Below are 144,179 nucleotides of genomic sequence, written 5' to 3' on the forward strand. Positions count from 1 at the left end.
CATGGGCATAATTATTGGTAATTTAATTATCATTGTGTTTTTTATAAACTAAATGACATTTTGTGTCTTAAAGGGGTATTTTCATAGATAATGATTTCAACATGCTCGTCTATTTTTGCTTATGTGCTTGGATAAAGTGGTGATGCACCTCTATGTACATGGAAAATCCACTTCAATTGGGTTCTCGGCTGAGAATGGAGAAGAGGATCTTGGCAGAGAGAGGCTCAGATGATGGTCGGGCTCAGATGATGGTCGGTGTTGCGGTGGTGGGATGTAACCATAGTCACAACAAAATGCGTTTCTTTGGGAAGGAAATGTTTTGAAATGTTTCTCATGTTTCAAAACGTCTTTCCCAAAGAAATGTGGCCAAGGGTAGAGATTCTACATGTCTGGCATCATTTGAACATGCCACATATATGTGAAACATATTTTAGAGATTTTTGGCACTAGAGAGTACAACCGGGTGTTTCAAAACTTTTCCATTTTTTTTGTAACGTTTTTAAGTGTTTCACAAAAATTAGCCTTTAATAGCAACAACATATGTAAATTAGAACATCCCTTATATCTTCATTTAAGCTTGTTAATTTCCCTTACTTGCGACTTTTATGGGTGAAATCCTATTGTCGTGACACCTTGCTCTTTTTTTAAACACTTGTTGCACTATTTTTTTTTCAATCTTTTGGGTGGGGTGATTTTTTTGGTAAGAGTATTTTTCTTCTTTCTAGTGAATGATTCTTTGCAATAAATGGAAATATATTTTTAATGTTTAAATTTGTTATTTAGCATACAAGTCATTGAGTTTATGTTCATGTCCCATCGAAATCTTATGGTATTTGAGGGTTTTTTGGGTTTTATATTATCTTTATTATTGTTTCTTGTCTTCATTGTTGCACTTGCTTCATCTTCATTATTTAGTTTTTTGGTCTATTAGGTTCTATCTTTTAGGACTATAATTTTGTAGATTGCCAAAGACAAATAGGAGATTATTTACCCAAGAGTAATTCTACATTGTTTTAAAGTTGACTACGTCCACACTCTAAGTAACATAGTTGCCATAGGACATGATCCCTTAGAGATCAAAGGATGAGGATTACTATCCTTAGTATATTTGTCTAGTTTCTATTTCCTTTCTTGAAAAAAAAAGGGGGTGGTCAATTCATTCCAATTAAAAAGAAAATACCACTACTATTGTTCAATCAAATCCTTATTTGGATGTCCAAAAGAATTGATGGTCACCTTCTTCTAAAGTAAACTTGTGGTATCAACACTGATCTACATGAATAAATGTTTTGTTGGAATGCTTGATATGATTTCACATTGGAGTTATAGTGTTTGATAAGGTGTGTGTGTGTTAGCATAGAACCAAATGATTCTCCATGAACTTTTCTTAAGAAAGAAAATAAGTTATACGATCTTTTGTGGCTACTTGAAAGACTTTTGATGTAGGGAACTGTAGCTAATTGCATGATCTACTTTGTTATATTTGACTCGATGCTAAAATTGTAAAACACACCAATTGTATGCACCAACCATGTTAAACATTTTGATGCTGAAACTTGTCTTCATTATGTTTGTATTTGTTGACTTCATACATGGATTATTAACATCAGCATCTAATAAGTTGATGATATAATTTTCTCAAGTTCATTCCAATCCTACTTTTTGTCTTCTTAGATTTTAGTAAGATCACCTACGTCAATTGTTGTAGTAGCTTGATGGAACTTCATATAATCTAAGATAACAATCAAGGATGTTTTGATGTCTTTAAACTTGTAATTGAATATTGATGATAACTTCGATTGCACGATGTCCAAGGACAATGATGTGAGTACATTGTGGTCCCTCAAATTGTTTGCATCCCTTGAAAAATTAATTTAGATTAATTGCATCTTTAGCATAAATTTGATTTATCATGAATTAATCTGAAAAGTTGCCCTAAACTGATGAAAAGTGTCCTACGTATCTTCCCAATTGATATCGTCTTGGAAAAGTGGATTGGAAAACTTTGCACAAGCTTTGATGATTGCATTCCCATGTTCTATAGTTGTGAACATATCGACCTTTACTTTGATGTTTTTTTAATGGTTCTATCCGCATATTTTTTAATTAACGATACTATCAAATCTTCTTGCTTATTAAAAATTTAATAATTGTGATAGTGTTAATTATTGCATCAGAATGGGATCCTTTTTGTTGCAGTGTTGTTTAGTGCTAGTGAGTTGGTTTACTTCTCCTACAATTACAATTATTTGTAAATATCTAGGACTTGCCACAATTTTTTATAATTGTGTGTGGAATGAAATGCTATACAAACTCAATTTAAACAAAATTTTTAAACTAGACTACTAGGTTACTACCATAGATGAGGAGATATACATGGATTACCTACAAGGCTACGTGCTTCTTGGAAAGGAATATCTAAAAATTCAAACTTTTGGCTAAGAAACCCAATTACATAATGTAAATATGGCATATGATGGTCAAATATACTAAATTCTCCATGAGTTGATGGTACTCCTTTGGATTGGTATTTAGAGAAATTCCATATTGTAAAAGCTTCAAATTGCATTCAATTGTAGTACCCATAGGATTTGCGTCACACATCTAAAATTATTGTATGAACTTCTTCGCATACTTTGTTGGAGTAAGCTAGGATCTCCAGATTTCAATAACAACGAAACAATGAAGATGCCACATCTTTTTCTTGGAAAATTAAAAGGGTTCATCTTTTGATAGCACACAGAGGTATTTGTACATAAAAGGACCCATTAATTTGGTCAATATGACAACCAATTTGGGTCGAATTTTTATACAACTAGTGGAGCATTTTGTTTTATTGACTACTTTTAGAATTCAGGTTTCCCTAAAGAAATCGAACACCCATTTATCCAAAAATATCATTTTTTCATGCCTGACCAATGCACATAGAGGTTTACTCTCACTTCATCAAAGAAAACCTACTATTTGGAGAAGTTGATTTTAGTAATCCATTGATCTTTGACAACTTCTCATACTTTAAGACATCAACACGGAATTTGCCAAATCCTCTTGCAACGTAAGAAGGAGAGTAACAAATAAGTTGCTCCAAGGTTTTATACTTATTCTCTACTTTTAATAGCCACAATCACAAAAGCATTATTTTCTTTGTCCACCCTCATCATACTAAGTGCAATCCAATAAGGGTTTTGAGAATGTAAATTGCATGATGTGCATGCACTAGGGGCGATGTATACACAAAGATTGATAAAAATGTGCATGCCTTACCTTGTAAGAGCTAGTATAAATATCCTAATAGGGTTTCTACATAGGGTTAGAAGCAAGCAAAGAAAGGTCAAGACCTAGAATTGGAGCTCATTTACTATATTAGAGTTGTCCAAAGGAAGAAATTTGTGAGTAATGCAATAGTATCTCTAGCGTCTACCCAAACATTAGCCTCTAGTGCCCAAAGTCAAGTGAAAGAGCTAAAATTAGTTGGTTCAACCTTGAAGAAGATTGGCAGACCTTAGCAGAGTGCACAAGACCTCTCATTAAAGGAGAGCAACAAAATCTAGAGCCACCTAAGCATGTTGAAGGACAGATTTTCTAGGTCCAAAAACTTAAAGAACTTAAAACAAAGAAGAAAGAGTGGTGGCATGCTTCTAATAGTAAGTTTGAAACCTTAGCTTTGAGCTTGCAACTACTCAAAAGATCATTGGATGGAGAGATGAGAGAGAGAGAGAGAGAGAGAGTTTATTAAAAGTCTTTGGAAAACCAAAGGGTCTATGAGACTTAAAAAAACTGATACAATGAGCTGTAAGGGTGGAGCCAATAAACGAGAATCAACCCCCATGACGAATACAAAGGAAACCCAAAGTCGTGAACATAACAGTGTCAATACATAGAGAGAGAAACTCTATGAGGCCTCAAGGTGGGAGTTAGCAAGGGCATCATCTTTGGGAGGGGGCTTGATGTGCGAGGCTACTGTGGTAGCATATAACCTGTGATATGTCGCTAATGACTATTGATGTGTGAGGTCTGCTATGATCCCCCTTAGCTATAGCCTTGCGAGACAAAAAAGTGCCACAATCACTCTTGTGGGTTGAGCCTCAGGTTTGATGAGTGTGGATGAAAGGCCCCCTAGTGCAATCTGTGCCTCAATGTGTAGATGGGTCTTGGGGTGTCTCTAACTCTGGTTTGGGTACTCGAAGTCATCGTCTCCGTGGGCCTACTGGTCAGTGCTATTTGGCTAGAAAAACTTAGTGATCATACTCTGAAAAGAGTCTAGCTATGTGTCCTAATCACCCCTACATGCTCTTAGAAACCACTCCTTGTAGTGCCATTCGACCTCATGGATGAAGGCCGCTAGGCATCTCTGGTTTGGGTAGGATGAGAAACTAGATAGGCATCTAAGACCATCTCTAAAAAGGTAGTAATAGTGGCCTATGATCTTGTAGTACACCATGCATCTGAAAGTGAAATGCTCCTCTGATTCAATCTCCAGAGGCTCGCACAGAGTATACATGCGGCCCTCTTTGGGTATGCCCTCTGCCCAACCATTCTTAGTATAGAGACGGTGTGATAAGACTCAAAATTACCCTATCGATATCCTCACGGAGTGAGGGAGATGGATGCATGTGTACCTTGGTGGGTCAATGAAGCCCTCCACTAAAATCATAAGCACTGGTCTCTATATAGCAGCTGAGCTTCATAGGATGATCATGAGGTATAGCCATTATTAAATGTGTGTAACTATGAGAGATCCTCTTGAAAGACGTGCTTCACTTAGTGATCTGTAAGCGAGATAGAGGGGGCTCAACACTATGCTAGAAGGGAGGTACTCTATCGATGTGGAGTCCCAAGACCTCAAACCATCCACATGTATGTGCATACTAGCACCTATGGTCACTCTCTACAATTGTGAACTAAGGTAGCCTAGGTTGCCCTGTGGTGTGAGATCCATACTGTCTAATGCAGTAGAGATATGCGATGATCTAAAACTCTACATTAAGCTATTGTGGCGATTATGCCCCAAACTCGGCTACCACTATCTAATGTGGGATTGAAGGCTTACTGTGGATAATTCATGAAAGCATGAGAACTTGAAGCCTCTCAACACGGGCCCAATCTGTCTGGTCCCCCACACAGACTCCCATACAGGCCTGCTTATTGGACCAAAGAGTCAAAGAGAAGAGTCTTGGTCTAAGCATCCTGAAAATGAGAATGAAAGCACTGTCACTAGCCTAGCCAATGCAGTGTACCCCTTGCTCAATTGATCCTATAATGTTGGTCACACCATAAAGATTAAGCTAAAGAATAGCACCCCTAGGTATGTATAGGATGTAACCACCTCCACCAACAACCCATCGAAGGTAAACTGCTCTCTATGCATGGATTCCTAGGATGTGTTGAAGATCATGAGCATGGTTTTTCCAAGGTTGACCTTCAATCCATGTGTCTCATAGAAGGTTTGGAGTGTATCTAAGTGTCATTGGAGACCCTCAGCCAACGAAGATAGTGAGACCACGTCATCTATACAAAGGAAAATCTAGAACAAAGATTCACCTAGAGAGCAACTAGCCCCTCCAAGGGTCCCAATAAAGTTCTCAAGCTCATCAATGTAGAGGCCATACTCAACAACCTTGTTTAACCCCAATGGTGCTCATGATCTCCTCTGTTCTAAACCTTACCTGAGACTCTCTCATAGAGTGCCATGACTTCCCAAGTGATCTGCTGATTGTACTGCAACTCCTATAGATGTCTGATGAGTAGAGCTCTTGGCACTGTGTCAAAAGCCTTCTGGAAATCCACAAAGTAGCAATAGACCCTTTGCCTCCTTGCCCTAGCCTCCTAATGAACCCTTGAGGGTAAGTATATGATCCATAGTCTCATGATCTACCCGAAAGCCTGCCTATGCCACTGCTCTGAATCCTCAAAGCTTTGCAACCAAGCTAACCTCTATGTACTAATGCATAGAACTTTGACATGATATGTCCAATCATAATGGTCCTATAGTTTGTTAGGCTCATGGGATTTTTTGCCTTGTGTATGAGGGTGATGGTGTTAAGGGTTCAAGTGTGTGGGAAGCCTATGCAAACCACTCTCTAGGACATTTTCCCAATTTATTTCACTAGAACGAGAGATTATATAGTGTACTTCCTAGGACATGTGCCGAGTTTATCACACTAGAACGAGAGAGAGAGAGAGAGAGAGAGAGAGAGAGAGAGAGAGGGGGGGGGGGAGAGAGAGAGAGAGAGAGAGAGAGAGAGAGAGAGAGAGAGAGGGAGGGAGGGTGAGAGAGAGAGAGAGGGGGGGGATGGGGGGGAGGGAGAGAGAGAGAGAGAGAGCATAGGATTATTGGTAGTCAATGAGCGGCTACGTGTAAGAAAAGTATTAGGTAGAAGCATACCAAATGAGGCAAGGGTTCTATCTATATTTTGTGTATTTAGTTGGGGACGCCTAGCTAGACATGTTTTTTTTTTCACCTTGCTAGGATTATTGGTAGTCAACGAGTGACTACATGTAAGAAAAGTATTAGGTAGAAGCATACCAAATGAGGCAAGGGTTCTATCTATATTTTGTCTGTTTAGTTGGGGATGCCTAGCTAGACATGTTTATTTTATATTGGTTGATTTGATTGTAAAATACTAATATTGATGGCATGCACTTATATGACCATGTGATGCCATGTTCATATGTTTATTGATGTTTGATTATTAACAATAGCATTAGAATTGATTGATGTGTGATGCATTCAATTGTGACATCTAATGTTATTGATTACCTAAGTATAGGTGAAGATGTGGACAAATGGGAGTGAAGGAGCTCATGGAAATAGTTCTTCTAGTTATGTATGCAAGGCTATATGCCTCCCATACTGTATGGCCAACCATACGGGCAATGAGTGCCCAATCCTATGGAATAGACAACCCACCAAAAGTGGCTCAACCCCCAAGGTTATGGTGTGCCATTTGCAATGTTTGGAGGCCATGAGGTAAATACCTATTTCTACAATATGAGGGTAGCACCACCCTGGCCCCAACAATACCAACAGCTGTCAATCCTAGTATATAGCAACCAGCACTAGCACCTAATGCACAAGTGCCATGGCTTAACCCCATCTCGGTGAGGACACAAGTGCCTCAACTATTGAGGAATCCCAATCCTTCTCAATATCCTCAAGCTCCAAATCATGCTCCAATAGTTCCAGTGCAACAAGTCCAACCTGAAGAGCTGGAACCTCATGAGTATGAAATAGAATACCCTATGTACTACATGTATGGTGCTTAAGGACTCATTCTGATGTATGATAATCAAGTAAGGCCAACCACATATCGAACACCCATCAAGTGTTTCGGTTGTGGGGAAAACCATCGCATAGCAGAATCCCACAAGGGTAACCCTGTTACATTTCAATGTGTGTGCAAAGAGTGTGGAGTTGGGCATGCATGCTACCCACGAAGAGCGAAGCCTCAACCAACCAATGAAGTAAAACCTAATGTACCCCTAGGGATGACTATTGTGGAAAATCACAGTGTGGCTACACAAAGTGTGGTATCATAGCCAGTCTTGATCATAACAAGGCAACAAAAAGAAGTGGCATGAAAAAAAACTCCTTTCCACTCAAAAGTCAAAGAGCCCTCTAGCAAAACAAGCCTCGCCAATCCCGCAACTCAGTGAGGACATGCCCAACACATCTACGGACAGTGCCACCCAAGAAAAAGGAAGCATAGCCCAACACTGAAACTGAGAAATCTCATTATCAAGCCTTGAAGCAATGGGTACAACAAGAGCAATATAAATTTGAGGTAGAAAAGATAGTAGCAATAGAGGTTAAAGCACTCTCATCACCCAGCGTTGACACAGTGATTGATCCCAACACCTTCTAGAGGGTAATCGAGCGGGTAATCGAGCAATAAGAAATTCATCCCCATGGTACCGCAATAGCCACCTTGACAAGTTGCTACCCCATCACAATGCCAATTGGAACCTTACTAAGGAATTGCCCTACAATGTGGGAGAGTTTCAAGGGATGGATATAATCTTCACAATGCTTCCTCCCAAGTGAAGAAGAGAAGGTCATTTCAATAAAATTCGGTGCTAGGGACATAAAAAATGTAACCATCCTACTAGAGCATAAAGCCTTTAGTCGATACCCTACAAAAGTGGATGGTGGAGCCAATGTAAACATTTGAGCAAGAGATGTTTATGAAGAATGGGGCCTACCTCCAATGCAAAAGGCTACATTCAACATCCATCTAGCCTACCTCCAATGCAAAAGGCTACATTCAACATCCATCTAGCTGACCATACTAAAATGAGACCACTGGGCATCGTTGACAATGTGCCAACAAAAATTACTGGAGTCAGGTTCACTCTCTGATTTACTATCTTGGATCTTCCCAAGGGATCCACAACAAACCGGATATTGTTGGGAAGACCATGGCTTTGTGAAGCATCAGTACTCCATGATTGGGGCACTGATCAGATCACAATCCAAAACAAAGAAACCACTGTCAAGATCAATTTGGGAATAGGGAAATCAAACCCACTATTCCCAAAATTATTGAAGCCACTTCTTCCAGTATAGCCACCGGTCATGCATCCTCTTTACCTACAAATATAGTGAAACCCATAGAAGGGGATACACAAAGTGACATCAACTATTGGATGCAACAATAGATAATTGTAAAACAACACATCTAATGTTGCCAGATGTGGATGCCCAAATGATCCAACTTGAAGCACCAATCTGGGATAACGAATCTAAAGAGGTGGAAGTGCCAGTCTTCATGGCAAATGTTGAGTGGAACAAGCAAGTTTATGTATGACAACCAAAGTTCTTTTCATGGTAGGCAAGAGCACCTTGTATGTAGGATGCATGATCTTAGGGAACAATTGTTGAACATTGATGAAGTCATTCCGGATTCAGAGATGATCTCCACCACTCTGAACTCTCTTCCTCAGTCCTATCTTGGTTTCCACCTCCCTGAATTTGTCATTGAGGGGGGGCAGCAATCCTCTCTCCTTTCATGAGTTGGTAGGACTTCTGTTGCAGAAGGAACAAACACGCAAAAATATGGCAACCCGGGCTGGCGAGCATGCTATGGCATTATTGGATTCTGTTTCTAGGTCCCAATCAAAGTCTGCACTGTAACCTTCAATTATGGCCCTTTCAAAGTTGGGGCAGATTCAACCAAGTTTCTCACCTTTTGCTTCGCCAGTGATATTATATATGAAGTGCTATCCTTCGTCATGGCTGAGTCTTCCCTTCACCTCTAGAGTGCTGACAGAAACTCAGTACGAAGACTTAGAGTGGTGGAATTGTATTTGACTATACCCACAAAAGCCCCCGAGTCCTCAAATTTTGGATGGGATCCTGAAGGGCTTGAAGGTGCATGTATGGCCAAAGAACTACTCCTCAGGATTGAGACTCCTATTGAAAATCCATCACTAGTCTCACAAAGCAAAAAAATTTGCAAGTTCAAACCCAATGTGAGAATGAAGAGTGAAATGGTAAATACTAACAAAAAAGAAGAGCAAGGGAACATAACTGAATTGGATCAAATATCTTCCACCACATCCAGTGGAGCCAGCAGCCAGCAAGCACCTCAAAGTGCCATGAAGGCCTAAGGGAAGTTCCTAATTACTTCAAAAACTACACTAGGGGAGAAGCAACAATAGCAATGCCTGAACAATTAGGGAATCAGAGCTCACAAAAATAAAGAATATTAGGGATACCCCAGTGTATGAAGGACTAGCCAAGACAAGGAAACTGAATTTTGCCTTGGATGGAGAAGAATAAAAGCATGTATACTTCGATGAACAGCTCACTCTAGAAGAAGAAAAACAATTAAAAGAGTTGTTAATGGAATATAGAGATTGCATGGCTTGGTCCTACAAGGAAAATGAAAGGGATTTTCCCTGCAGTTGTAATACATACCATACCAATTAGGGAAGGATCCAAACCTAAGCTATGTGGACCCAATATGGCACCCATGTCTATGAAGAACTAGAAAAGTTACTGGATGCCAGTTTCATTTATGAGATCGAGCATACTAATTGGGTGTCACCAATTGTGATTGTTCCTAAGAAAACAAGAAGCTCATAATATGCATGAATCTCAAGAATGTCAATGCAGCAACAATCAGGGATCACTACCCCCTACCATGGACTGAAACAGTTTTAGAAAGGGTAGATGGGTCTGAAGTGTATAGCTTCTTGGATGGGATCAGTGGGTACAACCAAGTCTAGAGTGCTCTTGCAAATCAAGCAAAGATACCATTTTCCACTAAATGGGGCATTTTTTCATACAGAGTCATGCCATTTGGCCTATGCAATGCCCCATCCACTTTTCAAAGAGTCATGTATACCGTCTTCAAGGAATTTCTCAACAAGTTCTTACAAGTTTTCCTCGATGACTTATGCATACATTCAAGCAATGGCTTGGAAATGTACTAAAGAAATGCAAGGAATATGGAATCTCTTTGAATCCTCTAAAATGCCGATTCTTAGTCACACATGGAGTAGTCTTGGGACACATAGTCTCTTGACATGGGATTGCAACAGACATGAACAAAATAAAGATCATTATGGAACTCCCCTCCCTACTAAATGCACAGGGTGTCCAAGTCTTCATGGGCCATGTGAGAAAGATCCAATATATGATCGCTACTAAGCCTAGTGCACACAAGATCAACAGAAGAACTAAGGAGGCTCAAAGCACACTAAATAAGACATGAGAGGGAGATAGCAAATCTATATCTCTTGCAATGTATGTGTACTCAACAATACATGATAGGCCTCATATATAGAGAGTGCCCTTTGAATAGTCAACATCTGTGGGATACTCTCATCCACATTTCTCCTTGTGAATAACCTCAATCCACATCTCCACATCATGTAGTCAACATCCTAGGGTGGCTACTTTAATTCTTTCCTATACCATACCTTAGCCTTTAATCTATGTGCTCATGGCACCATATCTCAACACCTCCCCTTGGTGCCATGATCCTTTGGCTACTGCAAGGTGGTTAGATGTGAGTCTACAAATCCATCACCTCCCCTTAGTGCATACATCGCTAGTTAAGGTGGTGAAGTGTGGGTATTACAAGATCAAATCCTCGCATGGGTGCTTACATGGCTACTCTCAGGTGATCAGGTTTGATTTATAAAACATATGGGCTAAAGGTGGTAAGGTTTTTGGTTCTCAATGGTTGATGTCGATGTCATTTGTCTTCTTTGCTTGACGTAGTTTGATGCATGATGCTTTGTTATACCATGTGCCTTGATGCTTTATGTGTGGATGCCATGCTTTGAGCTATGGTCATCTCATGCACTAGTGCTTTTGGCATGCTTTTTGCATTCATGTGTCGCTTTTCCATTTGTTGCAAAGGTCTTACCAATTGATTTCTTTCAATAATGGTAGTGTCTAATTGCTAACAATGATTTTGATCTGACAGGTGCGTAGAGCTCAAAAAAGGCGATCATCTTTTCTTTTTGAAGCACGTGCAAATTCTTCCTGGATTGCTACGCCTTGTCAAAGTTTTGATCAAGAAATGGGCCATTGATGATGTGGCATGGGGATTCATATGCTGCACTTGCACTGTGCTTAGCGAGAAGCTATGTGCTTAGGTGGCACTTAATTAATCCTAACCTTAAACCTAACCATGGCATAGTGGGTTGACCTGACCAGGGTTAATCCTACCCAAGTGAAGTTGACCAGCACTCAATGACCACACGAAACTAACCAAGTTCCACTATGGTTTGATTAACTTAACCACATGGCTTTTTTTTTTTGAAAGGAGATGGTGCCACATGGCTTTTTTTTTTTAATGAAAGGAGATGGTGATGCAGACAAATCGATCATCGTTGAAGGAGACAGGCGCTATGGAGTAGTTGGGTGTTGATTTCATGGGCCTCCTTCTGATCAGTACTTGATGCATCAAGCTCCCCGTACTCAGCTCCCCTCATTCGTTGAGCACGGAGCCCTGAATGAAGGGTGTTGCAGAGTGGTGAAGATGCTGCTGAGCTTTGCTGTTTCGTCCTTCTTCACTCTAGATCATCTGAGGCTAGTAGCTCCTGTACAGTTTCTGCATCGCCTGCAGCAGCAAGCAAGCCAGTCAGAAGGATTAAAAAAAAAACTAAGCCAGATTCATGCGGCCATGCCCAATTTTGTTGCCTCTCTCTTCTAACTCGCAAACCTCCCAGAATGCCGACTTAAAAGCCGTCAAGGTGCGGGTTCTTGCTGCTATAGGAGTTGGTTGTTGAGAGCTGTGTCTTGGAGCCGTGGCAGATTTTGTTTGTTGGTTGAAGGCATCTATAGGTAGATGGAGCTCATGATGGCGCTCTGCCTTTGGAGGTATTACTGCACGGAGCTGGCGGTGGGCTTTGGTCGACGCTGGCAAAGAGCGGGCTTGGTCTGAGTCACTCGTGGAGTTGCGTCCAGTGATTGTCCAACCTTGAGGCAATTCATTGCAATCGAGACGCTAGTCCCGTGGTTGCAGCTCGTTAGTTGGGCAATCGGTTCACAGGTCTCCTTTCGGAGCGAGGCGTTGGTTGTAGCTGAGAGGTTGCTGCTCCAAAGACATCATCTGTGCATGCGGCTGCTTTAGGAGGAGCTGTCTGAGTGCACGAGGCTGTGAAAGCTCTTAAGGTCATTTGAGAGAGTCGTTGAGGCATCGAAGCACTTGGAGCCTTTGCATGGATGTCCAGGCGACCTGGTTGTAGAGGAGCCATGGTAGTCTAGCCGTTCCGTTAGTTGGAGTCGGCAAGATGCTAGCTAGAGACGTAAATTGTCCTTGGACTCGCTGCTGTCGAGTCGCTCTTTTGCTCCTTAGGCGTTGTTGCTTGCTCTAGCACTTGGAGTGTCGCTTGGCTGTTCGTCACGGTACGGCATGTAGAGCTATCTTCAGTGCTCCTATTAGTCCTTCCCTCATCTCACTAAGCTTTTCCTATGTCAATCCCGACACAGAAGAAGGCATGTAATTTGGATGCAGCCTCAAGGTCGACAATATGTGAACAACAAAGAGTGTATCGGAGGTAATAAAGCAGGAGGCCACCATTGATTCTCTCTCTCTCTCTAAGCAAGGAACACTCAAGCTCACAATGAACTCTCTAGATTTAAAACTAATCTTACATTCTAAAACTAATTTAGGAATGGGAGCAATCCTAGTGAACTACTAATGAGCTAAACTAGGAGAGCTAAACCTATGCTCTGATACCATGAGAAAGATCCAATACATGATCACTACTAAGCCTAGTGCACAAAAGATCAACAGAAGAACTAAGGAGGCTCAAAGCACACTAAATAAGACATGAGAGGGAGATAGCAAATCTATATCTCTTGCAATGTGTGTACTCAACAATACATGATAGGCCTCATATATATAGAGTGCCCTTTGAATAGTCAACATCTGTGGGATCCTCTCATCCACATTTCTCCTTGTGGATATCCTCAATCCACATCTGCACATCATGTAGTCCACATCCTAGGCTGGCTACTTTGATTCTTTCCTATATCGTACCTTAGCCTTTAATCTATGTGCTCATGGTACCATATCTCAACACATGCTGAATACTATAGAAGGTTCATACTTAGGTATTCCATGATTGCAGGACCCTCATATAAGCTCCTAGTCAACTTCATCTAGATAGACGCATGTAAACAAGCATTCGAAACCCTCAAGTGGAGATTGATCATCACAGCCCCTATCCTAATGGCACCAAATTGGGATAGAGAATTTCATGTAACGCTGATGGTTCCAACTATGTATTAAGGAGTGTGTTATGTCAACCTGACAAACACAACAAATACTACCCCATATACTTTGCAAGGAGGCAACTAATATGTAGAGGTGAATTACACCACAACAGAAAGAGAAGCTTTGGCAATGATCTACAATGTGAAGAAATTTTGACACTATCTATTGGCTACTAACTTTATCTTCTACACAAATCATCAAGCCTTATTATATCTTGTGAATCGGCCCTGCACCATGGGCCGGATCACTCGAGTGCTTCTACTACTATAAGAATTCAATTTCAAAATCATGGTGAGAAAAGGAGCTCAACATTTCAGTTCTGATCAAATGTCACGATTGAGGACAGGAGAAGAGCCAGAAGGATAGAGATGACCTACCAAATGCCGCATTATTTCGAATTGAGGTTGTGCCTCACTGGTGTACATACATCATTGGGTACTTAATGGCAGGAAGACCACCCCCTAAAATAAAAGCATTGGATGCCAAAAAACTAAAGCTGCACCCTATCAACTCATTGCAGGACAACGATACAAGATGGGCAAGGACCTGGTTTTAAGAAGGTGTCTAATGCCACATGAGATCATGCCAATCCTCAATGAAGTCCATGAAGGCATTGCAGGAGGACACTTCCAAGGGAAAGCAATAGCAACAAAAGTCCTCCTCATAGGCTACTAGTGGCCAACACTTTGGGCAGATGCCCATGAATATGTCAAAAGCTATGATGTATGCCAATGAGCTACTAAACCATAACACAAGGACTTTAATTTCCTCACAATAGTTGTTGCACTAAAACCATTTGAAAAAATATGGGATTTATTTTTATGGGACAACAGTGAAGGGAACACAGGCACGCTACATCACTGTGGCCATTGATTACTTTACAAATGGGATGAAGCTAAAGCAGTGAGAAAGGCAGATGCTAGAAACACAACAAGGTTCTTGTATGAGAATGTGATCACCTGATTTGAATGTCCCATTGAAATTGTGTCAGATAGAGGCACGCATTTTATCAATGAGGTTATCCAAGAACTCTTGTCTCATAGAAAAAGCACACCCCCAAGGGAATGGATAAGCCAAATCCACAAAAAAATATTATGCATTGTCCTCATCAAGGTAGTAGAACCAAAGAGTTTTGATTATGCTGAGAAACTAAATGTAGCCTGATGGGCATATCGAACCACACTCAAGGTCAGTAGAGGGAATACACCTTTTGAATCGGTGTACGGCCTTGAAGTTGTGGTCCCACTGGAATTTGTAATACCAAGCCTATGCATAGTAGTATAAGAATGTATGGGAGATCATGCATCCCTGAAGGAAAGACTCTATCAATTAGAGAAGCATACATAGACTAGATTAGTTACCTACCATGCCATGACAACGAAAAAATGAAGAAGGAAGGCATGGTTTGACAAAAATCTTAAAGACACAGACATCAAGGAAGGTGACCTGGTTTTGCTATACAATGCCAAAGTCCACAAGGGCAAACTCAAATATCTAAGGTCAAGGACCTTATAGAGTTAAAAAAAAGAATCCCATCTGAGCTTTGCTGCTAGAAACACCAGATGGACTCCAATTCACCACAACAATATACGGGAGCTGACTGAAACGCTACTACATTAACATGAAAGTGAAAGCCATGCCTAACAATAATGAAGATTTGGGGGTCTCCATTCTTCCATAGTTAGGATTAGATTGTATCACAAGCACTCACTAGCATATGTACGTCTTCGCACATATAGGTAGTTTCAATTGATTTCAACCTAGGGCTCAGAGGTGATGACTGAATCCTAGCTACCCTATGATTTCCTTAGCAAATTAAGCATATAGGAGGAACACCCACCTCACTAGTCATGCATAGTGCACCCACATGTTTGGAGCACCACAAATAAATTTTCCCAAGAGATACTTGCTTTGGTCCACACACACAGCACCATTATCACAAAAAGAGTAAAATGCATCAGCCACTTACAAAGTCACTGTCAAACTAGGACCTAATTCATGTGTGAAATGCTAGGGTGAAGACACTCCATTAAGATGAAAAAAAGGCATACAATGCCATCGACAAAGTGACACCACGCCAAATGGCCCAAACCTCAACCTTAACAATTCTCCCCAATTAACCAACGTGAAGGACAGGATCTGGGATCAGTAACCCAGAGATCAACACCAAAATGACCATGGCTGGTGGTTTTGGACAGTGATAGTGATGAGCAAATAAATGCAGCAAGCCAAGAAGATATGCCCTAGAACCCAAGGACCCTAGAGTCAGCACAACTAGAGGCAGAGCAATTGACTATACAGGATGCAAGTGCAGAATAGCTTAATGCGCAAGCCAAAAAAACAAATGGAACAATACAACTTGTATGGCCACGAGTCTCAACGTTTGCCATGTCAACCGATGCATAGAACTTCTTGTAGTCAAAGGGCCTAGACAATCTTTTTGAGAATCTATAGTCCTTCTTACCAACACGTGATGTCACGGAATATATATGTCAATGCATAACGTCATATAAAAGCAGAGAGTTAAAGAAGGATGAGTATGGCACAATAACATATAACGCAAAGCCCTTACAGATCTACCTCAGTAGATCCACAATGCAGGAAGCTAAATTCTCATTTCCAGAGTCATAAGAAGACTATCCAAAGAAACATTTGGATGTAAGATTCTCAGAGATTCAAGATCTATTCCCACTTAACCCAAAGTCACAAAGCGAGGGATACGCCATGATATGATTCTGGATCCCATATGCAAAGAGGCAGCCAAGTTTTTGGCTGACATTTTCAATCATATAGGAGTGAGAAAAAATTACATGTCAGTAAAAAAATCTTACTCCTTGGTAGGGAAAAACTACAAGACTGGGCTCAACACATATCCTTGATGCTGACCAATTATGTATCCACTACATATAATGGCAAAAGCTCCATTTCCCATCTATTGGCCATTATCATTGGGTTTGCAATACAGCAAGAGAAAGACTCTGCTCCCCTCTCAACATAAGACATAGAAGACTTTGAAAATTTGATATTATCACCAAAATGGGAATTAGAGCCTCCACCTACTCTCAATGCGGATAACATGGATGGACAATAATCCGAACAGGTTCCTGAGAATGACAATGTGGAACTCTACCAAAGAATCATGCAACTCAGTTCAGTATTGCTACCGCAACAGAAGGAATCGAGAGTGGAAATCCAAGAGGAGACCATGCCACCCAATGACTTTACAAGTGAGCCAAATAGCATGCCTCTTCAACAATCACAAGTCAACAACGTTGACGACTCCACGGGTCTAGGGTCATAACTCCCAAATGTCTCTAGTGGCACCTACAACAGACTGTTGTTCAAGAAATAGATCAAAATTCCACATGGGCGCATGGGAGTCAATTGTATGTCCAACACAAGCAAGGCAATAGCACATTCCAACTCATATAACATCACAGTCAACAATTGCAACAATGGTCACAGTTATTTGCTACCATGGCGTCAGATGAGCTAGAAAGAGAAATGGAAAGACAGATGCTCCCATCACTCCAAACCAAGTTGCAAAGTGTTGAGACTGAAATTCATAAGCATGGCAGAACAAATGCAGCAGATTCTTGCACAAAATGCTCTAGCAGAAAGTAGAAAGGATGCCTTATAAGCCACGGTTTTTCTCCAAAAAAAACACCTACAACTATCTGATGCCTTGAACAGAAAGGAAGAGGTCGAGTTATCCCTCTCCACAAATGCAATTGACTTGTGATGATCTAAAAAAAGAAATAATGCACTTAAATGGAAGCCTACTACTTAAAGAGGATCAGCTCCATGCCACAATAGACATAAACAATGAGTTGCAGAACAATCTCAAAGAAGGTCAACATCAAATTCAAGCACTAGAGAAGGAATGCATAGCATCAAGGGAGACACTTGTGAATGCCAAAGCAGAACTGGATGCTCAAGAACAAGAGATACTCTAACTCCATGTGCTGAATGATAAATTGCCAAGGCAGCCAAAAGTAGCTCAACAATCTAATAGTCTAAAGCTTGCATACAACTCAACACTGGGTAAGTATAAAGAAAATTGCATAGAGTTGCAAAATCAAAAGGCAATAATTTCCAAGTTAAAACTTTAACTACTAAGTCAAGCCGATGACGATGCGGAGGGGTCAGCACAAGATCTGTTGCTATAGAGCATCACTAGATTATACCAAGAGCTTATTGCAATCCTCCAACAAGAGGATCACCCTAAAGGAAGAATACGCATTCAATGGAAACACTTGCAAATCAAGATGTTACATTTAGTATCTAGAATTGATTGGACCAAACCAATGAGCAGAAAGAGTCTCCAAGATCTATGCCAACAGATGGATGAAGACGAGAGAAGTGTGTTCTGCCTCTCAATGCATGCAAATCTCATACGGTTTAGCCTGATGCAATATTGATATATGAGTGCTTGACTGGAAGGCCCCCTCTTTAGGTAGTAGCTAGACTCATGCCCTTACTGCAACAATCACCATCAACTTCCGTGATATAACTCCCATAAAAATCCTACATTAAAGCTAACAATGCCTACCAGAAGCAACAAAGATCTACTAGAGGAATATGTGGTCTACCTTCAATATAATCTCCCCTATCTTGCCACTCTCTTTTCTAATCTTCTCACATCCCTCCCTAACTCCAATACCATCCTCCGTACCTTTTCAAAAATCCATGCTAACCAATATTCCTTGCCATGCCTCTTCACCCATGCCTCTCAACACTACCTTCTAATCCAAGAATCTAACTCATATCATCCAGTTACTCCTAACTTTTTTCCATCACTTGACAATCCATCCCTTAAGGACTATAAAGTTGCTAAATCCATTTGCCCTACACTCCCTCCACTTTCCACCAACATCCCTACTTCTACCTTACTACTTGCTTCGATCTCAAGTTTTTTTCTTGTAACCTCTTCCTCTCGCCCATGACCAGATATTCCTCAAATCTCACTTGATCTTTCAATGGAAGACACCATTAATGATTCCATCCATGAGCTTCATGAATTGGATAATCCAAATCGCACACCCACAGGGGAGTTGCAACAAGATACAGACAAGATTCTCGTATCTGGTAATCACATTGGTGATTTTTTGAAGCAATACCCAGATATGCAATCAAGAGGAGGATGGGACCTCTCCGAAATTTCAATGAGTATTTACCAAACGCAAATCACTCCAGACATCAGCAACAAATTGGAGCCATAGCCTGCTTAGCGTAGACCAAAGCTGCAAACAAAAAAGTACCTCCTAAGCTCCATCTTCCTTCCAAAAGCATCCCACATTTGATGCGGTACCTGTCGCTACTGGTGGGATGTCAAACATCATGATTGAGATAAGGTAGATGCTCCTTGCAATCGGTCGCTACTCGAGGTGTCCCTAACTATTGATGACCATTTATCCAACCTCAGACCATTCTATATGATCAGATCATGCATCCTCCCGCGAGAGAGAGAGAGAGAGAGAGAGAGAGAGAGAGAGAAGGAAGGGGGGGGGGGGGGAGGAGGGAGGAGGGGATGAAAATAGCAAGAAAAACAATGAGGTTTCGTAGAATATGATAGAATAAGGCAAGAAATTGACTTCATCTGTTGTCACATTTTGCATTCTTAATATCAAATTTGAGTATTAGAGAAAAAAATTCAAGTCTCTTATAATATTTTTGAATCAAAAGTTACAGTAACAAAGGTCAAAGATTCTTGTGTCTTTTAGGCCAATTTGTTTCTTAGAAGCATTTCTTGTTCTTACAAATGTGTTTGTTCATAAATCTTCGACACATTATATAACCATCTTTAAGTCACCTCTATGCGCAAACACAATGTATTATCTTTTAATTTCCATTGAAGCCTATAAAACAAATGTTCTCTTTTACATTTAGGACTTTGGTACAAATTATCTTGATTTTATTCTTTCAAAAAGGTAATATGTACACTTAACATAGCTCCTTTTCTACAAGTAAAACAATTCAAAAGCTATTAAACAATCCTCCAAGAAACATACAAAATCACAACTAAAAGGCTAAACTAACACAATGATATGATGCATTAGTCGCTACAACATAGACGATCGATCCAAAGGACAGAAACAAAATTGAAAGTTTTGAAGTGGTTGAGAGGCGAGATAAACAAAGGTGAAAGAACAACCAACAAAGAGGATAAGGTGGATTAGTGAATGCACCCCAAGATAATGCAAGGCTAGGCTATTAGAGACGTTAATGAAGCTCCTTACAAAAACAAACAAACTTCAATTAAAACGCGTGCCATTATAATCAACCAAGACACTCCATTGGTTGTGTCCATCAACAAATTTATATGGAACTTATTTCCGTACTATAGAGCATCAGTGTAGGTCAGCACCTTAAATAACATTACAAAAGACATTTATTAACCTTGTGACAAGCTATAAGTTACCCTTGTTCTATGACTATGTGAATGATTTGACTCCAAAACGTAGAGCCTGGGCAATCATTACATATGAACAGATCTTGAATTGGAATAAAACCTCAATCAAAACTAGTCTCAAAGTTCTTTTATTTACATGAACCCCTTTCATAGAAGTTTTCCCCCCTTCCAAGATCTACTCTTAACCTTGAAAGTTTGAAGTAGATTTTCATGGCTTGCCAACATTAATAAGTCTAATCTTTGGAAAGTTAATGAACCTATACCCAACCAATCTATTGAGTCCCTTCAGCCTCGATTTCCTTCATAAAAGCAGCTGTAATGCTGTTGCAGCTCTCTACAGTGAGTTTATCATGTACAGTAGAAAGCATACTTGCTTTCACAACGTCAATGTAACCTTTCAGACTAAAATACCCAAACACCCCCTCTACAATTTACTATGTAACACCTAGCAAGACCCAGTCATAAATATTAACGAACAGGTTTAATTACACCAGCAAACCCTTGATTGAAGCCAATATTCAGGAGTTTTTATTTTTTATGGCCTTCACAGCATTCAATCCATCCATTTCTAAAAATCATTAGCCACTACCAAGCAAAAGGCAATTTCAAAGCATAAATAGAAATTTCTTTTCTGGAAAGAACACATACAAACAAGGTGATTGCAGGCCACACATTTAGGGCATAGAGGTCTAATGGTATTGGCCTTCCCAGATATTTAGATCTGAATTATAAGCCCCCAGATTTTATTTTATTTTTACATTAAAAGAACCACAGTGACTTCATTAAATAATAAATGCTCATTTATAGAAATGACAATAAAATATTGAGATAAGTATGGCAATCCATCTCACTATCATCCCTGGCTTGCTCGTAACTTCTAGGCAAATTTCAGGCTGAAGGGCCCTCTAAAATAGAGGAAAAAAGGTGCAGGCAATAACAAAAGGTACCCCTTACATATGCAATTGTCAAGTACAGGCAGAGATGAGAGCATTTTCAGCTGTGAACCATAAGAACATGAGTGAAGACGCAATTTGAAAACCTTCATGCTTCCACTACCCTGTTGCATCCTGCACCAGAGTTTTAGTAACCAAGTCTTCGCCCCCTGCCTCTTCTCCTACCTCTGCGTCTCTCCCCACCACGTTCATCGCCACCCCTATCTACTGCAAAGTTGAACATGCTCAATCGGATTTGTTCAGCTTCATCGTGTGTGGTTCCCATGGATACACCCTGAGAACAATCAAGGCCCCAGAGAAAAAAAATTATTATCTTTTCCAAGTCTCCTCTTTTAAACTATTTGGAATAACTAGGCTTGTGCAACACACACATAGATAAATAAAGAACACTCACTCTCTCTTACACTTAGCAATATATTATAATGATGAGCTTTTAACATCACACACACACACACGCGCGCGCGCGCAAGCTTCAGGGCCAAGTCTTCTGGCATAAAGATGCTGAACTTACCTCTCTGCTTTCAATGTTTAATTGATCTTGAAGCATCTGAGCGAAAGCTGCATCACCATCAGTGTTAGATGCTTGATTTTTTAATCCCTTTCTTGATTCCCATTCATCGAAAGTGAGTACACCTTTCTCATCATCCAATCCACCCCTACCATGCCTCCGCTCCCTTCTCTCTTTTCCACTTGTTGATACCATGCCCCTACCTCGTCCCCTAGAGTTGCTATCAGTTATTTTCTCCAACAGTTTCTGCGCTGCAGCCTTGTTCTGCAATGGGGCGGTTTCTACTCCTAATGCAATTGCAGCTCTGATAGCATCTGCACGTGCATATGAAACGTTTCCTTCTGAGGAAACTCGAGCAAGCCTATTGAACTCTGAAAAACATTTCTAAAGTCAGCAAACAAAAAGTGATCTGTAAAGTGGGAACTCCTAGAACATGCTCAGACACAGTCCTTTCCAGAGTTGGGAGACTCAATATATATGATAATTGACAAACATCCAGCAGTGCTGCTCTCCACATAATGGAGCAGAATACTAGGGTCACATCTCTGCTGCACACGGGAAGGTTCCAAACAAAGGAGAAAATAGCTACAAGATCAACTTATGATGACAGGAGTTCAATATGAAAAATGTTTTAAAAGGGATATGCTCTGTGTCTACACATGTCAAGAATGCAGCTGGAAAGAAGAAACAAAAACCACACTTACCCTTTTCTCCAGCTTCTAGCGGGCTTGAGGTTGAATCTTCTATCAGCTTTTCTGTATTCTCATTGTGGGATGAGGTCGAAGCTTCAGTAACATTGGGGCTGAGAAGTGATTCAGGAAGCGTGTCAACAGACCACTCGTTCCCTGTCTCCACAGAGGAAACATCTGACACAGGTGTTGTCATCAATCGAGGCCTGTATGGTTCACACCCTGGCTTGACCCGAGAGGAATCATTCTCACTGTCCCCAACACTAGAGCTTTCTGCTGCAAACCTAGCTTTGCCTTGAAACTTTCCCTTGCCAGGACTGAAAAGCGATGATACGGTGCTTGGGCCCAAAGCATTCCCTGTGGCTGGGCCCTGCGAAATGTCATCTTTTGTGCGTAGCTCTGTTCCAAGAGGAAATGCAAGTCTCAATTCACAAACAAAAAATATGACATGATCCATCCATCCACGCCTATAATAATTTAAAAAAACCTGAGCGAAAATGCATCTCTCAGACCAATAAACAGACTCTGATAACACATTGCAAGTAAATCTCTGATGTAATCTACAAGGACTCTCATAAGAAAACTATTCATGATGCATACAAGGGGACGCTGCATAACTGCATGCACATCAATGCCAAGTAGATTGCATAATGCAAAGAACTGATGTAATCTACAAGCCAACTCTCATGCACAAATATATTGCATATTGTAACAAGCTGAAATTTATATACCTACCCAAAACATACAAATAGATCTCATGTGCATTGCCAAAGAATGGCAAGCAACTTCCTCCGCAGGCGTGGCTTACCCATAGAGGCACAATCACAACCTATACCATAACCTGGTCAGGATCGGGCCATATCTGAGCAGCCATGGAAGCACATTCGCAACATGACCCAAAACTGTATCCTTCCTGAAAGAGACAATGATACCGTTCGTGGATCTCATAATAAACTGGGCAAGTACACAAGAAATGCTCCTCTGTCTCCACCTCGTCCATTGCGTATAATCTGCAGATCCGTTGCTAGGCATACATGTGGCTCTCCCTACCTCAATTCTCAACTGATGGAACAAGACTTGTATTTGTTCAATGGCAATCCTTAGGGCGTGTGAGACTCACCTATCCTCTAGATACTAGGTCTGATCTAGAGAGAATGAGAGGGAGAAAGAAACATGGGATAGGAGAGAGAGAGAGAGAGAGAGAGAGAGTAGCCTGCAAGGAGGAGGAGGAAGCAGGGTAGGAGAAAGGATTAGATGTAGCATCAAAGTGTACAATGAGTGGTGGAAGGGGACTTATATAGTCCTCCACATTTCCCACTAACTATAGGTAAACGGCTACTGAGTAACCCTTTCTCCCCCTTCATTACAGCCATCCCTTTCCATAGAATTTTGCCCTACTCCTGGACAATGCTCTCTGGCTTCTACGATTGTTCATCCTCTTAAAGTCCTTCCCATCTGATGAGATAACTCAACATATACCCTGCCTGCTGTGGAGTACTCTTATCTCTGAAACCCACAATGTGCTCGGGGACATAAGTGATAAGAACCTCCTCATCCATAGGTGGCTGCATTGGAAGTATGTGCACATGCTAGCCTACATCAGGTTTCAGCAAAGACGTGTGAAATACATAGTGGATCTTAGAGGTGCTCGGTAGCTCCAATTGATATGCTACCTCCCCAATCTGCGGATGATCCTATAAGGGCCATAATACTGATGAACCACCTTTGTGTGGGTATTATCCTTCAATGAAGCATAACGATTTTTGTGGAGATGTAAATGCACATGATTCCCTTCCTTTAAAACCACGTTCATCCGCATATCTCTTCTGCTTGGCTTGGGCATCTTGCGTATTCTTTAGCCAATTGTAGGAGAGCTTTCATCCTCTCCAAGTCATTTCTCACAGCCAAGTCTGCAACTGAAGAAGGCATCCCAATGTGCACCCATACATTGCCTCAAATTGGCTCATACCAATAGATAGATGCTTAGTGCTGTCGTAGCAATTTTCAGCAAATGCAAGCCGCTTATCCCACGACCTCTTGGTTACAGAAATGCTTCATCCCTCTACCCATTTGTTCACCCTTTCAGACTGAACATCACTCTCAAGATGGTATGCAGTGCTAGATGTGAAAGAAAGAAAGAAAGTTTATTAAAGTCTTTGGAAGACCGATGGGTCTATGAGACTGCGAAAAACCTGATACAATGAACTGTGGTAGTGGAGCTACTAAACGAGCATCCATACGAATGCAGAATGCAAAAAAGCAAAATGGTAGTACTAAAACCTAAGTACAACATAGTCATATCTTGACTGTATATATCAATCAATCAATCTCAGCATCATCATCAATATCATCATAGCCATCATCATCATCATCAACAGCAGCAAGACATCCAGATGGATGAGGCTGTGGAAGTGGAGGCATGAGGTCAGCAATAGAGCACTGACGCCCCCCCAAGGGTGCAGTCTTGGTATGTCTCCTTGTCGTAGCTCTGCGTCTAACCAGGGCCTTTGGGACCCCTGTCGGTCGGGCTCCGACCCTCAATGAGGAGAGGATGTCTCCAAGTATAATCTGTGAGTCAACCCTCTGTCTGAGCTGTCGGATCACAAGCTCCGGGTCACAATCACGTCAAGGTCTTGCCTCGTGGGGATCTATGTGATCTGGCTGAAAGAACTCCGTGATAGGGCTCTGAGAGGTATCAGTCAGGGGAGAAGTCTGCTCCTGTCTCCGTGCTCGGAGTATCCTATCTCAGTGTCTGAGCACCTCATAAATGAAACCAACCAAACATCGCTGGTTTGGGTAGGAGAGGAAACGGGCAAAAACCCAATAATTGCCTCTGAAGAGGCAGTAGAAACGCCCTCGGATCTCATAGTAAACAGGACATCTGAATATGAAATGCTCCTCTGTCTCAACCTCCTGCATGTCATAGTGTGTGCATATGCGCCTCTCCCTGGGTAACCGCTCTACTCTGCCACTCTCGATACGAAGTCTGTGAGAAGAGATCCGGAACTGCCCAAGAGAGATCCTCAGTGAATGGGGTAGGTGAATCTGCGTGCATCCTGGTGGATCAATGAAACCCTCCGCTGTGATATGTAAGAAGTGGTCTCTGTAGAAGCCCAGTTTCACCGGAAGATCACTCAAACCCAACCAAGTCCCCAGAATGTGTGTAGCTGTAGTAGATCCCCCGGATAACTTGGTTGACCTCGTGTGATAGAAGGGGAGAGAAAGGAGCATCCATGCTGTACTGGAAAGGAGGTAGTTTGTCCATGTGAAGCCCTAGTCTTGCAAACCATCTCTCTGTGCGTGCATACCAACATCTCTGGTCTCCCCCTGCTGCAAGTGCCATAGAAGAGGACAATGCTAGCCATGGTATCCTGCTACCTCCGGATGTGTAATCCCCATACTCCCTGACTCGGTACAGATATGTAATGACCTAAATTGCAGCATCTAGCTGTAATACCCACTGCTGTAAATTATTCTTGCCAAAAGTGACCCATAAATTTTGCACACCTATCACTAACAATTTCCTTTAGAAAGCCATGGTGCTTAAACACATGATCAATGAACTGCCAAGCAACCTGTGATGCTGAATATTGGTCTTAGTGGGTATGAGATGGTCAATCTATCCACCACGACATTAATGCTATCTCATCCCCTCTCTGTAGAAGGCAAGCCTGTGAAGAAATCCATTGCTATATGTGCCCATTTTCCCTCCGGAATGGGTAATTATTGCAATAGACCAGCTGGTAGTTTGATGTCCACTTTATTGTATTGGCAAGGCAAACATTCAGTAACAGATCACAATCTCGCCACATGCCTTCCCAAAAGAAGCTTTGTCTGACCCTCTCATAGCTCTTGGTGACACATGTATGTCAGCCATGGGAGAGGAATGCATTTCTTGCAAGACCAGCTGTTTATATTGTGAGTCTCACAATAGGTAAATTCTCTCCTTGCACCACAACAACCCATTATGAAATTAAAAGTCAGGGTGATTTTGGCATGAGGGATCCTACATATGGCCACTGACTTTGAATTCTGCATATACCCTTCTTAAATGCCATGAATCCAATCCCGATACATGGTAGAGACAATGGACAACCTGCGATTCCACATTCTAGACAAGGCATCTACAAACACATTTTCTTTCCCCTTCCTATACTCAATGACATAATCACAGGACTGCACTGAAGCCTGTGAGGGAAGGAAAGAGGGAGAAGAACAACCGGGAGAGAGAGTGAGAGAGAGAAGTGACACTAAAGATGCGGGTGTGTAGTGATGAGCCACACCACAAACTCTTAAGTTTTATTAGGATTAGGTTTTTCACCCTATGACTGTCTTAAGACAGTCATAGGTGTCATATCTTTAATAAAGGGGTGGCAATGTGCCTTTACCCCAACAACCTCCCACCTAAAGGCCAATGTGCCTAAAGGGGAGAAAAGAATAAAAATTACAGCAATATACAGTTACTGTATACAAGACCATAAAATAATAATGGTCTCATCCTAATCCCATGATGTGGCGGCAATTTGCAAACCGCTCTGTAGGCAAGCTCTTAGTGAGCAAATCTGCAGGATTATCATCAGTATGAACCTTCACAAGCTCAAGTCGCTTGTCTTCCAGTACCTCCCTGATGAAATGATATTTCACTTCTATGTGCTTGGTCTTTTGATGAAAGACCGGATTCTTTGCCAACATGATAGCACTCTGACTATCACAATGCAAAACTGGCATATCTCCTGTAATGCCCAAATCTCCCACCAGCCGAGTAAGCCATATTGCTTCCTTGCAAGCCTCAGTGGCTGCAACATATTCAGCTTCAGTAGTTGACAGTGCAACGCATTTCTGCAACCGAGACACCCATGATATAGCACCTCCTGCAAATGTGAAAATATAACCGGTAGTAGACTTCCGGTTATCTGCATTCCCTGCATAGTCTGAATCTGTAAAACCATGCACCAATGCATCCTGCCTACCATAGCATATACACAAGTCTTTGGTACCCTTGAGATACCTCAAGACACCTTTCACTGCTTCCCAGTGCCGCTTGCCTGGATTTGCCATATACCTGCTGATGACTCCCACCGCAAAAGCAATATCCGGACGAGTGGCAACCATGGCATACATCAAAGAACCAACTGTAGATGCATACGGAACCTTGGCCATTTCAGCCTTATCATCATCTGATCTGGGGCTGTCCTTACTGCTGAGTTTTAAATGTGGAGGCAGCGGGGTACTAATAGACTTCCCCCCCTCCATTTTAAACCTCTGCAGTACTTTGTCAATGTACTCCTTCTGTGACAGAAACAAAAGTCCCTTGGACCTGTCACGAGTAATTTGCATGCCAAGAATATGGTTTGCATCACCCAAGTCTTTCATGTCAAAAGACTTATGCAGTTGTTTCTTCAAAGCACTAATCTCATGCTGAGATTTACTGGCAATTAGCATGTCATCCACATATAGAATGAGTAGCAATAAACTGCCATCCTTTGCCCGTTTGGTGTACAAGCAATGATCGGTCTCACACCTATGATACCCTTGGGACTGCATGAAGGCATCAAACTTCTTGTACCATTCTCTTGGTGCCTCCTTGAGTCCATACAAGCTCCTCTTGAGCTTACACACAAGCTGCTCTTTCCCTTTAACAGCATATCCCTCTGGCTGACTCATATAGATCTCATCATGGAGATCTCCGTGAAGAAAAGCAGTCTTCACATCCATCTGACATAAATCCATGTCCTCATGAGCAACAAGAGCTAACACTGCTCTCAAAGTAGTCATCTTGACTACAGGGGAAAAGATCTCATCAAAGTCAATGCCTTTCTCCTGCTTAAATCCCTTGGCAACCAATCTGGCCTTATACCTCGGTAAAGCATTTGAATCCACTTTGACTTTGTAAACCCACTTGCATGGCAAAACCTTTCTGCCTGCAGGTAGCTGCACCAAGTCCCATGTATCATTTTGAAGTAGGGACTCCATTTCTAACTGCATGGCTTTCTCCCACTTCCTTTTCTCTGTTCTTCCCATAGCTTCCTTGAAGCTGGAAGGCTCACCACAATCTGTCAGCATAATAAAATCAGCCACATTATTGGCTCCTGGAACAAACCTGTCAGGAGGCCGTTGTACACGGGTGCTCCTCCTAACAAAATGTTCCGGATTAGGCTGCTGTCTAGCCTGTTCGTCATGCATGACGGGTGGCTGTACCACCATATTTGGCTGTTCTACAGCCCCATTTGCTGGCATATCCTGTGGTGCATCATTGGCAAAATTATCTGGCTGATTTTCAGCCTGTATACCCTCTTGAACAGGGTTATCTGCAGCAGCCTGCTGCTGCATATAAAAGGGCATTCTTTGCTGTCCGACATCATCATAAATAACCCTCCTGTATTCCACAGGTTGCACGGGTTCTTTGTGTACACTATCCTCTTTAAAGATGACATCATTGCTGCGTATAATCTTCCGTTTAACGGGATCCCATAACCTGTACCCCATTTCACCTTCGTCACCATAACCCATAAAGATGCATCTGGAAGACTTCGGCTCCAGTTTGGTGCGCAGTTCTTTGCGTATATGAGCAAAGCACTCGCAGCCAAACACACGTAAGTGCTTATATGAAGGTGGCTTGCCAGACCACACCTCTTCTGGCACTTTCAACTCCAAAGCCTTGTTCGGCGACCTGTTAATTATGTGAACTGCTGTTTGCACGGCTTCTGTCCAAAAGCCATGGGGCAATGCAGCATAAGACAACATACATCGAACTTTCTCCTGAATAGTTCGATTCATCCGCTCACTCACACCATTTTGAGATGCATTATGAGGGGCTGTGAGTTCCTGTTTAATGCCCTTAGCTTCGCAAAACTGTACAAAAGCATGTGACACATACTCACCCCCATTATCGGATCTGAGGCATTTCAGCCTGCGACCTGTCCGATTCTCAACCTGAGCGACAAACTTCTTGAAAGCATTTAAGGCATCGCTCTTATGCTTCAAGAAATAGACCCACACTTTGCGTGTGGCATCATCAATAAAAGTAATGAAATACTTTGCACCCCCTAGTGATAGCGGTGGCATCTCACACAAATCAGTGTGCACTAGATCAAGCGGTGCTCTATTTTGGGGAGTTCTCCTCTTATGAGGAGTCATAGAATGCTTGCCAAATATGCAATGATCACAAGTAGGCAAATCTAAAAATGAAAGAGACGGCAGATAACCCAAACGTGACAGTTCTTGCATTCCTTTAACGGACATGTGTCCCAACCGGCTATGCCACAATGAAACCTTTGGCAGCTCGGTTATGGCAACAACATGATTACCTACACTGGAAACATAAAGAGGATACAAGGTATCACTCTTATAACCCTCAGCCACTACAACCTGGCCATCAGTAATCACCCATTTGGAATCCCCAAATGTGGTGTGGTAACCACTGTCATCCAACAAGCCAGTGCTAATCAGATTTTTCTTGATTTGCGGCACATGGCGAACACCATCAAGCATAAATATGCGTCCATCAAGGAATACTATCTGTATACTGCCAATCCCTGCAATCTGACATGCATAGTTGTTCCCAAGGTGAACAACTCCATGAGTACCTGTGTAGGAAGTAAACCACTCCCTATGAGGAGTAACATGAAAAGAAGCACCTGAATCCAAGAGCCAGGTGTGCATGTCATGGCCATCAATAACCAAAGTATGTGCAATTATAGCAGAAGAGCATAGAACATCATGTCTGTCACTGTCACTGTCCTCTGCTGCAACATTCACTGCATCCAAGTCATCTACCTTGGCCTTGCCTTTGCCTTTGCTTCCACTGCCTGCATCCTTTACCTCAGCCTTCTTGGCTTTCTGATCCCGTATAAACTTGAAGCACTTAGACTTCACATGTCCCTTCTTGCCACAATAAAAGCATTCAATATCCTTTTTGCCAAGGGACTGACTGCGGGATTTGGACTTACTAGCAGATCTGCCCTTCTGCTGAGTCCTGCCTCTTTCCTGTACCTGCAAAGCATTTGAAGACTTGCTGCCCGCATTATTCTTCCTGCTCATCTCCTCCATTGGGAGAGAGCTCTCTACCTCAGCATATATAAGAGTGACATTTGAATTAGACAGGGTGGTCTTGAAAGTGTCCCAACTCTCAGGGAGGGTACACAACAAGAAAGTAGCCTTGAACTCCTCATCAAGGTTCAACCCCCGTGCAATCAGCTGTGTAAAGATGGCATTGAACTCACTCAAGTGTGAGGTCATAGCTGTACCTTCCTTCATGCGAAGATCAACCAGCTTCTTCAACCAATACACCTTACTGGCTGAACTCTTTTGGGCATACAACTCTGCTAGCCTCTGCCATACGCCATAAGAGGTCTTTTCAGCCTGAACATTATACACAAGAGAATCACTGAGAGTAAGCATGATAGCAGCCCTCGCGGACAAATCTAGCTCCTCCCACTCATCATCTGACATCCCAGATGGCTTGACACCCTTCACCCTTATGGGCTTAGAAATCTTCTTAAGCAGAAGTACATTCAAACACTGTTCTGCCCATAATGCATAATTGTGTGCCCCTTCCAATTTCTTTATGTTCAGAATTGATGATTCACTTCCCCCTGATGCCATATCAGATAAGGAAAGTACCTGACTCCCCGTAAGTAAAAAAAAAGACTGAATAAAATTCTGTAAAAAAAAGGACTGAATAAAATTCTGATTTCTCAGAAAAAACCTGCTCTATCAAGAGCCAGGAGCACTCACAATAGTGCTGTTTTTACTGTCAAAAAATCTGCAGCAAAACAGAAAAAATTTCCCTCCAGTTACTATACCTCCTGACACACTGTACCGTGCTCAAATAGGCATAAAACAGTAATTTCAGAATGCTGCAGCTGTTCCACAAGTGCTTTAACAGTGCATCATCAGCTGACGAAGCACCAAACATTGCTGTCCTGATCACTTCTCCCACCTCAGATGAGGTATTGCACTGATTTTATATGCATAAACCACTTGTCATACACTGTTTTGTTCACTGAAAAAGAGGCTCCAGACACTTCAGCCTGTCACAAACCTGCAACAGAAAATGGGACAAATCCCAAGCAATCACCCTTCTGCCAAGGGGATAAAAGGCATCTGAAGGTCTCAAACAGTAACCCAAGTGCTCTCAAGCAAAATCTGGGCAAAAGCCCCTTGATTTGACACCTGTACCAAGTGAAAAACACCTCAACACTGAGGTAGCATACAAAATACAGCGCTCTCCTGGCACTTTCACCTGACAATGCAATGCATAAACAGCCCTGTGTACACAATAACAACACAGATCCCAACGTACAAACACTGAAGAGAATCTTTTGAGCACTGTCAACGATGGACAGTTAGGGACCGAGTAACTCGATGTGCCCTGGCCAAGCGTGGCTCAATTGAGATTTTCCAAGGTGTCGTACACAAAATGTGACCTGCAGAAATGTCACTGAATACACTGCTGAAACAAGACCAATGTGGGCTCCCTGGCTCCACACTGCCTCAAGGCATACACTGCATAAGCTTCCAAGCAAAAGCCCTTTGAAAATGTCACCCAAAAGCTGAGATTTGCACTCAGCAAAAGCATAAAAATCCTCTGCAAAATCAAGGCATTACCTTCCCGAAACAAGATAACTGTGCAACCACCACACACTGTGGTACTAGTCACCTCAAGCACGAGGGACAAGAGTGTACTTGCTGTACCTCAAAAAACACAGTTTGAAGGACTGAACAGCCGGGAATGCTCTCTCTTTGTCTTCTTTCCCCAAAGAAAAAAAAACTGCTGTACTTGCTGTACTTTATGTACCTGTGTACTTATGCAGGGTACCACTGTACCTACTGTACCTGTGCAGGGTATAGATCCAAAAAAACAAAAAACAAAAATGCCCTTCTCTGATGCCGCTCCCTGACGAAAATTTCTGACGTAGGTCCCTGTACGTATGGCGGCGTCCGTACAGTACGGAGTCCGTACGACGGTACGGACGGCCGTACGTCCGTACACGCGCGCGCCTGCGCGCCGCCTTGTTCGAGGCCCTGAGGCTGTAGCAGCTAGCTGCTGCTGTTGCAGCTGCTGGCGCTGCTCAGCGCCGCCCTGCTGCAACCTGCGCTGCGCCCTCGCTACTGCCCGCGCTACCCCGCTGAAACCCGCGCTGCTGCTGCAGCTGCCCGCGCTACGCCCTCACTGCCCCGCTGCAGCCCGTGCTGCCTGCGCAATGCCAAGCTCCGCCCACGCTGCCTGAGGGCACGAGTCTCGAGGGGATAAGGAGGGGTAGAGGGGGAGGTAAGCAGGGGTGGGGAGGAAGAGATGATGGCTCTGATACCAGTTGTGAGGGAAGGAAAGAGGGAGAAGAACAACCGGGAGAGAGAGTGAGAGAGAGAAGTGACACTAAAGATGCAAGTGTGTAGTGATGAGCCACACCACAAACTCTTAAGTTTTATTAGGATTAGGTTTTTCACCCTATGACTGTCTTAAGACAGTCATAGGTGTCATATCTTTAATAAAGGGGTGGCAATGTGCCTTTACCCCAACAAAGCCAACCATCTCTTTTGCTTGGCAGACAAGGTGGGCAGTGTGAGGAAATATCTAAGTGTCCTATGGTTCGTCTTGACCTTGATTTTGCTCCTATACAGCTAATGTAAGATGGCCAACATTTCTTGATCATCAACATGGTAGTTGAGCTATTTGGCCTCAAAATTTCTGCTTTCATAAGCTATTACACCATGCTCTTGTCGTAAAACAGCCCCCAAACCTTTGCCACTAGCATCTGCCTCCACAATGAATGCCTTTGAGAAGTCGAGGCATACCAACACAAGTGCATGAGTCAAGGCAAATTTCAAGTCTTGAAAACTGAGTCGTGCTTCTTTTGACGACAAAAAGGCATCCTTCTTCAAAAGGTAAGTAAGAGGAGCTGCCCTCTTGACAAATTTTCGAATCAGTCTCCTCTAGGAGGGAAACCCAAAAACCTCTCAGCTGGGTGGGATTTTGCGGCTGCGGCCATTCCCTGATGCATTTCACCTTTGCAGGATCTACCCGAATACCATTTCTACTCACAATGTGCCCCAAATATTCAACCTCTTGTGCCATGAAAGTACATTTACTAGCTTTTGCATAAAGCTGATGCAGCCTCAAAATTTCCAGCACTTACTTTGGGAAGACGGTATGGGGCTTTGTTTATGGCATTATTGCCAGGTTTCAAAACTATGGCATGATCCACATCCCTCTTTGGAGGCAACAGAGATGGCATATCAGCAAATACATCCATGGAATCTGAGAGCAACTGTTGCATTTCCATACCCTTCACCTCAGGATTGCTGCCTATATGAGCCACTGATAGATTTAATGCACAAATGGCACTTTCTTATCTTGAGCTCTCGGGAGTCGGGCCAACTGCCTTGCTGAAATGATACGCCATTTTGGGGCTGTCATGTCATGCAATACCACTGATCTACCCTTATGTGGAAAGTGGAGTGTCAAGACATTCAAGTCCATGCTAAACTCATCCAATCGCAACCAAGGTCAATATTGATTGGACCCATGTCCAATGCAGAGATATCACCTACAAAATCATAATCATGAGAGAGCTGGATCCTTGCATCATGGCAACATAGTCTCCTGATCATATGCTGTCCATTGGCGACCTCCACCCTCAGCCCATGGTCTATCTGTGGCAACCAATCCCACCTTATGCAAGGTCTTGGTGTTGATGAAGCTATGTGTATTCCTGCTGTCCACAAGCATATGAACAATCCTGCCCTGGATCTCACCCTTCAATCTCGATGTCTTCGCAAAACCTGGCACCCATCATGCATCAAGCGAAATCGAATGAAGTATTGGCTGAGCATCCCAATATTGCTCCTCCTCCTCCACAAGAGCATTCCCATCAGCATCATTCCGTGCATGGAATGGCATAGTAGTACAATGCTTCACGAAAGAGACTTCAGGCATACGACCTGGAATACTCTTGCTGGGCTGTACCCTATGTGTGTCACTCGTGTGCTTTCCAAGCTGAGTAACACCGCCTGGATGAAAGGGAAAATCAGAACCTTTTGCGGCTCCAGCAACTAGAGAGATTAGCTCAATAATCTTGCTGGGTTTGGCTGTGCCACTATTTCTCATCTTGCACAGCTCCCTGTGCTCGGGAGTCCATTTGTCACAACACTTAAAGCATAAATTGGCTCTCTTTCCACTATCCATGATGGCCCTAGTTTGCTGTTTTATTTCTGATTTTTCTGTTACAGCACTTGCTTTCCCTCCTGGCTTTGCATCCGGGTGCCTATAGGGCTTGGCATACCGCATTTTGCTGCCCGATGTTGTGCGAAACCTTGGAAATAGGACCGCTACACCCTTCCGGTCATGCCATTACAGCATCAAGGGTTTCTTGTCATGCTCAAATGCAATCCCATGTGGGCTGCCTGTAGCATTCTTGTACTTGTGGCATACTTGGCCTTGAAAACCTCCGAGAGCTTGGCAGCTTGCTCAATGGTTGAGCCCTCACATTGGAGGCCAGAGCTGGGTTCAAACCATAAATGAAATGCATCGACTTTCCCTTCTTGGGAATGTCATGCACAGAAAGGAAAAGCCTCCAAGAATTTCGCAAATACTCCTGAACTGTGCTCGACAGTGCATAAAATTCAGCAAGTACTGCTCTAGTATCAGCGAGGATACAAATATAGTGGCCATCATCTTTTTAAACTCTACCAAATGGTTGGCCTTTGTGGAGAGTCCCTCATGTACCGCCACCAAGTGTGAGCATAATCCTATAAATGCATCACAGCAAATATAATGCGCCCCTCATCATGCTTGGAATAGAAGCGGAAGTAGTCTTCCAGTTTTGTGAGCCATTCTTCCAACTCATTGGGCAGTAGCCTCCAGAATTGCGAGCATCATCACGCTTGAGGTTCAAATACTCGTGGAAAAGCATCTCATCACGGATGTCCTCGTGTAGTGAAAGGTATGAAAGCAAGCCATCTGAAAGCATCTCATTAATAGGGGCCTGCTGCCCACCACTAACACCCTGCTGAAAAGTAGAACCATCGTTTGATGCACCGGCTGCATGTGGCTGTATGTGCTCACTGGCGGAGCAATGGGAGCATGAACCCCAGGCTGTGTGTGTCTGCCAAATGCATCTCTTTGCGAGGACTACATGCCAAAAGGTTGAGAGGAGGATTGACCTCTCTCCCACTGTTGTGGCTGCCATGTAAACCCCTCCAAGCATGTTGGTTGGAGCGATGAAAGCAGCATTTAACGAATGCATACCAGCGCATTCTACGATAGATAGTTACCAAGCGTTTCAGAAATGTCTGATTTGAAATGGGTTTCAAAAACGTTTAGAAGTTTCATATTTTTATGAAACATTTCAATAAAGTTTCAAACAAACATGAGCTGAAAAACAGCACATAAGTGCACACACTTTCAATTCTTTAAAGTTGAATACAAGCTACCAACAGTGACCAAGACACCATCCAAAATTTCATAAAAATTACGATATGATTGATCATTGGCACAAAATACACAGCCATAAGTCATTTAATTCTTGAAAACTTCGAGCTCGAGGGATGCGAGCTGGAGCCATGAGCTCCTCATATAACATGGAGTAGATATCCCCCTTTTCATCAGGGATATCAGGAATGTCAAGGGTCTTTGTAATGTCGATTTTATCTGGATTGACTTGCTGAGGCTCAAGGGGGTTGCCTTTTTGCTCAAACAATCGCAGGTTGCAATGGCAGAATACAAGCCTCTCTACTTGTGCAGTGGATAATCTATTCCTCTTCTTAGTGTGAAATAGAGCCCATGTGCTCCAGTTTCTCTCGCATGCACCCAAACTGCAATCTTGTGAGAGAACATGCATGGCAATGCCTGTCTGCAAAAAAAGAGAGAAAAAGATTCAGCAATCACTGATCAACATGCAAGTCACACACTTATCACTTAACTTGCATGGTTCATAGTACTTCGTTCTTAGTGCTTACCAAGTTTGGAGTGCCAATGCCATATTTCTGCCACCAAGATGAAGGCTGCAATTGTGTCTCCGGCAACAATGCTGTTTGGCATCCAAACATTTGGCTGCCATTTCGAAAGACAAGAAGCTCATCCTCTAGTTGTCTTGTCGTCTGCACATCCCCATCCACTAACTTGCTGATGTAAGAGGTCCATCCTTCCTCGATCTCTTGGCTGAGGTATCGCTGCTCACTTCTCCATAGGGGATGCAAGATATGTGCCACTGCATGGATTGGTCTATGGAACCAATCCCATCGTCGGTTCCATATCTCTCAAAACAATTCAACACTCAAGGCATATATATGGTAAGAAGCTCTCGGTAGATAAGAATGTTCCAACATTGAGAGCCTCCCCAATCTTATCTATGAACTCATAAAGCAGTCCAATGGTGCTTCCCTCCATGTCCTTGAGTCGGAGAACATTATAAATTGGCTGAATTGTCTTCACAAGTGCATCAGCCTCCTCCATAGTTACCAGAAATGGCCATTTCTGGTCTAGAAACAGAAACGGCATTTCTTCCAGAAACGCAGTTTCGTAATCATTGTTGTTTTTTTTTTGGATGGCCTCTTTTGATTAAAGTGTTTTTTGCCATCTTTTGATTAAACCGTTTTTTGCTCTCTTTTGATTAAACCCTTTTTTGCCGATTCATCACGTCTTGTCATTGTTTCTGCCACCTCCCGTGCTGCTGCTCTCCATCCTGCTACTCGCCAGCCTCTCCATCTTTGATTCCTGAGCTTGGCACCTGCAACCTCCTCTCCTCTCCATCCCTCCATCCTGCAAGCTGTTCTCCACCCTATAGGCTACAGCCTCTGCTCTCCATCCTCTCCATTCTGCAGGTTGGCATCTGCTCTCCATCCTGCAAGCTGGCGATTGCTCTCCATCCTCAACCTGCTCTTAGCTCTACATCCCTCTACTACCTCTCCTCTTACCTCTCCGTCCTCCTTCTACCTCTCATCCTCCTCCAACTCCTTCTACTTCTCCATCCTCTTTCACCTCCCCATCCTCCTTCTATCTCTCCATCCTTTCTCACCTCTCCATCCTCCCTCTCAAACTTCAGATTGTTGTAACTTCAAACTTGTTAGAAGTTAGAACCTGGAACTTAGTTCATGACACACGTCGATTGTTGAAGCATCATTCATGGAATTTAGAATCATAGAAGCATGCATGATGCTTCAAGTATAGACAGTTGTATTATGTATAATTTGCACTCTATTGATAATTGTATTATGTATAAAAAATAAATGTTTATACATAAATTGTACCATATTGCCATTTCTTCCGTTTCCGTTTTGGTGGGGGCAAGAAACTCCGTTTCCCCGATTTTTCCCGTTTTCGTTTCTTCCGTTTCCATTTCAGCTGGCAACTATGGCCTCCTCTCACCAAGTTGGGTGGATAACCATGCGAGCAAAAGAGAGAGACTTTGGCTGGTCTTTATCTTCCCATGCAAACCACTCACAAGACACAACAGTGCACAACAAGCCTGGCTGCACTCTGACCAATCTCTCTACCACAATGAACATGTATGCACAACAAGTTTTCGATGGCTTCAAGAGTTCAAGATCACTATTAGCTCTAAACATGCTCAGCACTTTGGGCCACTTAGTGACAAAGTTCACCATACTAGAAGCCTTACGAAGAATGTTGCTCACCCAAGGCACCTTCCCCACATCTTTAATCAGTAAATCCATGGAGTGTGAGGCACAAGGTGTCCATACAATTTTTGGAAACTCATCGTCCAACAATCGTCCCATGGAGACACAATTTGACCCATTGTCAGTAATCACCTGCACAATATTATGTTCCCCAATATCTAATATGGCCTGCCGTATATGGCGAAAGATAAACTCGCTTGTAACCAGAGTACCTGCCACACTAGCATCTATCGCACGAAGAAACATTGAGCCTTTGCATGAAGACACTAGAATGTTATACACATTCCTCTTCCTTACGCAACTCCATCCATCACATAGCAAAGTGCATCCATATTTTGCCCATGTTGCCTTAATAGGCTGCATCTCCCCCTCCACAACTGCTTTTTCTTTTTGAAGTTCTGTAGCGCGTAAGGCCTCATAAGAAGGGCCATCCCATTCACAACCTATGCGGGAGATTGCCCAAATAGCCTTCTTCCATCAAGGAGTCCGCAATATATGAAAGGACAATGCACATTGTATAAATAGCTTTGTCACCTCTCTTGTTGCTTGCTTCATAGCAGCCTTTTGCATACCTGCTTTTACATGTCCTTTCTTTAAAAGAGATAAGGCAGATCTCTTTGCTCGTGGTGTAGAGCTAGACGTATCTGCAACACCAACACCCTGTTGACTGTCTACAATGGTAGATCCTGGCTGCAAGTGCTCATCAATGCAAGGCACAGATAGATGTGGGGGTTCTTCAACCTCTTCAACTAGAATGCCTAATTCACGAGCCTTCGAATCCTTTAGCTGTAAACAAATATGCCTTGGGACAGCAACACAGGGCCCATCACCATGGCCACTTAGGTGGGTCAAATGTGCCTTCAACCTTGTAATACTACCATTGTGTGCATCACCACAAAAATTGCAGATCCACCTGCTTGAACCCGAGTGTGCATACTTGTGTTGGAAGGTGACAAGGCTCCATAAAGGGTCTTGTGAGCGAGGCATCTTGCGAGCTGCAATCTGCTAGAAGCAAGAGACAGCTTGTATCAGATACCTTGCTGCATAGTACGATGGATAAGGGGAAAACCAAAATCGCAGGCCAAGGCAGCAAGACCCAATAGAAGAGGGCAAATCTCATGAAGAGGATGACACCTGGCTGCTGCAGCAGCTCATCCTTCGTTCAATCGAGGATGAGCTGCTGCACAAGGGAAAACACATGCAAGGTTTAAGGGCAAACATGGAAACCACAGCAAGGCTGTAGGAGAGTCCAAGAAACGTCCCAAGCAGACAACTTGAAGAGCGATTACCTGACGCCCGTCAGCACAAGCGATGTGGCCACAATTGACGTCAGTTGCAACGTAGTCTAAGCATCCTCGAATACCAAGGTTTGCATGTCAGAATCAGGGCAGAAAAAGGGTGTGAATTTCATGGCTGAATACGGAGTGGATTCAATGGCGTGAAGGTATGCGAAGAGGCGAAATGTGCAAGCGGCGCAATCTTTGACAAGACAACATATTTTTTAGGTCCATGAATTTTGAGGCTGAAAAAAACATGTTTCCTAAAGCAAACCATTCCGCAAACGTTTCGTGGGTTTCATATGGCTCTAAAATGCGTTTCAGAGCAACTATGGATAGATGGCCCCATCTGCAAAGCTGCAAAGAGATGCAAACTATAGGATGGCCTCACATCCAGAAAAAAGGTTATCTATGGCACAACGAATGCATCATCAATGCCAAAGTAATCCCCATGCTAGGATGCAGACTGCTCAAAATGAAATGGCCTGGAAGGCTGAAAACTTGCGGTATGGCAAGCATCTGACATGAAGCCTCCACATGGAGCTGAGAATACACCCTAGCTCTCCGATCTTGAGGCATAGGCTGCTTGCCCTTGTCTAATAATGTATGTGTGGCAACTTAGCCGAGCTACTAGCCAATCTACTGAGACTAATATGATGCCCCAACTCTAGAGATGTATCATGGAGTGAGATTAATGCCTCAAGGAACTATGCATGCACATCCCGCAATGCTGGAAAGAGGGGCTCAATGGTAGGAACTTATGTACCACCAAAGGGTGCACCCACTGTGGTAGGCACATGCTCATGCTAAGCAACCTCATCACTGTAATGTAGGGACTCCTCAACACGAGGGGCACACTTCAGTGCCATCACTAGAGAGTGGAAGCCCAAATGTAGCTGTCACGGGCATCCACACACCCATGGCCATGCTAGCTTGTGCCAATGCAGGGAGCCGGGTCAACGGCTACGTAGGCATCCGTACAGCCACTCAGGCAGCCCTATGCAATCAACAATCAGCACATAGTCAACGGGAAGTCAATGCCACACCATCACAGGTCAGAAAACGTAGAGTTGACTTCTTGGTCAAAAGTCAATGCGTTGACTTTTTTGACCGACCTAGTCATAGTCGGTGTTGACCAGCCGAACAAGGTCAATGGTCGGCGTTGACCAAGTCAGCCAAGCTGACCTATCTACCTATAAAAGGGCAGCCTTTGGCCCTCATTCTTCATCCACTCCTCAGGCCTTCAAGCCTTCAGAGTAGCAGAGTCAAGCCTCCCCGCAGCAGACCAACAGGGTAGCCTCAGCCTCTTCAAGGATCTAGTGAGGATTCACCTTCCTCTAGGTAGTCTAGTCTTCCAGTTTTGCAGTGAGGGTTTCAGTCCCTTCATACAGTTGTATTCAGCCCTTTGGGCATTCATTATTCAGTTGTTTCTATTTCCTCTTCGAAGGTCCACTACATTCTCTCCCTCTGATTCTCTGACTCACACCCACAGCTCACTTTGTGTATTGAGTGCATCATCTTGCAGTTGCAGTTAGTATTGAGCAGGAGAGAGAGTGAGGATAGTCTATCTCTCGCTATAGTAGCTAGCTTCCTACAAAAAGTCCCAATCTAGCAAACAAGGCCGCCCTACAAGCAAATATGGCAAAGAAAGGAAGCAGCTCAATGAAATAGATAGGAGTGGATGCTATTGTAATAGCACCTATTATGTATACAAGAAATGTCCATGTAGAAGCTCAAGATGAGGGTCGATGAAGAGTCCCAATCTAGCAGAAAAGGCCGCCCTACAAGCAAATACGGCAAAGAAAGAAAACAGATCAATGAAATAGACAGGAGTGAATGCTGCTGTAATAGCACCTATTATGTTGTGCACAACACACAAGAAGTGTCGATGTAGAACCTCGAGACAAGGGTAGATAAAGAGGCTTCAAAATGGAGCCCAAATGAGCCCAAAAGGGGTTGGCTGTGACGACCTGTTCTCTGTTTTCTTTTGGGAGAGGGAAAAGGGGGGGGAGGGGTCATAAGTCACCCAAGACACGTAGGACTCCTAACCTAGAACAGATAAGGCAATTAGGACTACTAAGTCACCCTTGGTTTGTGTAACTCAATCCAAGTCACAACTAAACTTACCCTTGGTTAATTTAAACACAAACCTAACTAAACCTATCTAAACTAACCTTAGCTAATTAACCCAACCTAACTAACTAAACTCAAACTGCTAACCTAACCAACTAGCCAACCCTCAATTACACTAACCTAAGAACTAAGCCTAAGGTTTTGCAGGGCGATGACGACGGATGTAGGCAAGGCAGTGTAGCTATAGCGGAGAGCGCGGTGCATGGGTGTGGTGTCAACGGAAGTTGGGGCGGTGTGAGTAGGTGGAGAGGGTGAGCTTTGTGGAGGCTCAGCTCGAGACTTGTCGCGAGCTCACGAAATGGGGTTCATTGCCCACTTTTGAAGATCCCCTCAATGATGCCATCCTATCTCGTGGTAGGTTGATTACAACAACAGTCGAGTGAGGTACAGATCTAATTTGCAGGCTTCAATACATAGGTTTCAGAAGATGGGGAGCCGTTTGGTGCTTCTCACTACTTGTCCGAGCCGAGGATATTAGTTCATCTTGAGGTAGGTTGCAAGTCTACCACTTGTCGTTAGGCAATGATTGTCGTCCGCCAATAGCAGTTCAATTTTGTGAGGGAATGGTTTGTCTCGTTTGTGGAGAGTTGTATAAACGAGAACCAAGCTGATGTGTCTTGTTCATGCACAACTGTCTAGTTCATCGTCAGCACCATCTGGTCGAAGGTAGGCTTGACGATAGCTCTGCCTGGACGAAGGTAGGCTTGCTGGTTCACTTGGCTCAACGACAGTTGAGGAAGGTTGCAGCTCTGCCATTTGTCATCAAGCAACGATTTCCGTCCGTCAGTAGCAGTTGAATTTTGTGAGGGAATGGTTCATCTAGTTTGTGGAGAGTTGTATAGACAAGAACCACGCTGATGTGTCTGATTCATGCACAACTGTCTAGCTCGCTGTTAGAACCATCTAGTCAAAGGTAGAGTTGCTGGTTCAATTGGCTTGATAACAACTCTGCCTGTGCGTTAGGCGCTTGCTTTGTCGTTGGGCTTGCACTCCCTCTGAGCTTTTGTTGGCGGCGCTGCCTGCATTGTGGAAAGGGCCAAGGATGAATGCAATGGTGCCAAGGTCGGAGCTCTCGTACCAATGTGGAAAAGGGGTACGGAGAGAAAGGGAGATAGAAGAGCGGAAGGGAGAGAGAATGAGGGGGAGAAGGAAGATGGGATAGGAAAGAGAGAGGAAGAGGTGGGAAGGAGAGAGAGAGAGAGAGAGAGAGAGAGAGAGAGAGAGAAGAGGCTACAAGTATGAGGAAGGAGAGTAGGAGACAGGATTAGATGTCACATCAAAAGTGTACAATGAATGGTGGATGGGAACTTATATAGTCCCTCCACATTTCCCACTAACTCTAGCTAAAAGGCTTCTAAAGTAGCCCTTTTTTCCCCCTTCATTACACATGAGCTGGACAAATCAAGAGGAGAAACCAGGTGCAGCAAGGGAGTCCTAGGGGAGCATGCCCTGCAACGGTAAAGAACAACTCACAGATTCAGCTAATAGAACAAATACGCAAAGTTTGCCAAGGCCAAATAGGCCAACTTATGGCCAATTTGGTTGGGTCTGTTGGAGGTATCCGGTCAGGTTGAGTGGCGACTAGCTTTACATAGCTCGACACAGAGCGGTGGCCACACAGCCCTACTAAAAGCATCCTCCCAGCCTCTCAACATTTTCTTTATTTTCATGCTTTTACTCCATATGGTTTCAGCCCCAATGTCGTATCAGAGCTTCCAGAAGTGTACACTGTCCAACATATTATTCATGTATTTGTACTACTCCCATAATGCAAGCACTCAATTTAAAAAAAGTACCATAGCTATTGCAGTCTTTGCAATCGAATAAAAATTTGACACCCACTACCAACATGGCTGCATAAAGTGGCTAAACTCCTCATGTATGCCACTTCATACCCGCACTTGCAAGCACATGTGCACATATGATCTTTGTTCTTCCAATCAATAAGCATGTAAAGAACACCTTGCTGCATAACCTCCATCTATACGAGCACATAAATTAGCCATTTTTTCCAACAAAAAGGGGCAGGGAAATCTAGTGTCACTAATCTCATCATCATCAATAGGAGAATTCACCTAGCATTATTGAGTTGCACCAACACTAGGTTGAATGGTCATAGCAACGAATCCCTACAAAGAGGCTTGTGTAAACTCATACTCTACCCAAGTCAGTCCTAGGAACAAAGTCCAACCCAACTTAACTCGTCGTTTTTCAAAACAGGCTCAAAGTTGCAAGTGGCTATTTCACATTCTCACTTTCACCAAACTGCAGGCTTCCTAAGGGAGACAATTGCCTCTATAATTCAAACCTCTGAAGGAATAAATGAGGATTCTTCCTTCTTGATCTGATGTTTTCCCCATAGTCACCCCTTCGCAAGCGAGCTTCGAAAGCACTTTTAAAAAATCCTCTAGAGGTGATCTCTATGTTAGTCTTCTCTACGATTTTTAGATATTTGCCAAATTGAAATTCCCTTTAGAAATTCTATTTATGAATTCTGTTCTACCATGTAGAATAGGGAAGTCTTTCTCACAAGGAACTTACCCCCAAGGCCATGGAGACTAATACAGAGAATTTTCCCATGAAGATGTCGTTGGGAAGTCTTGCTCATGAGGCAAACTGCCTTGAGGCAATGCATCCAAGAGACACTTCTTTGGGAAGCCTGTCTCCCTTAGATACCTACAAGACGGTTTCAGAAACCACTACAAGTGTAAAAGCAAACTTACATTTGCCACATGGAGGTGAGTTAGTGCAGTGGTCGGTGGAGTCCTATCCTAAGGATTATACTTAAGACAAACTCAACAGCCTCATCCAGCATGTGCGCGCGCGCACACACACACACAGTATGTAAGACTACAATATATCCAGTCGTACAAATTCAGAGTTTTGTGGCTGTCTTTATTGTGACATCCATGCGAGATGTGTCCAGACCTCATACTATGTAGACATACAAACACATCCTTATTTTTTCCTTTCTCTTTCTCTTTCTCTTTGTATCCCTTTTTTTTTTTTTTAAATAAATGTGTGTGTGTGTGGGGGGGGGGGGGGGGGGGCGCACAGAGCTAAAAGATCATCAGATAGGGATTTACTCTACTGTTGCAGTGGCACAATCATTCACAATAAATTAAAAACGGTTCCTGTACAGGGTTAAACAGAGACTCATACTTGATTCTTGCCTTGGTTGCAGCACGGATGAATGTTTCTCTGCATCTTGCCTTCCTTGCTTAGCCACAGGTAGGCCATGGAATGAAGGAGGGCCACTGTCCCCTTCTACACGAGGTGATTTCAAAGTTGCTCTAGCTAATCCTGAAAATTTGCGTTCAATCTCCCAGTTTTCATACAATGTATGGACATGACCTCCCAAAAGAGTGATTGAGTGAGCATCCCCCAACAATATGCCATTCTGCACTGATATTGTCTTCTCCAGCTTAACCTAATGAGTCATCACACTCTGCACTGAGATATTTTTCTCTAGTCAGGCCTGATGAGGCATCCACTTTAACAAAAACACACAGAGAGTGTTCCATACAGATCTTTGGATGAAATTACTTGCTATTTATCTCCTGGATTTTAACATTTCCCTTGTAAAATGTTACCACAAATACGTTTAAAAGAAGCAGTGAGGCATCAACGTCAACACACTCTCTCACTTGGCTAGCTGGACTTTATTTGGTTCAGTTGCCTTGTGCTTCAGCTGTAGCTTCCTTTATCCCCATCTTTCGTATCTTGGATTGGTTGAGGATCTATATCTATGTATGGGGGAAAGGTCATATCACTCAAAATACACAGGGATGATAGACTGCTATCATAACTTCAACTTCCATTGGAGAACACTCTATTACTAGACTTGAATCACTATAGGCAGTACACATCCACCACCAGTACACATCCACCACCATAACACATCTAGGAAATGGCATAGCTATTTATGAGCTTATTTTGCCACTCAACACACAAAAAAGTAACACTGGCGTCTGCTTATTATAAATATTCCAATTTCTTGCAGAGTACTATGTAAATCATCAATGTGGTTCTTTGAGCATCACGTATTGATTCACCTAGTCTGCTGACTATCGCTATGCATTCACACTGCAATATCCATAGGAATTATCGTGTTGACCAGGTCTTAAGCACCCTTTGTATAAGCTGACTTACAGCTTGCGAGCTGTCACCATGTACTATTCACAGACATCCAGGCAACTGCACACCTCTTTCTCTTACTTTCTGTATTCCTTCACCTATAGCTTGGAGAAGAGATCTCTGAACTGCGCCAATCATCATCTTAGGTGATATCCCCACTTTTGCAAAACCCTTCCCATGCTTATTTCAGCAGTATAAAGGGTCATTCCATTCACTAATCCAAAGATGAAGAATTCACACCTGTAGATTAACTCACAATGACCCATGATGGTTATAGAAGTTTCTCTTACTTCTTACGAATCTCAACTAGGCTATAAATCAAAACAGAATGATAAGGATGAGCATATTTTGACTAATATGTACGAAAAGAAAAGAGTAGAACTATCCAAGTTTGAGAAAGAGTCATATCGAGGATTAGAGGTCAAAAAACTCTCAGCATATTTTGACTAATCTTTACGAAAAGAAAATAGTAGAACTATCCAAGTTTGAAAAAGAGTCGTATCGAGGTTTAGAGGTCAAAATATGTAAAATATCCGAGTAGACCTTCACGAGACTGACAACAGTCAAGGGATAACTCATATGTTCCATTTCAAATGCATGAACAAGAGAGAAAAGGAGAGGAGATGGGGGTTTAGAAAAGGCATGAAATAAAGCAAATAGAAATAAAATAACTTGGTAAGCAAAGCTACACTTATGCTTACCCAAGCATAATCTACCATTTGGGTTTGTAAGATTCAGGATATGCCAAGCTTTCCTGTAAACATTTGCCAACAAGATGCCAACAGGTAGTTTACACACCCACACACGCACATGTATATATTTACGCATGCAAATACGAATGCTTTTCACAAACAAAAAAGTGTGTGCGGATTCGTGCGAGTACACAAACTCACACACTCGAGCCAAAAGAGGGTTGACACGCAGATTACACTTGGGGATATCCCCTCCCTCTTTAGAGACGAAGCCCGGCCGAGAGGGGTTAGGCGCAGAGCTATGACCAGGAGACGTCACAAGGCAACACCTGTGAGTGGCCGACAACACTCTATCGCCGATTTCATGCCTCCATTGCCTCATCCACCCTGATGTCCTGGTGATGATGATGATGATGAGATTGATATGCAGTCGACCACCGACATGACTATGTTGTACTTAGTACTTAGTACTACCATTCTACATTTTTTGCATTATGCATTGGTGTGGATGCTCGTTTAGTAGCTCCACCCTCACAGCTCATTTGTACCAAGATTTTCACGGTCTCGTAGACCCATCAGTCTTTCAAAGACTTTGATAAACTTTCTTTCTTTCTTTCTTTCTCTAAGGTTCGTGGTTGGGGTGGTGGCAGTTAGCGAGATAAACTAGCCGGCTTACTTGATATATGGTGAGCAAGCCATTAGTGACCTCTATCCTCTGAATAGGTAGCACCCAAATCTTTCTTTGAAGGACAACGTTTGGAAGACGATTGGCAATATCACAACCTAGAATATCTAGGTTGCAAATGTAGTCTTGTAATTTGGGTGGTTGGGGGTGGAGGGAGGGCAAAGTTGACCTACAACCACCCTTATGAGTATCTAGGACGATATCTATACTCTGCGAGCTATCTAGGAGCAAGGTATGAAGGGTTCTAGGAAGATAGCCAAAAGGCATGAGCAATCTAAATAAGGCTTGGCCTTTCACATCTAAGGTATCATCTGCTTGTATAGACCTCGAGAGGCAGGTTGCAAGGCAGCTAGTGCTCTCTTCAGCACTTCGTGGATTGTTTACTTTGTATTTTCAAAGCTTTAAATACATATTTCTTCTTATGGATTTGAAAAAAAATGCATGAGATAAATTTCGCACACTGTAAAATTATTTCAATCCATAGGGCTCATTCAATTTTACTCGCCTTCAATTCATACAAGAATGAGATGCTTTGGGCATCTGTACAATTTTATATCCGCCGCAAGAGTTTTTACACCCTTTAATTAGTTCCCAATATCTTCATGCTCAGCCTTTGGCGTGAATCTTGGTGTCGTAGGTCATGATGCTTGGTTATCAAGGTCTGCTATATTGCTTAAGAGTTAACCCGAAAGGAGGACATAATTGTCACGGGCATCCACAACATAGTTGCAAGGAGTTTCTGAAATGGGAGGTTTCAAACGGGTTTCATACATTTGAAACAGGTTTCGAAAAATCAATGAAACGGGTTAATATGTGCATTTATACCTAGGGTATGCATCATGCCATATACAAAAATGTGCAAATAAAGATTGTAAGTGACTCCATAGTGCAAACATGATACAAAAACCATACATATCAAGTATGAGCACCATACATTCTGAATCTTGATCATACAAAAAGCTAGAGGCATCAATGATCATACATACTAGAGCACTCAATGATCATCATCACACATACATATTGAATGATCATACATATACCTAGATGAATCCAGGAACATTCCCAAACTCATCCTCTAAAAACACAACATAGTGCAGTTTCAATCTCATGATAGTCACTCACAAGGTTGAAAACCATAAACTCCATCATGCATAGCAGGGACTAGCTACTATGACTTCCCCACTGACGTCATCAGCGCCCAACAGCGGGTGTTAGACCATAGTATAAAAATATGCTCTCACACACACAAATCCACACACCCACACATACTTGAGCATCCATTTACACAAAGTCTTCGTACTGAGTTTCTGTCGGCACTCCGGAGGTGAAGGGCAGACTCAGCCATGATGAAGGCTAGCACTTAAAGGAGAAGGCTGATCATACATACTGAATCCTGATCATACTAATCATACATACTGAATACTGATCATTAAAAAAACTAGAGTCATCAATGATCTTCCCAAGACCTCCATGGACCATGAAGGTAAAAAGGTCGAACTACAAATGGAATCCAAAGATCTTGAATCCTCCTAGAACTAAGAATTTGCTTTCAGCGTCCTCCCTCAATAGAGGAGGATTTCAGGTTGTTTTTAATGATGACAAGTGTGCAGTCAAAGGACTATGCTTTGAGGTTGTCTAGCACTTTGTATCGGGGTCTTTTTCAACTTGATTTATATGAAAAAAGATCCCATCTTGCATTATCAGTTAGCACTCCCACTGCTGGGATGCAGAATGCGGAGTTGTGGCATGCCAGGTATGGGCACATGAGCTATGGCAGCTTAATGACACTTCAGAGGCATGATATGGTTGATGCATTACCTCCTTTGGAGTCGCCTCCTCCTCATGCATGTGAAGGTTGCATTCTTGGCAAAATGCATAGGCTTCCCTTCAAAAAGGATGGTGCAGTAAAAGCTACAAGGAAATTACAGCTTATTCACAGTGATGTCTGCGGTCCCATGAGGACACCTGCTTTTGGGGGTTATCTCTATTTTGTTGCATTCATAGATGACTTTACCAACTACACTTGGGTCTATGGTCTCAAGGCAAAATCAGAAGTGTTTATGCATTTCAAACACTTTGTGGCTATGGTTGAGAATGAGACAGGACTCAAGGTGCAAACACTTCGCACACATCGAGAGGGGAAGTATATGTCTCATGAATTTGAGACATTTCTGAAAGAAAAAGGCATTATGCATTAGCTTACAGTGAGGCTTATACCTCAACAGAATGGCAAAGCTGAACGGAAGAATCGCACCGCCATGGAAATGGATAGATGCATGCTTACAAGTAAAAAGTTGCCTCACAGGTTTTGGCTGGAAGGCCTCATGTGTGCCAACTATATTTTGGGGACGAGCATTTTCTGAGCGAAATCTTCCGAGCGTCCGAGCGAAGGAAAAAAAAAGCTTCCAACTATGCATAAATATGGCAAAAATCGATCAGAAGAAAACATAGTTTCACTTAGAAATATGCAAAGTATTATAGCAATGCCTATTTTATACAAAAATCTTTAGGTGAGTCTGTAGGAATGGTGAGAGCATAATGGGATGGCTTTTGAAGAAACCCACATGTAGAGTAAACTTCTCTATGAAAATTCCCTTATGATCCTTCTTACAACTTTTACTTAATAGGGGGTGACATTGAAAACCCTCTCTCAACCTATCTTCATGAAAGAGTTTCTTCAAAGAAAACTCATTGAAGCAAGCCATCCAGGTAGTTTCGCCAGCGAAACCCCTTTGAAGCAAGTCTCCCAAGGTAGTTTCGCTGGCGAAACTACCTTGGACAGCACTTTTAAAAGTGACATAACTTTCATATCCAATGTCCAAATATAGTCATTCAACCACTCAAATTGATCGGAACACCCCATTTGAGCACATCCATGAAGTTATATTTTGGAAAATCTTCCATATATAGTATTAAATATTACATGTATTTTATGAGAGTGGTATATAAGCCCAAGTTAATACTTATTTATAGTAATTTAAACTTCTTTAGAAACATGTCCATAAATATGCTATAAAAACGCTAAAAAGATATTGCCATATGATATAAACGTGTTAATAAGTAATTATATATACATAGTATTATTACATTGAGAGTGATTATGAGGAATGTTTCTTAAAGGAATCAACACTTTTTTAAGGTAATAACAGGGGTACAAAGGGATGTCTCTAAATAAGAAAATTATGTTGTGTAAAAATGAGTCTGTATATTTTTATGATAAAGGGATCTAGTTCTAGTGAAAATAAAAGTGTAAAAACCATGTTTCCTAAAAAAAACATTTTTAAAAATCTCTTGAAAAACACACTGGGATAAACCTGCTCATAGGTTTTTGCTCGTAAAATTGACGCATCCCTATATTTTAAATCGGGCTCCTACAAAGGCTTTGAAGACAATCACTCTCTATGAGGCATGGCATGGGAGAAAGCCTTTAGTGGACCATTTTAGAGTTTTTGGTTGTGTTGCATATGCCCACGTGCCTGTGGAGTTCAGACACAAGTTGTCAGATAAGGCACTCAAATGCATTTTTGTGGGATATAGTTCACAAAGCAAAGGCTATCGTCTCTACAATCTTGCTACACGCAAGATTTTTGTAAGTAGAGATGTTATATTCTCTGAAAATTATGCACATACACAAGCTGAATTTCAGATTCTGGCCTCTTCAGATGATGTGTTTGAGGGGATGCTTCCTATAGCATTTGGTTCCCCCGCTGAAATTTAGAATTTACATGAAAATTATGCACATACACATGCTGAATTTCAGATTCTGGCCTCTTCAGATGATGTGTTTGAGGGGATGCTTCCTATAGCATTTGGTTCCCCCGCTGAAACTCAGAATTTACAGCAACCTCCGCCAGCTTCACAAGTACAGATTCAGCCCCCAGCTGAATTGGTACAACCTCAGGGTGTGGATGAAGTTGTCAGGCAAGAAATTCAAGAGATACACACAGCCAAAACAGTCCCGCATTGGTTGCTTCAGACTTTCAGGGAGAGTAGGCTTGAAGCTCCATTGCCTCGCAAAACTCGTAGTGCACTAAGGCACATGGAGGGAGCTCATTCAGTTGAATCAACTTATGCAGATACTCTTCTTGATGAGGAGGAGCCTGAGACATTTGAAGAAGCAAAGGATAATGTGCATTGGATGAATGCCATGCACGATGAGTTGCGGTCCATCCATAAAAATCAGACTTGGGATGTCGTGGATTTGCCACCAGGTAAGAATGCCATAGGTACACGTTGGGTTTTCAAAGTCAAAAGAAAGCCAGATGGGTCCATTGATCGGTACAAGGCAAGGCTGGTTACAAAAGCATATGCTCAAAAAAAGGGCATAGATTATGAGGAGACTTTTGCTCCTACATCCAGAATGACCACCATCAAGTCAATTATAGCAATGGCTGCAAATTTTGAATGGAATGTTCATCAGTTGGACATTAAAACAGCTTTCTTAATGGAGACTTGTTGGAAGAGGTTTATGTCAAACAACCTCCGGTTTTTGAAATTTCAAGAAATGCACATCAAGTATGCAAGCTGAATAAAGCTTTGTATGGGCTGAAACAAGCCCACATGCATGGTATGCCAAAATTGATGCCTTTCTAACCAGCAAGGGACTGCACAATAGTCCAACTGAGAGCACCCTCTACATCAAGAAGGATGGGGGGGATATTTTGGTCATCATTCTTTATGTAGATGACATGCTGCTCACCGGATCAAATGAAGAAGTAATTGCAGATTTTAAAGCCCAATTGAAAGCTACATTTGATATGTCAGACTTGGGCTTGTTACATTTCTTTTTGGGGATCCAGTTTATTCAAGAGAAACGTGGCATTGTTATGTCTCAGTCCAAGTATGTTCAAAAACTCTTGGACAGATTCAACATGCATGATTGCAAGCCTATGTCCACTCCCATGGAGCCAGAGCTGAAGCTTACAATGCATGATGCGGGTGAATCAATTGATGTCTCACACTATAGTCAGGCTGTTGGATGCCTCATTTATCTCTGCAATACACAACCTAATATTTAGTTTTCAGTTTCTCAGGTGAGTAGGTATATGCACAGCCCAAAGATTATGCATTGGCAGGCTGTAAAATGCATCTTTTGTTACTTGTAAGGTACAAAGTCTTTAGGCTTGATGTTTCCCAAGGGGGGTGACTTGCAGATGCATGCTTACAGTGACTCAGATTGTTTGGGCTGGAGACTATGATACTAGGCAGTCCACCAGTGGGAATTGTTTCTTTCTAGGACATGCTTGCATTTCTTGGTTGAGCAAGAAACAATCTACAGTGGCTACCTCCTCATGTGAAGCTGAGTACAGGGCAGCTTTCATAGCAACAGTTGAATGTGTTTGGCTACGTCATTTGTTTGCTGATCTTCATCTTTCATTGGAGGGTCCTTCTCTGATTCTCACTGATAGTCAGAGTGCTATAGCAGTGGCAAAGAATCCTGTGTTTCATGCTCGCATGAAGCACATTAAGGCTCACTATCACTATGTCAGAGAGAAGTTGCATGCAGGAGAGATCAGTATGATCTATGTGTCAACACATGACAATGTTGCACACATCTTCACCAAAGCACTTCCACGTGAAAAGTTTGAGGCATTTTGCAATGCCCTAAACTTATCTCCTTTTGGTGATTGATCATTTCCTTGTACATGACATTGGCACTGTAGGGGGGTGTAAGAATTATTATTATATTCTAGCAATGACCAATGTAATGTAATAAGTAGGTTAGGGACACTTTTCCCTCATTTTAGAGGTTTTTCTCCCTAACCACACTTAGTTCACTAACTACGGTTAGTGAAGGATAAGGTTTTGTCACTTAGACAAAACCTATCCCACTTCTTGTACTACTCACTTCATCTGTTGCAAGCACAACGTTCAGCTCTCTAGCTCTCTCTCTCTTTTTCTAACACTCAAATGGGATATTATGATCAATTTGAGTGGCTGAATGCTTATATTTGGACATTGGATGTGAAAGTCATGTCACTTTTAAAAGTGTTGTCCAAAGGCGAAACTACCTTGGAAGACCTACTTCAAAGGGGTTTCATTGGCAAAACTACCTTGATGGCTTGCTTCAATGAGGTTTCTTTGGAGAAACGTTTTCATGAAGATAGTTTGAGAGGGGTTTTCAATGTCACCCCTATTAAGTAAAAGTTGTAAGAAGGATCATATGGAAATTTTCATAGAGACGTCTACTCTACATGTGAGTTTCGTCAAAAGCCATCCGATTATGTTACCATTCCCAAAGATTCATGTAAAGATTTGTGTATAAAATAGGCATTGCTATAATACTTCGCATATTTCTACGTAAAACTATGATTTCTTCCGATCCATTTTTTCCATATTTTTTACATAGTTGGACGCTTTTTCTTTCCTTCACTCGGATGCTCAGAAGATTTTGCTCAGAAAATGGTCGTTCCCATGCCAACGGAACCAATAACCCTGAATGGTGCATTTCCAGGGCAGCGGATGGAGAGAAACATGTAGGTAGCTTCAGTCACTTTGAAGATCTCAAGGTGGGTACACAGTCGGCCACTCAGGGTCGCACCTACTCGAATAACAGACCCTCATCTTGGGAGCACGATAGTGGCACCAGTTCGAAGTCCGACAAGATTATCAACACCAAGGCTTGGATGTCAAAATCCCAGGCCATGGGTCCAAGTTCATCTATTGGAGTAAGGGTGTTCCACCTCAACCTTTGATATCACTCATTCAAGGGGTTTAAGACTCGTGCCAACAAGACACAATATTACAGCAAGATACGGTATTACAAGAGGATATAGTATTTACTATTACAGTAGGCAACAATGCCAAGTAGGACCGAGTGTGGGAGGCAGAGGGGGGCGGGGGACTGTAAGATTGTGTATAGGTGACATGAAGGCTGGTTGTCCCAATAAGTATTCCGTTACTTGTGCCCCCACCATGTGGGGAACAATTGAACCCTTTGGATAATGGCCTTCTCTAAAGGCCGCTATAGATGATCAAGCCCCCATCTCGAGTAGATGACACCCATACCTTGTCATCTGTGGTGCATCATCCAAGTGCCTCACTATCCCAAGATATGATGGGTCCATCTCTCGTTCCCTGGGCCTATTGTTTGCTCTCTGTGTGGGCCTTGTCTAGAGAACTCCAAGATGTCATCGTGTATCATCTCGTATGGACTATGGCCCTCTATGATGACCTCGTGCATAGGACGATGTATCAAGGGGAAAGTAACATATTGCAATGAAAATCGGCCGTGCAATCACAAGTGTTTCAACTCATATCCACATGTATCGCGCATGCTCCTCCTTCCTCATCATAGATATTAGTGGTTTCAGATGTGATCTGAAGAGAACTACTACACCCCCAAAGCCTCATACCCTGCTATCTCTCCTCGTCCCCTCATTGTGGGCCCACTCCCATGTGAATCCTATCCCAATGGGTAGTCCTCTCCCAATGGGTAGTCCTCTCTCGTGTGTCTCAGTGTAAAAGACAACATCTCTATCATGTGAACATCTCTGAGAACCCCTCTGGATCAGACCAAAGGGTGCCTTTACAGTTCCACACAGCCATGCCCAATCTGTCTCTAAATCCAGCCCATATCCCTTTGTGTCTTGCTGCCATAGCTCGAATGATCCCCAGCCTTTTGTGCTCTTGCTGCAAGAGCGTGAAGTCATCATCTAGCTATGTCCTAGTCCCCTTTACCGTTGCCCTCATGCCTAGGAAGATAGATCTGTCCACTGCAATTTGGAATCTGATAACCATTCTCCAGGCTGTATCAGAGGTCAGATTAGTATCCATCTTTTTAATCAAGGCTTCAGCATCACCATCGGTGTGTCATCCGCTACCAGTCCTCTGACAAATACGTTCAGCCATTCATCTCAGTTGCTCCATTGCCTTGCATGCAATCTCCGGTGATCCCTTCATTTCCTTGAGTTGCTGCATCTCCATTTCCGTGACCGAACAGGCTATGTCCTCGCACCTGACTAGGTCACCACCTAAAGACACAGCTAAGGTTCTCACATACCTCAAAAAGGTCTGTTTGGTGTTGATTGGAAATATTGACAGCCTAGAAGCCACAAATGTGGCACTGATGGGTGAGAAGAGGCACGTGGACAAAGCCCTCGCTCGTATGAGGACGCCAAGGAGGAAAGATACAAGAGTAGTGGAGGAAAGAGAAGAATAACAGAAAGAATGGGAAAAAGAGAGCTGCGGGGGAGCTGGAACGGACCAGCACAAAGGGGAAAACGCTGTGTCTTCTATGCAGTAGCCAGACAGATCCTGTGGGTGCTCCACATAGATCCTCAGCAAATGACTAACTTGCAAAATTTCTGAACTGCTCCCAGAACCAAGCTCTTAGTCAGCTCCACTCCGTTCAAAATCCTAAGGCTACCAAAATTACCTATAATTCCTCATGTCAATGGCCCGGGTGTTGTCCAGGTGGTCAAGATTCCATGTCATCACCTTGGTTGGATATGTGCCACTTTTGCATCCTTCCAGATGCCTAGAGATGATCTGCATAACATATGCTGCCCTGAACATGTAGCCCATTTCATCAAGATGATGGATGGCTGCATATAGATGCTAATGCTGTTGGGGTAAAGGCACATTGCCAACCCTTCATTAAAAGATAGGACACCTATGACTGTCTTAAGACAGTCATAGGGTAAACCTAATCCTAATAAAACACAACTGAGTTTGTGGTGTGGCTCATTATTCTTTCACACCCGCACTTGAGTGTCTCTCTCTCACTCTCACTCTCTTCCTCTTCTTCCTCCTTCACTCCCCCCTCAACTGGTATCAGAGCCTACCTAGCCTACCTAGCCTACCTAGCCCTTTCCATACGGACGTACGGACAGCGCCGTACGGCCGTACGTCGTCCGTACAACCGTACGGACGGACCCCGAGCGGCCAGATCTGCGCAGGGCAGCGGACCAGGGTGCGGCGTCAGGGCGGCAGTGCATCGCGAAGGCAGGGCGCAGGGCAGCAGATCATCGTGAAGGCGGGCTGCAGGGCGACAGCGCGGGTGCGGGCTGGGGCGTGCTCGCGGGCGCGTGCTGGGGCGTGGTCACGGGCGGCGACGCGGGTCGCGGGCCTCCTTGCACAGCAGCTGCTAGCTGCAGCTCGAGGCGCCGCATCAAGCAAGCAGCCAACAGCTGCATAGCAGCTGCTACTAGCTGCTAAGCCTCTCGAGGCATTGCGCAGCTGGATCTCCTTTGACGTGCGTGTGTGCGCGTAAAGAGCCAGGCAAGGACTCGACAAATTTTTTTTTGGGGGAAGCGTGCCTACTGCAAGTACATAAAGTACACCAGGTACTCTACAGCAGGTACTCTCGTGTCACTCACGCTTGAGGTGACTTGTGCCACAGTGATGGTGTTTGCGCAGTTACTTGTCTTTCAGGAAGGTCAGATGCTTGTTTTGCAGAAGTCTATGCATTTACTGAGTGCAATTCTCAGTTTTGGGTGACCATTTCAAAGGGCTTTTGCCTGGATGTGTTTGCAGTATATGCCTTGAGGCAGTGTGTAGCCAGGGAGCACACATTTGCTTTGTTTCCGCAGTGCATTTGGTGACATTTGTTGCAGGTCACATTCTTTGTACGCACTTTGAAAATCTCAGTTGAGCCACGCTTGGTCAGGGCGCATCGAGTTTACTCGGTCCCTAACTGCCCATCGTTGACAGTGCTCAAAAGATTTTCTTCTTGGTGTTTGTACGTTGTGATTTGTGTTGTTACTGAGTACACAGGGGCAGTCTATGCATTGCACATTGTCAGGTAAAAGTGTCAGAGAGCTTTTCATATTGCATGCTACATCAGTGTTGAGGTGTTCTCCACTTGATTCAGGTGTCAGATCAAGGGGCTTTTGCCCAGACTTTGTTTGATAGCACTTGGGTTACCGACAGAGATCTTCAGATGCATTTTCTCCCCTTGGTATAAGGGTGATTGCTTGGGATTTATTCCATTTACTGTTGCAGGTTTTGTGACAGGCTGAAGGGTCATTTACTGTTTTTTGGGTGTTTGCCAAGTGGTTTCTGCAATTTAACTCAGTGCAATACCTCATCTGAGGTGGGAGAAGTGATCAGTACAGTCAGTACAGCAGTGTTTACAGCAGTGTTGGTGGTTTTGTCAGATGATTATGCACTGTTAAGCACTTGTTGAGCAGCTGCAGCAGTCTGAAATTACTGTTTTTATGCCTCTTTGAGCTCAGTACAGTGTGTCAGAAGGTACAGTATTTGCAGGGTCATTTACTGTTTTGCTGCAGATTTTACTGACAGTAAAAACAGCACCATTGAGAGTGCTTCTGGCTCTTGAATAGAGCAGGTTTTTCTGAGAAATCAGAATTTTTATTCAGTCTTTTTACTTCCAGGGAGTCAGGTACTTTCCTCATCTGATATGGCATCAGGGGGAAGTGATTCTTCAATTCTGAACATAAAGAAACTGGAAGGAGCACACAACTATGCATTATGGGCAGAACAGTGCTTGAATGTACTTCTGTTAAAGAAGATTGCTAAGCCCATAAGGGTGAAGGGTGTCAAGCCATCTGACATGGCAGCTGATGACTGGGAAGAGCTTGATTTGTCTGCGAGGGCAGCTATCATGCTCACTATTTCAGACACTCTTGTGTTCAATGTACAGGCTGAAAAGACCTCTTATGGTCTATGGCAAAGACTAGAAGAATTGTATGCCCAAAAGAGCTCAGCCAGTAAGGTTTATTGGCTGAAGAAGCTGGTCGATCTTCGCATGAAGGAAGGTACAGCTATGACCTCACACTTGAGTGAGTTCAATGCCATTTTTACACAGCTGATTGCACAGGGGTTGAACCTTGATGAGGAGTTCAAGGCTACTTTCTTGCTGTGTACCCTCCCCGAGAGTTGGGACACTTTCAAGACCACCCTGTCAAACTCGAATGCCACTCTTATTTATGCTGATGTAGAGAGCTCTCTCCTTATGGAGGAGATGAGCAGGAAGAATAATGCGGGCAGCAAGTCTTCAAATGCTTTGCAGGTACAGGATAGAGGCAGGACTCAGCAGAAGGGGAGATCTGCTAGTAAGTCCAAATCCCGCAGTCAGTCCCGTGGCAAAAAGGACATTGAATGCTTTTATTGTGGCAAGAAGGGACATGTGAAGTCTAAGTGCTTCAAGTTCATACGGGATCAGAAAGCCAAGAAGGCTGAAACAAAGGATGCAGGAAATGCAAGCAAAGGCAAAGGCAAGGCCAAGGCAGATGACTTGGATGCAGTGAATATTGCAGCAGAGGACAGTGACAGTGACATACATGATGTTTTATGCTCTTCTGCTGTAATAGCACATGCTTTGGTTATTGATGGCCATGACATGCACACCTGGCTCTTGGATTCAGGTGCCTCTTTTCATGTTACTCCTCATAGGGAGTGGTTTACTTCCTACACAGGTACTCATGGAGTTGTTCATCTTGGGAACAACTATGCATGTCAGATTGCAGGGATTGGCAGTATACAGATAGTATTTCCTGATGGACGGTCATTTATGCTTGATGGTGTTCGCCATGTGTCGCAAATCAAGAAAAATCTGATTAGCACTGGCTTATTGGATGACATTGGTTACCACACCACATTTGGGGATTCCAAATGGGTGATTACTGATGGCCAGACTGTAGTGGCTGAGGGTTTTAAGAGTGATACCTTGTACCCTCTTTATGTTTCCAGTGTGGGTAATCATGTTGTTGCCATAACCGAGCTGCCAAAGGTTTCATTGTGGCATAGCCGGTTGGGACACATGTCTGTTAAAGGAATGCAAGAACTGTCACGTTTTGGTTATCTGCCGCCTCTTTCTTTTTCAGATTTGCCTACTTGTGATCATTGTATATTTGGCAAGCACTCTGTCACTCCTCATAAGAGGAGAACTCCCCAGAATAGAGCACCACTTGATCTAGTGCACACTGATTTGTGTGAGATGCCACAGTTATCACTAGGGGTGCAAAATATTTTATTACTTTCATTGATGATGCCACACGTAAGGTGTGGGTCTATTTCTTGAAGCATAAGGGAGATGCCTTAGATGCTTTCAAGAAGTTTGTTGCTCAGGTTGAGAATCGGACAGGACGCAAGCTGAAATGCCTCAGATCCGATAATGGGGGTGAGTATGTGTCACATGCTTTTGTGCAGTTTTGCCAAGCTAAGGGCATCAAACAGGAACTCACAGCCCCTCATAATGCATCTCAAAATGGTGCAAGTGAGCGGATGAATCGAACTATTCAGGAAAAGGTTCGATGTATGTTGTCCTATGCTGCATTACCCCATGGCTTTTGGGCAGAAGCCGTGCAAACAGCAGTTCACATTATTAACAGGTCACCAAATAAGGCTTTGGAGTTGAAAGTGCCAGAGGAGGTGTGGTCTGGCAAGCCACCTTCATATAAGCACTTACGTGTATTTGGCTGCGAGTGCTTTGCTCATGTACGCAAAGAACTGCGCAACAAACTGGATCCAAAGTCTATCAGATGCATCTTTATGGGTTATGGTGACGAAGGTGAAATGGGGTACAGATTATGGGATCCCGTTAAACGGAAGATTATACGCAGCAATGATGTCATCTTTAAATAAGATAGTGTACACAAGGAACCCGTGCAACCTGTGGAATAAAGGAGGGTTATTTATGATGATGTTGGACAGCAAAGAATGCCCATTTATATGCAGCAGCAGCCTGCTGCAGATCACCCTGTTCAAGAGGGTATACAGGCTGAAAATCAGCCAGATAATTTTGCCAATGATGCACCACTAGATATGCCAGCAGATGGGGCTGTAGAACAGCCAGATATGGTGGTACAGCCACCCGTTATGCATGAAGAACAGGCTGGACAGCAGCCTAATCCGGAACATTTTGTTAGGAGGAGCACCCGTGCACAACGGCCTCCTGCCAGGTTTGTTCCAGGAGCCAATAATGTGGCTGATTTTATCATGCTGACAGATTGTGGTGAGCCTTCCAGCTTCAAGGAAGCTATGGGAAGAACAGAGAAAAAGAAGTGGGAGAAAGCCATGCAGTCAGAAATGGACTCCCTACTTCAGAATGATACATGGGACTTGGTGCAGTTACCTGCAGGCAGAAAGGTTTTGCCATGCAAGTGGGTCTACAAAGTCAAAGTGGATTCAAATGCTTTACCTAGGTATAAGGCCAGATTGGTTGCCAAGGGATTTAAGCAGGAGAAGGGCATTGACTTTGATGAGATCTTTTCCCCTGTAGTCAAGATGACTACTTTGAGAGCAGTGTTGGCTCTTGTTGTTCATGATGACATGGATTTATGTCAGATGGATGTGAAGACAGCCTTTCTTCACGGAGATCTCCATGATGAGATCTATATGAGTCAGCCAGAGGGATATGCTGTTAAAGGGAAAGAGCAGCTTGTGTGTAAGCTCAAGAGGAGCTTGTATGGACTCAAGCAGGTGCCAAGGGAATGGTACAAGAAGTTTGATGCCTTCATGCAGTCCCAAGGGTATCATCGGTGTGAGACCGATCATTGCTTGTACACCAAACGGGCAAAGGATGGCAGTTTGATGCTACTCATTCTATATGTGGATGACATGCTTATTGCCAGTAAATCTCAGCATGAGATTAGTGCTTTGAAGAAACAACTGCATAAGTCTTTTGATATGAAAGACTTGGGTGATGCAAATCATATTCTTGGCATGAGGATTACTCGTGACAGGTCCAAGGGACTTTTGTTTCTGTCACAAAAGGAGTATATTGACAAAGTACTGCAGAGGTTTAAAATGGATGGGGGGAAGTCTATTAGTACCCCGTTGCCTCCACATTTAAAACTCAGCAGTAAGGACAGCCCCAGATCAGATGATGATAAGGCTGAAATGGCCAAGGTTCCGTATGCATCTGCAGTTGGATCTTTGATGTATGCCATGGTTGCCACTCGTCCGGATATTGCTTTTGCGGTGGGAGTCATCAGCAGGTATATGGCAAATCCAGGCAAGCGGCACTGGGAAGCAGTGAAAGGTGTCTTGAGGTATCTCAAGGGTACCAAAGACTTGTGCATATGCTATGGTAGGCAGGATGCATTGGTGCATGGTTTTACAGATTCAGACTATGCAGGGAATTGCAGATAACCGGAAGTTTACTACCGGTTATATTTTCACATTTGCAGGAGGTGCTATATCATGGGTGTCTCGGTTGCAGAAATGCGTTGCACTGTCAACCACAGAAGCTGAATATGTTGCAGCCACTGAGGCTTGCAAGGAAGCAATATGGCTTACTCGGCTGGTGGGAGATTTGGGCATTACAGGAGATATGCCAGTTTTGCATTGTGATAGTCAGAGTGCTATCATGTTGGCAAAGAATCCGGTCTTTCATCAGAAGACCAAGCACATAGAAGTGAAATATCATTTCATCAGGGAGGTACTGGAAGACAAGCGACTTGAGCTTGTGAAAGTGCATACTGATGATAATCCTGCAGATTTGCTCACTAAGAGCTTGCCTACAGAGTGGTTTGCACATTGCCGCCACATCATGGGATTAGGATGAGACCATTCTTACTTTATGGTCTTGTATACAGTAACTGTATATTGCTGTAATTTTTATTCTTTTCTCCCCTTTAGGCACATTGGCCTTTAGGTGGGAGGTTGTTGGGGTAAAGGCACATTGCCAACCCTTCATTAAAAGATAGGACACCTATGACTGTCTTAAGACAGTCATAGGGTAAACCTAATCCTAATAAAACACAACTGAGTTTGTGGTGTGGCTCATCATTCTTTCACACCCGCACTTGAGTGTCTCTCTCTCACTCTCACTCTCTTCCTCTTCTTCCTCCTTCACTCCCCCCTCAAATGCAACTCCTCTTCACCTACACTAGCTGCTCATGGATTCTCCTCATTTGGGGCCCCTATAGGTGAGCAACTAAGCTACATGGAAGGGTAACAGAGGGTGGTGGGGCATTGACCTCCAAGACCCCTGTCATAGTGGTTCTGAAGCTTGCGTTCTACTTTGTTATATAACAGCTATAAAAATCACAGGTAAGTTCCCTTGTAGCCCCAGCTTTCCACAATCTATTCAAAACGCCCTAGGCTAAAAATTGTGGTTAAACGGTCGCTACAAAGCATACAAAAAAGGTCGTAGAAAGGTGAGGACAAGGAAGAGCAATTTTAAGGTCAAGTTTTCATTGTGAAATATAGTGTCTTGGCTTACTCATACAAGACTGGTAGACTTAGGTGAAGTAGATACTTACAGCTTCAGCAAAACAATTATGATTATATTATTTTGGCTGTCCACTATAACCTATTGAACCTTTCCAGCTCTCTCCCCCCCCCCATCTTTATTTTGCCTTCTCTCCTCTGTGGTTCTCGTTCTCTTTATGATATCTATATCAAACAATGAAATGAGAATTCCTAGCTGTACCTCATACCAATCCCACATTTCCATGCCTAAATATTCCCACTCCCTGGCAAGTTTCACACATTAGAGATCCCACTTGGCTTGTACAAAGCTCAAAATAAGATTTGAGTGTGAAATTGACTACCCAATCATTGCATTAGCTTCGATCCTTCCTATGAAGAGGAGTAAGCTAAACAATCCCCTAAGTTATCTACCATGAGTCGATCTTCCTGATGCATATTGTAGAGATTATTAATTTGTTAACAGGCATAAAATTACGGATCAGGCCAAAGTTTAGAAATTTTGGACAAATTGAGAGTGCTACTGTCATAAAAGAGAACCAGTTGGACTTTCCCTCAGCTTCTAATCTTGATTTGCTAATGCTGAAAAGAACACAGGCAATTTTTGGGAGTCCACCTCTACTTCAGAGTTTGATGTTCGAGCATTCAATCCATTACCTTTGTTCCAGGAGCTGTGTTCACAGAAAATGCAGGCATGGATTGATATTCAATTGCAGAAACGACTGAGCAGCCATCAGTTAGACCAATTCGTAAAAGGCGGCCCTGTTGCTGATGCCCTATCAATAGTGACTTGCTCTTACTTTCACAAATGTTTCTCACAGAAACAACCTGATACAAAGGCAGAAACCAGGATGTAAGCAAAACACATTCTAGCCAAAAGAGTGTTTTTAAAGGAGGACCCAATGTGATCTATTTAAGTATAACCACCCAACCTAGGATGAATTAAAGGAGTACAACAACACTTGAGAGATCTGACACACGATCCTTGAACACAAAACAGAGAATTTGGATCAGACCCTAACATCCAAGCAACCATGCCAAAGACAATATCAACATATTTTAAAACAAAACAAAGACCTCATGTCTCTGCAGCTAAATTTGTTGCTGTGCATTAATCACATTGGGAATTACAAAGGCGACATTATCGCACGATGGGTTTCATCTATCGACCAGAGTTTTTTTAGGCATTCTCTGTAGCAATCTTTCTTTGATTGCTTGCAAACCTGCTGCATAGATCATGAGGTCTTTTTGGCATATACTGAAATTTTCAGCATATGCCATAAAGACTCCGCGGGTCTTTAGAAACCCAATATAGCTACTTATGCTTGGGCACTGACGATGACATAAGTGTTGCTTTGCTTGCTAAGTATGTCTTCCTTTTATTTTTCATAGAAGTTTTTGTTTACCTCTTTTTTCTTCTCTTTCATTTTCTCTTTTATTTTATGTGTAGATTTTTTATCTTTAGAACAACAAAAAATTCTAAATTTGTATGATTGGACTTATTCTAGTCTTACAAAGGTATATAGGTCTTTTTTGCATATACTCAAATTTTCAGTTGATGTAATTGTAGCACCTTATTTTGAGGTTGCTACTCATATAATATAATCAATCAAAGATTTCACAAAAAAAAAAAAGATTATTATAAATTTGATATTAACAAATAAAAAACCAACTAATGAGAATAATTATTTCCTTGTGCTTGTGTTGGTGTTTAGTTTGTCGTCTTATATGTATGTTGGCTTATCTTGGTTTCCTTGTGCTAGCACATTAGTTGTTGTTCTTTCTGCTTCTTTTACAATTTAAAAAATTTCAGGGTTGGATTGGGTTGTGATGGAAATTTAACATAACTTAAATCTCTCTCTCTCTCTCTCTCTCTCTCTCTCTCTCCCCCCCCTTCTCCTTTCGCTTTTCTTCTTCTAATTTTCCGCTTGTTTCTTCCTTTTTGCTTTCAAAGTTTTTGTTGCTTGGTTGCAATTTCAAAGCTTAGTAAGCAATGGGTTTACCCAAGAGATTCTAGAATCAGATGGCCTCTTATGCTTGGGTACTGATGAGAACGTAAGTGTAGCTTTGATTACTAAGCTCTTTTTTTTCTTTTTAATTTTTCTCATGTACTCATTTCCTTTACAAAAAATTCCTTTGCTCTTTTGCGTGTTCTATAAAAAAAAAGTTAATTTGTAAGATTGGATATATTCTAGTCATCCACATTATTACCATTGTGTCCTAGACTTTCTTGTCTTTCCTTTAGCTAGCGAGACCACGCACTTCTCTACTGGAGCTCGACCAAACTCTCCCTAGCAGGTCGTGCCTTAGTGGCAAACCAGGTCCTTCTTGCCACGGCATGGTATATCACCTCCTGCTGGTGTTTTCGCAAAGGGTGCATTGGGCAGCTCCGACGGTTGGTTCGAAACTTCCTTTGGGCAAGTTCGGACGGCACGAGGAATACCAGAACCCGGGTCGCTTGGCAGACCGTGATCATGCCACAGGCACTGAGAGGCTTGGGTATCATTGATCCGGAGATGCAGAGCAAAGCCCTCTTAGGCAAGTTGGTTGTTTGCGGCCTCACCGCAGGTGCAAAGCCTTGGAAGCTCCTCTTACAGAGAGGGCTTCTCAGGAACAACCCACGCACTGGGAAGCAGTGGCAGCTTTCACACAGATGGATCTTCTCAGAGGCCCCCCTTACGAGGAAGGGTTCCCCCTTGATGAGGAGCCTCCATAGGGTCTAGCAAAGACTAGCAGGGGGCCTCATTCGTGCTCAGCTCAGATGCAGAGAGGAGTTCGAGCGCCAGCCCCTTGTTTGGCACCCAAAGATCCGTGATCAAGAGGGGCGTATGCTTGGACAACGGACTCACATTGGTTGGGCACAATGGGACAATGGACCGTCCGGATCCTTGGCAAATGGAGCAAATTACCCATGGAGGAAGAGGCGAGGATTGGCGCCGTCGCGCATCTGCAAGGAGGCAGGGCAACAGATGAGAGAGATTGACCTAGCCATCCCTGAGTCATGGTGGGAGAGACTTCGCGTATAGATGGACAACAAATGGTTAGGCATGTTTTCTCGGACTGGTGTCTCCTTAAGGAGGAGGATGCAACGAGGCAACACACAGCCCGGTTTTTCCCGTGTAGAACATGGAGGCCTACTCCAGGCACTCATTGAGAGAGACCCCGAGATGGATGGAAGTCTTGATGGGATTCACTGTTTGATGATCAAAGCGGTGGGACGTTTGGGAAAGGAGTGGCACATTGACCCTCCCAGTATCTCAGAGCAGGATGCCCCCAGATGGCACCTCTGGCTTTGGGAGGATAGACCCTTGAGGGAGGTCCAGTGGGATCCGGTAAGTGGTTCTGGCCTTCCAAGGGCAGCCTTGTCGAGCAGGTGGACAAGGTGCCCTTCTTTTCCTACACCACACGGATTAGCAAGAGGCTTCAGATGGACTCTTTGATATGGACTCCTTCGAGGAAGAGGCATTGGGTGACCCAGAGAGTGCCCCGGGATGTTCGTTCCAAGTTTTGGACACGGTTTTGGTCCAGTTTGCGACCACGGAAGATATCCTACTTCTTCTAGCTAGCCACCCACAAAGGCTTGCCCATCGGACCGTGGTTGGTGCAGATGCGGGTGGAGGAGCAGTGCCATTGTTGCTCTGTTGGTTTTCTTTGACAATCCCGAACTGCCTCTGGAGCTGTCGTAGCGCAGCGAGGATTTGGATGGGAGCCCATAGGCAGAGTCTTCAGAGGGACTACACTTGGGGGATGGTGGCTTAGTTGACTAAGGGAGAACACGCGTTCCAGATTGATGAGATCTCCCCAGCTTACCAGATACAGGGTCAAAGCATTCAAAGGATAGAGCTCCATGAGGAGCATTCAAAGGATAGAACTCCATGAGGCAGTCCCTCCTGATAGCATGGCTCCTCCTCCTCCTTCAGAGGACAACGTATGGGAGGTAGTAGCCAGTATCACTGCATGGAACATTTAGGTGGCTCGTTGCAGTCTGGTAATGGGTGAGCATCCAGTTCCACTCTCGGCTACCTTGGTCGCCATCTGGCAAGATATCATCTACACCCTCCGCCTCACCTGGGAGCGTGGGACCCCAAGCTCTAGGGCGACTCTCACGAGGCGTGCTCATTTCTGCAAGGTTTGGCCTACATGTATAGTCCCCCCACCTGGTTGTTAGCCCCAGTACCAGAGATCCCCTAGGCAGTGAGCTGGGTTTCTCTGGAACAGGCCGGTCTTTTCTTTCAGCCTTTTCCCGGCTTTTTCCATACTCAGCATCTTCGGGGCTGCTGTTTTGCATAAAGTCTTTCAAGCATTAATAGAAGGTTCCTTTCTTTGCAAAAAAAGAAGCCTCTCTTGTAAGGTTGATAAGTACATATTTGAATTACATTGACCTGAGAGTTCCCATCTCTCTTATGGAGTTTCTTCTATGGTTTGATCCCTGACCTTGTTGCTAATTCCGCGTTACACTAGGAGACCACGATCCACATTTTCACATCATAAGGAGCACAATATGCTGATTCAGCATGGATAAGCACTTTTTGTGATGCGGAAGAACCTGGCAGCATTGAGGATGCTCAAGGCAATGAGCATTAAATGAGAGCCATGGAGTTCAATCCATAAAAACAACAATTGGAAATTAGTGGATCTGCCCTTTGACAAAAAGGCTATTGGGACTAAGTGGGAAGTGCAAGCTGAAGAGGAAATCTGATGGTACCATTGATAGATGCAAAGCAAGTTTAGTTGCCAAAGGCTATTCTCAACAAAAGGGGATAGATTATAATGAAACTATTGCTCCCAGTTCCAAGATGACTGCAATCAGGTGTGTTATTTCACTGGCTACTCATCATGGCTCTGCAAATTTCATTAGTTGGACATTAAAACAGCATTTCTAAATGGTGACTTGCATGAGGAAGCCTATGTGAGTCAAACCATTCGTATCAAAATGTCTAGTCAGGAAAATAAAGTATATAGGCTCCATAAGGCACTTTATGTGCTCACACAAGCTCTACAGGCTTTGGATGAGAAGACTCATACTTATTTGACCAGTTAGGGTATAAACAACAGTCCAACTAAGAGTGCCCTTTATGTCAAGGACAGAGACAATTTGTTGATAGTCATCCTTAATGTGGATGACATGCTGCTCGCACACACCAACGAGGAAAAAATTGCAGAATTCAAGACTGATCTTAAATCTTTGAGATATGATCAATGTCACAAGAAACATTTCTAGATTTTTGACAAGCATTTCGTCTAGAAACAGGTAAAAATATTGTATTTCATATAAATTTATATACTTCATAAATAATTATCTCCAGACTCTCTCTCTCTCTCTCTCTCTCTCTCTCTCTCTCTCTCTCTCTCCAGTCAGGAATCTCTCCCAGATTCTCCTACTGACCATCAGGAATCCCTCTAGTGTGGTGACAAAGGAAAGCTCACAAATTCAAGGACTTGACGGCATGGAGCAATTTGCAATCAAAGCTGTTGTGAATTGAAGTGAGTCCATTTATCAAAAATTCTCTTGCAAAATTCATCCTTGAGAAAAAGCAAATCCTATTTTTAATACTCTCTCTCGCTCATCAGCTCCGTTCATAGCCAACCCGTCGTAGCTCCCTCCGTTCGTCAACTTCTCCGTCAAAGACTCTCTCTCCATCGCCTCTCCCTCCGTTCGTTACCTTCCCGTTAGAGACTCTAGAACGTAGCTCGTTGCTTGCCCATCAGCTCGTCAGGCCACATCAACTCATTGCTCAAACCACTGCAAACAACAGCGGAAGGAGCACTAAGGTTTGGGCTGAACCCTAACCCAACCCTGGGGGTTAGTCACAGCAAAAGGGTGCCCAGAATAATATACACAGGCCACCATGGATGGGGAGGCCAAGACTCCCATGGCTTTCCCTAAGGTGAAGGCTTTCACTCCGACTCCAAAAGCTTCATACTCCTCCATCGCAGCCCTCTCTTTACGCTACATCTTTGCAAAGATGCCTCCCCGGTATGCAAAGAATTATTTACAACACAAGAGAATAGTGAGCATGATAGACTCCCAAGAGCATATTTATTACTTATAACAGCAGATCCGTGAGCTCAGCTCAGACTTGCAACTGTAGAGAGGAAAACAAATGCTTGGGATATCACGATCACTATACTTGAACCTGCTTCATATTGCCAATTCAATGATCAATCACGGGGCAGGCACTCAGATTTTCCTCCTAGCCAATCTCGGTGGTAGCAACCTACGTGAAGGCTCCAGCTTACATATTCCACCAAGCCTCAATTCCCTAGATGGATCGAGTATGCCACATGTCTTCATTCTAGGGTACCTCTTAAATGCATATTTGCTACCCCTCTCTTGGGATATCAATTTATTTACTTGCCCCTAGGCACATTTCCCACTTAATGCATTTAAGACCCATAGCCTTAGACCCATCTAGTCAGTGCCTTGTCACCCTCATCAAAGACCTTGACATTAACCCCTTTGACCATTTACATAAAGCCCAAATAAATATAATACAAACATTGATCCTTACAAAGGAAAATGTCGACTGACCCTTTTGAGGTCATGTTGCCTCAACTTGAGCGTAACATTCCTTCCCTCTTCAAGCGTCAGCATCCTCGATGATAAAGTCTGGGAATACTCTCCGTAACTGGTATACGGATTCCCAGGTAGCTTTTGATAGAGGTAAACCATGCCATGCAACCAACACCGTGGGTATCTTCCGATTGCATACTTGCATTGTTCCTCAGTCCAAGATTCTTGTTGGTTTGCGTCCTGCATTATCCTCTATCTCCTGAAACAAAACAACACCCTCGATTAGTGAGTCACCTGTATGCAAAAATTTCTTTAAACGAGAAACATGAAACACTGGGTGCACCTTACAACCCTGTGGTAGTTCTAATTTATAGGCCACCTTGCCTATTCTTTTTAGAATTAACCACGGCCCACAATATCGGGGTGATAACTTAGCACACTCTCCTGCAGTCAAAGACTTAGAGTGCAAGGGAACTCTAAAAAAAACTTTTTCTCCTTTCTTAAATTCTCTTACGGATCTGTTTTCATCTACAAACGCCTTAGCTCTATCCATAGCTTGGCGGATGTTAGCTCTCGCAAGTGCTAGCATCTCCCGCATCTGAACCACAAATTTCGCAGCACTAGGTGCTTTCTGAGGTACTCCAACTATAGTTGGATTTGCTGGTCTATAACCATAGTTCAGCTCAAACGGATTGAATCATGTAGAGGAATGTTTTCTATCATTGTAGGCAAATTCTAACAATGGCAACCATTTGTCCCACCTATGTTGCCTCAATGAAACATATGCTCTAAGCATATCCTCTAAAATTTGGTTGATTCTTTCTATCTGACCATCCGTTTCTGGATGATCCCCACTACTCATTCCCAACTCAGTCCTTAGTGTTTCAAACACTGCAGTCCAAAAATGACTGGTAAATTTGACATCCCTGTCTGACACTATGGATTTGGGTAATCCATGTAAACGAAACATATATTTAATAAACAAATCCGCCACTTGGGGGGCACTAACAGACTCTCTAGTTGGAATGAAGTGAGCCACCTTGGTAAGATGATCAACTTCCACAAGGATAGAATCATATCCACCTTGTGTCGCAGGCAGACCTACAATAAAGTCCATGGAAATGCTCTCCCACCTACCTAGTGGTATTTCCAAAGGTTGTAAAAGTCTGGGTGGCTTCACCCGCTCTGCCTTACTTACCTGATACGAAAAACAACGTGTCCCATATTCATGAATATGTTTTTTCATTTTTGACCGAAAGAAATCTCGCTTCACGAGATCATACATTTTCTCGACTCCTAGATGTCCCGCACATGGGCTATCATGGCATTGTTGAATGACTCTCTGCCTGAGATCATTCTGATTAGGTACTACTACCTTGCCATTTCTTTTCAGCATATCATCTCTTATGGTATATCTTGCATAAGTTTGGCCTTTTTTGGATGCCAAGTCACCCTTTTTCCCGCGTTTAAATACATGAGCCTTAGGCCAAAGGCTTTGGACGAACTCGTCCACCTTTTGAGTTTCTCTAATCTCAATCATTAGAGTACTTTCTAATACCGTGAAAGTCATATTATGCATAATACGTGACAAAGCATCAACAACTTTATTATCCTTTCCTCTTCAGTACCGAATCGTCAAATTAAACTCCTGCATGAGTTCTGTCCACCTAGCTTGGCGGCCTCTCAAGTCAGGTTGTTTATAAAACTGTTACAAAGTATCATGATCAACATCAACATAAAACTTTGATCCATATAAATAATGTCTCCATGTTTTCAGAGCATGGATAGCAGCATACAACTCTAATTCATGAGTTGGCCAATTTCATTGAGAGGGAGAAAGCTTCTTGCTTTCAAAGGCTACTGGCCTTTCCTCTTGGAGGAAAATTGCTCCTACCGCAATGCCACTTGCATCCGTTTCAAGAAAAAACGGTTTCTGGGGATCAACTATTTTTAACACCGGTCCTAAGACCACAACTTGTTTTATGGTGTTAAAACTTTCATGTTGATTCTGTCCCCATATAAAAGGTGCTCAATCAATGGCGATACTATTTCAGAATATCCTTTGATATGCCTTCAATAAAATTGGACAAATCCCAAGAATGATCGCAAAGCGATCAAACTCTGAGGGATAGGCCAAGTCAGTATCGCAGCCACTTTCTTTGGATCCATTTCTACCCCCTCAGGAGTAATAATGAATCCTAAATATTCAAGTCTTACCATACACAGTACAGTTTTCTTTTTATTTACATAAAGACTGGCTTTCCTCAACGTATTGAACACTATTCTTAAGTGTTCGTGATGCTCAGCAATACTTTTGCTGAACACAAGAATATCGTCAATAAAATATACTACAAACTTCCCAATATACGGACGTAGTAAATCGTTCATAAGCATGACGAATGTAGCTGGAGCATTGGTAAGTCCAAACGGCATTACCAAAAACTCATAATGTCCAAACCTGCTTCTAAAAGCGGTTTTATGCACATCCTCGGCTTTAATACGAATCTGATGGTAGCCATATTTAAGATCTATCTTACTGAAAATTACGGCCCCATGTAACGCACCTAGCAAATCATCGATCCGAGCCATCGGATACATGTGCTTAATAGTGATATTATTCAATGCTCTATAATCTATATAGAGCCGAAAAGTATCATCTTTCCTTTTTTTTAATATCACTCGCGAAGCAAAAGGTGAGAAACCGGGTTGAATCTGCCCTAGCTTGAGGTATTCTTCCAATTGTCTTCGTACCTCCGCTTCTTCAATAAAACTTAATCTATAAGGAGGTTTAGTTACAGGTTCTGCCCCCGAGATTAGTTCAATCTTATGCTGAACATTCCGCTCTAGAGGTAACCCATAAGGTAACTCATCCCTAAAACAATCAAAGAACTCCTTTGCTATTTAATCAGCTAGCTTGACCATCTCTCCATTTTGGGTAACATCAGTGCTAGCCGAAGAACCATCAATCCGCTCTACCGATGCTATACAAAGAAACAAAAACTCTTCTTGAGCTTTTCGAACTTCCGTTACAGAAACCAACAGTCCTTGAGGTATATTTTTTTCACCTTGTAAGACATACAGCACCTCATTCATCTTGAATTGATAAATGTGCTTTTTTCAATCTATGGCTGGATTCTTCTTAGAATGCCAAGCCTTACCTAGGGCTATATCTGCGTGAGCAAGCTTTGTCATTTCAAAATCAAGCTTCTCTGTATAGTCCTGAATTCGAAGTTCCAACTGGGTAACCCTTTGGTCCCATACTTCAGTTGAACTTCCATCCGCCATTCTGACTGTATATCATAGTTGCCAGAAATGGCCATTTCTTGGCAAGAAACGGAAACGGCGTTTCTTCAAGAAACACCGTTTCGTAAAACCTGTTTTTGACCTAGACACCCAAAATTGTGATTTCGCCGCCTGGCTCCTTTTTTCGCTGCCTCCCACCCATTGCACTCCTTTTGTGCATCCTTGTTGCTCTCTCCACCTTCTGTAAGCTCTCTCCATCCCTCCATCCTTCGCTCTTGGACTCTCCGTCCCGTTTTCCTCAGATCTCCATCCTTCTCTCTCCATCCTCTTCATCCTTCTCTCCATCTTCTACATCCTGCAAGCTGCAGCTTGGCAGCCTGCTCTCCATCTCTCCATCCTCTCTTACATGTAACCTCTCCATCATCATCCTCTCCATCCTCCTTCACTTATACCTCTGATCATGGTTGTTAAGACACTTGTGTCTTATGGTAAGACACTTAAGACACTTAAGACACGTGTCTTACCTTAAGACACGTTTAGACACGCTCTAAATTTTTTATAAAACTTAAAAGCCCTAAAATTTCACTTAGACTTTGCAAATAGCATTTTCGTTTCGTGACTCGTCGTCTGGGCTTATAAGAAAGCTTAAAAACTTGGCAGGTCCAATGCAGGTAACATTGGTAGCTTGAGTCTATTGTAACATGTTCTATCATCTATGATTTCGATTCTAAATATATCTAGGAAATTGAAATCATAACAATGAACATTGAACATACGCTTCTAAATGTTGTTGCAGGTGGATCCTACAAGCATTGACATAACCAAGTTGCCTACTTATGCTAGAGTTGAAGCTGATGATAAGGAGATATATGCATAGCTACATAGAGAGCTAGAGACCATAGATAGACGAGTCACTCGTTCACATCGTAGATCAGCCATTGCTATTTCAGCACAGAGGGACACACGTGAGTGCAGGGGCAGAGGCAAAGGCAGAGTCGGAGGCAAGATTGGTGGAAGAGGAGCACAAGGTCGTGGTTGTGCCATCCGATGTGGCCATGGGAGAGCCGTGGCTATGGCCAGTACCTCGCCAGATACACCTATGCGGTCTGGAGGAGGAGGAGGAGGAGGAGGATGAGGTGCCTGAGGAGCCACAGTATGATAGTGAGGGTAACACTATCACTGATGGTGACTTTGGACCCAGCCGTGGCAGTGACCTAGCAGATTCAGACTAGGATGAGTCTTGAGAGACTTGACTCTTGAGATTCAAAAGATTCCCATTCAGTTATATGTATGAGGATTCAGATTTCATTCATGTCACATGTGACTACTAGATTGTTGGCATTGGCCGAGTTATTTATGACATATGTTTGAACTTTATTGATCTATGATGATTGACTATCATCTATGTAGCCCTCTAGGCTCTTTTTAAGTTGTAATTTGGAATTTTGAATATCAAATTGTTGGTTTGCACTTTAAACCTTAAAGTTGTGAGTCATGACTTGCAAGCCCATGAGTCTTTAGTCTTAACTTTTAACTTTTAAGTCTCGAGTCTTGACTTTTAACTTGCAAGAAGTTCCGGGTCCGGAGTCTGGGCATTTAACTTTTAAGTCTTAATTGACAAGTGAGAAGTCTTCACTCTTAACTACATTGTACTTCTAAAATGTTAAAACTAGCAGCTAGTCATGCTACCAAGTTGTACTTATACATACTTATATTTTTAAATTTAATATTTATTTAATATTATTATAACTGAAAAACGTGTCTTACGTGTCTTATCTTTAAGACACTTTAGACACTCGTGTCTAAAGCGTGTCTAACATGTCGTGTCTTAACGTGTCTTACAACCATGCCTCTGATCCTCCAGGCTCCTTCCACCTCTCCATCCTCTTTTACCTTTGAGCTGTCCATCCTCCTTCTACCTCTCCATCCTTTCTCACTTGTGACCTCTCCATCCTCCTCAATGCCAAGAGATGCTTATTGGGTCCATGTCTCCCTCCTGGATAGTTATAAAGGAGGCGGTGGCTCCAAGAAGTGGAGATGCAACTATTGTGGGTCTATCACACGGGTGAAAGACCATCTAACAGGTGTTCCCAACAAGGATGTAGGACCTTGTGAGTTTGTGCCTGCTCCAGTGAAAGGTGGCCTAACAGAATGGAAGCGTGTGCGCATGGCAACCTTGGCTGCAAAAAGTGGAGGGCAAGGGCTGCAAGATGAAGAAGAGGTTGCTGACACTGAGCCATTGGATGATGCCAGCACATTGGGTTCTACAAAGAGAAGTAGAGGGGCATCAACTACATCGAGCGCGGGTCCTAGTGCTACAAGAACACCCTTGCCACATGGATCAATTAGTGTGGGTGCTCGTGTGGGAAAAAGAGGATCACTGCAAAGGTCTAGCATTCAAGCGCACTTGCAAAAGCAAGCGGTGAAGGAGGCCACTAGTGAGCTCACAAAGCTCTTCATACAGTGTGCAATACCCTTTCATGTGGCGAAGACTACACGATGGAGGAAGGCCATGAGAGCCATGAGTCGCATTGGGTATAAATGGGAAGGGCCTACATATGAGGCCTTGTGGACAAGAGAGCTAAGAAGAGAGAGGGAATGTGTGGAAGACCAAATGAAGCTCTTGAAAGAGACTTGGAAAAAATATGGATGCACACTCTTATGCGATGGATGGTCAGATACACGCAGAAGGAGTGTGTACAATATTTTAGTGTCTTTTTGCAAGGGAACCATGTTCTTGAGAGCCATAGACGCTTCCACTGCAGGTACAGTGATTACAAGGTTGTATATTCGGGAGCATTTATGAGCAACCATTATGGAGATAGGTGTTGAGCATGTGGTGCAGGTGGTGACAGATAATGGCAGCAATTGTGTGTCAATGGGTGCCATGTTAGAAGATGAGTTCCCTAAGATTGTGTGGACACCTTGTGCCTCACATTGCCTTGATCTTTTGATCGAGGTCCTAGGAAAGATACCTTGGATTGATGCCATCTTCTCCACAGCCCGCAATATCGTGAAGTTTGTCACGAAGAGACCCAAAGTCCTCAGCATTTATCAGGCTTACACTGACCTTGAGCTACTAAAACCTCCAGCCACAAGGTTTGCTTATATGTTCATAGTGGTGGAAAGGCTAATGCGAGTGCGCCAGGGCTTGTTGCGCATGGTTGTGTCTCGGGAGTGGGGAGATTAGGATGATAGAGGCCAAGCAAAGTCTAACAAATTTGTCTGCATGATCATGGATGAGTCTTGGTGGAATCAGGCGGAGGCATTAATCAAATCGATTAATCCTATCTACACGGTGCTTCGCATCACGGACATGGAGGGAAGCACATTAGGACTCTTGTACGAGTTTATGGACAAGATTGGAGAGGCCCTCAACAGAAACACTTCCCTATCACCTGATAAGTAAGACCTTTTACTTTTGTAATATGTATAATTATTGCAGTTACTAAATCGCAATTTGTTATCATGAAGCCTGGAATTTTTAGATATGTATTATGTATGTACTATTATCTATAGTCTATGAATTTTACATGCATAATGCATTCTAATTTCTTGTGGCATAATTTAGGATTGAGTCCATCCGTGCTATATGGAATAAGCGGTGGAATTGGTTCCACCGCCCAATCCATGCGGTGGCACATGTATTGCATCCCCTATGGCGCAGTCAAGAGCAATATGAGAATGACGAATTGGAGGAGGGGATGCAACAGTATCTACAAAATTGGACGGGTGGTGACTTGGAGATGCAACGAAGAATGGAGGATGAACTTCTATTGTTCCGCAATCACAGCCTCTCCTTTGGTCGACCTACGGGTAGGCTCCGAGAGACACAGTTGCAGCCTGTCTCCTGGTGGGAGAAATATGGCAACTGTACTCCGAATTTGGTAAGAGACAAGTTACAACGCCACTAGTTAGAGCTTAGTCGTTAAGTAATTTGAAGTTTTATCTACTACAAATATGTTTAAAGTTATCAAGTTCTTGATACTTATCTCTGCTTAATTGGCTTATGGCAGAAACACCTTGCTATACGTGTTCTCTCACAGGACTGTAGTTTCGGTCCTTGTGAGAGGAACTGAAGCACTAGGGCCCTCTTTCACACAAAGAAGAGGAACAGATTGAGCACGGCTCAATTGGAGCAGTTGGTGTTTTGTCATTGCAACCTCTGTCTCCTTGAGTTCGCCGCACGCTGCCCCGAACCTCGCCAAGTGAATGTAGACAAGGTGGACGTGGATAAGATGAAGGCCATACTAGATATCCCACGGGAGGAGCTGGACATATACACCATGTTGTATGAGGAGTTGTCAGTACCACCACACCACACACGATCATACACTCAACCATCTGGAGATGGTGATAGTACTTCAGTTGCACCCGATGGTCCTGATCCTGATGTTGATTCTTCTTCAGACAGTGACACAGATGCCTCAGGCTCATCTGAGGAGGCAGAGGATGACGATGATGAGGAGTCCATGGATCATGCAGATGATCAGTAGTAATATACCTTGGTCCTTGTCACTTGACTACGACTGTACAGACTACAACGCTAGCCTACTCCTAGTCATGACACTTCAGATGCATCATGCATGCAGCCTGCATCTGAAGTGTCATGACTAGGAGTAGGCTAGCGTTGTAGTCTGTACAGTCGTAGTCAAGTGACAAGGACCAAGGTACATTACTACTGATCATCTGCAGGCTGCAGCATGATGCATCCTGATTCTAGACTATGTGATAGTAGATACAGTACTTACTACTAAGTATACTTTGGACCTTGGTGCCAGGTGGCAGCTGCTTTTTTTTATATCATCCATGGGTGCTTTTATTTTGAGTCTTGCATGACTCATGAGTCATCATCATGGAATTTGTGGATCATGAATCATGATCATCTATGGAGTCTGGAATCCGGACATTGGCTGTTTTCAAGTTTCAAGTTTCAACTTGTATGCTAAGTTTAAAGTACTTCAAACTTCTAAATTTCAGATTCTTGTAACATCAAACTTGTTAGTCATGATACATGTTGATTTCAGTCTTCAGATTATTGAAGCATCATTCAAGAATTTAGAATCATAGAAGCATGAACGATGCATTGATGCTTGAAGCTTCAAGTATAGATAATTGTATTATGTATGATTTGCACTCTATTGATAATTATATTATGTATCAAAAATAAATTTTTATACATAAATTGTATCATATTGCTGTTTCTTCCATTTCCGTTTCGGCGGGGGCCGGAAACTTCGTTTCTTCCGTTTCGGCTGGCAACTATGCTGTATATGCGTAGTCAGATGGACTAGTCTTTAATTTTAGCGTCTTTACAAGCTTGGAGTTAATTACATTGTGCGTTGACACTGAGTCAAACAACACAATGACATGATTGGCTACTTGCCCTTTCATCTTAATTAACTTCATATCGTTAAAGGCTGTATATCCCGTTGCTGTGGGCTTTGATTGGACATTATCAGGTGCACTGGTTACTAGCTTAGCAACAGACACACATAACAAAACAGGTACTGACCTTTGAGAAGATCCCGCTAGCTAAAACTGCATCTATTCTGCTCTGGGACTTTCCTCCATTTTCACGTCGCATTCTGAGATCAACATCTCAGCCATCCGACGATCTTTGTTTCGTGGACAATCTTTCCACTGATGAGGTTGAAGGCATCCAAAACACCAGCCTTCTCTCCTCACTTTTTCTCTTTGCTCTGGGTTCAAAGAAGACTTCGACCAAGCCCGGGCTGCCATTGGTGTTACTTTTCTTTTCACTCCAATGCAAGTACTTGGTTTAGGAGTCTCAACTGGCTGCGCCTGCTTGGCTTGACCACTAGGCTGTGAGGCACTCCCTTTGCTAATCCACTTCTTCTTAAACCCCGTTTTCTTTGGGTACTCATACCGAGTCCCAACCTGCACAAACCCACGTGGTCTGTTCCCTTTGGCATCCTCATAGTTCAGGGCTATGGCAATTACTTCATCTAGCATGTTCGCATACTTAGCCCGAACTTCCATCTTGATCCGATCATTTAATCCAAAGATGAAATCTTTTACCTAGACTGACTGAGGTAGAGGTTCATAAACTTTTATTACACTTTCTCTGAACTTATCAGTGTATTCTGCCATTGATAAATTTCTTTGACGAAGGTTTCGATACTGTTCCCAAGCTCAGGATGCTTCGTCAGGAGGTAAGAAGTGTTTTCTAAATTCTTTTTTAAACCCCTCCCAAGTAGTGGATGCCACTCTATCTTTCTATTGTCTTATCCACCACCTATCTGCTGCCTCATTAAACATATGGGTGGCCTTGCGGATTTTCTTCATATCATTCTTGATTTCACAAATGGCAAAGGCCTCATCCCATTTGTGTAACCAGGTCTCTATGACATCAAAACTACGGTCAGACATCCGACCATAATACTTTTTTGGCCTATAATTGGCAATATTACGCACCTTAGCCCTCCTAGGCTCGACCGTATGAACACTGAATTCATGCTCCATTGGAGCTTTACCCTTCTCTTTACGAGATGGTCTAGTAGACATACTATGAACCATTGTTCTGAGCTCGGATTACCCTACATTTGCTTGTAATTGTTGCGCTAAAATCTATTACAAGGCATCCTCCAATAATGCAATTCTACCAGATAGTGTATGGCCTACTGGGCGCGACACTTGCGGGGTCGGCCGGACTCCCAACTCTACGGGATCCACCCTAGAAGCTTCTTCTTCAACTTCCATTTAGGTCGATGGGTTTTTTTTTCCCCCCCCACGCACTATCCAAATGATACAAACTCGGAAATAATATTTACAACTGTATATAATAACGTTCCGAACCCCCGCTATACAAGCATATAGCAAACTGTAAAACTGTAAACTACAAATTTCCCTATGCTAGGGAAACTGCTGCAATTTAAACTAACTATAATTACCAAATAACTGCAAAAGGGACATCCAAACAAAATCGATTTTTCTTCTCTTTTAACAAGAAAGGATGGAAAGCTCCATGGTCAAAACTGCCACTGCCTATGCATTGACGTCACTCTACACCTCTGTGTATCTTCGCAGTTGCCACTGCCTATGCATTGACGTCACTCTACACCTCTGTGTATCTTCGCAGTCTCCTCACCACGACCTCTTGTTATTCCTTACATTCGCGTGAGCGAAAAACCCACAACGATTGGGCTCGTGACCATTGGCAACCTAAAGCACTGCGATCAACCAACGCCACCAGAGCAATTCACCGTCACCAGACGTTCCAGGCTATAGATTCACCCATGCGCCGTCATACAAACCACGCGACGCATGTCTGCCCTTTTCTTCTCCATGCCCGTGCTCCTACAATCTTGACGATGCTGAGCATCTACTGGATACATCCATTGGTGCAGCCGTCGATGGTAGCGTTGTCTTCTAGCAAGATTTGCATACTGTGCCTTTGGCTGGACCAGAACTTTGGCGGAAGGAATCTAGAAGGAGGCAGGAACAATTGATTGCCCGATGTTTCAAAGGAAGAAGCTCATCAACGACGAAGCGATTGAAGGAGGTGATGTTTTGGCAATCAACAACTCTTTGGAAATCTGTAATATGTGCACTTCAACAACTTTTCAACTCTTCCGTCCATCCTTACGTAGAGCCCTCAAACTCATATACCTAGATGAATCCAGGAACATTCCCAAACGCATCCTCTAAAAACACAACATAATGCAGTTTCAATCTCATGATAGTCACTCACAAGGTTGAAAACCATTAACTCCATCATGCATAGCAGGGACTAGCTACTATGACATCCCCACTAACGTCATCAGCGCCCAACAGTGGGTGCAGACCATAGTATAAAAATATGCTCTCACACATACAAATCCACACCCCCACACATACTTGAGCATCCATTTATACAAAGTCTTCGTACTGAGTTTCTGTCGGCACTCCAGAGGTGAAGGGCAGACTCAGCCATGATGAAGGCTAGCACTAAAGGAGAAGGCTAATCAAAAGGTAGTCCAAAATCTCTTCATTCAAGCTACAACTGCTTGTGAAGTTAACATTTTCATTTTAGTCTCTCCCCAATGAGCATCTAAATCTAGCTGATAGGGCAACCCACCATTTAAGATAGAAAGAATTATCACAATACCAGCAGGCCGCAACTTGGACGAAAACTTCACAAGGTGAAATTTGCATGTCCGCTAATACGGCAGAAGCATATACCTAGATGAATCCAGGAACATTCCCAAACTCATCCTCTAAAAACACAACATAGTGCAGTTTCAATCTCATGATAGTCACTCACAAGGTTGAAAACCATTAACTCCATCATGCATAGCAGGGACTAGCTACTATGACATCCCCACTGACGTCATCAGTGCCCAACAGTGGGTGTAGACCATAGTATAAAAATATGCTCTCACACATACAAATCCACACACCCACACATACTTGAGCATCCATTTATACAAAGTCTTCGTACTGAGTTTCTGTTGGCACTCCGGATGTGAAGGGCAGACTCAGCCATGATGAAGGCTAGCACTAAAGGAGAAGGCTAATCAAAAGGTAGTCCAAAATCTCTTCATTCAAGCTACAGCTGCTTGTGAAGTCTAAACATTTTCATTTTAGTCTCTCCCCAACGAGCATCTAAATCTAAATCTAAATCTAGCTGATAGGGCAATGCACCATTTAAGATAGAAAGAATTATCACAATACCAGCAGGCCGCAACTTGGACGAAAACTTCACAAGGTGAAATTTGCATGTCCGCTAATACGGCAGAAGCATATACCTAGATGAATCCAGGAACATTCCCAAACTCATCCTCTAAAAACACAACATAGTGCAGTTTCAATCTCATGATAGTCACTCACAAGGTTGAAAACCATTAACTCCATCATGCATAGCAGGGACTAGCTACTATGACATCCCCACTGACGTCATCAGCGCCCAACAGTGGGTGTAGACCATAGTATAAAAATATGCTCTCACACATACAAATCCACACACCCACACATACTTGAGCATCCATTTATACAAAGTCTTCATACTGAGTTTCTGTCGGCACTCCGGAGGTGAAGGGCAGACTCAGCCATGATGAAGGCTAGCACTAAAGGAGAAGGCTAATCAAAAGGTAGTCCAAAATCTCTTCATTCAAGCTACAACTACTTGTGAAGTCTAAACATTTTCATTTTAGTCTCTCCCGAACGAGCATCCAAAATCTAAATCTAAATCTAGCTGATAGGGCAACGCACCATTTAAGATAGAAAGAATTATCACAATACCAGCAGGCCGCAACTTGGACAAAAACTTCACAAGGTGAAATTTGCATGTCCGCTAATACGGCAGAAGCATATACCTAGATGAATCCAGGAACATTCCCAAACTCATCCTCTAAAAACACAACATAGTGCAGTTTCAATCTCATGATAGTCACTCACAAGGTTGAAAACCATTAACTCCATCATGCATAGCAGGGACTAGCTACTATGACATCCCCACTGACGTCATCAGCACCCAACAGTGGGTGTAGACCATAGTATAAAAATATGCTCTCACACATACAAATCCACACACCCACACATACACTATGAAACCCCATATCCGTCACCACTTAATCCTGCAGCTTTGATACCAAATTATCATGATCACTATGTTTGAACCTGCTTCATATTGCCAATTCAATGATCAATCACGGGGCAGGCACTCAGATTTTCCTCCCATCCACTCTCGGTGGTAGCAAACTCTCAGAACACTCACCTACGTGAAGGCTCCAACTTACATATTCCACCAAGCCCCAATTCCCTAGATGGATCTAGTATGCCACATGTCTTCATTCTAGGATACCTCTTAAATGCATATTTACTACCTCTCTCTTGGGATATCAATTTATTTACTTGCCCCTAGGCACATTTCCCACTTAATGCATTTAAGACCCATAGCCTTAGACCCATCTAGTCAGTGCCTTGTCACCCTCATCAAGGACCTTGACATTAACCCCTTTGACCATTTACATCAAGCCCAAATAAATATAATACAAACATTGATCCTTACAAAGGAAAATGTCGACTGACCCTTCCAAGGTCATGTTGCCTCAACTTGAGCGTAACATAAGAAGGACAAGGAAAACAAGAAATCATTCACGCAGTAGTGCAGATACACAAAACAGCAGCACCTAGACCACAAATGGTGCCTAAAGTCTAGGACTTGGTTACAACTCAGCTCCAATTAGTGAAACAGGAAATAACAAGAACATTGGACCTAAAATCAACACATCGGATGTATATGAAAAAGTATAAGAACAAGAAAAGAGGGTGTTAATGCACAATTCATACACATAGGGGGGCTACCAGAGGGCTAGTTTGAAGGAAGTCAAAAGGAAAAGCTAGTAAATATCATGGAAAGAAACCCACAAATAGAGTGGAAGCTGAAGATGTAATAATTGCCTTACACAAAGGGACACAAGCCAAACAATGCTTCCAAGACAAGATGAAAAGACGCAAGATTCTCAAGCATAGCGAAGGAGCTCACCCCAACTCAGCTCAAGCAGAAGGCCATTGAATTGTTGGAGAAAGGGAGCCCAGAATGAGTGATGGAAGAGCAAAAAACACGATGCTGTATTGAAAATGCTGCAACAACAAGTGGAGGCTCAAAGGGGAGCCAATATGACAAAACCCTAGGGCTAAATGCCGTAACTACACTAAGTGTCCTAACTAACCTAGGTAGTCCTAACTGACTATAACTAGGCCTACAAGACACATACCAAGGAATAAGGGGCACCTATGGATAGCCCATAGAATGGCCTACAAAACCCCCTCCATGGTATGGGCTAAAGTATCCTGGACATGGCTTAGGATACCTGAATATCTAATGTCATGATTGCACGTGTTCATCATGTAGGGATATAGCAACCTATGACTATACAGAGTATAATAGATCAACTTACAAAAGGTACTAAGTTTAAAGTTTGTCGAAAAGCCTTAAACTTCGGTCGAGGTAGAGTCTTCGTAAATATATCTGCCAAGTTGTCTTCAGTGGGAACATAAGACAACTGACTATCACATGCTAATAATCACTCTCTGACATAGTGATAGTGAACCTCAATATGCTTTGTGCGAGCATGGAAAACAGGATTCCTTGCAACAGCCAAAGCACTCTGACTATCAGTGAAGATGACGGTAGGAGCAGTCTGACATGCATAAAGATCTGCAAGTAGCTTCCGAAGCCAAACACACTGCACTATAGCTGTAAAGGCTGCTCTGTACTCAGCATCATAGCTAGAAGTAGCAATTGTACTCTACTTCTTGCTGAACCAAGAAACACATGAAGTACCAAGCATGAAACAATTGCCACTAGGTGACACACGAGTGTCCGACCAACCAGCCCAATCACTATCAATTAGTCCATGCATGACAAGTGAAGTATCAGCCCCATAAAGAAAGCCTAAATGTTGAGTTCCTTTGAGATATCTGAAAACACGCTTCACGGCATGCCAATGGTGCATAGATGGGCTGTGCATATATCTCCTCAACTGTGAGACATCATATTGTTCAGGTCTCATATGGCATAGGTAAATCAAACAACCAACTACCTACTGATAGAGAGTGACATCACATGTACCGTTGCCATCCTAAGAAGAGAAGTAAAAACCAAGCTCTAATGGTGTGGATACTGGCTTGCAATCCTCAAACTGAAAACGCCACAACATCCCGACTAACAAAACACTTGCCCGTGCAAGGCTGGTAGAGCTTATAGCCCTTGCTCTCTTAGCTATACCCAATAAAAAGCTTTATCATCCAACTTAGTGCATGTCTGTGAAGGCACGTAAGCATAGGCCAAGCATCCAAAAGTCCTCATGTGAGAAATGTCAGTCTTACGAACCGTCCAAGCCTCATAAGGTGTGATAGTCTACAATGCCTTTGTGGGACATCTGTTCAAAATGTAATTAGCACACATGAGAGCATCCAACCACAACTTGTAAGGCAAATGTTTGCCTTTCAACATGCACCTGGCCATCTCCATCACTAACCTATTTTTTCGCTCAACCACAGGATTCTGTTGAGGAGTATAAGGCACCGTAAATAGGTCAGCCACGGGATTCTGTTGAGGAGTATACGGCACCGTGCATCGATGATGTATGCCACGTGAAGCCAAAAAAACAGCAAACTCCTTTGACATGTATTCACCCCCCCTGTCTGTATTAAGGTGAGCAATGTGCAGCCCACTCTCATTCTCAGCTAAGGCAATAAAATGCTTAAAGCGTGAAGAAACTTCAGATTTGGATTTCAAGGCGAAAATCCAAGTGTACCTGGTGAAGTCATCAATACAAGTGAAAATAATAGAAGTCCCTAAGAACTGCAACCCACATGGGGTATTCTATTAGCACTATGGAGGTGAAGGTCAGGCTCAGTCCTCGTGACAAAGGCTAGCACTAAAGAAAAACGATAATCAAAAAGTAGTCCACATTCTCTTCGTTCAAGCTACAACTACTTGTGAAGACTATATCATTTCTTTTTAGTCTCTCCTAATTCTAAGCAAAAAATGCTTAATCAATCTAGCCAATAGGAGAGATCCTATTGATCTATTGTCCTACACACTAGAATGTGGCAGATCTTTTCGCCAAAGCTTTAGGCTTAATTTCTTTTGGTGATTTATCTTTTCCTTGTACATTTTGACACTGTCACTACAAAGAGGTATGTAGGAAATAGTATTATAGGGTCAATGTACATTAGATTAAAAGGCTTAGGAAGAGCATTGAGAAACGTGTCAAAGATGTCTTCTATGTCTGCTTCAAACACTACATCTACTCTCTGATGGCGTGGTCTATGTCATCGAAAACCGTTCCACATCATTCACACTCTACCTGACATATTAAGAACATTAAGTACATACCAGATTATCGTACTGCATGTTGCTTGCTCTAAAAGCAAACCATGCACCTCATCGAGGCACATACGAATAACCTATGTAATCCTGTACTATCCCCTTCTAAATTAGAGCATCCATCTGAACATGAAACCCTAGGGCACTCCATGAAATCCACCCTCATGTTCTTAGCAACAGCCACACACCTGGAAGATTCCAAGCACTCCATGCTGTCCTTCACCTTCACAAAGGTCTCTGACTCCTCGTCGACCCACGTCTCAGTGTTAGACATCATCACTGTGGTTTCTAGGTCGGCATATCTAACCTCAGTAACACACTGAGATGTAGCCTCCTCAGTACCATCAAGCAACAGAGGGGGAAGGAGCAACATAAGTGGGAGCACATCCACACGCATTAGGGGTACACATCTAGCAGCCATACTTGGCTGCAGATGTAACCACCGAGCTTGTCCCAGATTGTCCACACCTTGGGGAGCTATATATACGTTCTGTTTTGCTGCCCATATGCTGTGTATATCGATTCAGAGCTGAGTGCTTATGTTTGCAATATCTCTATACAGACGTCTTCTATTGGTATGGTCCTGAGCATTTTCCACTGTGGGTAAGGCTGTAAGAAGCTTGCCATATAATGCTATTGAACTTAAGCCACCAAGATCAAGATCATTTAAGAAAGCACCTTGTAGACTATCCAAAATGGTGGAAAAGAGGATGCTAAGCAAATCTAGGAGCTTTTGGATAGACTATCAAGCACAATCGGTCCCCTTCCGCCAGGAAGATTGTATAGGTGATATGAGAGAGTTTAGAGCTATGACTAGAGAAGTCGTCGCATTCCCAATCGTGTGACGAATTTGGAAAGATCACCCACAATAAGGTTCTCTTGCTCCTTGAGCAACGTTGTACTTGCTGCGATTGCCGCTTTTGTTGTCTTTGTACCTCATGGTTGAAAAAACTGTTATTGTCATTTTTGAAAATGCTTCCCTTTCTAGGCGTCCCTGCGATTGCAAACCGACGCCCAGAAGAAGAAAAAAGCATCAAGGTCTATTTTCAAGCAAGCTACATTCTGGGTCCGAAAATTTGTGGTCACGAAAGGCTTCACGATTCTTACAAGCAGCCTTCCGAGAGTAACTGAGCGAACACCGAAATCAAAAAGTGTGACAAACCTGCAAGACCAAGGGCGCATGCAACCGTGTGATCCGTGGAAGGCTGGAGGAGTCTGGAAGGCAGGGGGCGCCGCAGTCCTTGAGGTCAGTGTCGAGGAGATAGGAGAGGAGGAGCTCTTGGAAACGGTGAGAGGGTGTATTGGGATGGTGGTCGAGAAGTTGATGGAAAATGCCCAAAACAGAGTTGGGTTTGAGGTGCCATCCTGATTTCTGCAGAGAGACTTCCAACGCCATAGCCATCTCCTCCATTTGAAAGCTTCTTGATGAAGGGGCACCACCGATTGCTGTTAAGTCTTGGGCTTGATGACTATTCTGTTTACATCAAACATAGGCAACATATACTGTGCTGCAGCACATTTGTACATTGAAAACAATCATGTAGTACAAGTGAAGGTAAGAGAACTTAGAGAAGGGTGATGGGGGAAATTCCAATAATAAGATCTCATATGGGGCGTTGTTGGTACTTATTTCCCCCCCCCCCCAAAAAAAAAAACCAATCTGGTTCACACTACCTAGTCAGACACGAGTAAAAAATGGAGAGCAGGGTGTAGTGGTGGTAAACACGGTTTTAAGTTACGGCCGCAAATTTTAATGTATCAAAGGGTGATTGGCCTAGTATCTTCCTTTAAAACGGTGGTAGGAGTTCAACTCCTAACTAGTGCAATTCATGTCATTTCCTTTTGCTCGCCCAAGGCGTTGGGTGGCCACCTTGGGACGGTGGTGTGGGTATGAATGTGCCCCAAGACTGTTGCCTACTCTAGCTTTTCCAATAAGGCTCCAAAAAAAACCCCCGAAATTTTTTTTCCAATAAGGCTCTTTACATTGAGGAGCATCCATAAGGGTCCTTACATTGAGGAGCAGTGGCACCTCAGACATTCGCACGTTGCCACAATGCATTCAGCTCCTTAGGTGATTCAATTCCAGCATCCGCCACCGACGCTTTCACCTCTAACATAGAGCACATCATACCTTTGGACATAGTTTCCATCAGTGGTACAGATTAGCAAATCAGTCTCCAGAATCGACTCAATCATGTCGCATTGCATCATTCTTGGATCCAATGATCACCACCTCTTTCGATCAGTAGATCATTCCTCAGCATGAGGACATTTATGCATCAGTGCACTAGACATCATCAAGATCAACAACAACCATAGCGTAACCTAGTTAACCTCGGTGTTGCAACATCCACTTTCAGCTTTATTCCCAAAGGCAAAGGATGTTTCACAACTTAAGAGGGGGAAGTGCACATTATGTATAGGATCATATAAGTTGTACTCACTGTACAGGCTTCTACTACATAGTCACCATGCTCACACATGCACATACTACTCTAATTCAGGGGGAGAGAGAGAGAGAAAGAGAGAGAGAGAGAGAGAGAGATTAGATATTGCTCGCCATTTTTGTACACGCTTGCCAAAAGATGCTTCCCAAAAAAACACCCCCCCAGGAGATCCTGTAAGGTCTAGATCTGGTGCTCATAGTTCTCTTGAGTCCTGACATGTTGGGCCTTTGCCCGTGCCTTTTGATCCAATGCTGTTTGGAGGCCGGACTCCACTTTGTCGGCTTGGTCGATGAGAGTTTGAACCAAGGATTCGATGGTGGATAGCTCATTTTTTAGCTTTGTCATTGCCAGCTTGAGCTCTTCAGTCTTTGAGCGATACTCCTTTGCTCTGCTTATGGCCACTTGCCCTGTGGCTTGGGCGGCAACCATCATTGTGTGGGTATCATGCACGGAGAGCTGTGCCTGGAGGAGAGTTGCTGAGAGCTGTGAGGCTTGTTCTTTCCTCCTTTGTAGAATTGATTGTGCCACCTGTGGAAGCTATGCCATGGCTTCGAATAGGTTTTGCTCCATCAGGTCTGCACGCGAGAGCTGCTTGGTTGATATGTGGCTATAGCCACTTGGTGCCCGATACTCGGGCACGTTGCAAAATTGTAAAGCCTCTGAAAAGCTTGCCCATGGAGAGGGAGGTGCCGGTGGCGAAGAATGTGTTCTCTTGGGCTATTGCTGAGCCTGAGACCTGCTAGGGCACAGCGTGAGTTGTTGGCGTGGCTTAGTATTGGATGCTATCATATGCACCAAATGAAATGCACAAAAAGGTCTTGTACACACACCCTCTACTTGCCCGATAATTGAGGATAACCATAAGGATACACATGGACCTTCTCCGATGTTTCCCAAGTAGTATTGCTAGTGCATTCATATACTTTGGTTTCCTCAAACTATTAAGTTTCTTGGAGGTTATTCATATCAAAGTAAGAGTGGAATTTTATGGGTTACAAAAGTTTAGTTTTGGTGGATTTAAATTATGGTCATGCAATTAATCATGTGAATTGAAATTTATATTTTAGTGAAACTAGCTCAATGAATTTAGTTGAGTGCTTCTTGTGTTTTTAGAAATGTCTCGCCTAGTTTAATTTACTGATTGCATTGATTTTATTACATGAAAGAATAATAGCTAGCCACTAGCTATAAACCTCACACATTAAAAACTTGCATAAATTTATTGGAGAATGCCAAGCCCATAAACCCTAAAATGAGACACATGTCAAGTTTTGGCATGTTGTCTTCATGTTAGTTTTCACAATTCAAGGTTTTCCCTTTCGCTTGTTTGTCTGCATACTACCTTGCTGCACCCCACTTCAATGCCTCCTTGCAAACTCAATGCTTGCCTGCACAATCCTTTAAGGAAATAAGAGGGTCAACAAATCATAACATTTGGTGACAAGGATTACATATTTATGTAATCACATGCAGTTTTTACATGATTTACATTTTTTAACATCTTTTTCACAAAATGAAGCATGCACTAACAACAAAACCGTGCTTGTCCAAAACCATGGAAAATGGCAACTCATAGCTGCCATCAATAATAATACTAACACCATTGGTAGGAGTTGAATATACCACCTACAAAAATAAATTTGCAGTCAATAGCACAACTATTACTATTGATAAAGGCAATAGTACCGTTGCCAAAGTATTAAACCGGTAATGCTAATAATATTACCAATAATAATAATATAGTACCACTGGTAAAGAGCATAGTACTACTAGAAAGTCTCTATTATTGGCAGTAGTAGGACTACTACCGACGATGCTTCTAGTTGGAAAAATAACAAATGGGGAAAAAATCAACAAAACATACACATACATGCGCACGTAGACACATACATACACACATGCACACAAGCATAGATATAGTGGTTTTATTACTAGTGGTAGCAGAACTATTACCAACAACACTTCCACAAAAAAAGGGAAAATTTCAACAAAACAAACACACATACATGTGCACATGCATGTGCGCAAACATGCACATTCGTGCACATACACACAAGTACACATATCCATGTGTGTATATAAGCATGGGTTGCAAACATATATACACACATGCACCCGAGCATGCACGTGCACATGTGTACAAAACATACTCATAGGTAGGGGGCACACACACATATAGATAGACACACAAGCACATACTCACTCATATACGTACACAAATGCAAAGGTGTGCAAACACACATTGTTTTAGGTGCAGATAGACATGAGCGCACACAAACACACATAGATGCATATGCACACATGGATATGCACATACACATGCAGGCATGCATGCGTGTGTGTGCGCACATGAACACACACACACACACACATACACATATACAAACATATATGCAACACACATATGCGTCTCTCTCTCTCTCTCTCTCTCTCTCTTTCTTTCTCTCTCTCTCTCTCTCTCTCTCTCTCTCTCTCTCTCTCTCACACACACACACACACTTACTATCCCTTTCCCACTTTACATTCAATTTACTTTTTATCCCTTCCCCCTATTTATTTCCATGTTTAATTTCCCTCCCCTCCCCCTCCCCCCCCCCCTTCCTTCCCCCCACTCCCTCTCTAATTTTTCCCTAGTTTTCTCCTTTATTCCCTCTAATTTTGCTTAAATTATTTCCTAATTCTCCTTATTATTTCCATTTTTCTAATTTTATTCACTTGTAAATTTTCCCTAAATATTTTTCTAAAATTTTCTTAAAATTTTCTTTACTCTCTCTCTCTCCCTCCCTTCCTCTCTCTCTCTCTCTCTCTCTCTCTCTCTCTCTCAAGCCTCCTCTCCCTCTCTCTTCTTCCCCCTCTCTCTTTGTTTTTCACTCTAACCTCTTTCTATTTTTCTTAAACTCTTCCTTAAGTGTTCCCTAAATTTTGTTTAGTTTCTCTAATTTCCCCCCTTTTTTCCTTTCTAATTTTACCTCTCCCTAACTAAAGCCCCCCTTCTCTCCCTAACCAACTCTTACTCTCACCTTTCCCCAACTACCTCGACTACCTGCCTCCCAACCGACTCCTCCTTTTCCCTTCCTTCCGACTAAGCCATTCTGGCTATTTATACCCCCCCCCTACTAGTCTCCTTCTCCTGCCAACTCGTTGCTTTTTAGTCCTCATGTCTGCTGTCGAGTCGTGATTCCCTACCTCACTGCTCATCCCCACAGCTCCCTCAAATCCCAAGGCACTTCACTCCTCTCTTATGGGTTGCTGCTATCTACTCCTCCCTGTCTACAACTGCTATAGTGCCCTATTCAATCCGATCCCTATGTAATTGTTGTTGCTTATCACGGTATTTCTACCCTCGTGCGCATTTATCCTTGTTTTGTGACTCATGTTACCTCATCTGAGCTAATCCCTTGTCTACGCTACCACCTTATTCAAAGCCCTCGATGGACTTACAGTCCAGCTATGGGTCAACACTATGTGCCTTTGCCTCTCGCTTCAAGGTTTGAGCCTTTAACCCCCTTTTTTTTTACTTTTACGCCTTCAACCACGTAATGGACTCACTTATCATTGCTCTTCTTCAACCCCCCCCCCCCCTCCCTTCCTTCATTTATTAAAACCCCCCTCCCCCTCCCTTTTATATGTTTTTATCTTCCTTTATTTATTAAACACCTTCCCCCCTCCCGAAACCCGCCCACCCCTCCCCCTTTTTTCTCTATATATATGTTTTCCCACTTCTTTCTCCCTTTATGTATCTTCAAATGTCTTTTCCCCTTTTCTATATATATAATGTATATGTATACTTATATAAATCTTCCCCCCCTTCTCTATACATATATTTTTCTCCCTCCCCCAAATATTTTTTTGGGTTCTTCCCCCTTTTCAATTTAATCATCTTCCCTCCCCCTTCTCTATTTCATGATTTTATTTTCCATCCCCCTTTCCTATATACATATTTTCATCTACACTCCCTCCTATCTTCCCTCCCCCTACTCCCTTTATATAAAGTTCCCTTTAATAAACATCCCTTTAACAAACCTCCCTTAGAAAACTTGTTTATCCTTCTTGTCTTAATGATTAACCCTATTAATTTTTTTACACATGTTAATTTTTTCTCCTATAAAAATTTATATCTCCATACAACTCTGCACTCATAATTTTAACAACTTGCTTAATAAGTCAGTGTGGTTAAGTGTGTCTTTTTATTGTAACTCCGATAACAAGGGAGGGGTGTTTTTTCTTGTTGGATGGTGGCAGGTATGCAGACTCCCCTCTTCAATAAAAGTGATGCTTGCTACGACTTATCAAAGCACAACCTTTTGAACAATTGTGCATTCTACAATTTTTTGACCTTTTGACAAAACATTAGTGTTCAATATTTTTCATTAATGACAATTGATCTATCTTTTGAGCTACATTGTTTTCATTTCACTACGGAAAGGGGTCTTGTCGAGTCTAAAACACACACACACATTTTCTACACTCTTACACACATTCATGTAGTTATTGACATTCCCCCCACCCCCCCCTTACACTGTAAAGGGATTATAGTATGGGGGATCCCTTTACATTCATATATTTGATGAAGAAATTATTCCTTGTTTTGGTTCTGGCATATGTATCTTATGAAAACAAAACAACGAGGTTTTACGTATATGGCTGGATATATGGGTAATTTGAAAGAATGTTAAGTAAGAGACTAATTAATTTTCTCTTTAAACACTTATATTTTTGTCTAAGCCAATAAGTAACTAGGGAATACCCCTTAAGTCATGATTAAGCAACTAAACTAGTCATTAAAAGTACTATCATAATCTAAATTATAAAGCATGGATATGTGTTGTTTGATTATTATAAATAATGTGGATATTGAGACTCGTGGATATAGTTAGCATGATTGTAAATAGGAAAAGGTGTATTGTAGGTGATAAGCTCGCAAATAGGAGATTGGATTCTTAGCTTGAGCTATGCTGGTGGGGGTGAGTGAATGCACCTAATGGTGCACACCACCTTGTTATGAGCTCCTCCCTTCGCTTGGATTGCAGTCCTCCCATGCTTGACTCCTTGCTTGGTGTGTAGCCTACCCCTCCTTATTCCCTGCGTACTGCTCTTTCTAGCTCTGCTGCCTCCTTGCCTTCGCTTGGATGACCTATACTTCACACTGCTGCCCTTTTACTACGCCACCTTATGGTGTTGTCTCAGGTATGTACCATCCTTCATTTCTCCGCTATAGTGGTTCAGTTGTTTGGCCAAAGATGGTTGGGTCATGCTTACCTACTTGCTTTGTTGAGCCGATCATGTAAGTGTCCTTGGAGCCACCACGGATGCCTCGCAAGTATTCACGCACTAATGCCATGATCACCTTCCATTTCCATTGATGGTGCCCTAAGTTGCATCACATGTTTTCTCTATTGCCTGTTTCCTCCTTCTTGCACGTATCATTGTCGAGTATTGCATGGAAGTTGACTGTCCTGCCTCTAGTCGACTACACATTGTGCACTGCTTCAAGTTATCATTGAAGTCTTCCATGAAGTTTTGAGCTTTTATACATGTCGTCAAGTACCTATTGCATTGTGTATCTAGTTGCTTTAGATATTAGTTAGCCTATCTAGAGAAGGTTCAATGTTTGGTGGTAGTAGCTAGTAGCGTATTCATATGTCTGGCCTTTTTTTTTAATGATAGTCATTGCTACTGGTTTCTACCGAGAAAATCAGGCAAAATCTCCGCCCAATGCTTCATGGACCATCGAGAAAGCCGGCATCCTCGAACAAAATCCCAAAGATAAGACTTCGGGTCTTCCCCTTGGGTCCCTTGAAACACTGGAATCTTCACCATGATGAAACACAAAAGGGAAACACCAAGATCCAAATAATATCCCAAACAAGATCCCATAGAGCCTTAGTATACCAAGACCAATTTATTATGCATAACCACTTGTTGAAAACCCTCCACAATGTGATCCTCAATAAAATCTCCAAAAATAAGTGACCAACCAGCACCATGAAAACATTGTGTATACTTGCATTCAAGAATCACTCTTCTCACAATTGGAAATGCACATAACAACTTCAAGATATTGTACTCTTCATCATTTGCATAGCAAAAGAAGTTGAAAGCATTGAGAATTACCACTCCACTGTTATAGTCAAAAACTACCCCAAGACTCAACTCTTCCTCACACCAAGCTACCAGTGCATGAAACAATCCCCAATCTATCATTGTGCCTGCTAACGGCATTGTTGATTCACCAACATATTCAAGAGTGCAAACATAAAGGATATGATCAAGCTAAATCTCACAATAGTTCGGGTTTGATAATTGCTGCTAGAAGAGCCCTTCTACTGCTCTATGATTTTTGTAAACTTGTGGTTCTTATTATTGTTTGCTTGCAAATGCTTATAAAGAACTATGAGGTGGCCTAGGTTCCCTGTGTTAGTGTACCCTTCCTTGCACTTTGTTTCTAATTGTAGGGTACACCATTCTTTATTCTGTGCTCAAGTTCTTTCTTATTTGATCATTAGAAGCATTTAGGGATGATTTGCCTAAGTGTGTGCATGTAGACAACATTCAATTGATATAATGCCACAGTAGCATGTGGGTTCCTTACTCATATTACTATAAGAATGTTTTACTTGAAACGACACCTAGGGCATGGGCCAGGAGATAACCACCAAGTTTAGCCCCTATAACTTTTCTTTCAAGAAATAGAAAACCTTGAAAGATTCAAGCATTTAATTTTCTTCAAAGAAACTTATCGGAGCTAAACCTGATGGTTGCATTGAGGCCCATGCTCCAGCTGTGTTGGTTCAAGTAAAACATACTTAGAGTTGTTCAAAGAAAAATTAGGCAAAAATAACCTCTTGGAAATCTCATTACCTTCCATAATGGCTTGACCCGTACCCCAATACATTGGATAGTGGAGCAATCGACCACTTCTATAACTACCCAATGCAATGTCATCTACAAACATAGAATGATTCCTCTTCTTTGTCTTTATAGGCCACATATCATAGATCTCCCAATGCCTTGCCATGTTGGATACCTTAGTCTCTGCAAAACAAGTCAAAGTTCTAGAAATTATAAAAATCTATATCATGTAAATAAAGAGTCTAGAATGCCATATGTTTTATCCACCACCATAGCTCCAATATAACTAGTTCTTCTCTGTATCCAAAAAGGACTCATCCCTCTTTGATGTAGACACAATCTATATTGTGGTCTTTCACCCCATGCTTTGTCAAAATCAATGCCAACAACATGAACTGTTAGAAAGAGATCAAACAACACCCCTCCCTCTCTATAGAAGGTAACTATGAGAAATAGCATGAGCGAGCCACTTTTTCCAACCCTCACACCAAGGGGCTATTTGACTTGCAATAGACCACTCTGACTCTAGAAGGTGGTGTGCCTAAACGTCCAATTTCAAATTGAACATCTTGTCATACACAATCATCACTCTATCAACATGCACTAATGGAGAGCAAACAATTCTACATGAAGCGTACAAGTCCAATACAAAAGCTTGAAAAGTACAAGATTCAACAACAAAAATATAATTAAAAAATGATGGACGAAATTTGTTTTTAAAGGGGAAAATTACTTTTACTCTCTTTGACATATAGCCAAAAGGTGCCATGCCTCTCAAGTGTACATGAAAATGAACATCATATTTAAACCTTCTAATTTGTATCTTTGTTTCTCTTATGTGAGAACAATACAACCCACCCCCCATCATCAACAAGTGTCATACCCAAATGAGTGCACTCATATGGCGAGTAGATCCTGATGAGCGGATTGCCTATATGACAGCCAAATTTTCCAAAATGGCAAGTGGATTCCCTAAAAAGGCTAGTAGTTTCTTCTTTATATCTCTCTCTACTCTCCACATTCTTTATACCTCTCCCTACTCTCTATATTTTGACTCCTCTCTCTAGTGTCTTCTCCACTCTCTCACTCTCACTATCACACTCTTTCCCCAATGGATTGTATTATCATAGTACTCCAAAAAACCATGAAATATTTACAATGTTCTAATGATAATGCAAAGGGGACATAGTCATTCCACAAATTGCTCCCCCAACTTCCCAATAAAAAATGTCACTCTAACCCTTGCAATTCATGACAACTTCCTTTCTCATACCCCTCTATGTATGTGGTCTTTGTCACTCATTTGTTGCACTTGAGCAACACGAATGCATACCAACACAATCCTTGTCAATATGACCCTTGAGGGGTCCCCTTTAGGAGCAAGGTCCTTATTCACAAATCATATAAAACCAATACCATACAACTCATGATCGGAAACAACCCCATGCCCTTACAAAGAGGACACCAAAACACTATGAAATTAGTACAAAATTCTAACAATAATGAGAAAGGATAGTCACTCCCGATCTCCCAATCAAAACTTCACTCTAACCCTTGCACTTTGTGACACTTTCCTATAGTAGACCTCTCTATGTATATGTCTTTGTCACTCAGTTGCTGCACTTCCACAAAATAAAAGCATACCAACATGGTCCTTGTCAATATGGCCCTTGAGGGGTGTCCTTTGTGGGCAAGGGCCATATTTACAAACCACATACAACCCATCCCATGCAACACATGATTAAAAACAACCCCATGCATTTGCAAAGAGGACACTCTTATTTGACACAAGCATTGCTTGATCTCACTATTGTATGCAAGTCAACAAAACATGTTAAGGTGCTTTCGAATTGAGATATTATCCACACCTCTCCCTCCAATGCATGAAACTATCACATCGTACCCATCCTAGTCAACTTACAATTCACATATGATTCGGAACAACTATGCACCTTTCAAAGGGAACACTTGCATGCAACAAAGCCCTCGATCTCTTTATTGAGTGCAAGTCAAAAATAATACAATGTCATGCCCTTGAATTGAGGAACTATCCACTACCCTCCAAAAATGATCACAACAAACGAATTGCATGTAGCTTGCCACTCGTGGACTATTGGAACAAGGCGTAGCTCAAGACAATGGGCCACGACTTTTGAAATGTACAAAATAATTACACACTACCCAGCCCATGAAAAGAACATGAAATAATTACGCACTACTGAACCCATGAAAAGAACATGCAAAGTCCAAATAAGGGCCTCTAGAAGAAAAAGGGTGTGCATAAGCATTGCAATTTTTAGGATATACTGGGATAAAAAACATGACACGGAGGAACATTTCGACTGATAACATGGTACAAAAATTGTCATCATATGCCAAGTGGACAATGACGTTACTCATTGAAGGGATGTTAAAAATACATAAAGGTGGAAGATTCAGCCCATGATAACCTTTGTTACTTGCTTTTAATCTAGGGCAACCCCAAGTATGCACGTTGTATATTCAGAGCCTCCTCCACATCTCTTTCTATCAACATTGGCTGGTTAATAAACATGTTCTCATTTTGGTTGAGGCTGGTGTTGTCTCTGTGCCAACATGGACTTAGGTAGTATAGAATGTGTGTGTAGAGTAGCGGCAAAGCTCCGCTTGTACTTGCATAAGGCTAGGAATAATCCCTCTTAGAAATCCAACATGCAAGTTCTACATGCAACTCCTACATGCGAGTTCTACATGCAACTCCTACATGCGAGTTCTACATGCAACTTGCAACTTCTACATGCAACTTCTATATGCAACTTCTACATGCAGAGAGAGAATGTCTTACAATTCCTACATGCAGAGAGAGAAGCTCTCCAACTTGTATAAATACTCCATAATGGAATGAAGCCCACACTCTTTGGGGCATTGTGTTGAGTTCTACTTTTGTATTCCAAGCAATTGTCTCAAGTGTCCATGCTTCCTTGCACTCCACATCCAAAAGCATAACCTAACCTTGCAACTCCTCCTCCTCTCTCCTCCAACCTTGCAACCCATCCTCTCCCTTTCCTCCTCCCTCCTTCTCCTCCCGTCTCCTCCTCCCTCCTCCTCCTCCTCCTCCTCCTCCTCCTCCCTCCTCCTCCTCCCTCCTCCTCCTCCTTCCTCCTCCTCCCTTCTTCTCCTCCCTCCTCCTCCTCCTCCTCCCTCCTCTCTCTTCTTTCCCCCATGCTCTTACAACTTCTTCCTTTCCCACTCCTATGCTCCCCCTAAACCCTTAGTTCCTCAACCCTTAACCTCCATGATCTACTACGAAGGAGACCAGTTCTCCACCATGTACTCTACCTTGAACCTTGGATCCTCCTAACCCTGGAACCTCTTCTAAACTCTGGAACCTCCTTCTAAACTCTGGAACCTCTCTCTAAACCTTGGAACCTCCTTCTAAACCTTGGACCTCCTTCTAAACCCTAAAACATCCCTTAACCCTTAAACTCCTCCTAAACCCCTCAACCCCTAATGAAGGCAAAATCCTTCATTACCTCAACCATGATCATACACATTCATTTTACACATGCATGCACTATGTTCACTTACCACACTTAAGCCTAAGTCTCTTACTAGAATATGACTCGAGGTCCTAAGCTACACGCATACTACAAATGACAACCCCAATGTATCTATAGGTGACAAAAAGCCTCGGAACCTTGCATACTAAGAATACCCTACTCTTCCTGTGGAAGCCATGGGAAAGAGCCAACATTTGGTGCCATTGCCAGGGAGACTAGCATCTCAAGATAAGATAAACATGTGCAAGCATGTGCGCATGACAAATAGACTATTACTTCAAATCACTCAAGGGCTATGACAGCTAAAATTTTTCCAACTCTAGTAAAAAGATAAAAAATTAAAAAAAATCGTAGCTAAAACTCTTCGTTACCGGTTTAGGAAAATGCATGTTTTATGGAGAAACAACACCTTAAGGAATAAATTAGACCATGTGATGGTTGTCAGAGTGTAGAGCTTGAAATTCTAAACATTTCTCCTTTTTATGGAAGCACATTCTGACACAACCACCAAAAGTTATGGGAATCAATGATTAAGGTTCTAAATGCCATAACCTAAAAGAAAAATTGAAACCACCTCCCTAGTCAAATGTGGACAAATTCAAAGCTGCACATGTATTTGACTACTCAAACGTGGACAAATTCAAAGGTGCACATGTGTTTGACTAATTCCACAACTCCCCCTCCTTCCTTATAAAAGTGCACCCATCCCTCTCATACTTTTAGTTTCACATCTTGCCTCCATCCTCTTCCCCATTTCGAGCCCTACACAAGACACTCCTCCCTCTCCATTGACCACCACCCTACTCCCATCCTCACACGGTGAGTTACTTTGAGCCCATCTTGTAGTGATAACCTAGCCATCCACCCACCATCCATTCATCCTCAACAATCTCGTTACATCAAGAAAGACTTGGAGAGCATTCAGGTGACCATCTCTTCCTCCCTTTGGATTTCTGTTAAAGTTTTCTGTCCGTTAAGTTTTTTTCCCATCCCCCTCCACCCCCCCTCCACCACCACCCCCTCCCCCTCCACCACCATCCCCTCACACCCCCTCCATCCACCCCCCCCCCCTTTCCATCCCCCACCCCTTCCCTACATCCCCCCCCCTCCCTCCATTCCCCCCTTTCCCCCCCTCTTCCTCCATCTCCACCACCCCTCCCCCTCCCACCCACCCCCCCTCCATCCCCACCCCCCCCCCCCTCCACCGTCACCCCCTCCACCCTTTCCCTCCCCCTCCATCTCCTCCACCCCCTCCCCCCCCTCTCCACCCCCCTCCATTCCAACCCCCTACCCCTCCCTCTTCTCTCTCTCTCTCTCTATCCCCCCTCCCTCTTCTCTCTCTCTCTCTACCCCCCTCTTCTCTCTCTCTCTCTCTCTCTCTCTCTCTTCCCCCCTCACCCGCTGCTCGCACTCCTCTTCCTACCCTAAATCTAACTAAAGGGTTTTAGCCCTTCTACAAAGCAAGGGCTTATAAGCCCTTGCAAGCGGCTAGGCAACCATAGCGATCGCCTATGCGGCGGCACATCCGCAACGCTCGCCATCGCAGCGGTGCTCGCACACATTGCTTGCCAAGGGTGGTGCAACCACTTGCCAGGGCCATCAGCCCCACTTCGACTGTATACTCTGCTTCCCTCCTCCACAACCTCCACCCGTTTCTGCTCGCAACCCCCCGCTCAGCCTCCAAAACCCCTCCCCCTCCGTGCGATGCCCCCCTTTAAAAAAATTTTAAAAACCCAAAAAAACCCTAACCTAACCTAACCATCGATCTGATTATAGTTAGGTTAGTATTAACCTAGGTTAGTTTAACTTAGGTTAGATTAGATTTTACCTAAGTTAGCTAGTTAACTCTAGGTTAGTTACTAATAGCTAGGTTAGCTTAACTAACCTTCAGTTTCATAGACTAACTCTAGTTAGTGAAAGTAGTTAGGTTAGTTAAAGTAATTGTCCAATTATAGTAATTAGGCAGTTAGGGTTATAGGCTAGTTAGACTAACTAGAATCAACTTGGTTGAAACCCCTCAGTTGGACTTAAAGTCCATTCACACCAACCTTAAGACCAAGGCCCCCCCCAGGCCAATTTTACCCCTACTTCAACACTTCGTATCGTGCCTATTTGGGACCCAAACTGGACCCCATTTGAACCAAAATTTCACACACGAAAACACACGCTATGGGGCATTTTTCTAGCCCATTTTAAACCATTTTGGCATCTCTAGCACTCGCTCATTTGTGCCCTCGTGTGGGCCTTGTTTCGCATAAATTCGCTCATATCTTTATGCCATGACCTCCGATTGACGATCCGTCTGCACTGGCACATTTCCCTACACAAGTGGGACAATATTAGGCACATTATTAACACAACGGTCCCTACAACACTAACACCACTCTAACCCTCCAAACAAAACTACATCAACACCCACACATGCAGTAGAGACACCCTTTGCAACTCTCATCCAATCTGCATGCACCTACACTCTGGTCAATGCCTCTGACTCCAACGCTCACCAAATCTGCATATAACTCTGCTACAACCACCGCCTCCGACAATCCTCTACCCTGATTCCCCCCCTGAAATTCAAGAAATCCCTTTAACTCCTCCATGCCACATGGCTGGATGCCGTCACTCGCGAGATGATGATGAAGATATTGACCTCGATGCAGACGCTGATAATTTCTTTAATCACATAAATAATAACAATCAAGGTAGGCGCCCCTTGGGAAAACTGGAACTTAATGGTAGGGGAGATCTAGCCCGTTTCCTCCAACATTTTGATGTCGCATGCCGAGCAGGTGGAGATCAATCAAAACCAAGGTGGCCTGGTTTCCCATGGCCTTAATTGATGAAGTGTTAGAATGTACCTAGACCTTCTAGTGGAAGAGCGAGCCACATGGGACATGCTTCAAACAGAATTCAAAACGCGCTTTCAAATGGAGAGGCTACAAGATGATCCCACTCTCCAACTAAGCAAGATCGAACAAGGCCATCGAGAAGATATATGCACATACTTGGGCAAGATGAAAAGATTAATTGCCAAATGTGACCCACCCCCCGATGCAAAGTACCTCACTGCCTAGTTCATTGCGGGACTAAGGAAACATTCAGTGCTGCTCATGCGGTAGCCATTGACATCGAGAATGGCATGACTGACTCTAACATTAGCAGTGATGATGGTAGATCTAGTGCACGAGATAAGCACTCTAAAAAGGGCAAATCTAAGTCCACTGTTGAAACATCAAATGAAGATCACCTAGAGGCCATGAGCATGAAGCTGAAAGAAGACATGATGTAGGCCATGGAACAAAAGCTTCACTTGTCTCAGCCGCCAACTCAGACTTATCCATGATGAGAAAATGTCTGGTGTCCACACTGCATGGCCAATCATACAGCAAATGAGTGCCTAGTCCTAAGAGCCAGGATCACTGCACAAGAAAATCCACCACCAAGGTTGTGGTGCCATATCTGCGTCGTCGGCGACCATGATGAAAACAATTGCATCTTCAACATGTGCAACAACCTGCCTCAACCTCAACAATACCAAGCGGCACCCATGCCAGTGTATAGGCAACCAGCACTTGCACAAGCACCCCCAGCTCCAAGGCTAAATCTTGTTCCTATTCGGACACAAGTCCCATAATTACTCAGGAATCCGAATCCACAACCATATCCAAGAGCGCCAAATCCAGCTCCTTAGGTAGTTCCAATACATCAATTACAAGCCGAGGAAGTAGACTTGCCATTTGAGTATGAAGTAGAGTATCTATTATACTATGTAGAAGGCGTAGAGGGTCTAATACCAGTTTATGCAAATCAAGTATGTCCCAACACATATCAAGCACCAATCAAGTGCTACGATTGTGGAGAAAATCACCGGATCATAGAGTGCCCTCATTGTGGTAGCCGTGCTACTTTCCAACCACTCTGCAGAGATTGTGGCATAGGACATGCTTGTATGGATTGTCCCATGAAAAATAAGGTCCCACAATAAACAGAGGTTAAGCCTGACATCCCAATCGGCATCATTGGGGTGGACCATCAAAGCTTGGGGTCGGAAATCATAATATCACAACCTATGAATGTAATTACACGCTAGCAGAAAGAGGCAACCAAGGACCCTAACATTCCAATCCAACCAAAGCGACTTCTTAAAAAGAAAGCACAAGTGCCTCCACCTCCACCAAGCAATGAGTAGCCAAGCTCATCCACATCAACTCCCAAGCCTCAAATAAAAGAAGCTCCATAGCCAAATGCAGAAGTGGAGAAGGCTCATTTTCAGGCACTTCAACAATGGGTACAAAAGGAACAAGCTCAATTTGAGGCTGAGAAACAAGCTCAAGACCCAATTCATGACTTCAATCCATGACTTGGCCCCACAAAGTATTGATAGTGTACTCGATCCTCTGTTCCAATAACAGGCTCCACAACATAATGTACTGCCACATCAACTTGGAGGAGCCACACTCTCTAGCATCCTGAGTTGCCCTGTGTCAATTTCCATCTGAATCCTCCTATGGAATTGTCCCAATCTCTGGGAGAGTTTCAAAGGCTGGATTGAACTCACAAATCCCCCTCCACCTATGGACGACATCGAAGATATCCCTATGCAGATGGGTAAGAGAGATGACATATACAACATTACTATGCCTTTGATCCACAAGGCGTATAATGAAGTCCAAGCCATAGTGGATGGTGGAGTAGGTGTAAATGTCCTATCAAAGGAGCTCTACGATGAATGGGGTCTCTAACCAATGCAAAAGGCTAATTTCATCATACGCCTTGCCTGATGATTCACGGGCTAAACCCTTGGGAATAGTGAATGGCGTGTCCATAAAGGTCCAGGAGTCCACTTTTCTCTTCAATTCACAACTTGGATTTCCCCATAAAATCCTATCAAATCTTACTGGGATGTCCTTGGTTATGGAAAGCATTAGTCCTCCATGACTGGGGAATTGATAGACTGACAATCTAGAATCGTGACACTGCACTCAGGGTGAATGTGGAAATAAGAGCTATAAAAACAATTGTGCTTAGAGCGTTGGATGACACTTCTTCAACGACAATCTCAAGCAAATCAGCTCCCCTACAACAGCATGCCATAGCGGGCGATTCACAAAGCAATGTCAATAATTGGATACAAACATTGGCAACCGTCGACAACTGCCATTCATTAGACCCCATCTTCTTATAGATAGATGCTAAGGTGCTACAGGTGGATCCTCCACACACACATGAAGAACCAATCGATCTAGAGGTGCCATTCTTTATGGCTGACCTTGAGTGGGGTAATGAACCTAAAGAAGGTACCCATACCAATGATGACTCCGATTTTCCTTGGGACCTTGAAACTGAGGCTGAGAATGCTGAAATTGAAGATCAAATCTTTGATAATGACTTAGCCATTCTACATGCCCTAATGGCAGTTGAGCTCCCAAAAGTTGAACCTCCAAAGTATAACAGTAGAAGATCCCGCAAGAAAGCTGAAGGAGGAAATTGCAGAAAAGCCAAGGCCAAACACTTTAATGAATTTGAACGAGTCCAAACAAGGATTGTTGAATTATATCTCGCAAAGCTAGCACCCTCAAAATTAGAACCACCGCCTCTTGAATGGTCCCCTGAGGGACTGGAAGGAGTATGTGCAGCAAATGAACCCTTACTTGGGAATACCTTACCAGTGGAAAAGTTACCCCACAGTTGTAAGAAGTTTCAAAAATATAAGCCACATGTGCGGATGAAGCTCGATCAAGATACTTCAAAAAAAGAAAGTCAAAAAGAGCCTAACAAATTGGTAAATGAAACTATGCCACCCAGTACACATGGCATGTGTCAGGATAGTTCAACACCATTAGAGGCCGACCTTTGAGAAGTGCTAGAGTACTTCAAGAATTACACAAGTGGCAGTGCCCCAATAGCAATGCCAAGACCACTAAGAGAATCTGAAGTTCAAGAAACCGATAGCATTAGAGAAACTCCAATTTATGAGGGACCAGCAAAAACACATACAATAAACCTTGCCCTTGAGCGAGAGGAAGAAAAAATGGTTTTCATTCGGACATAGCTTCGACAGGAAGATGAAACCAAATTGAAAGCACTCCTAATGGAATATCGTGATTGCCTAGCATGGTCATATAAAGAGATGAAAGGAATTTCACTAGACGTGGCAGTACACATGATACCTATAAGGGAAGATGCTCACCCTAAGGTATGTGGACGTTATTGCACAAATCCTAAGTATGGCACCATGGTTTATGACATGAGCTGGAAAAACTCCTAGACTACGGATTCATCTACGAGATAGAGCACACTGATTGGGTTTCACCCATCGTCATTGTGCCTAAACGCAATAAGAAGCTCAGAATATGCGTAAACTTAAAGATTGTGAATGCCACCATAAATAGGGATCACTATCCCCTACCCTTAACGAAAAAAGTGTCGGAAAAGGTGGCAGGCTCTGAAATATATAGCTTATTGGATGGCTTCAGTGGCTATAACCAAGTGCAAATTGCTCCTAAAGACCAATCAAAAACAAGATTTGCTACAGAATGGGGCATTTTTTCATATAGAGTCATGCCATTTGGCCTTTGTAATGCCCTGGCCACATTCTAGTGAGTCATGTTCATAGCTTTCAAGTCATTTTTGAATAAGTTTTTATAGGTGTTCTTGGATGATTTGTGCATCCATTCAAACAAAAAAGACCACTTCAAATGTCTTGAAGCAATACTAATCAAATGCAAGGAATATGGCATCTCACTAAATCCAACAAAATGCCAATTCATGGTCACCCACAGAGTTGTTTTGGGACACATCATTTCTCAACATGGGATTGCGACTGACATGGATAAAATCAAAATCATTATGGAATTGCCTCCTCCTACAAATTCCAAAGGTGTATAGGTCTTTATGGGACATGCTGGCTATTATAAAAGATTTATATTGTGGTATGTCATGATAGCTAGACCACTTTACAAATCATTAGTGAAATTCTTATGGATAGAAGAGTGCGACCAAGCCTTTGAGCTTTTAAAGTGGTGCCTAATCATAGCACCCATCCTTATATCTCCTAATTGGGATATTGATTTTCATGTTCATACTGATGGATCCAAGTATGCAATTGGGAGTGCTTTGTCAACCTGGTGAACATAAGAAAGACCACCCATTCTATTTCGCCAGTTGACAACTCAATGATGTAGAGATCAACAATACCACCACAGAAAGAGAAGCCCTAGCAATGGTGTATAGTGTTAAGAAATTTTGACACACTATCCATTGGCAAATGATTTTGTCTTCTACACCGACCATCAAGCATTGCTTTATCTTGTGAGCCATCCGTGTACAACAAGAAGAATCACCAGATGGCTCCTCTTGCTTCAAGAATTCAACGTTAAAATAGTGGTCTACAAAGGTGCCTAACACTACATTGCCAATCACATGTCTCGTGTCAAGTCAGGAGAAGAAGCCACTGGAGTAGAAGATGACTTGCCAGTTGCCACACTATTTTAGATAGATGTTGTTCCACATTGGTGTGGAGATATCATTGGCTACTTAATGGCAAGAAGACCACCCCATGAAATGAAAGCAGTAGATAATAGAAAACTAATTCTAAAGGCTGCACCCTATCAACTCATTGCAGGGGACAACTGTACAAGATGGGAAAGGACCATGTATTAAGAAGATGTGTAATGCCTCATGAGATCATGCCAATCCTGAGTGAAGTCCATGAAGGCATTGTAGGAGGACACTTCCAAGGGGAAGCCACAGTAAGAAAAGTCCTCCTTGTAGGCTACTGGTGGCCAACACTGTGGACAAATGCCTATGAATATGTAAAAGGTTGTGATGTATGCCAATGGACTACTAAGCCACAACACAAAGACTTCAATCCCCTAACAACATTTGTTGCACAAAAACCATTTGAAAAATAGGGGATTGACTATGTGGGTCCCATCCATCTAGCAGCAAAGGGAACACAGGCACGCTACATCATTGTGGCCACCCCACTGATTACTTTACAAAATGGGCTGAATCTAAAACAATCAGAAAGGCAGATGCTAGAAGCATAGCAAGATTCTTATATGAAAATGTGATCACCTGATTTGGATGCCCCATTGAAATCGTGTCGGATAGAGGCACACATTTTGTCAATGAGGTAATCCAAGAACTCTTGTCTGGCTTATGGTAGTCCATAGAAAAAGCACACCCTACTACCCCCAAGGGAATGGATAGGACGAATCCACCAACAAAATATTATGCATTATCCTCACCAAGGTAGTAGAACCACAACATTCTGATTGTGGGTAGAGAAATTGATTGCAGCCTTATGGGCATACAGATCCACACTCAAGGTCAGCAGTACAGGGAACACACCTTTTCAATTGGTGTATGGCCTTGAAGCTATGGTCCCACTAGAATTTGTAATACCAAGCCTACACATAGTAGTATAGGAACACATGGGAGACCATGAATCCTTGAAAGAAAGACTCTATCAGTTGGAGAAGCATACAAAGACAAGACTAGTCACCTACCATGCCATGACAACAGAAAAATGCAGAAGAAAGGCATGGTTTGACAAAAATCCTAAAGCTAAAGACATCAAGGAAGGTGACTTGGTCTTGTTATACAATGCAAAAGTACACAAGGGGAAACTGAAGTATTTAGGTCAAGGACCCTACCAAGAAAGAAAGATGAATCCCATTGGAGTTGTGCTGCTAGAAACATTGGATGGAGTCTAATTCAACACAATAATAGATGACAGCTGACTGAAGCGCTACTACTTCAACATGCAAGCCATCCTTGATAAAAATGAAGATTTGGAAAACCAAGTCTTCCTTAGTTAGGATTAGATTGTATCATGAGCATTCACTTGCATATGTACGTCTTCACACATATAGGTATCATCAATCGATTTTAACCTAGGGCTCAGAAGTGATGCCTGAGTTCTAGCTACCCTATGAAATCCCAGCAACAAAAAAAAAAAGCATATAGTTAGTCCCTACCTACCTACTAGGTCATGTGCACTCACACGCTTTCGCTTAGACACACAGATGATTGCATGAATAATTGTGCCACACACTTTCATTCCACACTCTCAAAGCATATATAAAAATAAGATCTCTCACAAACACACACAAAAGTCATACCTCCATGCCAACTAATCTAATGATCAATGGTACACCACATGCACATGCATGTAGGTTAAAAAAAAATGCCGCCACTAAAGAGGATGTGCAGAAAGAGCCCACTGCCTCAACCACACAAGACCCCCTCTAGAGTTCACAACCATCTACATCCTCTCAACCATGGTGACCACAGGCATTTGTGGTCCAAAGCGATAGCTCCGAGGAGGATTTAGTCATGACCAAGAAGAACAAATATCACCCCAGTCACCACCAGCCTACACAACCATTGACAGGCCCAGTCATTGGAACTTGTTTGGCCACCTACATCGACTTATGCTCTTTCCTAAGAAGCAACATCTTACTTAGAGAAAAGGGGACTAGGCAGTTTGCATGAGAGCCTAAAATCCTTGGAGGACAGTCCTATAATGACCACATACATCAGGGACTTTCTCCATTCTTACCACTCTAGCAATGCATAGGTTGGCAAGTATGGTACCATCACTGTACATCAGAGCCCACTTAGCATTATCCTTGATAGTACAGTCATTCAAAGGGCTTTCTCACTCCCGATACAAGGTGCTAAATACCTACGTGGCCTACCGATGCAAAAGTTCTCGAAGTATAGTCTCTCCTTGCCAAGGGCACACTATTCCATAGGGATAGCATATTACTTCACACCATCCTTAAACCTCGCCTCAAGGAAGGATCACAATTCCTATCCACAATCTTGGGGGTTAAGTGCGGCAAGAATCAATCCCTTCCACTCCACAGATTTGTTTTGCTACATAGGAAGCTAAAGCAAGACTAGATCCAGCACTTGATCATCTCCTTTACAAAAAAACTAGATGGTTCATCAGGTCAAAAATGTAAAATTCCACACTTATTGGCTATAATCATCGAAAAAGAGCTATAAGAACGAGAAATGACTCTACCCCAATCACCAAAACCAATTGAGGAGTTGGACATACCCTTCTCACTAGTATGGGAGCCGTCACTAACTTCTCCTACTATCACATTGGCAAGTGCAGACGCCTTAGAAGAAATACCTATTCTGGTAGTTGGAATTGAGGAATTGCCCCACAAGATGCTACAGCTCGGTGCACAACTGCAACCAATATATCTCCAATAATAGCAGCAACCAAAGCCTGAGGCAAGATCGGCACTAGAGCTTGAGGAAAGATTGACACCAGAGCCTGCTGAGGCTACATCAGCACTAGAACCACCCATCGATGCCATGCCAGTCGATGAGCCACAAGGGGAGCTAGTGCCAGATCAACAGTATGACTATTGTACACGAGTGACTGAAATACCATTGGAACAACCTCCCACAAGTACTACAGAATCGTCAAGATAGCTACATGGACACCACTTCTATCAGCAGTATCGCTAGTGCTCATCACCATCTGTCATTCTCCAACATCAAGCTAGCCAAATGATCCAAATGTCAGAACTATTCACTAGCTTGGTCAAGGAAGAATATGCAAGAGAATTGGACAAACAGACTACAACAGAAATCGAAGACCAATTCTAGGCAATCGCCATAGAGGTCAAGGCACTTTGGGTGTAGATAGATGAGAAGGAGGTGGAGGAAGTGCGCATGAACCAAGCTCTCCAAGCTCAAGAGAAGGCAGTGAGGGATGTGACCTCCAACCTCCACCAAAGTCAAACATAGCTGACAGTAATAGTACAAGCAACGGCAATCCTACAGACATACTATAACTCCTTGACCTCTGCACATGCTCAGTAGATGGAGGTAGTGGCACAAGCTCAACTCACTCTAATTCACAAAGAAGAAGAGCTCCAAGATTGCAAAGACAAGCTTGAAGACATGAAACAATCTTTGGCAGTACATGCCTTCCGCATAAACGAGCTTACAAGGGAATGCAAAATCTTAAAGAGGCCAGCACTTCACAAGCACAAGTCTTGGACCAATGGTCCAATACCACTGAAGACATTCCTTAATAGGCAAAGGTCACCTTGCAAATGAGAAAGCTTAAGGAGGCATATACAACCATCTATGAGAAATACAAAGAAAAAATGAATGAGATGCACTCCCAACAGATAATCATCTCCAAGCTTTAACTCCAATTGCTAGTGCACAACAATGAGGCAATGGAAGACAACACCAATGAAGCCCCACTACAATGCACAACAGTGGTGTACCGAGAGCTTGTGGTTGGTCTACAAGTGGAAGATCACCTCAACGCACACATGCTTATCCAATGGAAGCAACTCCAAATCAGGATCATATCTGCTCATCCAACAATCAAATGGGAACGTTTCATAGGGATCAAAACTCTACACATAATTTGCCAAAGCTTGAAAAATATCTTGTGCATGTCTACATATGCCAGGTTTATAGCACTCAGGACGGATGCTTTCATTGGATATGTATGCCTCATGGGTAGTCCTCTCCTTAGGTTTATTGCTAGTTTGTTGCCATTGCTACAAAGGCCATCACTATTATTTGCAAGGCATGACATAACTGACATCCCACCCATGCAGCTGATGATCCCATCGCACCAATGTCGGAAGATGATAGGGCCTATCTCACATCCAACTTCTCATATCTAACCACTCTCTCTACCCACCTCATAACCTCACTTACCCTTGCTGCTACCACCCTCTTAACCTTCCTCGAGCTCCATCCTAACATCTATTCCCTCCATCGTCTCTTTGCTCATGCCTCTCACCATTTTCAACTAACCCAACAGTCACAAACTTACGAGCCCCTCACACCTAGCTAGCCCCTCACACCTAGCTTCTTCCCTTCCCTTGCTGATCCTACCCTTAAGGATTACCAAGCTGCTCAAACCATTTGCCCAGATCTTCCCCCCCTCCTCTCTGCTCCCCTTCCACAACTAACACTCTTCCATATTTCTCCTCCATGTCCCCAAATTCTCTCCCTACCTTGTCATCACCTCTGACACTACTTGTGCTTCCATCAATAGAAAATGACACAGTATTTGATTTTGAATATCAGAATCGAAATAATCCAATTTGTACTCTTATGCCAAGTTCCAATGATGGGTATGATTTTGATGAGATACCACTTCCCAGTAACCCCATCAAGGAAATTTGGAGCAAATATCCTGATATGAAAACTCGAGGTGGATGGACCCTAGACAACTTTCCTACCAACCTTCGTCAGTGTCAAATTAGTGAAGGTTGGATAAGCAAGTTGGATCCACAACTTGATTGGCGCTGTCCCCCAAGCTCTTTGATGTAATCTTCTTAAAAGAGTACCTACGTGCACCTCCATGTCTCAGAACCCATCCCAAGTTCTATGTAGTTCCACGATGTAAAAAATGGGAAGCCAACATACACACTTTGGATGAAGATCGCACCATTAATTGGCCAATGATTGAACCATACTCTCGTGTAGAATGGAATATCCAAGGCACAATGATCTGAGCACTTCAGCAACATGAGCAAATAATGCACAGCAACATTGATCGCTTCCTTTGCCTAAGTGCTATCTTCTGCAAAACATTGGAATTCATTCTAGAGGTCCCATGTTACCTCGATACCCATTCGCCTCCACTCAGTTTCAATCCCAATGAATGGGTCGATGCTCAGATTACAAGCTGACTCTATCAAAGAGTGATCTTCTTTTAGAAGCACACCACATATCTCTATTCGAACAAATGGTGGATACAGGCTACCTGGAAACTGAGCAAAAATTGTATGGTGCCAAGGCTTTATGGCAGGATCGACCGGCATGACACAAGTTCCATAGCCACTGGACTAAAGGCATGGCAATCCAGCTACGTGCTCACAATAAACCATAACCCAAGGATGGGTAATCAAATGGATCTAGGAGTATGTTGTCTCTGTGCCAACATGGACTTAGGTAGTACAGAATGTGTGTGTAGAGTAGCGGCAAAGCTCCACTTGTACTTGCATATAAGGCTAGGAGTAATCCTTTTTAGAAATCCAACATGCAAGTTCTACATACAACTTCTACATGCAAGTCCTACATGTGAGTTCTACATGCAACTCCTACATGCGAGTTCTACATGCAACTCCTACATGCATGTTCTACATGCAACTCCTACACGCAACATGCAACTCCTACATGCAACTTGCAACTTCTACATGCAACTTCTATATGCAAGTTCTGCATGCAAAGAGAGAAGCTCTCCAACTTGTATAAATACCCCATAATGGAATGAAGCCCACACTCTTTGGGGCATTGTGTTGAGTTCTACTTTGGTATTCTAAGCAATTGTCTTAAGTGTCCATGCTTCCTTGCACCCCACATCCAAAAGCATGTCCTAACCTTGCAATTCCTCCTCCCCTGTCCTCCAACCTTGCAACCCATCCTCTCCCTCTCCTCCTCCCTCCTCCCTCCTCCTCCTCCCTTCTCCTCCTCCCTCCTCCTCCTCCTCCTCCTCCTTCCTCCTCCCTTCTCCTCCTCCTCCTCCTCCTCCTCTCTCCTCTCTCTTCTTTCCCCCATGCTCTTATACCTTTTTCCTCTCCCACTCCTATGCTCCCCCTAAACCCTTAGTTTCTCAACCCTTAACCTCCATGATCTACGAAGGAGATGAGTTCTCCACCATGTACTCTACCCTGAACCTTGGATCCTCCTTCTAACCTTGGAACCTCTTCTAAACTCTGGAACCTTCTTCTAAACTCTGGAACCTCTCTCTAAACCTTGGAACATCCTTCTAAACCTTGGACCTCCTTCTAAACCCTGAAACCTCCCTCTAACCCTTAAATTCCTCCTAAACCCCTCAACCCCCAATGAAGGCGAAAGCCTTCATTACCTCAACCATGATGATACACGTTCCTTTTACACATGCATGTACTATGTTTGCTTACCACACTTAAGCCTACATCTCTCACTGAAATACGACTCAAGGTCCTAAGCTACACGTATACTACAAACGACAACCCCAATATATTTGTAGGTGACAAAAAGCCTCGGAACCCTGCATACTATGCATACCTTGCTCTTCCTGTGGAAGCCATGGGAAAGAGCCAATAGTTGGGAACCCTCGTGTAAATAAAGTATAGGTACTTGCATGCAAGATATGGCTTTTTATTCTCAATAATTCCCTTGACATATGGATGATCTTGGATGGCCCTTTAAATTATGTACATCATGAACATGTACTTTAGGGCCTTCCCCTAAAGTTTCAACAGTGAACACCTCATGTTTTTTACATTGAAGGACCATTTCTCAAGTAACCCTTGCTTTCATTTCAAGAGTAGATTTTATTCTTTTTGTTGTTAGCTAGAAATGTTAGAGCTATATCTCATGCATCTCTCCTCTCTGAAGATAAAGTTTGCATTTGTTGTTGTGTCCTCCTTTGGGATCTCTTACCTCCCTCTTGCCACTATATTGGAGCCTACTTCTTTCATTTGCAAATTGAAATTTACAAGAAAGAGTGCATTGACCTCGTCTTTTGTGAGATTCATGCCTTTTGCCACTAGCCAACATAAGGGACTTTGTGTAGAGGATGATCAATGTTCATGTCTATGGACCATTACATTGTATTGCAAAACCACATCATTTGGTTTCCCATCCCAGCCACTTGGGAGCCTCTTGAAAAAAAAAAGTGTGCAGGTGTCCCCTTCGCAAAACCCATAATAGTCCATCCACATTTCCCATTCCTTCTTGGTAGGCCTATACATTTGAGCCTACTCTTTTTAGAGTCCTTCTAATTGCCTGTAAGTTTTGATGTATTGGAACTTCCTCCACACTAACATATGTGAATTTTCTATGCAAAACCCTTGCTACTCTTGGTAATGAGGCTTCATTTCCAATAATTGTCTCATCATCTATGAAATGAATCTTCATGGGCCTATCTCAAATATGCACATTGAACTTTGGTCTATGGCTTGCATCATCCCTCATGTCAATTACAATAAAAGGTTTCCTCTTGTGCCCTGCTAACTCTCAGTCACCACTCAAAGGAGTTGGCACCTTATACGTGCGTGTACTTGTGGTGCTAGTTTTCAAAGTCCATATGACTTGTCCTAGAATAGAAGTGCTAGAATTTACTCTTTCAATAAGCTTCTCAAAGCCTAGGCCCTGCTAAGATTGTACAAGATGGTTTGCACTTTGCAAAAGCATATTGGCCATGTTTGTACAGCTCATAAAATGACTTCTTTTGCTTGAAACCATCCCTAGCTAGGCAACTTGCATGCTTTAATTCCAATAAGTTGGCCCATGGTGTGCAAAATTCAAAGTGGTATCCAAGGTTATGTTTGAGATAGCAATGCAATGTTTGAGATAACAAAGCAACAACAAGACACACAGGCAGTAGTTGTATAGATATTATTTCATTACCCCAATAGGCAATAAGGATCTCCCACTAGCCGAACCATACATACATGGTAGGCTTGTCTCAATCACTCACATTGCCACTATGCCACCATTAGTGGATGACATGAGCCTACACTTCTGCTACTCCTTTACTGCTTGCCATATGCCATTGCTTACACATATTTGTGTGTATGTTTTGGGCTGCTTTCACAACATACTTTGTAACATGAAGGCTAACGCCTTGTGTTCGATGGAATGAATGTGACCTTGCTTGACCATGCATCTCTAGGCCTTCATTATACACTTATCTTATGGCGCTTCAATTGGATTTGGCCTTGTCCACTATAAAATCCACAAAGAATGGCCTTCTCAAATCCATGGGTCACCATGACATTGTTAAGGCAATCCCAAAACAAGACCTAGGAGGTCTTCTCCTCCTCTTTCATCTTACAAGTAGCTATTGTAAGAAGCTCCTACAAGATAACACACAAGAAGAATCCAAAGTTCACATCTTGAAAGCTCTATAATAGTTATGCCTTCATACTACTTTTGAAGACTAATTGACTCATACCTTGGATTTTACACATGACATGGCATTGTCACCCTGTTTGAGATGCGATTTGTGTTGTCAAATTGTATCCATGCTCAGCAACGATGAGATTTTCTTGAATGCCTCATTCTATTTATAGATCAACACCTGCTACTACTACTACTACTACTACTACTACTACTACTACTACTACTCATTCGAATCATCCTCATCGTCCTCATCCTCATCCTCATCTTGTTGGCCTGATCCTTGGTCCTTGTGAGCTGTGCCTTCTCCTTGATCCTCGTCACATGCATCTGATCCCTAGCCCTAGTGATCGCTTGCCTCTGGTGATGAGATGCTTGAGCTTTGACCCTAAGAGTGAACCATATAAATTGAAAATTAGATTGGAACTTGAAGAATAAAACATTTTAAAAAGTGAGGTTACAAGTAGGAGTAGACTTATACCGTGCAAGTAGCCACCTCAGCCCAATCGACCGTCGCTCCCATTGCCTTTTGCTCAATAAACCATGGCTTTGTTCCTATGCGAAATGCACATCGCATCTTTGCATTTGTAGGAAGACGATGCATCGCAACTTGCTGTGGACCTTACCTAATGACCCCTTTGACCAAGCTCATAAAAACATTCAATCTCTGAACTTTATCACACCACTGAGAGACGTGAGACCCTATTCATGCAACATCACTACTCATCTAAGTATGTGTATTCGGCCATTTTGGAATCCCCACTCGTACATATCACAGATGAGTCAATCATTGTCCTTGAGGCCCTCATGGTTCTCAAAGCACAGTCATGGTGGGAAGCCATGCAAGGCAAGATTGCATCTCTTGAAACCAATCGTACATGGTCACTTGTTCCCTTCCCACTTGACTGACATCCTATTAGTTGCAAGTGGATCCTTCGTCAAAAACTGTGGCCTGATGGCTCAATTGCACGCTGCAAAGCTCAATTGGTAGCGCGTGGATTTAGTCAAATCTCTGGTATTGACTACCAAGAGACGTTCTCTCCAATATTATGTATGGCCTCTTTTCACATATTACTTGCTCTTCCCACATCCCTTGACTTGGATATGCACCACCTCGATGTAAAACAACCTTCCTTCATGGCAACCTCCCCAAAGAATTATACATGGAGCAACCCCCTTATTTCATAACACAGAACATCTGCACAACGTCCATCAACTACAACGTTCGCTCTATGTTTTGAAGAAATCACCTCGACTTTGGTGTCAACACTTCAACAACTTTATGCTACAAACTGGGTATTCTCATCTCCTAATCGAGCCCAACATTTATATACGTCACACATGTAACTCCTTTCTCATAGTTGCATTATATGTTGATGATGTATCACTGATTGGTTCAAATAGCACAGTAAAAAAGAAACCTTGTCTGCATTTGCTATCACTGATCTTAGTCCCCTCACATATTTTTTAGGCATTCAAGTTACAAGAAGAAGTAGATTATATTGTCTTAGTAGTAGGTAACACACACCGTTACAAGCTCATTGGGTCCCCACACAGATGGTTTCCATTATCTAGTACATGGGCTTCGATTCAAGAGGTATGGTGAAGGTAAGGGAAATGCAAATACGGAGTCACCATTATTTGTTTCAATAGTCTAAGTAGTCTAGAGTCACGTATGAGAAAGCAATGTATCGTTTTATAATCCCATGTTGAATCCATTGGTCTCGAGTTACTAAGGTAGACATTCCTATTAGGATGGCCTCCTAGAGCAGCTGTATAGTTTATCATGCTGTTTACTTTGTGCAGGCGCTCCACTTCATGCTAATTTATCTAGCATGCTGGTTTAGCGAATGCGAGGAGTATCCCTTGGGGAAAGGTTCCCGTGGTCTATGCACATGGCTAGTGAAGGCAATCGATGGGGCGGATAGGTCCTTGTGGTTTCCTACTAGTAACCACTCGCATTTTTGCATTCTGTACTAGGATGTATCTTTACGTTGTCTACTTTATCAACTTTCTATGTAACTCAGAAGACATCCCTTGTTACCCCACTTGCCTTAGATCTCTGTTATTCCACCATTCCTCAATGCTTGGCAACGGCACCTCATAGGTAAGATCCATCGTTCCTGGAGTCTGGGAGAAGTTAATAATGAGTATATGCTCCACTCCCCGCTTCTGCTGAACTGCATGCAGGAGTTCACATACCCAGGGAGTCAATTGGGTTTTGATCACATAAATGGGGGGCTTCTCTACAAACTAATCGTCAAAATAACATAAATATAATGTAAATACAACGTGGGGAGGGGGGTGTGTGTTCGAACTACATTGAGTATTAAGGAGTCGACCATGATCCATTGTCTCCCAGCTTCACTACTCACTTGCCAGTTGCTAACACCTCACACTATATGTGTGGGTGCTCGAAGGTTGCTTGTGGGCTGTCTCCTATAGCTTCATTAGGCTCATGTGAGCCCTTACCTAGTCCCATGAGACTTTCAGCAACGTTTTGGGTGTAGCAGTACAGAGGAGGGGAGCAGAGTCGGTCATGCTCCTCCGCTTGACATCTCAAGGGTGGACTCTCTCTCACTAGGTAAAGAGGGGGCAAAGAGATGAAGGGTTCAACACACAACTCGCAGTGGGACCTAGTCATCGTAGGGGGAAAGAGGATGTAGTTCACAGGGAGCATTCTAGTATCACATAGCGGGAGGTTCCATAAGATATGCCTTTACTTACCTGTGTGGCTACCATATAACACACTATTCAAAATTTTTGGACTTGTGTAAAGTCCAATTTGAGAAATGGACTAAAAAACAGTCCAAAAATTTTGAATATACTAGTAATGTTGTTTTTTGAACCAGATTTGATAACTCAAACAAAAGATTTGGTGATTAAGTACTAAGAACATCAATGCATAACCAAATCTCTTACAAAGGTGGTCAACATAAACATCTTCATAAATTCTTATGAATTGAGCTACTATCACCTAAGAACATCAATAGATGACCAATTCTCTTAAAAAGGTGGTGTAAATAAACATCTTTATGTATAAGTGGTGTGCACACACCTTTATGACCATTTCTTTTAGAAAGGTGGTGTACATAAACCCCTTAGAAAGGTGGTGTACATAAATCCTTTAATGTGTAAGTGGTGTACATATACACCTCACTTGGTATTAAAAACACCCTTAACTATAAAAATACATTGACATAAAGTTTAAAATACACCATTAAGTATAAAATGGACCTCATAAAAACAATCTTTATACACAATAATGAGAGTAAAGAAATCAAAAAAGTAGTTAACTTTTTATTAGATATTCGCTTTACATAGAAGTTCAAAACTTGCAAAGTTCAAAACTTGTGATTACAAAGCCGTCAGCCGTCATGTTCCTTAATACCAATGTCCTCAATGCCAGGCCCTTGACTACCAAGGTCCTGACTAATAGGCTGCTCTAAGATAGTACTAATGTCCTCAATGCACCCTTGACTACCAAGGTCTTGACTAATAGGCTGCTCTAAGACTAGAGTCTCAGTAGCAAGGTCCTCACTAGTTTGCTCTTCAGTTCCAAGCACCTGACTAGTAGGCTACACTGGAGTCTATAAGGTCATGGTTGAAGAACCATCTATTCCTCCTGGTAACTCCTCCTGGTCATGCTTCATCCATACCTTCTTTGGGTAAGGCTTCCTTGCTTGATCCACTTGCATGTCCTTCACCCAAGATCAAGGGTGCCTTCCTCACTTTTAATTTCAAGGGAAGTGCTTCCACCTCTTTGCTGTTACTTCTTGTTGCCGCGGGCCTTCTCGTATGATGAGTGGAACCTCCTTGACTCTAGTTGACAATTGATCACCGTTATTCTTTGTGCAGATTTCTTCTTGGGGTAAGTCATTGGATTTAGAGCTTTCATCCTCATCATCACCTGAGTTAGAATCATCACCCTCAGACTCACTACCCTCGTCTTCGACATTTTCCTCACTACCCTCTTCTTTGACATTTTCCTCTTCAAAGAAAATAGTGCAACTGAAATATGTGTCAAAGAACTCAATCTGATGGGGGGTATCAATGACATCTACATTTCTACCTTAGCGTAGCAACAATTTCTCAGCAGCAAAACCCATTCGATACAGTGCTACTTCCCACCCATCATTCAGTAAATTCTTTGTCATCTCTAGTATCACATCAGGATGCATCGGCTTTCTGTAATCCACCATTGCTGCATCAAGCTTAACCTTATTGTCCTCAAAGTAATGGAGCTTGAGAGTCCTTAAAGGAATTTTGATTAGATTGCCACCACCCTTGGATAAGACGCACATCAAGAAAGGCTGCAAGACTTGAATGGTAGTGCCTTCCAAGACAGTCATATGATTGCATAGGACCATACCATGGTATACTTTTGAAAGTAAATACCAAAATGCAGATGTCAAACTCGCATACAAGACATTCCTTTGTGATTCTATCATAAACAGGACCAACATTGATCTTTTCTTATCTGCCATAGGACCTTTTATGATAAACCGCACAAGTTCAACTATCTGTGACACTGCAAGGTCTTGCAATTCATCTATGAAAAATACACATGGCTTCTCCCAAGCATGATCGCTCATTGTTATGAAATGCACTGTATCAATGCGATCGATGTGTGCAAAATTTGTATCATTCTCTGATAGCAAGATATCATAGGAGAAGCTGAATGGAGAACCATCATGTAAACCACCAATTGCTCTACCTTGGGCAGTGGACTACAAGGCCTTTTTCTTGATGTCCATATATTCTATCTCAACAACCTTTGGCATTTTGGCTCTTAGATCCTTTGTTGGTGTGGCATCTACATCCATTAAAGCCAACCACTTTCTAGCCCATGTCTTATCAAGGAGTTGACCTAGGCTAAGTGGTTTCTTCTTATCCACTTCAATTGACTTGCCAGCTAACTCATCATCAGATTTCAATAAAAATAATAGTGCCGAGAGAGCAGCCTCACTTTGAATCATTCGGGTGACCACTTCATCCAAGTTGCTATGCTTGCTCTTCTTTCCAAAGGAGCAGTCACCGCCTAGGATCTTCTTGCATACTTCTTCTGTTATTGCATCTGGAACAAACCTTAATGCTCTCCACCAAACAATAGACATCGGTTTCATTATTTCTTTCCTCTAAGTTGCAGTGTGCTCTGGTGCCTCAAAGGATATCTTTCATGTTTCATATGCTTGGCAACATCCACGATGCTCTGAAACACTGAGTCCTTGCAAAAGACAATGCAAGTAACATCCCTGTATCTTGCAATGGCGGTGTTTAGATCCTTTGCCTCAACCTTATTACTTGGTATGGCTTACGTATTGCTTACAACACCTTTCAAGCATCTATAGAACTGAGTCCTCTTTGCCATGTACTCAGATCTAGGTCTCCTGCCCTTCACTGTTTGTTGCTTTCCACAGCCCACCCATAACTCCCTTGCCTTTATCAAGATCTCAAAAAGAGAAGAGCTTTTTTTCAACCTAAATGGAGTAGAATTCAACCTTTCTAATTCTAGAATGTACTTCGAGTCATCGTTAAATATGCATACATGACAAATGACCCATTGAAACTTTTCCATCCACTCAATCTATGGCAAGTTTCCTTTTCTTCCCTCATCAAGGGCGATCCTGCAAGCTTCACATAAGTGTTGCCCATCAATGGGCTCAAACCTGCATCTTTCCAAGAATCTATTCTTTGCTAACATGTATCTCTTCTCGATGTCAATCCCATATCGGCTTTGGTACAAAGCCTCTTCACGAACAAAGTCACTCCTTCTAAAGTTCTCAAAGCATCAAGAAAGTCCACATGCTTTTGAAATGTGACATCAAGCAATGTAGGATCATCTTCTTGAAGTCTCTTAAATGCCATAGGACAAAGAGTGATAGTAGGGCACAACTCGAGTTCTTGTTTTCCTTGTATCTTCATACAATTTGTGTGCAAATGTCTTATCTACCTTTCTTTGATTTGTGAACAACGAAGCTCAATCAATAAGCATTGAATACACCATGCAGCATGAATGTAAGAAAATATGAGTCGGTGTGCTTTTAGCCTTTGTGGTTGTCCCTAATCAGTAGGATACTTTGACTAGGTAAACTTATAATTACTTAAAGTAAAGCCTTTGTAAAGGATCGTACCTAGTATTGGATATAATATAAACAAAACACATTGAAAAGCATAGAATATATAGTATATATATATATATCTTAACTAAATGCTTTGGAATGCATATTTTATATAGTCTATATACCTTAAATCTTACACCCTAAATCTTAAATTCTAAAGTTTCCTAAATCTTAGGTTATACAATCTAAGCTCTTAAACTTATATAACAGTTCTAATCCCTAAACCCTAAACCTTAAACCCTAACCCCTATAGCTTAAATTCTAAAACCTAATTTCTAGATCCTAAACCCTAGATTCTAAACTCTAAGCTCATGACCTTATATACTAAACCCTAAACCCTAAACCCTAAAGCCTAAACCCTAAATCCTAAACCTTAAAACAATAATCATCAACCCTAAACCCTAAATACTAAATCCTAAATCCTTAACCCTAAACCCTAAACCCTAGATCTTAAACCCCAAATCCTAAACCCTTAGCCCTAAACCCTAAAACCATAATCATAAACCTAAAACCCTAAACACTAAATCTTAAATCCTAAGCCCTAAATCCTTAACCCTAGATACTAAACCCTAAACTGTAAATTCTAACCCTAAAATACAACCAAAATTTAATGATTTTTTTCAATTTGTGTAATAGGTTTGATATATCCCCCAATGTGTTGCAAGTTGAACATGTTAATGGTGCACCGAACCTATTGTAAAAATTAAGGAATTTTCTTGACTTGTGGAACAGGTTGGATATATCCCCCAACCTGTTGCTTGAGCAACAGGTTGGGGGATATATCCAACCTGTTCCACAAGTCAAGAAAGAAATATATATCCCCCAATCTATTGCTTAAGCAACAGGTTGGAGGATATATCCAACCTGTTGCACAAATAAAAAAAAATCATTATCAACAACAAGTTGGTAGATATATCCAACCTGTTGCACAAATAAAAAAAATTCATTAAATTTTGGTTGTATTTTAGGGTTAGGATTTAGGGTTTAGGGTTTAGGATTTAGGATTTAGAGTTTTGGGTTTAGGGTTTAGGATTTAGTGTTTAGGAGTTTAGGATTTAGGGTTTAGGGTTTAGGGATTAAATGTTTAAAGTTTAGGATTTACGGTGGTTAAGATGTTTTGGTATTAATTGTTTAAAGTTGAGGATGTAGGGTTTAGGTTTAATGCCTTCTCTGCTAGTTAAGAGCAATCATTTTAGAATTACAAACCACGAGAAAATGGAGGATACAAAATAATTTGGGGGACTTAGTAAAGGAAAAAACTTTGAAGAGTAGAAAAGTAGTGGGCAGGGGATTTTTTGTTTAGGAAAGTAAGGGAAATAGATAGCATAGGAAAAATTAGCTAGAGAGGTTGTATAGAGAAAAAAGGAGGGGGAATTTTCGGAAAACTAAGAGTGAGGAGGGAGAGAAACCAATTTAGGAATATATTAAGGACCAGAGGGGGGAATTTTTAGCAATCCGTGGATGAATAATCAGAGGTAGAATTTTGGGCGAAAAAGATTGGGGAGGGGAGTTTTCAAAAAGACCACCATATGAGAAGGGAGAGGAAGCAAGAAAAGAAAGAGGAGGGGGGTGTTTTAAAGAGAGGTAGAAATAAATGAATTTCGTTAAGGAGGACAAGGGGGGGGGGGGGTAAGGAGAAATGATTAAAAAGCAAGGACCTGTATTGCCAGTTATGCCATATAAAAAGTCGCAGTAGTCGGAGAGGGGCTTAGGACTTGACCCAAGGTTTGTTGGGTGAACGTACATAGGCGACGGGTCGCAGGACGCAGCGCGACAATCGAGGTCTGAGCTCTGGAGTGGGAGCAGCGATAGTCTACCAGTAACTAGACTAGAGAGGGAGATATACTGGAGTCCGCCAATTGTAGCATAGCTAAGGTAAGGGAGATGGGGTGCGGGAGGGAAGGACAGAAAGGCAAAATAGGGCTACGGCATCATAAGGCCGCACACGAGTGGAGGGGATGTGATTGCTTGGGTAGCAAACAGCAGCTTGAAGCGAGGCAAACCAACAAGGAGAGGAGCTAACAGGATTGTAATCGTGGGTAGCATTAGTAGTTAGTGGGATTTATATAATAAGGGGAGACGGGTAGTCGGGGAAGGGAGAGTCGGGAACTAGGGAGCCAAAAAGTAACCTAAGACGTCAAGGATAGCATTTAATTATAGTTGGGGAGCCGAGAGGTATGTGTGAGTGTGCGGGGGGGATTTACTACGCTATGGTTTCCTTTTAATAAAGGGACATTTCAGAGACAATGTCTTAAGAGTAATTAAAAAAAAGAAAATTTTAACGATAAACTTAGAGAATTTTTAAACAAATACAGTTAAGGTATTTTTAAGAAGAGAAATAAAAAGAAGACCTTTAGAAGAAAAGAAATAAGTAAAATAAATAGGGAAAATATTAAGAAAAATTGGAAAAAGAAACAAAAAGTAATAAAGTAAATTAAGAAAAAATTAAAAAAGGAAATAACAAATTAGGAGATAGAGACAAAAAGGTGAAAAATTAGAAAAAACCTTAAAATAAGAACATAGAAAAAAATAATAATAAGAAAAATAAATGGAATTTCTAAAAGAAAAAGAGTAGAAAATTTATAGAAGAATGAAAGTTTAGGAAAAATAAAATACAAAAAAAATGAGAAATTAAGGGGAAAAAAAAAGAAAACAGGAGAGAGAGAGAGAGAGAGAGAGAGAGAGAGAGAGAGAGAGAGAGAGAGAGAGAGAGGTGTGTGTGCGTACCCACCCTTACCCGAGGGGACACCACAAGATGGTGCCAGGACACCCATCAAGTGGTGTCGTGCCCCGCATCTAAAAGAGGAAGCCTCTTTATAATTATTCAAAAAAGGGAATATGTTGTAAGTGTTTTAAAGTGGTTTATCCCATTTGTGATCATCAAATTGTTCAATGTAATTTGACACATACTGAAATTACCATAACAATCTTGAAACAATCATGCACCAGGGCAACGATTGCATAGTTATGACAATTCCTCCAAAGAGTACAACCTGAAAGGGATAAGTCTTACCTCAAGAAGAGTTGTACAAGAACCTCATCCCTAGACAACCTGATAAAGGTTTAGCGAGTAACGTGGCATGTGGCATGTGCCAAGTGACAACCCAGCCAAGGTTTACCAACATCGCACATGGTTAACCTGGCCAAGGGTTAACAAACAACTATCGTACCACACTACTAGACCAATTTCCAATGTCAAAATAAATCAATTGCAAACATCTGCTCTTGCCCTTTTCAAACATTTAATGAGAGTAATCCATTGTTAACCACCCTCTTAATATTGCCTAAGTGAGAATAATTCATATCATGCCGTTCCTTCTGACCAAGTTACAAAGTGAAAGTCAATTTTTATACTCACATTCATGTCAGAACATTCCAAAAAGGACAACAAAAATGATGGCTAGTCTCCAATAGAATGTTCAATCATATTTACTAGTACTTGGAGATAATCTGTTGTAGTGTACACTTTGAAGATGCGAACACTGTCTTTTTGCCCTAGAATTTCCAATGCAAATTTGATGGAGAGGTATGCCAACTCACTTGCATCCATCCATAGACGTAGCATGTTAGAACATGTATAATGTGAATTGTGGGACTACAGGCATCAATACTGGCACATAGTTGTTATCCATGTCACTCGATCTAGATTAACATAATCAAATCTAGGCATTTTACTATTCAATAGTAATAGAGGTGGGCAATTAAAGATATGAAGAAATGCATATAAAATGTTAGTGAAATCTAATCAATAAGTGGGAATCTCAAGTAAACCATAGATTTGCGTATCCCTCTTCCATAATCATGCTCAAAGGCTCGGGTAATGGCATGAAGCCAAGAGGTAAGATGCGTGAGTAGTAAAAGATCAGGGGGATCCCAATTACATTTCATCACAAAGGAAATTTTCCTCATACCCCAAAGAAATCACAAGGTCCTGGTTCCTATGCTTAGGAATCTCTTTAACAAAATCTTTCTAACAAAGAAGAATTCTCAATTACTTTGCTCGAAATCATATATTAATGAATGCCTGAAAAATACCAAGGACTTCCTCCATTTTTTTGCTTGCCTAATCTTGAAAATGGACCGTGCTCATATCCAATCCTATCCTATCTCCCAAAAATATCATCTAGCAAGCTTCATGGGAAACATAAATTTTAATGGCATCCTTTAAAAAACTTGTGTACTTGAGAAACATAAAAATCCATGGCAAGTTATCCCATGGCAACTAAAGAGCCATAGCACCTTATTCTATGGTAACTTATTCACACTTAAAACATGTCCCTCCAATATCTCATGATCCATTCACCCAAATCATAGTATTCTTCCATGCTATGAGCAAAATTCTTATAAACACGATATAGTCATATGACAACCTTTTAAAAGGTGTGTTAACTATTAACAAATATAAATGTCGTATAAATTCTTGAAACAAACGTTTTGAGGTCACTGACTCAATTAGACTACCGGGATGCCTTAACGTGATGACTTTCTACATGTAAAGAAGAGGCCTCAATGTTGAAGTGAAATACACTGCCTTCCTAGAGATGGCCTTATCCATCATGGGTATCATGGTGCTCCTGTAATCATATGCCCCTATATGGCATGTAACACTCGTGGGACTAATTATCTAGTAGAGTCTAATTACCCGAAAGTCACTCACTTGTCTAATGGGTATTCACACTTTCCCATGGTGGTTCAGTGGGTGATTGGTATTCCTCTGGAATAATGTCCTGGTAAAGTCTCTAAGTTAGAGCCAGGAGATATAATACTCCTTGCATTCAGTAAGTCTCTTATTGAGCTAGAGTAATAAGGAAAACTTCAATGTGGCCACCTATTTCCATGGGCCCTTAATATGTTGATACACTTGTATTACACAAGGACCCCTAAGGGGATATTTCTACTTTCAATATTGATACCAAAGAGGAGGCAAGAGAAAGACCAACTAGGTCTCACACATAGTCTCCATACGAGGAAACTAGAAAGATCCCCTATTGCCTATTGTCACATGGGGTGTTTCAAGTGGATTATGAGAAATCAATAGGTATTTCTTTTAATGACGTGGGATCCAAGGCAGTAATGTTTGCATGGGTTATCTGAATATTGATAACTCCAAAGTCACAAGCATCCCGAAGGGGATGTGATCTTTTGGTTGACTTATCATAAGTAGAAAAGAGTCCCATAAACTAGTGTACTAAAGTTTAAATTCCTAGAGTCTCACAAAATCTCAAAAACACAACGCTCCCCAGGGGGATGAGTGTGTGTGTCAGTAATTGTCATCATTATCATTACTGTCATTATCATTAAAGTATTGATATAGCCCAAGGACTGCAAGGGTCCCCAAGGGTGTATGTGTGTGTGTGTATTGCCTACTGAAATAGTGATATCTACTTCTCTCTTCCTACATCCTCTTGTTTCATAATTATGGTATTGCCCTCTACATCCAATGCATCCTCATTACCATGTTCATAGTGTATATTATGCTACAAAACATGCTTCAGAAAGTTGTATCCTACTTTTCATGTCAATGCATGTATCTATTTCCAGGGACAAACATCATTCATTCAGGATTGATACCCTCACTCTATCTATTATTTATAAAATGCAGAATTCACTTCATTTTCCAAAGATGTTTCCAGATTTCATAGTTTCTGGTTTGTTCAAAATAGAGCATACAAAGAAGTAGCTAACATCTGAGCTCTTTCTGCATTATAACCATATTACAATGAGCAGTCTGCCACCAATTGGTCTAGTACTGTTTGCATGGGCCCTCCTAAAGGGCATCAAAAAGTGTGAAAGTCTCATGGGGTTAAAAAAACCATTTCCATGGTGAACATTCCCCAACTGGGGAACATCCTATAGTGATCCAAATTGCCAGTAAGCGTCTCATTAATTGCCTTCCTCTTCATCAAACAACTAGGACAGGTACCTAGACTTACTTGCGTCAATCAACGTAACACAAGGGTTAGAACCGTTGCTTTACACTTATAACTGCAGTTTTTATGGCCTAGCCACGATTGTTATCCCTATCAATCCCAACAATTCAATTAAAAGAGGAGGAGTTCAAAGGAAAAACTTAGAGCTCTCTTAAAAGCCCTTGGCAATTATTTCTTGTAGGCTATAACTTGCATATAATCCCATTCCTCAATGAAGGTCTATACCAACCTCAATCATTCCCAAAAGTGTATTAGAGAATGCAAGTAGAGAGTATAGCTAGTATGATTTCCATTTTCTGTTTACGTATGATGATAAAGTTAAAATGTAATTATCGGGGAGGGATTCATCTGTTGCAACAACATCATTCAAGTTTAACCATGAATCCCATATAAGCCCTTGACACTGTAGTCCATCATATATCCATGGGGGGCCAATCCATTATATACTTTTAACAAATTGGTAAGTTAAAATCAAACCTGTGATATAAAACTTAAGAATCATAATAAACCTCTTACTAATTTCAAACTGTGCCTCAACAAACAATAAGTAAGCATATTTTTTATAATGTTCTTGCCAAATACATCCTGCTATTTGATGTGGCCCTACGCAATGCGATATCTTTTCAATAGTCATCATACTCTAAGTTGTTTCATGTAACTAGTACTACAATAAGCTCTACGACGTATCGTTTGTCTGGAATAGTTGGAGGGGATCTTGTCCTATGGTAGCATCATATTTTCATGAAAGATCTTCACTGGTTCGAGATCCTGGGAGGTAGTAATGGGTTGCAGTGAAGGCCTTGGAATGGGAGTCTCATAGATCTTAAAGGGAGATAAGTTGGGAGGATTATTGGAGCTTTTGTGAGCTGAAGGGTACTCTCATGTAGGTAGAGAGGGGTTGCTGCATGCAGCCTTTCAAGAAAGGAGTATCCCATTTGGGTTGAGCTCATGGGAGCAGTGAGCCGTAGAGGGGTCTTGGAGTAGGAGGTCAAGCAACATTCGGAGGGGGCTAAGTAAGGAGAGATTATGAGGTCCTTCCTGGGCCTAGGATGACCCTCGCATAGGTAGATACATTGTTATTGACCTGTCACATAGGATTTTCTAGGGTAAGTCTCCTATAGTAGGCAAAGAAGGGAACTGGCCCATAGCGATACCCGTATGAAACATTTGCAGAATACGAGCCTTTGTGAGGCAAAGTCAATGAAGGGGAGAGAGAAAGAGGATCGACCCAAGTCATAAGTGTAGTTACCCAAGACTTGCTCCTAGGTTGTATGCTTTGCAGCAAAGCCCATTGAAAGGGGCGTCACTGCAGTTCGCACATCCAGGAGTGGCTCATAATGCCACCTTAGTCTCCTATTCGAATAGTCATCAACAAGCGGGCTACAGTGGACTTTCCTTCATCGCTTAATATCTTTATCTCAAAGGGACTATTCTGCAGTCTTCCTCTTGCTAACCCAGCACTCAAACGCTGTGTCTCGTGGAATGCTCAGGTGTTTCGACATTGCAGTTCCGGTTTTGGCTTCCTGGAGTAAGTGTTGCCTACTAGGCTCCCTTCTCTTCAAATACGTATTAAGCTTCTGCATGCTCTCAGTGGAGGCGTATATGGTATTGGAGCCTAGGATAAGAAAAGAACAACAACATCCTAGTTAGTAGTCTCCATATCGGGTGGGTGAAGAAGGAGATAAAGTCAAGGATCGTCCATCGGCTATCTTCTGCCAGGTAGTAGAGGGGGGAAAAATGTTTTCGGGACTATGCCATATGGCTCTGCATTCCCCATTAGTTGGGGGTGCATCGCTTGGTGACTCCCTCAGTCAAGCTCCTCACTAGGAGCAGTCTTGCCTCCTCTTTGTGTTGTTCCAAGCACACGAGGCTTCGAACTACTATGAGACCACATAGAATGAGGACCTCTCTTGGAGCTCTCTTTGTGTGTATAGTGTAGTGGACCTATTTATCATCCATCCTCTTGGAACTCACACGTTCTGCTTTAGTCGAGGTGTTAGGATCTCTCACGGTCCCTTGTCTTCATTGCTTTCTCCCAGCCGCCTGGTGTGTGTGCAGGGTATCAGTATTGTTTTTGGGTTACAAGCTCAATGCTTTCTTGGTGGGAGGTTCTCAAGCATTGAATGAGGCTTTGGGTGCGAGGTTTAAGGTGCCTTGGATGCTCCTCCCTTCTACCGTTGTGGGTGGTTTCCAAGGACAGGAAGGCTGCTCATTAACACCGCACCTTGCAAGGTCACTGTGTACCATGCCTTTTAGAATGGATCTAAGTGTAGCCCATATCTTTTCATCTCGTGGGCTCTTGTATTTAATTAAGGCCATTCATGGTGGGGGGCTCAAGGTGATATGTGCTCGAAGTCGGGGTCTAAATAGCCCTCTCTATATTCGATTTAAAATTTCCTTTTCTTAACCATCAGGTTTCTTATGCGTATAATTTTCAGATCTAATTAAGCCTTCTTTTTCTACTAAGTGTAAACCCTATGTACGGGTCATGCCCCTGTAGGTAGCCGGCATGTATGTGTGCACATGTTAGTATCTAGAACTCATGGTAGGTTATGGAGCAAATGTCCAATATGGGGTTTGCTTCTAAGCGAGCCTTGGATACCCCATCATTTCTGCCTTTCGTAGGGCAAGGGGAGGGGTGTGTGTGTGCATCTATGTGTGTGTGTGTGTGTGCATGCATGCGCATGTGCATGTGCATGTGTGCGCCACACCCTGCGAGGTTCACCATGCCCCCTCGTAGGGAGGGGGTGATGGTGCCCACCTTTAGAAATGAATGACGTTTAAACAAGATTAATTAAAGTATGAATGTTGATCAATGTTCCAAGAAAATCATTTTTGAGAAAATTAATCATAATCCTCCTAAGATTTATGCTACTTCATCCGTTTTCAGAAAGTATCTGAAAAGTTTCCTACTATAATAGGTAGCTTGCTTAGTATTCTTACATATGTAGATGATCAGCATAATTTGAGAGCATAAATCTCTTATGGCTAGGTAACTTTCTGTATTGGTTCCAAAGCTAATCATAAGAGAATTTTCTAAAAATTTGTAATGTAGTATGTAGGGATATGCCAAGTATGTGGCACAATTTTTTCCAAGCTTGTCCAAGAGCTTTTTGAGCATCACGTATACAAGGTCTTTTAACTAGTATGTGGTTTAATCCCTTTATGAGCTCGCATCTTAATGATTTGTAATCAATTATACTTAAATCACAAGTAACCACATGACCCCATTTTTATTAATAAAATTTTCAAATTTGTGGCACGGGCTTTGTAACTTAGCATTATTACTAAAGGTCTCTTTTGGAGAATAAGTGTATCCTAGTAGATTTTTGTGGAGTTTCCATGTAAACTAGATTTCATCAAAGATAGGACTTTCCACCATCACTTTGCATAAATCACACGCATTTAGGAAAAAGTCTCTCAAAATTATGCCCTCAAGTAGCGAGTTATCAAAAAGGTACTTTCTCTTGTACTTTCCAACATCTTCCTTCCGTGAGCTAAAAAAGAGATACATCTGTGAATGTGTATCAAAAAAGAAGGATCACCTTCCTCTATAAGAGATATTCTTGAAGAGCTTTTACTTCCCTCCTCTATATCATATCTTCTGTTACCACGTCTTGACTTGTCCATCACGGATGATCCACCAAGGGGGAAATCAAAAGTTTTCTGTCTTCTCCCAACAGCACTGCCCTTATGAAATTCATGGGCTTGAACCAAATGTTGCCCTCTACCTCTACCCATGGGGGGGTGGTAGCCTCCTCTTCTTGGTATGATACCACGTCTCCCACCATGTGTTGAGTTGCCACCACCACTGGAACTTCTGGGTTGCCTTTCATCCATAACTCTAGCCCATTTTGGGTTGAGAGACCTAAACAAAAATTTAATCCCTTTGCCATTAAGCCCTTGAAATGGATCAGTGTCTGGATTATTTACTGTAGCTTTTATACCTTCATTGACCAACTCCCAGTAGCAGGGGAAAATCATGGCTTGCTTAACTGAGAACTGAAGAAAACATGAGCACCACTATATGAAGGGATGCATTTTGACTGTAAGGGTGTTGCCATGCATATGATGGGTTGAGATAGAACTGTAGTGGGTCTAGGGGAAGGAGCTGGAGCTATATTGGGTAAGTGTCATAGAGTTGTTGAGGTTGTGTGTCACAAGCGCATAGGGAGGAATATGAAACTAGAGATGGAGATGACAAAGGGAATGATTAAGTTTGGCAGCTTGGTCTAAAAATAGGTGCATGAAATCACTAGATACTCTAAATATAGTACCTTGAAGACCAATTTTGGCACCTATGGTTGACAAGTGTGACTTGAATAGATATCTCTACCATCTCCTCTTATCTTCACTTTTCTCCATCCATTCAACAGTTTTGAATCTTCATCTTCATCTGGACAATACTTTAGACCTTGCTTTTCTCCCATCATCGTCCCCACCTACCTATACTTGTGCAAAAGCCATGGAGAGAAAGGATACAGGTACTTAAATACACCATAGTCTTGATCTACCTTTCCAAGTGTCTTCTTGATCTATCTAATTCTACTACATCAGCTATTTAGGCATTTGCTTCATATTTTGAATGATCAAGACAACTATTTTGCAGATTTACTTGAATTTTGTTTGGACATGATGTTTTTGCATCAATAGGACTTTTTGCTAGAAATTGCAATTTCAGTGTATTTAATTATAAAGACAATCATATCAAGTTTTTCTGCAAACTTTCAAAGAGGAGGAGCTAACCATCTAGGTGATGCACCAAGACCTCTCAGAAAGACCATTGACCTCTCAACTTATGCTGTGAAGGAGGAGGAATCTCTTGGTAAGAATTTTTGTATGAGTGCTTATGTTTCTTTTTAGCTATATGTGCAGGAGTCATTTTTTATTTTGTATGATGCAATTAAGAGAAGAAACCCCAATGACAAGGGTTTAGACAAAGGTGGATAGTCAGTTGCTAAGGGAAAGGAGAAGGAGGAAAAGAAGTTACCCCAACTGCAACTCTTTGAATTTCTACACAAGTCAGAATGCCAAATGTAGTATCACAAATACCATGATATGTTTAATAAGGAGCTGGATTTGCAGTCTCTTGTGACACATCACAAGGATTTTCTTGGAGAGATGTGTGAATCCTTCCACCAGCTTATAGTTGAAGGATTAAAAGTTGTCAACAGCAAGACTTTTGTACATCTCAAGGACATTGCTACAAATGACAGGATGAGGTATCAAATGCACAAGCTGTTTGATAGTTTTGAAGACTGCCATAAGAGAATATGCACTATACACAAGGGTAATTGTAGGATACTTCAAAAGGCATTTGCATTTGCCATGTATGTACACTATGATGATGGATCAATTGAGGACCCAAAGGATAGCGATGAGGAAGAAGAAGCAGAGGAAAAGTCAGACCTACCAAAAGTGGAAGAGAAGATGAATCCAACAGACGAGGAGCTTGTAGCTATAGCATTGGACCTAGTGGCCTTAAAAAATGAGACCCTAAGAGATGTTATCATAGTGGATGATGTTGAGGCTGAGAGCTCCAACCTCACTATGCCCATTCTTCCCTCATTCAATATTGAGGGAAAAGAGTATGTCTTGTTGTATGATGTACAATACTGATTTAATTTGAGAGAAGATTATGAAATTGCCCTTATTCCACAATCTTGTAGGGTTGACAAGGAAGTAAGGATTGAGGACAATCCTTTGTTAGAGTTGGAGGACAAATTTGATGCTTCGAAAGCATTGTCCATTTGTTTTGAGCAAGCCAAAATGTATGAAGAGGTGGATGAGACAATCTTCCAAGAAACCCGAGAACCTCACAACAAGCTTGGATATTAGAGACAGCTCCAAGGGGAAGGAGGAGATGGGTATCTCCTTGTTTAACGATGATATACTAGAGAAAGATGAGAATATTGAGGTAAGGAACCTACCTCTCTAGCATTTGGAGTTTAGATATGCAATTTGATGGTTTGTTTTAAATCTAATTATGTTTTGCATATGGTAGTTGTTCGTTGAAGTTGACACATTCCTCCTGAGGGTGGCTAGAAGTAGAATTCTTAGGCTTGGCAAACTATCAAGCCTTTCTCATTATATTAAAGACCTATCTGCTACAAAGATACTAATTTTTAGCAAATTGCTTAGCAACAATGGAGTTGCTCTTATTTATTTTTTCAAGTGTTTTTCAAAAGTTTTGGGTGGTCATAATGATAGAGAAGCAGTTTGCTTTAGTTATTTTTGGGTGTTATGCTGGGAAGCAAGGCTTTAGAGCTGGCTAGTTTTTGACATATACTACCTGGGCACTAGCTTGTGGTGTAAAGGATCCCCTCTCCTTGAAAGCTTATGGAAAGCATAAGCTTATTAGGAATCAAGAGCCTTCTTTGGTGGCCCTTCCCGACAAATTAGTTGAAGAGCAAACTGCAACCATAATAACTCTTGCACAAGATGAGAAGAGTTCAGTTGCTCCTCAGCTCAAGAAAAAAAGGTCTCCAATCAAAGTCACAAGAAAGATTCCAAACAGAGTTGGCAAACCATAGGAAGGATAGCCTGTATGGCATTGTATATTTTACAAGATAGAAGTAAGGTTGAATTGTGAGAACACTGTCATTTTAGAATGTCTTAGTTATGTTTATGTGTATTTATGACAAAAACAATGTACATTTTGAAATAGAAATATATGTAGTACATTTTAAATATTTCAATGGTTGCATACAATGACTTCTTATGAATGAAAGATCTAAGTCTTGGTCATTGCCAAAAAAAAAAAAAGTTACATTTGATGACACCAATTGATGAACAAGGTTTAGCACTTAGCCTTTGTCTACCCATTTGTGGTTTACAAATATCTTTGAGTGTCTCTACCACTGAGCATGTCTTTGTGTTGCATTTGAGTTCTCCAAAATTTGCCTCCTTCTTTCCTTTTGAGCCAACCTGAAAACTAGCTTAACATGTGATGTGTTAACTTTCTTCTTGGCTTGAAGTCTTTGTAGTATTCCTTGATAGAACCACTAGAAGACTTTCTTTAAACTATTGGCTTTCTATTTTCCTCCAAAATGTTGTGTATGACTAAAGAATGCATTTCATGCCATGTAGTGTGATTTCTCCATTCCTTGTGTGGACCAAATTGTAGGGCATCCGTATTTTTTTACAAAGAAAGGAAGGTGATTCTAGATTATATGCTGTTTTGATACATAGGCAAGTGGGCATTAGAATATATAAAACTAAGATTGTTTGCTTAAAAAAAAAAGCACAAAAATAGGATATTATTCTTACCATGTAATGAGTGATGTTACATGTTGTCCAAGGCTCTTTCATTGCCTTTCCAAAACTCTTTATCGCTTCTTCGAATTCTTGTTGATCATTTTTGCTAAAGGTGGTTTGGTCACAAAAAACAAAAAGTTTATATAAGCATTTCCACACTTCTTCCTTGACATCTCTTGCCAATCGATTTGCCTGATGATCTTTGACAGCATTATGTACTTTTCTCCACAAGTTATACTTTATCCTTGATACGTATGTTGTTTTATTGTCATTTATTTTTCTTTTCTCTAGATGAGATAGAAATCTTCTAGTCTTTACTCCACCAATAGATGGCTTGATAGGAACATATTTTCCATTTGTAGATTTTTAAAGATCCTTTGTAATATGTACATCTCCTCCATGGAGACCAATTTTGAATAGCACTGCTTCTAATGATTGTAGTTCCTATTTTCTTCTGCTCTCAGGGCAAAGTTTCCATGAAAATCCAATATATAGGAAAACAAGTTTCTCAATAATCCTACATAATGCATACAATGTACAAATGTGAACATTGCATAATGGGATCTCAAGAACTACTTTGAAATTTTTATCTACTTTATCTCTGTTGGGTGCTCTTTTCCACCATTTAGAATCTAGGACATGTGCTAGTTCATTGTAGTACAAGCAAGGAATTTTTGAGTTACCCCCTTTGCTTATGTTGAACATACACTTCAGTGTCTTCAAGTCACTTACCATATGCCATTCAATTTGAAAATCGCCCTTCCTTGGAACATGAAGATGGCATCCTGGGACTTGAGTCTTGATAATTGATGGTATATCTATTTGATCAAATACCCAATAAAGTATTGCATGGTCCTCAGTCTTCACCCATAATTTAAAACCACAGGTTTGCAAGATATATGATATAAAATTTATTACATTTTGAGCAAAGACTAATTTGGAAGGCGATAGTTTACATACCTCAAATGCGCCCAACCACCATACGTGCTTTTTCGATTGGAGATTGAAGTACTTTGAGCTGGACTTTGTGATCGATTGATCAAGTGCTCAATTCATCAAAGTGATAGAAACTCTCTCTATATTTTTTTCCTTAACAATTTCACACTCATCAAGCTTCACACCAAACTTCAAAACTCCTTGCATTCTTCAAATGTGATACTGTAGAATTCAAGCATAAGTCTCTGCAATTGTTCAAGATCTACAAAATAATTATTCCAAGCATTATATGTAGCGCTTCTCTTTTCACTTTCACATACACTTTCGATATGAAAGTACTGTCCAATAAGCTTATTAATTTCTTGGTTGAGATGACCTCGTTCCTTCCACACTTGTGCTGGTTTTGGTAACAACACACATTTTATCCGTTGATCTTTTATTGTTGATGACACAACTCTAAATATTAAAGCATATCCCTTTCTGCTCACATCAAGAGCCTCTTGAATTTTCGTGACATCAGCTTTACTTTCCGTTACAAAGTCTTCAAGAACTTCACATTTTACCTTCTTAAACTTCTTTTCCTCCATCATGTTCTTTGCAACAACCGTGGAGACTAAACCCTTCATTTGTTTTTACGGGAATTAAATTAGGATCAATGTTTGTTTTCTTAGGTCCTAAAATTTCCCTGCAACAAGTACACTTTGCAATATTATAGATTTTCTTGTAGGACAAACACACATATACAAATACAATGGTTAAACAAGGTGTACTCTTACCTTGCTTTCTGTACTCTGTGCTTACATCCTCTAGTGCCAACTTTCAACTCTGCAATGTTTCAAATTCTCTCAGCATGATGGGTTCTTTGTGAGAGGCCATCGTCGAAAGAGATGCGAAACCTATATGAAGAGAGAATAATGCAACGCCTTCTCAATTATTTGAAAGGACTTTTTATTCCCCATATTTTATTGCTTTTTCCACAATTTAGGATAGGGATAAAAGAGAAAATAGCAAATTTCTTACAAGGCTCCAAAATGAGCTCCCTTTTTTCCTAATGTGACAAATTAAGATCTTTGACTCATTACTCAAACCTCTTTGATGTCGAGGATGTCAAAGATGATGAACATGACGGTATCAATGTGTTGATAAAGGATCATGAAAGAAGATTCACCTAATGCTTTGCATAGTAGAGTACATAATGCTATTTTGTTATATTATACTTGTATTCTAAGAGCTCATGCATTCATGGATAATATTACGGTTTAACTTTAACTTCTTGTATGCTAAAGGTTTTACATAGTATCCATGCAATATAGCTCTATAAAAACTCACAATGTATCTTATCAAAATCAGGCAATGAAAATTTTGTAGGCCTTCAAGGGATTTCTTCTTACAAAAGGAATTATTGTTGCCCTTTTTTATGCTTGTATCAACATTTTTCCCAACCTCTATTCTGATGGTTATAGAAATGTGTGTAGTCTCCAATAGTGACTCATGTGTCGTGGGGATGTGGAGGAATGCTGAGGGAAGTCTCCACCTCCTCCTACTCCTTATGGGAGCAATGCAAGCCCATGCGGTTTCACCTCAATGGCTTCTAGAGTTGTAGCAATATGAATCCTCAAGAGCAAGATGGGGAGAAAGAGAAGGGGAGGGGAGATGGAAGAGGTAGAGAAGAGAGGGAGAAGGGGAGGGGATGCATGAAGAAAGAAGGGGGCGAGTGGCATTCACAAAGGTAAGAACATGAGAAACATCGACCACACCCCCTGGAAAGAAGGAAATCTTCTTTTTCTTAAACTTGCATCCATACAACTAAAAACCAGATGTCAAAATTTCTATTTTTTATACATATAGCACCATTTGAAGGGAGGGCCAACCCTACTACTCCTCACCACCCTCCCTATTTCTCATATTATAAGCACTTGGCCATGCGTAAGGCAGAATTCCATTCCTATTCTAGCCTTCTTCCACTCTATCTCTTGCGGTTCAACAAAATGCCTATCAATTATTTTTAAATTCACTACAAGGTATAGGCCCTTTTTTGATGAAAATACTGACGCTTTTTACATTAATTTTTTTTTAAAATGGGTGCAAACGTTGTTATTAAAGTCATTAAAAGCATAAAAAAAGAACGGTCGCTATAAAGTGTCGCTATATAGCGATGCTGATAAACATCGCTATATAGCGACACTGATAATCGTCACTATATAGCGACACTGGTAAACGTCGCTATATAGTGACGATTAACAGAAGTAAAAAAAAAGCATTAGTGGGGCTAAACAGGGCCATAGCAAGCCCTTTTTTGCCCCACTAATGCTTTTTTCTTTTTGTAATTACAAAGAAAATTTTTTAATTACAAAATTTCCCTTGCGAAAAAGGTGATATAAAATCGCTCAAATGAAATGATCGAGCAACAAAAGCGTATAGATGTTGAACATATACAACATTGTTTGTTACAAAATTACCCTTTCGAAAAGTGTGATACAAAATTGCTCAAACGAGCAGATATACAAAATGACATACATGGCGAAGTATATGCAAACTGCTACTACTACTACTACTACTACTACTACTACTACTCATTCGAATCGTCCTCATCATCCTCATCCTCGTCCTCGTCTTGTTGGCTTGATCCTTGGTCCTTGTGAGTTGCGCCTTCTCCCTGATCATCTTCATGTGCGTCTAATCCCTGGCCTTGGTGATCGCTCACCTCTGGTGATGGGATGCTCGACCCTAAGAGTGAACCATATAAATTGAAAATTAGATTTGAACTTAAAGAATAAAACAATTTAAAAAGTGAGATTATAAGTAGGAGTAGACTTATACTGTGCGAGCAGCCACCTCAGGCCAATCGACCGTCGCTCCCATTGCCTCTTGCTGAATAAACCACGGCTTTGTTCCTATGCAAAATGCACGTCGCGTCTCTGCATCTGTAGGAAGATGACCCATCGCAGCTTACTGTGGATCCAATTTACGAGAGTTAGAGTTAGATAAAGTGCATGTAATATGTAGTAAAACAAATAGAATAATACATTAAATGAGAAGAACTAGACTTACCACGGTTGCCTCAAATGCCAACCGTCCACTTGAACCAAAGTGCGAAGTACCTACGATGTCCAACCGTCTCTTCGCAGCCCTCCTTCGACCCTCGAACATTTCGAGATGGTCCCTATCCTGCTTCTTGAAGAACTTCCAATCAACTTTGTCTGACCAATTGGGTTTAGCCATCCCCTTTGGGATGGAAGTACGCAAGGTTGATCTACGGTGCTTCAAGACCAAACCCATGTGCTCTGGTATATCATTCTCATTAAACTCCCAATTTGGCAGGTTAGGTTTTTTTTTTAAAAATTCATCGATGACCGCCTGCTTCTTTTGGTCATCTTGATACTGCCAATCAGTAGCAATGCCGCTCTTGAAGTGATGGCTCATCAACCGACTCATGGTGGCCATCACTGCTTTGCTTTTTCTATATTCTATTATCTCTCCGGCAGCTGTGATTTGATAGGAGAGATCCTCTGATGAGTAAGGAGGAATGATGGTAGAAGAGTTAGAAGGAGTGGAAGCTATGCGAGTGCTTTCGGAGTGAGGAGTAGCAGTGGGAGTAGGAGAGAGCAAGGGACCTGACTGATACTGTGTCTCCGGACCAAGTGGAGACCTGTAGGGATGTGAGTGTGCTGACTTGTCTACATCTTTCCAGTTAGCATAACATAAGCAGCCCCTCCTACTCTTCCTTTCCTTACGAGAGGCACGCACAGGTGATGACCCCTCGGTCGAAGGGGCATGAGGGGACGGCTGGGCAGTAGGTCCAGCCATCGATGTAGGGGAGGGAATTGTCGAGGTCCTTTGAGATAGTAGAGAGAAGAATCTCACTGCCTCCTCATCACTCATGTGCGCTACAAACTCGTCGGGACTCTTGACAAAGCCATGCATGGCTAGCAAAGGAGTTCTCCGAGGGGTAGCCGTAGTGCTACATCCAAGTGGTGTCGGACTAGGGGTAGTCGCAATGCTAGGTCCGAGAGGAGTCAGACCAGGGGTAGTCCCCTCAGGTGTTGCCTGAGACGAATCAAAGTCCTCTGGAGCATATAGATCGTGATGTCTCCTCCTGCGAGGTTGTTCGTACTCGTCGGACGTGTGATGTGATCCTATGTCTAACATAGACACAAACACGAAAACAAAAAATAAAAAACAAAAAACAAACATAAGCATAGGCATAGGCAAAGGAAAAGAGGAATAAGAGGGAAAGGAAAAGAGATTGGAAGAGGGAAAAGAGAGAAGAAGAGGGAAAGGAAAGAAGGAAAGAAGAGAGAAGAAGAGGGAAAGAAGAAGGAAAGAAGAGGAGAGAAGAGGGAAAAGAGAAAGAAGAGGAGAAGAGGAAGAAGAGGGAAAGGAAAGAGGGAAAGAAGAGGGAAAGAAGAGGAAGAAGAAAGATGAAGAGGAAAAGAGAAGGGAAAAGAGGAGAAGAGGAGGGAATTAAAAGAGGAGAAGAGGAGGAAAAGAGGAGGGAAAAGAGGAGGGAAAAGAGGAGAAGAGAGAAGAAGAGGAAAAGGAAAGAGAAATTGGAAAAGGGAAAAGAGGGAAAGAAAGAGAGAAGAAGAGGGAAAAAGAGACATATGCTCATGCTTATGCATGAGCATATGTCTCCTTCTCTTATGCTCATGCATAAGCATAAGCATGAGCATATGTCTCCTTCTCTTATGCTTATGCTTATGCATAAGCATAAGCATAAGAGAAGGAGACATATGCTCATGCTTATGCTTATGCATGAGCATAAGAGCATAAGCATAAGAGAAGGAGACATATGCTCATGCTTATGCTTATGCATGAGCATAAGAGCATGAGCATGAAAGAGGGAAAAGAGGGGGGGAAAGAGGAGAAGAGAGAAGAAGAGGGAAAGGAAAGAGAGATTGGAAAAGGGGAAAGAGGGTTTAGGGTTCATATGCTCATGATTATGCTTATGCATGAGCATAAGAGAAGGGGGAAAGAGAGAAGAAGAGGGAAAGAAAAGAGGGAAAAAGAGGGGGAAAGAGATTGAAAGAGGGAAGGAGAAGGAGAAGGAGAAGGAGAAGGAAAGGAGAGAAAGAAGAGGGGAAAGAGAGAAGAAGAGGGGGGAAAAGGGGAAAGAGAGGGGGAAAGAGGAGGGGAAAGAGGGGGGAAAAGAGTAGAAGAGAGAAGAAGAGGGAAAGGAAAGTGAGATTGGAAAAGGGAAAAGAGGGAAAGAAAGAGAGAAGAAGAGGGAAAGTAAAGAGGGAAAAAGAGACATATGCTCATGCTTATGCATGAGCATATGTCTCCTCTTATGCTCATGCATAAGCATAAGCATGAGCATATGTCTCCTTCTCTTATGCTTATGCATAAGATGCATAAGCATAAGCATAGACATAAGAGAAGGAGACATATGCTCATGCTCATGCTTATGCATGAGCATAAGAACATGAGCATGAAAGAGGGAAAAGAGGGGGGGAAAAGAGGAGAAGAGAGAAGAAGAGGGAAGGGAAAGAGAGATTGGAAAAGGGGAAAGAGGGAAAGAAAGAGAGAAGAAGAGGGAACGTAAAGAGGAAAAAAGAGACATATGCTCATGCATAAGCATGAGCATATGTCTCCTTCTCTTATTCTCATGCTTATGCTTATGCATAATCCTCTTATGCATAAGCATAAGCATGAGCATAAGAGAAGGAGACATATGCTCATGCTTATGCTTATGCATGAGCATAAGAACATGAGCATGAAAGAGGGAAAAGAGGGGGAGAAACATGAGAAGAGAGAAGAAGAGGGAAAGAAAAGAGAGATTGCAAAAGGGGAAAGAGGGAAAGAAAGAGAGAAGAAGAGGGAAAGTAAAGAGGAAAAAAGAGACATATGCTCATGCTTATGCTTATGCATGAGCATGAGAACATGAGCATGAAAGAGGGAAAAGAGGGAGAGAAAGACGAGAAGAGAGAAGAAGAGGGAAAGGAAAGAGAGATTGGAAAAGGGGAAAGAGGGAAAGAAAGAGAGAAGAAGAGGGAAAGTAAAGAGAAAAAAAGAGACATATGCTCATGCTTATGCTTATGCATGAGCATAAGAACATGAGCATGAAAGAGGGAAAAGAGGGGGAGAAAGACGAGAAGAGAGAAGAAGAGGGAAAGGAAAGAGAGATTGGAAAAGGGGAAAGAGGGAAAGAGGGAAAGAAAGAGAGAAGAAGAGGGAAAGTAAAGAGGAAAAAAGAGACATATGCTTATGCTTATGCATGAGCATATGTCTCCTTCTCTTATGCTCATGCATAAGCATAAGCATGAGCATATGTCTCCTTCTCTTATGCTTATGCTTATGCATAAGACTCCGGGTCTCCTTCTCTTATGCTTATGCTTAAGACTCCGGAGTCTTATGCATAAGCATAAGCATAAGAGAAGGAGACATATGCTCATGCTTATGCTTATGCATGAGCATAAGAACATGAGCATGAAAGAGGGAAAAGAGGGGGAGAAGACGAGAAGAGAGAAGAGGGAAAGGAAAGAGAGATTGGAAAAGGGAAAGAGGGAAAGAAAGAGAGAAGAAGCGGGAAAGTAAAGAGGGAAAAAGAGACATATGCTCATGCACAAGCATAAGCATGAGCATACGTCTCCTTCTCTTATGCTCATGCTTAGCCTTATGCATAAGACTATGCATAAGGCTAAGCATGAGCCTAAGAGAAGGAGACGTATGCTCATGCTCATGCTTATGCGTCTTATGCATAAGGCTAAGCATGAGCATAAGAGAAGGAGACGTATGCTCATGCTTATGCTTATGCATGAGCATATGTCTCTTTTTCCCTCTTTACTTTCCCTCTTCTTCTCTCTTTCTTTCCCTCTTTCCCTTTTCCAATCTCTCTTTCCTTTCCCTCTTCTCTCTTCTCTAAGCATGAGCATAAGAGAAGGAGACATATGCTCATGCTTATGCTTATGCATGAGCATAAGAGCATGAGCATGAAAGAGGGAAAAGAGGAGGGGAAAGAGAAGAGAGAAGAAGAGGAAAAGAGAAGCATGAGCATATGTCTCCTTCTCTTATGCTCATGCATAAGCATAAGCATGAGCATATGTTTCCTTCTCTTATTGTTATGCTTATGCAAGAGAAGGAGACATATGCTCATGCTTATGCTTATGCATGAGCATAAGAGAAGGGGGAAAGAGAGAAGAAGAGGGAAAGGAAAGAGGGAAAAAGAGGGGGAAAGAGATTGAAAGATTCAAGGAGAAGAAGAACGAAAGGAGGGAAAGAAGAGGAGAGAAGAGGGAAAGAAGAGGGAAGAGAGGGAAAGAGAGGGTTCCTACACCCATCACTGTAGCTAGCGCTTAAGGCACTAGCTACAGGCCAATGCAAATAACAAAAATAACAAATGGAAAAAAGAGGAAGCACTTACCTGGAATAGTACGTCCCGCTCGGTGTTTTGTGGACTAGCCCTACAAAAGAGAGGAAACATACCATTTTTCAAATAAGATGTTAGAGGAAGGAGGAGATTATAAAAGCAACTTCTCAAAAAGATTGGATTGAGGAGACAAAGAGAAAGAGAAGGAAGAGATTTACAAAAAAGACTAGAAGAGGTGAGTCTTCTTTCTTAAAATCTCGTTTTTTGTTTCAATCCTTTAAAATCAAGCATGAAAACTAGTACACAGGTTTAGCAATACAAGAAGAAGCACTCACAAAATGAAATCTCACAAAAAACCTACCTACATTGTTCAAAGAAACTCACCTCTTGAAAAACTTCCTTCAAGAAACCAAAGAGGGAGAAGGGTGGAGAGGGAGCACAAGAGCTAGGAGAGGGGTGAGTAGTGGTGAGAAGTGGAGAATAGAGTGGGAGGTCATTAGAAATAGGTGGGAGGAGAGATTGCCTTGCTTACAATAGAGATTAGAGAGTGCTAAAGAAAGTACCATGTGTCGCGTCGGGTTTCGGTTTTAACCCACAGCTTTGCTATATAGCGATGCTTTTTTGTCTCTATATAGTGACGTTTTTAATTAAAAGCATCGCTATATAGTGACGGAACAGAGCAAAACGTCACTATATAGCGATGCTTTAATAAACTTTATGTTCTAAGTTAAAAAAGAAGCTCATAGATGCTATTTTATAACTATTAATATATTTCCTTGCAACTCATGTTGTGATTTTATAAGTGTAGATGGAAAGGATGAGTGGAAGCTCGTCCGATGATGTGCCAATGCCTGGGAGCACAAAGTGGCTTATGAAGAGGTTATACTGTCATTGCACTCCTTGCAAGCGAGAAGTACGACATCAACGTTATATTATCATGTGCCACTTGTGGATGTATGGGGAGGAGCCTGAACCAGTACCCAATGTTGGTGTTGCACGTGTTGATGGATTATCGGTAAGTCAAAGCTATTTAAGTTCGCGGTTAATATTGGATACCAGGAAATACAAGATCTTATATTTACACAAAATCTTAAAACAGGATGAGGAGGCTGACAAGGGTATGCATATACCTTCACACTTTGAGCAAGACTATAGTCTCTTGGATGAGGACGAGGGTATGGTCGACATGATGGATTATATTTTTAGGGGCACTACATCCCATGTACACGTGATGTCAGAATCTAAGGTCAAAATGTGAGAGTTGAAATCAACACAATTGTACGAAGGTGCTAGGATGTCTAAACTATGTGCTTGTCTCTCAATCTTGAATCTGCAAGTAAAGTATGGGTGGTCAGATACAAGTGTCTCGGCCTTAATGAGGTTAGCTCTTGCATTAATTTGACTCCTTATTTGGATATTCTTTGTTTTGAGAATCATCATGTATGGATTAGTGTACCAAATCATCATTGTTCAAAGCCTACCAAATCATCATTGTTCGAAGCCTATGTATGTTTGAATTGTGATAGGTTGCTCCTTAAGATGTTGCCTGCACCAAATACCATGCCCACATCAAGAGATGAAGCAAAAAAGATGCTAACAATGGTGGGTATGGATTATGATACCATCCATGCTTGCCGTAATGATTGTATTCTCTTTCATCATGAGCATGGAGATTTGGCTAGTTGTCCGAAGTGTGGGGAACAATGATATAGAGATGACTTGCAGGGTGAGTGGATACCGGTAAAGGTCTTGAGACACTTTCCCATCATTGCAAGAATACAGCACATGTTCCGATGCAAATCCATAGCGGAGTTGATGACATGGCATGCATCTCATCGGTCCACTGATGACACATTGAGGATTCCCGTAGATTGTGTAGCTTGGAAGCACATAGACAATCAATGGCCAGACTTTGTGAGGGAGCCACACAACTTACATCTTGGGCTCACCATGGATGGCATGAATCCTTTCGGATTATGCTTGACATCTTGGTCGACATGGCCCATAGTCATGGTGAATTACAATAGTCCACCATGGCTAACAATAAAAAAGGGACACGTCATGCTTGCACTACTTGTGCCAGGGAAGTACAAGGCAAAAAATATGGACGTGTACATGGCACCTTTGATAGAGGAGTTACGGATATTATGGAGAGGAGTGTGGGTCTTTGATATTTCCAGAGCTCTTAGACATACCAATGATATTTTGATCAGGGGTATCTTGATGTGGAACATGCATGACTATCTAGGATATGGAGAGTGCGTAGGTACGTGGTTATGTCTCTACAAGTATAATATAGGATTATGCTTTTATGACTCTCTTTCGCACGCATGTCTTATACTAACACATTCATGCATGCGTGCAAAAGAGCAGGACTTATTACAAGTGGGTACCATGCTTGTCTTGTTTGTGGACCAGGTTTGAAATCGCTTGCACGATACTCCAAACATATGAGGAAAAATGTTTATGAAGGTTATGCTCGATATCTTCTGCTTGACCATCTCGCACGTGGAGGTCAACTTGATCCACCACCATCATATTTAAAGGCAAGTGACTGGATTCAAGCTTGGAGGGTGAATGGAGAGGAACGTCCTCCTAGTATGAAAAGGCTATCGATCTTTCACGAGCTTCCTTATTGGGGTTAGTTACAAATCAATCATCTCTTGGATCCCATGCATATCTTCAAGAATGTGGGGGCTACTCTTTGGGCAAACTTAGTTGGTTCCAAAGACTCGAGAGGAGTGTGAGAAGACTTGCATGCTATGAATAGGATGTCTCGTTTCTAGCCCCAAGTGCATGCTTCGAGAAAAGTTGTCCTCCCAAAAGCAACATGGATCCTCTCTATGAGGGAGGAGGCAGCGGTCAAGGCAGACATTGCCTCTTTTCAAACACTGACAGGGTACATACGTTGCTTGAAAGGAGCATTTTCAAAGGAAAATAAGCTTAGTGGGCTCAAGTCCCATGATTGGCACAAGGTCTTATAGGTATTCTAAGCTGTACAATTAGTGTACCGATAATCGTGATGCATTAGCGTAATTATGATTATGTTATATTGTTGACATGACTTCTTTGTTGCTTTGATAGTTCATCTCCCAATTACAATAAAAGGATGCTTACAAGAAGATGTTAGAAATGCTATATTCAAGATCTGTGGTATTGTGAGGTATGCTTACTATCAAATCGCATTGATTGCATTTTCTTCAATTTAAGCTGATTAATCTGTAGACTGATTATGAAAATATCTTACATGGACATGTGAAATAGGTGGATATCTCAAAAAGAGATCTCCATATCGAGCATCGAGAAGG

General features: G+C 42.2%; 1 protein-coding gene and 2 pseudogenes across 2 annotated transcripts; all 3 read right to left on the reverse strand.

The window, feature by feature from the left end:
* Nucleotides 1-20,929: 20,929 nt before the first annotated feature.
* LOC147895403 (tudor domain protein (DUF1767)) lies at nt 20,930-86,152 on the reverse strand. Of its 2 annotated transcripts, none has more exons than XM_087383316.1 (6): nt 85,745-86,152; nt 62,642-62,812; nt 44,513-44,780; nt 22,317-22,700; nt 21,616-21,983; nt 20,930-21,378 (listed from the first exon to the last, which is right to left on the reverse strand). In XM_087383316.1, the coding sequence occupies exons 1-6, from the start codon at nt 85,991-85,993 to the stop codon at nt 21,232-21,234; spliced, it is 1,587 nt and encodes a 528-aa protein (XP_087239442.1). In that variant the 5' UTR covers nt 85,994-86,152; the 3' UTR covers nt 20,930-21,231. The 2 variants fall into 2 exon arrangements, with proteins under 2 accessions (XP_087239442.1, XP_087239443.1); XM_087383317.1 differs by lacking the exon at nt 85,745-86,152 and adding an exon at nt 68,517-68,593.
* On the reverse strand, nt 35,789-36,444 carry LOC147895404 (uncharacterized; annotated as a pseudogene).
* On the reverse strand, nt 36,470-38,927 carry LOC147895405 (uncharacterized; annotated as a pseudogene).
* Nucleotides 86,153-144,179: the final 58,027 nt, after the last annotated feature.

The sequence above is a fragment of the Dipteris shenzhenensis genome, chromosome 13 (assembly GCF_047967505.1).
Source record: "Dipteris shenzhenensis isolate YYH24624 ecotype China chromosome 13, Dip_SZ_1.0, whole genome shotgun sequence".
NCBI classification, from domain to species: domain Eukaryota; kingdom Viridiplantae; phylum Streptophyta; class Polypodiopsida; order Gleicheniales; family Dipteridaceae; genus Dipteris; species Dipteris shenzhenensis.

What these genes read in the sequence shown, in the direction of transcription:
- LOC147895403 (XM_087383316.1), bottom strand. Translation starts at nt 85,993, where the DNA reads ATGGAGGAGATGGCTATGGCGTTGGAAGTCTCTCTGCAGAAATCAGGA. An exon ending in ATGCGCCCTTGGTCTTGCAG is followed by an intron (nt 62,813 to 85,744) that starts GTTTGTCACACT and finishes CCTTTGTATCAG; the next exon opens with GTTGTTTCTGTGAGAAACAT. An exon ending in GCTAGAAGCTGGAGAAAAGG is followed by an intron (nt 21,984 to 22,316) that starts GTAAGTGTGGTT and finishes AATGTTTTTCAG; the next exon opens with AGTTCAATAGGCTTGCTCGA.